This window comes from Salvia splendens, chromosome 22, assembly GCF_004379255.2.
Source record: "Salvia splendens isolate huo1 chromosome 22, SspV2, whole genome shotgun sequence".
In the NCBI taxonomy this organism is placed as follows: Eukaryota; Viridiplantae; Streptophyta; class Magnoliopsida; order Lamiales; family Lamiaceae; genus Salvia; species Salvia splendens.
In genome coordinates this window covers 14,163,910-14,308,088 of record NC_056053.1, presented here as the reverse complement: position 1 = coordinate 14,308,088, position 144,179 = coordinate 14,163,910, and the positions used below count along the sequence as shown (strand labels likewise).

The 144,179-nt window shown below is 39.5% G+C and overlaps 6 protein-coding genes and 3 pseudogenes across 9 annotated transcripts; 2 read left to right on the top strand and 7 right to left on the bottom strand.

The window, feature by feature from the left end:
* Positions 1 to 54,276: 54,276 nt before the first annotated feature.
* On the top strand, positions 54,277 to 56,374 carry LOC121785758 (transcription factor bHLH123-like). Of its 2 annotated transcripts, none has more exons than XM_042184184.1 (7): positions 54,277 to 54,681; positions 54,796 to 55,177; positions 55,258 to 55,365; positions 55,469 to 55,534; positions 55,702 to 55,767; positions 55,870 to 55,920; positions 56,003 to 56,374. In XM_042184184.1, exons 1-7 carry the CDS (start codon positions 54,398 to 54,400, stop codon positions 56,153 to 56,155), a joined length of 1,110 nt encoding a protein of 369 aa, XP_042040118.1. In that variant the 5' UTR covers positions 54,277 to 54,397; the 3' UTR covers positions 56,156 to 56,374. The 2 variants fall into 2 exon arrangements, with proteins under 2 accessions (XP_042040118.1, XP_042040119.1); XM_042184185.1 differs by having other exon boundaries at positions 55,706 to 55,767; positions 56,003 to 56,098.
* A 14,751-nt stretch (positions 56,375 to 71,125) lies between these two features.
* Positions 71,126 to 73,778, bottom strand: LOC121787604 (probable NAD(P)H dehydrogenase (quinone) FQR1-like 1). Of its 2 annotated transcripts, none has more exons than XM_042186383.1 (4): positions 73,623 to 73,778; positions 72,276 to 72,369; positions 71,726 to 71,988; positions 71,126 to 71,559 (listed from the first exon to the last, which is right to left on the bottom strand). In XM_042186383.1, the coding sequence occupies exons 1-4, from the start codon at positions 73,643 to 73,645 to the stop codon at positions 71,325 to 71,327; spliced, it is 615 nt and encodes a 204-aa protein (XP_042042317.1). In that variant the 5' UTR covers positions 73,646 to 73,778; the 3' UTR covers positions 71,126 to 71,324. The 2 variants fall into 2 exon arrangements, with proteins under 2 accessions (XP_042042317.1, XP_042042318.1); XM_042186384.1 differs by lacking the exon at positions 73,623 to 73,778 and adding an exon at positions 73,207 to 73,488.
* Positions 73,779 to 78,760: 4,982 nt separating this feature from the next.
* LOC121786763 lies at positions 78,761 to 79,892 on the bottom strand (annotated as a pseudogene).
* A 13,988-nt stretch (positions 79,893 to 93,880) lies between these two features.
* Positions 93,881 to 96,900, bottom strand: LOC121786762 (G-type lectin S-receptor-like serine/threonine-protein kinase At4g27290). Its single transcript, XM_042185386.1, has 7 exons — positions 95,634 to 96,900; positions 95,417 to 95,542; positions 95,191 to 95,336; positions 94,892 to 95,102; positions 94,546 to 94,783; positions 94,321 to 94,471; positions 93,881 to 94,253 (listed from the first exon to the last, which is right to left on the bottom strand). The coding sequence occupies exons 1-7, from the start codon at positions 96,898 to 96,900 to the stop codon at positions 93,963 to 93,965; spliced, it is 2,430 nt and encodes an 809-aa protein (XP_042041320.1). The 3' UTR covers positions 93,881 to 93,962.
* Positions 96,901 to 101,512: 4,612 nt separating this feature from the next.
* Positions 101,513 to 113,017, bottom strand: LOC121786761 (annotated as a pseudogene).
* Positions 113,018 to 118,509: 5,492 nt separating this feature from the next.
* Positions 118,510 to 119,529, top strand: LOC121787299 (G-type lectin S-receptor-like serine/threonine-protein kinase At4g27290). The gene is made up of 3 exons (XM_042185984.1): positions 118,510 to 118,773; positions 118,860 to 119,010; positions 119,094 to 119,529. The coding sequence occupies exons 1-3, from the start codon at positions 118,544 to 118,546 to the stop codon at positions 119,397 to 119,399; spliced, it is 687 nt and encodes a 228-aa protein (XP_042041918.1). The 5' UTR covers positions 118,510 to 118,543; the 3' UTR covers positions 119,400 to 119,529.
* Positions 119,530 to 120,218: 689 nt separating this feature from the next.
* On the bottom strand, positions 120,219 to 123,594 carry LOC121787297 (annotated as a pseudogene).
* A 3,405-nt stretch (positions 123,595 to 126,999) lies between these two features.
* On the bottom strand, positions 127,000 to 128,019 carry LOC121786760 (extensin-like). Its single transcript, XM_042185385.1, has one exon. The coding sequence runs from the start codon at positions 128,017 to 128,019 to the stop codon at positions 127,000 to 127,002; it is 1,020 nt and encodes a 339-aa protein (XP_042041319.1).
* Positions 128,020 to 128,723: 704 nt separating this feature from the next.
* Positions 128,724 to 131,783, bottom strand: LOC121787294 (G-type lectin S-receptor-like serine/threonine-protein kinase At4g27290). 2 transcript variants are annotated; one of them, XM_042185978.1, is made up of 6 exons: positions 130,294 to 131,783; positions 130,071 to 130,210; positions 129,786 to 129,993; positions 129,473 to 129,710; positions 129,236 to 129,386; positions 128,724 to 129,162 (listed from the first exon to the last, which is right to left on the bottom strand). In XM_042185978.1, exons 1-6 carry the CDS (start codon positions 131,675 to 131,677, stop codon positions 128,857 to 128,859), a joined length of 2,427 nt encoding a protein of 808 aa, XP_042041912.1. In that variant the 5' UTR covers positions 131,678 to 131,783; the 3' UTR covers positions 128,724 to 128,856. The 2 variants fall into 2 exon arrangements, with proteins under 2 accessions (XP_042041912.1, XP_042041911.1); XM_042185977.1 differs by having other exon boundaries at positions 129,473 to 129,993.
* Positions 131,784 to 144,179: the final 12,396 nt, after the last annotated feature.

The following is a 144,179-nucleotide window of genomic DNA, read 5'->3' as shown; positions in this document are numbered from 1 at the left end:
GTAAAATTCTAATGACATTAGTATTTGAAATAAATAGAACAATGAGTTAACTATTCGCATCCAACTATTTGATTTGTATAAGAAATTCTAATGACATTAGTGTATGATTAAACAGATCTTTTAAAGTGCTTAAGATCTAATATCATAAAAATAGATAGATCGTACGGAATTAACTTAATCCAACTATTTGATTTGCAAAAAAAATCTAATGAAATAAGTGTTATACTACATAATTTTATATGTGCTTAATACGTAATTTTACAAAATAGGAAGATCAAATAGTGTTTGATTAAATTATTTTTTATTGTGGTTAAATTTAATACTATCAAAACATAGATATATAAAGTAATGAATTATTTTCATTCAATTATTTGATTGGTAAAATAAAATTTAGACATGAGTATTTGAGTAAATAATTATTTTATGTGATTAAGATATAATATCACAAGATAAATAGAACCGTTAATGAATTATTAAAAGAAATTCTAATATCATTAATATTTGATTAAGTTGATTTTTTAATATGATTAAATCTCTATGCATATACATATATATAATAGTAGTAATAAAATGAAATATGCCAATGAAAAAGAAGTTTTCTCCATATTTTTACGACACCTCTTGTATTAAATGATGATTATATTTTTAGGAAATGAATTACTCTAATAGCTACAGTAATGTAATTTGTTTTGTTAATTTTTAATGTTAATAAATCTAAAACGTGTAATTAATGCAATAACTTTAATTTAAATTTTCAACTCTAAAAAGATGAGGATTCTACTATAACCGAAAGTATGGTGGATGGTTAATGAAGTCATTTTAAGTTACTGAAGGGGCTGGCAGCGGAAGCGTGCGTAACAAAACGGATCACATGAATTTGATCTATTTAGCAGATTATTTAGACAAAATATATTCGCGTAATTATCACATGTATCATGCTCATAACTTGAATTAAAACATGCTTTAGCACATTAAATTCCTAAAACATGCTTACTACGAAATTAGCCAATTTACCTCGTTGATTCAATCAAGAATCGATGATGGTTTGCTTCGTCTCCACGTGAAAATCTTCAATACAAGACCTCGGATCTTCTGACTGGTGTCCCGGACTATACGCTGATATTTGTGTGGGCAAATCTCACCAACGTACTAGGACTCGAATAATGGAAGACAAAACTCAGCTCACGGAGGAGAGCACAATTTTCGAAAATTCTCTTAAAGGAGGGGACGGAAATTTTATGAATAAATTGTTGTGTTTTCTGTCTCCTTTATTCTCCTATTTATATAAGTCACATATTGGGCCCAGTCAGGGATCTAAGGAAGAATCTGGAACAGGCCTCACCCAATTAGCTTTTTACTAATTAAATTGAACCCACAATTTAATATAAGCTTATATTGGAATATTACGAGCAGCCACTACAGAAGTAATATTGCACTGCCTTCCAAATCCGAAATTACAAGTATTCCGGGTTTCCTTTAATTGTATTTGATTTATTTCCCGCGCTTAAGATGGAAACATCCATTAATTAATTAATGTCTGCTATAGACTTAATTAATTAACATATTTCGAATTCCAAGAGTGGACTTAGCAAGAAACTCTTATTTATTATTCATAGAGTGATCAAACTCCAACTAGCTAGGTTCCGAATAATAAAACCTCGTTTCGAGCTCCTCTTGTGGATGTTATCAAACGAGACTCTCCTCGCGCACGTTTCAACATAATAGCAATCCTAGCACCTCTAGATAATGATCACCACTACCCAATATACCTGGATCGTTGGGTTACGAAAAACCCGCACCTTTGGTAAGTCAAAGTAGTGGATACTCAATATCGTATGCTCAATGCTAACGTACATTGATTAAGAAATTAATTATCAAGACCTCGTCTTTCAGTAGATAGCATAAAGACTCGTCTTGCTGTTAGATCCATTCAGTGCTATACCACACCAACGTCATCTTATTTCAATAAGGTTTAGAAATAATCGGACTGACATTGCAACCTTTCGCGATAGGTAGTCTAGGCCTATCTAGGTTGTGAAATTCTTATTTTTCTTTGTTTAGAACTGACCGTGTTACCTTAAATTGGACGACGCCCACAACCGGTCTACTAAAACAAAGACTTAGACTTTGTTACGTTTGCTCATACATTTAAATATGCAATAAACAAGCATTAAATGTAAAACATAACAACATTATGACAAAAATAATCTGTTGCATTTATTGGAAAATAACCATTAGAGTTTTACAGTATGCAATCACTCGAAAGGTGATTTCTAGTATACAAAACCCTAACAAAGTTATCCACTAACTACAATTTATATTTTAATATATAATTAATACTACAATTTACTAATATAACCTTTTATGACTGGCCATAATATGGCCATTTAGCATCACTCTAAAAACCAACAGGTTTAGTCCAAGTCCAACCTCTTTAGATCCCTAATATGACTCATTATAACTCTATATAAAAGGAGACTAGAAAGAAGAGTTTTAATTATAGTTTAACTCAAAATTTCATGTTCCCTCTATGTGAGTGGACGAAAAAAAGGTTTTTTCACATAATTGAAATTCTATCTTCTTTCTAATCAAGTCCTTTTCGATTCTGACAAGCTTTGTCTATCCGAAGGTCATTATCTGAGTTCGAGATACTGATTAGAAGATTCGTGGTTGAGTACGAAGAACATTATGTGGAAAAGGCGCAAGCAAAATTGACGATTATTTGAAGAATCAAGTCGTTATTCTAAATTGTAGGAATTCATGAAATATGGTTTCAATTTCCTTAAGCATGTATTTTAAAGTGCGTTCTTGTATGCAATTGATAGGTTAACATGTGATTAATTGATCTCCTAATAGTTCAAATTGATCCATATGTAAAATTTATTTATTTATGCACGACTTCCTATTACGGACTCAATTCCCACATCGGTTATGAGAACAACTGATGTGGGGTATATAAACTAAATGGGCTCTCTCCTAACAGGCTAGTCTTTTGGAATGAGTTCTCCTGTTTGGTCTGTATCAATTGGTTCTTTCATTGAGAGCCCAAACGGCTTGGAGTGGTGGCCGGGCAATGAACTTGCCGTGACCAATGAGTACTTTTGGGGCCGATTTGAAGTGGTGACGCACAGAGTGGTGGCCGGGCAAAGAATCCGCCATGACCAACGTGGCCGTGACCAACGAGAACTCGGAGTGGTGGCCTGGCAAAGAACCAGCTGTGACCAACGTGGCCGTGACCAACGAGGACGTTGGGCCTGAAAAGGAGGGTTGAATGTTACGGACTCAATTCCCACATCGGACAAGGACACTAAATTCCAGCACATAGACCGTGTGTCATGATGGCATTTCATCATATCTTTCGTTGGATTTTAGGTTTTTCAACCCCAGTCAACTTAAACTCGTCCATCTATAAAAATGATGTGCCTACTCGGAAATAAGCATCATTTATGCTTGGATAAAAGGGGTGGGAATTCAAGTATCCATGAATACCTGACCCGAAAAAATCAGGTACCCAAACCCAAAAAATCGTCTCAAATGCACACCCAATACTTGATCTGATATGTTTTTCGGGTACCCAAATACCCGACTCTTTACAAATATTAATAATTAATAAAAAAATTAAGAATGAAAAATGTATTAAATGTTTTAAAGCTAAAATTCTCTTTATTCATTGAGAATATTTTAATTTATTTTTATTTTGCTAATTTTGTTTTTTAATTTTTATGAACTTAAAAATGTCAATTGTATTGTCGAGGGAGGCCAGTGACTAACTGAGAGGCGACGACATGGAGTGTGTGTAGGCGGGAACGTAATGGATACAGAGACTTGAAGAAAAAGATATGGAATGACAGTAAAGCCACTTTAGTGGAGAGTCGGATGATTGACTTATTTACAAATGATAGAGAAAAATAACCTAGTTAATTATTATAGTTAAGTAAATAATTTCCCTAGACAGTATACCGACCAGGTATTCGGATAATGGGAAAATTCTATTAATGAGCAGCTCTGGAAAACTGCTTCCATGAACAGGCGTTTTTTTGTTTCTATCATTGGGTGTTACGCATTCTAAGAATGCGTGTTTAAATACGCATTTTATGAATGCGCGTTTAAATACGCATTCTTAGAATGCGTATCTTATTTAAATTTTAAAATCGCAGCAAACAAAACAAAATTCAGAATCGCCATTCTGAACCGTCCAATGCTGTTCTGGACTCTGACGCCTCCTCGCCGCCGCCACCGTTTCCGTCGACCTGCCACCGCCGCCGTTCACCCCCTCACGGTATGTATACTTCTCTCTCTATCCCTGTTGCCCCTTTGCCTAGGGTTTGTGCACTATTTTGTAATTGTTTTATTTTTTTGGAAGAATTAAGATAAGAATGTGTTCATTGTGAGATTAAGTTTGTAAATGTCTTTATTTTGTTGTCCACTTGTATATACTAGTATTTAATTTGGGATATTTTGAATTTGTGGGAAGTAGATACTTGATATTGGAGGAGAAAAATCGATAGAGAGTAACGTTTGTATTGATATTTGTTAGGAACTGCAATGGCGTCATCATCAACTGGGGAGGGTCCTTTGTATTGTGGTCCCGAAGACCCGAGCGTGCTTTACTTGCAGCCGCATCACATAACTGAAAGCATAATCCCTGAGAATGATACCGACACCTTCCAACCACGCAAATTGGATAATAATATTTTTCAAGCTCTAATGCATGACCGAGTGTTGGGGCATATAGAACGGATGGGTTTCGGTGGCGTGTACCACTATGGAAAGCCGAAAATGTTGGACACTTCACTTATTGGCGCATTGATTGAGAGGTGGCGTCCCGAGATATCGAGGTGCTTTGGGGTTTAAGGGTCGATGGTGAACCAATTATCCTTCCACAAGTGAACTGATAAGGCTAATTTCATGCATCGGTTATGGGGTTAAATTCAACAATTTACGGGGTCTAACACATCTTTTAAGCCAGGTGTGTGGAAGAAATTGCTAGGTCCAGGAAGGAAGGAAGATAATCACCTGGCGAAGGAAATTGGCGAAAAAGTGAGCAGAATGAAGAAAAATTGCCAGACGGAGGAGATCATTAGCTGGAGGGCAGAATGGAGAATTCAAGAGAAATCTTCTAGAAGATCGCCTCAACGTCTATAAAAGAGAGAGCATGCAACATAGAAGGGGACTTTTTTTTGGCTCTGAGCTCATTTTCACACACTTCTACACACACTTGGGGTGATAGGGAATCTAAAGGGTTATTTTGTTCAATTTCAGTTGGCGATTGTGTACCACCGTCCTTGTGTAGGGCGAAGAAACAATTTATTCGCTTTCGTTTTAGTTTTCTGTTTGGATTTCTACCGAGTCTCAGCTGTTCGGAGCTCGGCTTTTGTTATTTGTTGAAATTTGCTTATCTATCTATGGAATTTCTATTTTCTGTCGTGATGATGTTGATTTTGAGTTTTGATCATGTTTGATTCTGAGTTTGAGGTTGTTTACTTGAATGGATGCTTTTCGCACTTGATCTGGAGAATTGGAGTTGAATCGTGTTTGGAATTTTGTTGATCGGAGTAGATTTGTTAAATCAGAGTTCATGAAGTTGTTTTCGACTGTAGTTGGATTCGGATTGCTTGGATCCGGACTGGATTAAGTGTTCGACGTGTGGGTCGGGAGCAGAGTAGTTGATATCAACATGGTTTTTGATGTTTGGTTTCTATTTATCTGTTGCTATCTCTAGTAGATGTAGATCTGTTCAATTTCTGGTTGATCGCTATTTCTGACGTTCGAATCATCATGCTTTGTTTTGATCTGGGTTATGCTCTGTTTTCTACATGTTTATGTTTAGAATGGTGGAAGATATGAAGATCGATGTTAGTTAGAGTCAGAAACTCGTTGTTACAGCTTTTCGTTTGTACCTTTCTGTTTCGGGAAATGGTCCCCACTGCCTGTTTGATCTCTGTCTCGCTAGTTTAAGTAATCTGTTTGCTAGGTCTAGGAGGTTTCATTGCAGTTTTCGTGATTTGTCTGAGTAACTATAGTCCTGATGCATGTTTGCATGATATTTTCCGTTTCCTAGGTCTAGTTGTTTGGTAAATTTCATTTCCTAGTCTATTTATAATTTTCTCAACCCAAAGTTGCGTGGCAGCAGCCAAAAACCTTTTCCAGAGTCTTTAAAATGCATTCTTGCGCATCTGTCTTCGTGGGATCGATCCCTACTTTCCTGTACTAATTCATAGTATAGAGGGTTGAGGGTTTTGAACGCGGAATTTGTGTGTCCAATGACCGAGACTTCCAGGATCCTCTGAGTTCCTAGACCTTGTGATCTAGTGGATTCTCTGGGTTTTAGAAGCTTGACCAAGCACAAAAGCACACACAGTTCCTGACCAAATAGTTTCAAATGGCGCCGTTGCCGGGGTTGGATGGCGTAGTTTATGATTGTGTTTAGAGATTTTGGCGTATATAGTTTTGATTTATATTTTTTCTTTATTTTCAGTTTATGAGCAGAGGCTCGCGGTTTGGACATTGGGGTAACTCATCTGGGTGGAGAAACGATCGATTTATTTGGCAGGTCAGGGAGATAGCATCTACGGTCACCACCAGAACGGGGTTAACCATGGGAGATCCATTTCCGTTTGGTTCAGGAAGTGACGAGGAGTGGAGTTCGTCAGGAAGGAAGGATCCCGAGTCGTCTTCAGAAACTGATACCGAGGAGAGAGAGATCTGAGACATGGCACAGATGGTCGATCCAAATCCTGAGATCGGTTCACTCACTACCCATCTAGATAGTGAGCCAGCCCAGGCTATAGTCACGAATCAGCGTCAGAGGGCCATCGAAATTAATACAAATGTGTTAGGCATTCTACCGACGTTCTCCGGGCATAGGAACGAGTGTCCATACGAGTTTCTGAATGAGTTTAGCAAGTTGTGCAGTATTAAGAAAAGGCCCAACGATGCAACAGAGGAAGACTATCGCCTGCGCGCAATTCCATTCGCCTTGAAGGGAGAGGCCAACACATGGTTGCTGAGGCTGCCTCAGGGCTTCATCCGTACCTGGAGATATTTCAAGTTGGAGTTTCTAGATTTTTTTTCCCTTCAAACAAGACAAACGCCCTCAAGAAGGAAATCGTGGAGTGTAAGCAGGAGTACAATGAATCTCTGAGTCAATATTGGTCATGATTCAAGGGATTGTTAGATGCTTGCACGAATCATAGAATGATCGAGGCAGAAATTTACTATCTGTTTTATGAAGGGGCAACCCCTGAATCAAAGGATCGAATGAATTCCTCGAGCGGGGGAAATTTCACAAAGAACAAGGGAAGTGAAGTGAGAGAGACTTTGGGAAGGTTGATAGAAGCCAAGAAGGCGTATGACAACCCGAGGAACATTGTGAGGAGAGGGTCAGCAAATGCACTGAAGGAGCAAGGTGACGAAAGGGTCGAGGCGAGAATAGATAGGCTTGAGAAGCACTCTTGATTGCAATCGAGAAGACCAAACCGCCAGCCTCACAAGAGAAAGAGAAAACTCTATGCCTGGGAGAAGCTCCACCCCAGCTATATTATGGCCCTCAAGAAGGAGATTACCAAGCCCAGGTGAATCCGATGCGGAGTTGGAATCCAGATGGGAGTTGGAATCAGGGAAAACAGAAGGAGGCACCATGGAGAACCCATCCTAATTTTAGATGGTCTGACAATGACTCGACCCAGCCACCTCCACAACAGAACACCCAGTTTACACACCAACCAGAAAGGCAGACTAACTGGTCTGGGAGAAATCAGGAGGGGCAGAACAACTGGAGCAACCAGAACCAGGTCGATCATTCTAATTGGGGGAACAGGAATCAAAACCACCAAGGGAGCTCATATGTGCAACCACACCAGAAGAACTGTCCAGGAAATTATCCGAATTCCCAACCCAATTACCAAGGGAACCAAGGGCCAGGAAATCAATACAACAACAGTTCAAGAGGTCAGGGAAACTTTCGCCAGAACCAAGGAAGTGGATGGAATTTAGGTTCAGGACTAAATTCCGGCCAACCCAACTCTAAGCCACCAAGGACTCTTGACGATATGGTGCATGATCTAGTCAGTTCTCAACAACATATGCAGAACAACATGCAATCCAACAATGACGTGGTGCATAAGCTTCAGGACACTCAGATGGAACAGAAGGCAGCAATGGACATGATGGCAAGGCAATTGTCTCAGATCGCAACTTCCTTGAATCAGATGCGAGGTAACGAAGGAAAGATTCCTGCCTCAGTCAAGCCACCAGACAGAGCTAACATCAGTCAAATCACTTTAAGATCTGGGCGTGGTTATGAAGGTCAAGTGATAAGGAAGAATGAAGAAACACTTCCCGCGGAAGGCAATGAGGAGAAGAACTCAGTTCCTGAACCTGGGATTTCGAAGATAGGGAGTGCCGTAAGAGGAGATGACCTTCGAGAAGGTGATCTTGGGAGACTGCTACCTAGTATGGCTTAGCCGTTTTTCCTAGACTCAGAGCCAGAAGTGGAGAATGAAATAGTGAGGAAGGAGACGGGCGAGCTTTCAGCTGGAGGTTCTACAAGTGGAGGGAAACAATTGAAACCATTTCCGCACCGAGGAGAGACTACGAAGAAGAAGGATGAACCAGTGGATTTAATGGATATCTTTGGAAAGTTGGAAATCAACCTACCGTTCTTACAGGCTTTGAGACTGCCGGTCTTCAGCAAATTCATCTAGGAGTTCATCGGAGAAAACGTGTCAGCAGTGATTCAGAAACGAAGGATGCCCTCGAAACGCACTGACCCAGGTATGTTCACCCTACCCATTTCCATCGGTGATGTCAAAATTGAGCATGCTATATGTGACTTAGGGGCGTCAATAAATGTTTTACCGCTTTCCATATACCAAAAGTTGGTAGGAGTGAGAATGGTGGATACTAAAGTGGTAATCCAATTGGCCGATAGGTCATGCATTTGTCCAGGGGGTTTTAGAAAACGTTATAGTCAAAGTGCATGATTTTTTGTATCCGGCTGATTTGCATGTTATTAAAATGAGTGATAATGAATCTTCTGAGTCTAGCGGCGTGCTCCTAGGTAGACCTTTTCTGCGTACCGCTAAGACCATTATCGATGTCTTTGATGGAACCATATGCCTGGACTATAGTGAGAAAAATATACATTTAGCATAGATGAAGCAATGAAGAAACCATTAGATGTTGAGAATTTACATGCTGTCGATGTTATTAACCCCTTGGTCCAGGAATATCTTGAGACTGAGTTGATGCAGGAGCAGATTGATAATTCGGAGTTAAGTCACTCTATTGACAGAGAGGTAGTTGGTTGGTGTGAGGCAATGCACACAAGGAATTAACGGATGAGGAGCTAGCTGAAGTTATTTCAGAGTTTTGTAAAAATTCGGAGTCAGCCAGGTCAAGGGGATTAGCCTATGTGGCTAGTGTGGAAAATTCTTTGGGGTCTGAAAAGGGAATGACAACTGATGCGACAGAAAAAGTACCCCATGAAGGAACTGGAAGAAAATGAGACTTTCCCAGTAATCGTCAACAACAACTTGACCGAGGAACATGAAAATGAATTACTGGAGGTAATCAGAAGGAACAAGAAAGCAATATCTCTTAGACCTAGTAGGGATCAGTCCTAATCTTTGCATGCACCACATCAGGTTGGAAGAAGGTGCATATGCCTATAGGGACCCGCAACGTAAGCTGAATCCAAACATGAGAGAGGAAGTTCTGAAGGAAGTTTTGAAGCTGCTTTCTCTGAGTATCATTTACTCCATTCTAGATAGTGAATGGGTAAGTCCAGTTCACATGGTGCCAAAAAAGTCAGGAATTCAGGTAGTTAAGAATGGCAAGAATGAATTAGTACCCATCTGACTTGTCACTGGGTGGAGGATGTGCACAGACTACAGAAGCTGAATGAAGCAACCAGGAAGGATCATTTCCCATTACTCTTCATTGATCAGATGCTGGAGAGACTGGCCGGGAAGCAGTACTTTTGTTTCCTTGACGGGTACAGTGGATACTTCCAGATCTATGTAGATCCCGAAGACCAAGAGAAGACTACGTTTACGTGCCCTTTTGGCACGTATGCTTATAGAAGAATGTTGTTTGGTTTGTGCAATGCGCCAGGCACTTTTCAACGCTGCATGATGAGTATCTTCTCAGATCTACTGGAGGTTTGTATTGAGATCTTCATGGATGACTTCATCGTATATGAGAACTCTTTCGATTCCTGTTTGGCAAACCTGGACGTAGTATTGAGGAGATGTCAGGAGAAGAATTTGGTCCTTAACTTCGAAAAGTGTCACTTCTTAGTACCCGAGGGAATCGTCCTGGGCCATGTAGTCTAGGAGAAGGGCATACAGGGGGACAAAGCAAAGGTCGATGTGATTTCAAAACTGCCTTACCCTACGAATCAGAAAGAAGTCAGGGGGTTCTTAGGGCATGCAGGTTCTTATAGAAGATTCATAAAGGACTTCACGAAGATTGCTCAACCACTTACCCATCTTTTGCACAATGATGTTGATTTCGTCTTCAAGGAAGAGTGTAAAAAGACATTTCAATTATTGAAAGATAAACTAGTGTCTGCCCCTATCATCAGGGCACCCGACTGGAGTCAGCCATTTGAAATAATGTGTGATGCAAGCGACTTCGTAGTGGGGGTAGTACTAGGTCAAAGGATTGATGGAAAAAGTTACGTGATCTTCCATGCATCAAAGACACTCAACCAGGCCTAGAAAAACTATGACACCACGGAGAAGGAAATGTTAGCAGTCGTGTATTCATTTGAGAAATTTCGACCATACTTAATGGGGTTGAGAGTGATAGTTTTTACCGACCACGCGGCTATCATGTATTTACTGGCGAAGAAAGAATCAAAGCCAAGGTTAATCCGGTGGGTGTTACTTCTGCAAGAGTTCAACTGGGAGGTGAGAGACAAAAAGGGGACGGAAAATAAAGTGGCTTACAATCTAAGTCGGATCTTCCAGGGAGAGACTGAGGAAGCTATACCAGACGCATTCCCTGAGGAACATCTAAACTACATAGGAGAATCTCCTAGACCTATCAGTTGGGAGGCAATAATGGCTATAACAGGTCTAGGAAATACTGAGAAAGAGAAGTGTCAGATGAACGCTGAACCTTGGTTCGCAGACCTGGCAAATTACTTGGTCACAGGAGAGGTGCCCCGGTTCACAAGAAGTTTCCCGAGCTCAGAAGATGAAACTTAAGAGCGAGGCTAAGTATTATTTTTGGGACGTTCCTTACTTGTGGAAGATGGGAGCTGACCAGGTAATCAGGAGATGTATCCCCGAATGGGAGCAGATGGATGTACTTAATCATTGCCATGCGTTGGCATGTGGAGGTCATTTTGGGCCAAGGAAGACTGCGAGGAAAGTCTTAGACAGTGGATTTTATTGGCCTACATTACATAGGGACGCCTATGAGTTCTGTCAAAACTGTGGGCGATGCCAGCAAACTGGAGGAATATCAAAGAGAGATGAGATGCCGCAGGTCCCAGTAATCGTCTGCGAAATCTTCGACGTCTGGGGGATGGATTTCATGGGCCCATTCCCATCTTCGTACGGAAATACGTACAACCTTGTGGCCGTAGATTATGCGTCAAAGTGGATAGAAGCCAAAGCTACCGTGGCTAAATTTCTTAGAGCTAACAATTTTAATAGGTATGGTGTGCCCCGAGCTATTATATCTGACCAAGGAACACATTTTCGTAACCGAACCATAGAAGCTCTGATGAAGAAATACGGAGTCCACCACAAGCTTTCTACCCCTTACCACCCTCAGTCTAATGGTCAGGCAGAGATCTCGAACATGGAGATCAAGACAATATTGGAGAAAACGGTGAACCCGTCAAGGAAGAATTGGAGCAAGAGGCTCGACGATACATTGTGGGCTTACAGGACCGCGTATAAAACTCCTATTGGGATGTCGCCTTACAGGCTGGTATTTGGCAAGATGTGCCATCTGCCCGTGGGAGTGGAGCATAGAGCGTATTGGGTGGTAAAGGAGATCAATATGAAACCCCAGGCTTGTGAGGAAGAAAGGAAACTGCAACTTCAGGAGCTGGAGGAGTTAAGGCTTGAGTTGTATGAGTCCGCAATGTGGTACAAGGAGAAGACAAAGTTGTGGCATGACAAAAACCTCCAGGTCAAGAAACTACAAGTGGGTCAGAAGGTGCTCCTCTTCCAGACCAGGCTCAAGCTGATGCCTGGGAAGCTGAAATCCAAGTGGATTGGGCCATACACCATTGTTGGCCTTCGCGCGAATGGAGCTGTGGAAATCCAGGGAAGTGCCTCAAACTCTATCCCTTTCCTTGTTAATGGTCATCGAGTGAAAGTCTTTAGGGATAATTCGGAGTTGTGTGTAGTGGAGGAAGCGCCACTACGCGCACTCTCTATTATCATCTAATCGGTCTAGTGAGTAAGTATTCTCGGTGAATTCCTGGGTCAGGTAAATAGGAATGCATGTTTAATATATACACTGAGCCAGGGGATCTCGAGAATACACAAATGAAAATATAAATAGTTTAATTGCTTAAAAAAATAAAAAAAATTAAAATTCGAAACACCAGACTTCTTAGGGAAATTGTTTTGTCTCATATCGAATCCTTGACCTGGGAGTCTGGCATCTAATCTTTGAAATTTTCATAAGTGTAGTATTGCGGGAAATGACATTTACATGGGGAGAGAGACATTTTCAGACCAGAAGTTTTGGGAGGGAAGCTAGGATATTTTCGAAATTCAAATTTAAACTTTATGGGGAGGCGTACGGTTGCTTACATCACTCTTGAAACCGTTCCTCTCCCTTATCCAAAATCCCTAATTTTTCCTTCCCTTTTCTTTTATTCTATTTTCCAATTTAAAAAAAACAATAATAAAAAAAGGGGAAAACCGAAACTCTCTCCACTCTATTTTCTCCCCAAAATCTTTTCTCTCACAATAATCACATTCCGCTAACCCTAATCAAGAAAAAAATATTCTCCCAAGTTCTTGAAACTTTTGCAGAAAACAGATCATGAAGAAGGCACCCGCTCCCACTACCACCACCACAGATTCCGAAGTGGTGGCGCTCATGAACGATTTGATACGGAAGTTTGGAATTAAGGAGGAGGCAATGAAGGCTTTCGCCTTCTTCTCAGCGATAAGTGAAAGGGAAACACCAACCGCAACTACAACCGCAGCACCCCCGCCACCGACGTTTGCAGAGGATTCGACGGCCTAACCCTCAATCTCTTTTGCAGAGACCGAGCCGAACACAGGTACGCCGGAGCGTGAAGCAGTGGAGGGCGGTGAAAAAGAGGATAATGGTGATCTGGTGGAGGGACTTGAGCGCGTGGCGGTGGGTGAACATAGGACATAGAAGGTTACTGAAGGGGGAACCCCTGTCTATATCGAGGGGGGACCCCGAATTCGGAAGAGGTAGGGGAAACCCTGAAAGAGTCTGTGGGGGAGGAAGCCCCCGTTTATGCTGAGGTTCAGGAGCCCAAGGAAGGAGGGCTGAAAGTAGTTGTGGATCTGGTGGACAAGCCAAAGGAAGAGGACTCGCCGGTAGGCCAGTGAGATGCCTGGCGAAGGGCCAGACGGTGCTTGCGGGACAAGATAGATGACCTCGCCCAGCTTACAGAGAAGGAGTTCCTTGCCTCAGGGGCAGAGGGCGAGCAGGGGAAGGAGACTTTTGGGTCTGACGGGAAGGTGGATGAAACGGAGGAACGCCGCTTGGCCGCGGAACGAAAGCGAAAAGGGAAGCATACGGCCACTCCCCAGCCCAAGAAGTCAAGAGGATTGCATCGGTCACGTGCGTTGAGGCTCCACTCCCCGCCCCAACCAAGGTTCCTTACGCCAAGGAGCAAGTCGGTCCTAGCCTAGCCAGCGAGTCTGAAGACGAAGAAAACGAAGTGCAAGAGGAAGAGCTCAACTATGAGCGAACGGAGGTCTGGGTGACCAAGGGGCTGCTAGAAGCTATGGGAAAGTTTGATGATCCAAAAAGGGCAGCGACTTATAAGGAGCGGAGCAGCATTGGAAAGCTGGACAAGTCTGGAAAGCAGTATGATCCACAGGAGCTGAGGGAAATTGATTCGGACGAGGAATTCCGCACATATATCAATGCTATTGGGTTCGAATGGCTACTGAACCATAGCACAACTGAGGTGCCCACAACATTAGCCCGAGAATTCTTTTCAACCTTCCGGCTCAAACCCATTACTAACCTCGACGCTAACTCCATCACCTTCAGGCTTTTCACCGAGGAGTATGAGATGAGCATAAGGGAGTGGTCCCTGAGGATGGGTTTATTCACCCGCGCTGAGGACGAAGATGGAATCTGGAATGAGCGCATGGTTGGAGCCCCCAAGTACACCTCTGGTTTCAAAGCACAGTTAGCATGGGAGTTCGTTACCCATCCCAAGGTGGGGACGTTCAAAACCAGCTATTCCAAGGGCTTCCACATCGAGAACCGCATCCTCCGCTTCGCGCAGACATTTATCAGTTATAATCTGATGGGGACAGCTAACTCCGCCTTGACCACCATATACCTCTACTTCACCTGGTGCATGGCGAAGGGTGTTAAGGTGAACTTGGGCTACTGGTCGGCCCAAGCTTGCCATCAGATGACCGCCAACCCTTCTTGCCACATGTACACCTGCCATCTCCTCGGTGCATACCTCCAGCGCAATATAGTCATGAAGATAGCTAAGTCCGCACCAGAGGTGATCATGTGTGAACCACCAGAATCATTCAGCATTGAGTACTTTATCAACAAGGGGCTCCTATGCATGCACGGGAATGACGTATGCTTCTACGATGTAGGTAGGTTGGAGACCCAGATGAAGTCGGAGCCGGATGGAATAGAGGCAGTGGCCAGCGTGGACTATGAGGAGTTGAAGAAAGAAATGGGCGAGATGCGCAAGGAGCTCGGCGGAGTCCGAGAAGAGACGAAGTGCCTCAGAGGGAGTATAACCGACCTGGTGGGAAGGTCGTCCGTGCTGAGTAATCGCATGGCGGACGCTGTGAAGATAATGATGAGAATGGCTGATTGGCTGGAGAAAAAGTTCTCCCAGACCCAGAAGAAGTTACCTCTTGGACCCAGCAGCGTGTCCACGCAGCCAGGCCAGGGAAGCTCATCTCTTCAGCAACCCCCACCTGCGTCTAAACCTTTGTTAACCACATCTGCATCTAAGCCCTTGACTGTGAGGAGGCCCGTGTCAAAGAAAACTGAGACTGAATAAGAGGAACCGGCGTTGCCAGCTAGGAAGAAGGTGAAAGTGAACCGCCCCAATGTACCACCCCAGTCTGGCCTCCACGGGGGCCAGACTCAGAATTGATACCTCCCAGAGACCAAGTAAATTTTACTTTTTAGTTTTTTTCGTTGTCTTTTAGTTTATTATCTGTTTATATGTTTGTTGTTCTGAGTTTGTGGTTTTGTGTTCGCTGCTCAAGCATGCCTCGTTATGTATATATTTGTATGTGTTTTATCCCACTTAGCCCAATCATTGGTCTAAGTGTGAGAAGTTTGTGTTTTTTGGGCATGTTTTGTTTTCTACTCTGTTTTAGTTTCTCCCACTTAGTCTATTGCTTGGTCTAAGTGTGAGAAGTTTGTTTTGATTATAGATGTTTGGTGTTTTGTGTGCTGTGTTTTATGCTTATGTTTTGTTCTCTTTAACTGCCCTGTTTCCCCCCTTCACTGGTCTGGCTTGGGGACAAGCATGAGTGAAGTGGGAGGGGGAGGGAGTTAGTGCAGTCTGTGTCTAACGTGAATAGGAGTCATTAGGTCTAGGTTTTGTGTGTTGTCGCATGTGCTGGTGAATATAATAAGGCAAGATTCCCTTAGTGAGAGTAATTGGAGATATGATACATGTCAACTTTGAGGCCTCTTTCTTTAATAAGCTGAAATCGGTTTGGATGAAGTGAGAACGATAAAGGATGCCTTAACTGACCTAGTTGTGAAACCCCACTATATAAGTGAGTTATAAGCCTAAACACTTTGAGCTAACATATATAAAAGAGGGCCGCCACTGGATGTTTAGGGAGAAGAGACAGAAGGAGAAAAATAAAAGGGTTTTGGAGGTATAAGCTGGACGAAGTCCAGGGAAAAAAATAATAAAAATAAAAATAAAAAAATAATAAAAAAATGTAAGGGCAGGAGGCAATAGTAACCTGACCCGGGAATGAAGGGAAGAGAAGCTGTAGGAAGGAGAAACTCTCATAACCCGAAGCATCAGTGGTGTGGCAATGACTTAAGAGTGAATCGATCCTAACATCCCTGGTGAGGAATGACTGATCGAATGAATCCAACAATTGGGAAGTTAATAGGTTATCTTGACGAACTGACAGACCGATTAGGTAGAAGAAGGGAAGAGGAGGATTTGGAGACTGTAGACGATCGGATAGACCTTAAGCTTATGGGAACGGCTGCCTAAAAGTTGAAGCTAGTTCACACATTTTTCTTTGGATATTTTCTTAAATTGTTTATTTTCTTTGTGGTCGTGTCTGTTAATGTGTCTAGGTCTAGGAGTTTGTGTCTTTTATGTGTTTGTAGGGTCGGTCATGGGATAACCATGCATTGAAATTCGTCTTATTCCCTTTTCTTGTCTTTATACTTGAGGACAAGTATGGTTTAAGTGTGAGCAGTTTGATAAGGCTAATTTCATGCATCGTTTATAGGGTTAAATTCAACAATTTACGGGGTCTAACACATCTTTTAAGCCAGGTGTGTGGAAGAAATTGCCAGGTCCAGGAAGGAAGGAACATAATCACCTGGCGAAGGAAATTGGAGAAAAAGTGAGCAGAATGAAGAAAAATTGCCAGACGGAGGAGATCATTAGTTAGAGGGCAGAATGGAGAATTCAAGAGAAAGCTTCTAGAAGATTGCCTCAACGTCTATAAAAGAGAGAGCATGCAACATAGAAGGGGACTTTTTTGGCTCTGAGCTCATTTTCACACACTTCTACACACTTGGGGTGATCGAGAATCTAAGGGGTTATTTGGTTCAATTTCAGTTGGCGATTGTGTACCACCGTCCTCGTGTAGGGTGAAGAAACAATTTATCGGCTTTCGTTTTAGTTTTCTGTTTGGATTTCTACCGAGTCTCCGCTGTTCGGAGCTCAGCTTTTGTTATTTGTTGAAATTTGCTTATCTATCTATGGAATTTCTATTTTCTGTCATGATGATGTTGATTTTGAGTTTTGATAATGTTTGATTCTGAGTTTGAGGTTGTTTACTTGAATGGATGCTTTTCGCACTTGATCTAGAGAATTGGAGTTGAATCGTGGTTGGAATGTTGTTGATCGGAGTGGATTTGTTAAATTGGAGTTCATGGAATTGTTTTCGACCGTAGTTGGATTCGGATTTCTTGGATCCGGAGTGGATAAAGCATTCGACGTGTGGATCTGGAGCAGAGTAGTTGAAATCTGCATGGTTTTCGATGTTTGGTGCCTATTTATCCGTTGCTCAGTCTAGTAGATGTAGATCATTTCAATTTCTGGTTGATCGCTATTTCTGACGTTCGAATCATCATGCTCTGTTTTGATCTGGGGTTATGCTCTGTTTTCTATATGTTTATGTTTGGAATGGTGGAAGATATGAAGATCGATATTAGTTAGAATCTGAAACTCATTGTTGCAGCTTTTCGTTCGTACCTTTCTGTTTCGGGAAATGGTCCCCACTGCCTGTTTGATCTCTGTCTTGCTAGTTTAAGTAATTTGTTTGCTAGGTCGAGGAGGTTTCATTGCGGTTTTCGTGAGTTGTCTGAGGTTATGGTCCTGATGCATGCTTGCATGATGTTTTTCATTTCCTAGGTCTAGTTGTTAGGTAAATTTCATTTCCCAGTCTAGTTATAATTTTCTCAACCCAAAGTTGTGTGGCAGTAGCCAAAAACCTTTTCCAAAGTCTTTAAAATGCATTTTTATGCATCTGTCTTCATGGGATCGAGCCCTACTTCCCTGTACTAATTCATAGTATAGAAGGTTGAGGGTTTTGAATGCGGAATTTGTGTGTCCAATGACCGAGACTTCCAGGATCCTCTGAGTGCCTAGACCTTGTGATCTAGCGGATTCTCTGGGTTTGAGAAGCTTGACCAAGCACAAAAGCACACACAGTTCCTGACCAAACAGTTTCATGAACCACCCGAGGCTGTATTGGGTGGATACGTGTTTGTCGTTTTTGGGTATAGAACCTAGTCAGGGTGAATTGAAGTTGGGAGGATTTTATGCCACTACACTGAAGGATGCCGTTAGCCACCGTCTTGACGACGATCTACCCGAGCATCATTACATGCAACATGCACGTAATTTTTGCTACTCCTACTAGGTTGTTTGATAATCCCAGACACTTCGGGGAGAAAAATTCCCTTCCACCACATTCTATTACTAGTTGACGAGAATCAGTGTTCACAACTTAGTTGGGGTGTAGCAGCGCTTGCCACTTTATATCACTACTTGTGAAGCTTCGTGTCAAAAGAGGAAAGATATTGGTTGCCCATTGGCCCTTCTACAGATGTGGGCTTGGGAGAGGATACCCAATATTCAACCCGAGATTATTGATAGGGTTGAGTATGATGGTACAACATACTGTGCAATAATGTAAGTTAAATCTTTATTCTTTGTCATTAACTTATCTATATCACGTGTTTATAATTTTTTCATATTGTATTGGAATTATTAGTTGGAGGGGGCGATTGAATGTGGGTATAGCCCTGCTACATGTCCAAAGTTATTATAGGGAACAGTTGGCTCATTTGCATGACAATCAAGTGCCACTTTAAAAATATTTCATAATCTTTTTTGTTGAATATTGTTCTTTTATTAACCTTTTTTCGGTTTATTTGGGAGCCGTATTTGGATCGTCTTCCTTTAGCAGAGGAGTGCAAGCGTGGGATAAATGTTTGGGGGTGCACTAACTACCTCATTTGCTATCATATTGTGGAGCCGCATTGGGGTCATCGAGTTGCATGACAGTTTGGATACCCCCAACATATTTTTTCTAATGAGATTCAATTCCACAATTTTGAGAGATGGGAAAGTTCAAGGCTAGGTAAGTAAGCCACAAACTGAGAACAACAGGTGTATCCAGAAGCCTCGAATACTGACTACATGAATTAGTTTCTGACAATCACTGTCACTTACGTTACTAGACCGGGCATTCATAGCCAGCCAGGCATCCATGAGATTGCCTCTACACATATGATGATGGTAATAAGTTTTTATATTGTTGTTTTTATAGTGCATTATCGTTAGAATAATGACTTTGTTCTATGCAAATGGAGACGTTGGTCAATGTCTACCACTGCCTTAGCGGATCTGAGATAGCATATCATCAGGACATCCAACGTGCTCTGAACATGGTGTCTTCTTGTATGACAATATGTGGGGAGGCTGAACGTCTTGATTTTGTGCCAACCCAACGATCAGCGATTGACACTACAAGAGCAATCATTCACAAATGTAGGCGCGAAGGAAGGAAAGGTGTCCGTATTGGCGGATCGGGTTATAGATGGGATACAGGTTTATCGCAGATGGGTGGAGGATAGTGACCCACCGCGTACTTCTTGGCATGTTGGATCAAGTTCAGAGATGATGGGTGACAACTGTTATGTTGATGTTAACCTTGATTAATATTTTGGAGTAAGATTACAAACACCGTAGGAGGATGAGGCTGAAGTGGAGGATGATGCTGAGGAGGATGAGGCACAAGAGGCAGCTTGGCGCGAGTCACGCATAAAGACTCGTCATGAGTCTAGGTTGGCTTCTAAACATTTTGCTTCTGGGGAGGCGGCTCGTAAGGAGCTTGGGGCAGCTTCTAATATTTGTTTCTCCACTAAAGGATTGGTGCGGACTATAACAAAATTCTTTGCTAGGAGAACATCCTCGCGTACATCCATAGGGATAGCTGCAAACAAGTTTACACCAACTAGTTACAAGTAGTTTGTTAGACATAGACATTTGTGATATTTAACTTAAAAATAATATAATTATAATTAGATATATGCTTTAAAAATTTAAAATAATTTAATCTTCCACAATTTGTCAAACTAAATTCATTTTTATATGTTAATAAAAAAGTCATTTGTGTTTTTATAGGGGACCAAATTTTAATTTGTTCTTCATTTTATGTGCTTTTTGTTATTTCTTAAAAGCATTAAATGAAATAATCAATTAGTAGTATTACTACAAATGAAACATGAAATATTTCCCAAATAATGGAATGCACATATTTTTATGGGACGAACAAAAATGGAAAGTGCACATATTTTTATGGGACGGAGGGAGTAGTAAATAGTGTTTCAACTACAAACCAACATCAAAATAGTAATGTTCAACTACAAACCAACATCATCAAATAGTAGTAAATAATGTTCAACTACAAACCAACACCAAAATAGTAGTAAATAATGTTCAACTACAAACCCACATCAAAAAAGTAGTATTGTTCAACTACAAACCATAATCAAACAACAATCAAACCACAAACAATCACACAGTGCGCCCCGTTGTGCAGTTACGCCTGTCATGCCCTACTTGTCTACAGTTCTTACAACTCCTTTGTCTCCTAGGCTGATCAGGTTCATTTTCGTCCATCTGGTTCCGTATCCTTGCTTTTCTATATCGACCGCGAGAACGAGAAACAAATTGCCCTACGTAACACTCCAATGTCCATGGTGGTATCTCCCAATAGTCCTGGTGCCTAAGTGAACGGAAACCAAAATAATATTGTTTAACCCAAGTTGACTTAAAATAGTTCTTACTCACAAGGCGTAGAATGTTATCTCCTCGATCTCTGGCAGCTGCCGCAACGTGTGAACAAGGCAACCTCCACATCTGCCATTTCCCACAACTACACCTTCTTTTGCAATACTTGACCTCAAAAGAGTTTCCACCCTTCCCTTTGGATCGTGCCTTGGATAAGACATCATACCTGCCCTCATGGATGTTAACTCGTCTAACAACATGTTTTCTGCCCCTTGCATCATTATCATTGAATTTTTCACGCGCCCATGGGGTCAAATCAGTTTGGCATTGTGTCACTTCTGTTCATTTTGTCTGGAACCATTTTATTGTTCTCCACAATGTTAAATCGATACAAGCCCTAATAGAAAGATCTCTGGCTCCTTTCAAGACGTTATTATATGCCTCTACCATGTTCGTCGTTGCTTCACCCCATCTACGACCTTTGTCGTATACTAAAACTAGAGGCTGGAATTTATGATTGAGGATTTATGTTCTTAAAAATGTGCATAGTTTATGTTTTTCTATTTTGAAATAAAAATTATTTAAAGGATAGGGAATTTAAACTTAATAACTAAGTTTGAAGAGTATGTCTTATCTATGGATGAAAGAGCTTCTTATTATCCAAAATTATTGTTTTAATTTTTGTAACCCCCACTTTTTGAACCCTAATTTTTGAACCATAAAATTTTTGCATTAAATGTTTTAATGCCGTGAAGTATGTGGATTAATTGACGAGTGAATTAATTGCTTGATTTCTATGTGACCTAATTGTGCTTTGGAGTTGAGTTTTGGTTTGAATAGTCAACATTGTTGAAAAAATGACGTGGCCGTTGAATGGTCAATATCGTTGAAGACGTGACGAGAATGTGGAATAGTCAATCTTGTTGAATTATGACGTAACTGTTTGAATATTTGATGCGGGGTGAGAAATATTGTGGTGAATTATTTTTCTAAGGGTGAGTGAGATTAAATAGGATCATCAATAATTACCTTGCCCTTTTTATTTGAAACTTTCAACCCCTACCTTATTCCTAGGGAGATTTCTAAAATTCTCTTTTTTAAGGGAAGAAGGAATTGTTTATTATATATTTTTATCCCTTATTTATTCCCTTTCATGAATAAATATAAATATTCTAGCAAATCTTACCATACCTAAGGAGATCTAGTCATATCCTATTTTTATTAGGATTTGAGTTTAATTCCTTGTGGGAGAACGAATAAAATCGCCTACTCCATATATTATTGGGAGTATTATTATTTTTATTCTGCTCCGTATTATTTTATTCTACTCCATGAAATACCAAATTAAATCATAGGCTAATTAAATAGCCTAGATTTCGAATTCCTCCTAATTTTCTCTCCTAATTCACGCCAACTTCCACTCTTCCATATCTTTTCAAATCATTAATTTATTTAATTAAATATTATGTTTTTTGCACTCTACAAATACATGAGAAACCCTAAACCTAGGAATAAAAAAAAACGCCTCCCTCCCTTCCCTCTCTCTCCAACACCATTATTCTCCTCCATCTCTCCTTCTCCACCAATTCTTCACCAATCCCTTGTTCTTGCATCATTTTGGAGTTGGAGATTTCAGATTTATTGAAGAATCGAGCCACTTTTCGCTTCTATCGATTATTTTCGCAAGGAAAAGGTATACTTGAATCATCTTTCTCACCCTTACCTTTGAATCCATGTTTCTTGATTCCCTCTTGCATATAATGAGTATATGAATCGTAGATCTAAGAATTTAATCGGGTGGAAAGAATGATTTCATGAGAAAAGTGTGGATATGCGTTTAGGTATGTGTATATGTAAGATGGTGGATGACTTGTTGGTGAATGATATGTGAATGTATCAGAACATGGTTGTGAGATCCTTTTGAAGCATGAATATATGTGTTTGGGTGAATGATAGATAAACCCTAATTCGAAATTGTGAAGCATGAAAACTGTGTTGTTTGGACAGTAGATTCCGATGTGTGTTTGACCGACCAAACGATCTTATTTTGGCACGAATTTTTAACTGAATAAAATTTGAGATGTCCTCTATATCGTGTATAAATTTCAGCCTCTTTTGACAAAAGATGAAGTTTTAATGAAATTTTGAAGTCAACTTCGCAGTTCTGTCAGAATTTGTATTCTCGACCAGTGAGTTTCGTTTTTGATTTCACCGACCTAAACATGTTATTTTGTTGTGAAATTTTAACTGGATGACCTTTGATGTGTATACTGGGTTGTGGTAAAATTTCAGCCCCAACGGAGGTCGGATGGATTTTTAATGATTTTTACAAAACGACTGCGCAATTCTGCCAGATTTTTGTTATGTTTAAATAATACTTGTTGTCAAGTTTGAATGAAATACTTGATGCATGTGTGTCTAAGGAATGTATCTTATGGCGAGGTTATGTTTTATACGTGGAGGTATACTATGGTGTGTTTCCTTATGTTGGTAAACGTTAGGATGGGTGATTTAAGAAAACGATGAAAGGAACGATAGGACATGCATGTTTTTGAGTCAATGATTGAGACTGAATTGTGTTACACATAATTTAAAGGTGATAACTCGCGCTCTCAGCATGATAGTAAAGGGAAGGAAGTACTTGAGATCTAAGCAGATGAGGTGGGCTCTCTTTGAAATAAGGACGAGGTCCTAAATTTTTTTTATCGATGGGAATGAAATTGTGTTTATCATGCCTTATTTGATTTATAACGTGCCTATCTGATATGGCTTTATGCCATTATTATCTAAATCGAATTCGGGTCCTCGTAGGGCCGCAAACCCTACTTGGACTAGTGTACACCTATGGTAGACCGTGTGCTAGCGTACAGGCTGGCCGGTCTAGTGACTTGGTTTGTGGCCACATTCCATGTCATGTATTGGCAGATATGGCTAACGTCTATGGAAAATGACTGATCAGTCGACTTTTACAATGGGAAATGATTTTGGTACCTCGGGCCTTTCTAAAAATAAAACCCCGATGGATACTTGAAAAATGCATGATAAATAAATATTCTTTTGATAAACTGTTTTCCGCGTTAAGTCCACTGAGTATTATTATAATACTCAGCCCTGCATCTGTTTTCCTTATGTGCAGGTTGAGCGGCGACGAGCGGTTGACGGTGTTGAGCAAATTAATTAAATTGATATGATTGTCTTGAAACTCCTAGTGTCGTCGTGTCTTCACACATGACTTCACTTTTCTCTTGGATGCTTCCGCTAAAACATGATTTTTCTTATCTTTGGGTTGATACTGAAACTATTGGATTCTTGTTTTGGATATTGAGACATGTTATGTTTTTGGATTATTTTGAGCCATGCCCTTTTGACCTAAATTATGTTAGACATTCTTCATTGGATTTCATTGCTAAAGCGTCACTATTTCTTATACTTAATTGTTCATTAAATACTTTGGTCAAACCTCTTTGATGAAACCCTAGCCTATTCTCCATATTGCATTTAAGTCCGTTTAAGTCGCGATCGCCGCAGTTATTCTACCCTAGAAGGGCGGTCGTGACAGTTTGGTTTCGGAGCCTCAGTTTCTTTCCGCTCTGGACCCAAGATTGTTTTTGAGTTGTAGTCTACCCTTGTATCGATAGACAAAAGTGTTAAACGTCGAAGGCTCAACACCACAACTCGTCACGCCCAACCACGAAAGAAGATGTGAGAATATTTTGGCGAATTTTGTAATGAATTACTAAAATTTTTGAAATTCGATGGAAAAATGGTTCCTTGTGAAAATGGCAATTTTGGGCCTATTGGAAATTTAAAGTAAATGCTATGGCTTTTGGAAAATGTTGTGGTCATAGGAGATGTGAGACACTATGGGAGTATGTGATTGAAGGTGTTGAATGCGATGGATATTGAAGTGTGAATATGAATTGCATGCTTGAGGCGGGGACTTGTTATTACATGTTTGGACTACGAATTTAACTTGAAGGACATACATGTTGATTACTTGAGCGGCAAATTTTTTTCATGCCTATGTGGTCGAAATTGCATGATTACGAAACTGTGAATGGAAAGCATGATGAGTGCATAGTTGCAATTTTGTGATTGTGATACAAATGTCCATGAACTGTATGAATTATAAAATGTGATTCCATGGATGATGGATTGACTGAGTTACTATTTTAAAAATTAATATACGCTGGATGAAATGATATGGAATGCCAAATGGTTTATATGGATAAACATGTTTGACTGTGCAATATATGAATGACGTTTTATGTGATGATAATTCATGATTGATGAAGTACGAGGTATCGTATAGAATCATTATGAAAGTGAAAGGTGGAATTTTGAACTTTGTTGCAAACATAGAATCCATATGATTGAATTAAGCAACGATCGAATATATGTTGAAGTATGAGACTATGAACTATGTCTGAAAAATATAGAGTGGCTAAGAAGTTTGCTAGGCTGAACGTACTCGAACGTAGTTGTAAATTGATAACTGCAATATCACTTTCCTGAGTGATGGGACAAACGGAAACATATACTTCAAACTAGACGCATTGTTATAATTGTCTATTGTTTTCCAGAGATGAGAAGAACAAAACGAAAGGAAGTTTCTATCGAGATCAAGACGAGAAGAAATGTTAGCTGATGTATCCTTACAACGACGAGAAATTGTGCCTGCAATTAAATAAAGTGAATGCAATCGTGCATAACATGTTAATGCGACGACACATTACAAATATGACAACACTTATGACACGTTAAGGCCATGAGTGTTATTACCATGTTTTAATGAGAATGACCGCTATGGCATGCCAAAAACAATATGAAGATGTGACCTTCAAGGACAGTTAATTGCTGCAACGACACCAAGAATCTTGATTTAGAATCTAGAGTTTTCGAGAACGCTTCTATTATCTTCGGGAAACGACGGAGTGCCACCTTTGTAGCTAGAATGGATGAATTTAATTGATAGTACTTACTTGGATTCTCAGAAATTTCTTTCTATGAAGCTCCTTGACAATGGTATTCTTTTCGTGCATTTAAAACTTTTGATTGTCCCGCAATTTGCAAGTGATGCATCACTTTTTCCTTTTAATGAAAGTAGAGACTCATTCTTGTTCCTCTTGAGTCATTTTCAGAGCCATTCTTAAGGGCATTTTCAATAGTGCTCCTCATGTTGAAACCCGTTCTAATCCAAGTAAGACTGTTAAATAGATTTCTAAATTCTTGATACAAGACTCTCAAGAAAGACAATGGCTTGATCTCTGCAAACACATATGAGGAATAAGTTTCAAGAGACACATACAAAAAAAATGATACACCAACAACATGAGGAGTCAAATATTTTTGCATCGATGCTTAGTTGTAGCAAGCGGTCGAAGAATCGAACTTTATGCCATACCTAGATATTAGGTCTTGAGAAATAGAAAGCTGAGAGAAGCCGTGTACACCAAATGATCACGTTTTGCGGCTCAGAATTTATGTAAGTGGTTTGATTAAGGGATATACAGATAACAATACAAAGTTGTGAGTCGGTGTATTTAAGATCGTCGCATAAGATCATCACTGTACGATAGTATTGGAATGAAAATACGGGCACCCTGATAGATTAAGATATACAAACAAAGGTCGTCGACGAGAGAAAATCGTCCACCAAGTGGAAAAATTGAATCAATTAAAATGGGAAACAATCGAAAGGAGAAACGCGTGCAAGCACCACCACCATCACCTCCTCCACCTAAGCCAGGATGGCATATTGAATAGTTTTTGCTAAAGCAAAATCCTCCTATCTTTGATGGGATAGGAGAGCCGGCAAAGGCCGAGACTTAGATACGCGCATTGGAGAGCATCTTCAAATTCTTCAAGTGCAGTGAGGAAGCGTTTGGTTTGTGTAACCTACCAACTCACGGATTCGGCCGACTGTTGGTGGGACAAGCAAAGAACCATGACCACTGAGCAAGTGGATACAATGACATGGGAGGACATTAAGGCGGAGATATACAACAGGTATATCCCAAAGAGTTAACGAAAGGCGAAGACGGATGAGTTTTACAATCTCAAACAAGGGCGCATGTCAGTGACAAAATATGGCCGCACACTTGCGACATGGCTCGGCATGCACCCGAACAAGGGATACCAATAAGAAGATGGCTGAGAAGTTCCGTTCGGGCTTAAGGCATGAGATAAGGATAGCATTGGCAAACCTTGGGAGACTTATATACGCTGGATCGTTGACCCGCGTACTAGACGTGGAGGAAGCTATGCCCAAGGATAGGGCAATGTGAAACACTACACTGGCACTGCCTTCACCACATTATTCTCAAGAGAAGAGAAACTAGGGACGAAGTTAAGGTAGAACAATCAAGGACCCCATTAGCAGTTGAGAGGGAGGGATATTGATATAATTTTGGGAATGGATTTGTTAGCCTTGTATTATGCTACTCTTCGTTGTAAGGAGAAACATATATCTTTACAAGCCCGTGGAAGGAACCAATGGTGTACCATTGAATCTCGCTGAACGTCTGAAATCTCCGCACTCCAAGCCACTACGATGTTGAGAAAATGGCGTCCTGTCTATCTTGTCTATCTACAAGGAGATGAGAAGAAAGAAAGGAAAATGGAGGATGTTGCTGTGGTACGAGAATTTCCAGACGTTTTCCCCGAAGCTTTACCTAGATCACCGCCAGATCGACAATTGGAGTTCACAATCGACCTAGAGCCAGGGTCGGCGCCTCTGTCCAAGGCACCATACCGAATGACGCCTAAAGAGTTGGAGGAACTCAAGATACAACTTCAGGAGCTTATGGACCTGGGTTTCATAAGACCCAGTGTCTCACCGTGGGGCACTCCTGTGCTTTTTGTCAAGAAGAAGGATGGGTCGATGAGGATGTGTATCGACTATAGAGAATTGAACAAAATGACCCTCAAAAACAAGTATCCACTGCCGAGGATAGATGACCTATTCGATCAACTCCGGGGAGCCGTTGTGTTCTCAAAGATGGACTTGAGGTCCGGGTACCACCAATTGAAGGTCCGAAGGGAAGACATACCGAAGACTGCTTTCTGCACAAGATATGGTCATTATGAGTTCGTTGTAATGCCGTTCGGATTGACGAATGCACCCGCAGTATTCATGGATTTGATGAACCGAGTATTCCACCCATACTTGGATAAATTCGTCTCGGTCTTCATAGATGACGTACTTGTCTACTCGAAGAATGAGAAGGAGCACGAGGAGCATCTGCGAATCAACTTGGAGACGTTGAGGACCGAGAAGCTATACGCCAAATTCAGCAAGTGTGAGTTTTGGCTGAAAGATGTCAACTTTCTTGGTCACTGAAAGAGCAGGTTTGCGTAGGTGTCGTTCAAACAAGGATGTATCCTACTGATCAGGATGAAACAATCCCCTGCTAAGCCTAAAACCTGGTATCAATAATTCCTCAACCCTCTTCTACTGGGTAGTATAGTGAAGGTAGGGGTCGAATCCCACAGAGATGGTGACGGTTGGAGTGATTGTGGTGATATTCTGGAGAGTTTGGTTAGCTACCACGCTTGGGTTGAGTCTCTACCTAGGCAAGAAATTGAAGGTGGCATCCTACCGGCTAGGAGGTGTGAGAGGATTCTGATATGCAGCTGTGTACGTGGACATGGTGAAACAGAAAATATTCGAAAAGTACTGGGTTTCTATTTTGGGCTAAACAGAATATCAGAAGGCAGTGGTAGTTGTGGTGACTAGGCTGACAGGTCTGCAGGGTATAATTAAAAGTGCAGGACGAAAAGCAAAAAGCATTTTTAAAGAAACAAGTGGTCCCCAACATTTGATATGGACTTCATCTTCTTCAACAAACACAAACTAAAATCAGATAACAAATAAACCAGATTCAACACCATTTAAACAGAGATTACCAACTCACGATTCCAGATCCACCACTAAAAATTCCAAATCTAAGATCGAACACCGAAACTGAAACTCCGCCTACTGGTCAACATAAACGAATATATGAAACACATAACCACACCTTGCATGAAACAAAACTCTACGTAATTAAACAGTAAACAGGCTATACTAACTCGGAGCAATAAACTACGGAAACGGAAACACACGATTTGATACTCAACTCAACCAAAACACTAGATCTAAACTAACTGGGCAGAAGGAAAAGAAATCAGCGAAGTGAACTGAACAGAAAACAACTTCATAGCATAAAACATGTTCGGATCTTCAATCAAAGTACTTCTAAGCAGAGAAATTCAAAAGTAACAAGATCCAGCGCAAAGGAAAACAAGCAATTTAAACTACGAAAGCGAAATAAAAAGTGTTTTGCCACGCCGGGCGATGGAACTTTCTAACTATGATCTTGCTGACTGGATGAAGAACGTCTGGAACTCCGGAGGCTTCTGGAACTCAGGTGATCATGGTTATGGCGAGGAATGAGGCTCTGGACTAGGCTGAAGGACTGAACTACCGAGAGAATTCTACCTAAGAGTGATGATGATGAAATGAGTGCTCCTTCTCTCTCCAAGTGGCTTCCTTTTATAGGGAGGCTTACCATTGATTTTAGGGTAAAACCTCGTGGCGAGATGACTTCTTTGCCCTTAATTGTGGTTGATCAGTCCCAGCTATCCTTCTTCTCCATCTCGAGCCATTTTTGCATGTATACTGGTCAGTACGTAATCGTTCTGACGCCCTTTTCACCTGAAGTTTCTGAAGCTTTGCCTACTGGCTAGAACACTCAACCTGCACACTTTGAGCAACTGTTTTGCAGACATAATCAATTATGCACATCATACTGACCAGTAACCAAGGCCTAGAATACGACTTATCAGTCACATTGTGTCGGTAGAAGGAATCCGAGTGGATCCCGCCAAGGTTGAGGCGGTACAACAATGGAAGGCACCTTCGACACCAAACGAGATTCGAAGTTTCCTGGGTTTGGCAGGATATTACCGAAGGTTTATAGAGGGATTCTCCAAGATAGCGAGACCAATGACCCAACAACTCAAGAAGGGGGTAAAAGTCAATTGGACCCCGGAGTGTGAAGCAAGTTTTTAGCTTTTGAAGGAGAAACAGACCACTGCACCAATCTTAGCTGTGCCAGAGCCTGGAATGAGCTACGAGGTCTACACTGACGCTTCGAAAGTGGGACTTGGATGTGTTTTGATGCAAAACAACAAAGTGATTGCCTATGCATCACGACAGTTGAAGCCACACGAGTTGAACTATCCAACCCACGACTTGGAGCTAGCAGCAGTTGTACACGCCCTAAAGATTTGGAGGCATCATCTCTACGGGGTACGATGTGAAATCTTTACGGACCACAAAAGCCTGAAATACTTTTTCGAGCAAAAGGATTTAAACATGCGACAACGAAGATGGATCGAATTGGTGAAGGACTATGATTGTGGCATCAATTATCACCCCGCCAAGGCAAATGTAGTGGCAGATACCTTGAGCCGGAAGGGCCATTCCCAACTGGCCACTTTTCTCACCAAAGAAGAAAGCTTGATACGCGAGTTTAACAAGATGCGTTTGGAGGTAATAAGGGCACCTGAAACAGTGGAAGGCCGAATTGCCACCTTGGTGGTTACACCTGATCTAAGAACAAGAATTGCTGAAGCCCAACGAATGGATGCGAAATTGGAAGAAATTTGAGTTGAAGTAAGAACTGGCGAATCTGGGATTTTTCATGAGGAATCCGACAATGCTCTCACCTTCGAAGGGAGACTTTGCATACCGAATGACGAAGGACTCAAAAATGAAATCATGATTGAAGCACATGAGACTCCTTACACCGCTCACCCGGGGAGTACGAAGATGTATCAAGACTTGAAGAAGTCCTTTTGGTGGAATGATATGAAGAGGGATATAGCGGCATTTGTGGAGCGCTGCTTAGCCTGCCAACAGGTGAAGGCTCTACATCAACGACCGTATAGAAAGCTACAACCGCTAGAGATTCCCGAGTGGAAATGGGAGCACATCGCCATGGATTTCGTGACGGGATTGCCAAGGACTCTTAAAGGAAACACCGCCATTTGGGTAATTATAGACCGACTCACCAAGAGTACACACTTCATACCGACTCCCATAACCTATGGATCAAACAAGCTAGCTCAAATTTATATAAGGGAAATAATGCGACTGCATGGAGTCCCAGTAATGATCTCGTCTGACCGTGACCTGAAGTTCATTTCAAGATTTTGGATCAGCCTACAACGTGAGCTAGGAACTCGATTAAGTTTTAGCACAGCGTTTCACCCGCAGACAGATGGGCAGTCCGAAAGAACGATCCAAACTCTCGAGGATATGTTGAGAGCTGTAGTGCTAGACCGAGCAGGAAGTTGGGAGTCCGCACTACCACTGATTGAGTTCGCCTACAACAACAGTTTCCCGGCAACAATAAACATGGCGCCATATGAAGCCTTGTATGGGATAAAGTGTAGACCCACGCTCTACTGGGATGAAGTTGGTGAGAGAAGAGTACTTGGACCCGATGCAGTTGAAGAAATGGTTAGAATTGTTCGACAAATTCGTGAGAGGATAAAAGAAGCTCAAGACAGACAGAAATCATACGCGGATGCCCGGCAAACCGACTTGCAATTTCAAGCTGGCGACAAAGTTTTCCTCAAAGTATCCCTGTCGAAACGGATAACGCGTTTTGTTGTCAAGGAAAAATTAAAACCGCAATTTATTGGGCCTTATGAAATCCTGGAAGGAGTGGGTCCTGTTGCATACCGTTTGGCGCTACCCCCAAGCCTTGGAAATGTGCACAACATCTTACAGGTGTGGCAATTGCAGAAATACGTGTTCGACCCAAAGCACGTGATTCACTACAAAGAAGTCACTTTGAACTCGGACTTGAGCTACGAAGAGAGACCTCAAATGAACTCGGAAAATCCAGAACGTGAGAAATAAATCGGTTGCTTACGTGAAAGTACTTAGGAGAAATCATGGGCACGAAGAAGCCATGTGGGAGAATGAGGACAAGATGATAGAATTGTACCCTGAACTCTTCTCATGAGGGTATGATAAGTCGTATTCTAGGCCGTGGTTACTGGTCAGTATAATGTGCATAATTGGAATATATCTGCAAAACAGTTGCTAAAGTGTGCATGGAAGTGTTCTAGCCAGTATGGGAATGTTAGGAGAATTCAGGTGAGAAGGGCGTCAGGATGTTGCTATCCTGACCAGTATGCATGCTAAAAAGGCTCGAGATGGAGAAGAAGGATAGCTGTAAAGATTAGCCGCAAGCAAGGGGGCAAAAGAGTCATTTCATGTGTGAAGTGTACCCTAAAAATCAAGGGAGGCCTCCCTATAAAAGGTAGCTACTTGGAGAGAAAAAAAGAGAATCAATTAGTTCATCCACTCCTACACTTAGTTAGCAATCTCTCTTCGGTAGATCAATCCTTCAGCATTATCCTTCATATTTTCGTTCCTCGCCGACAACCATGGTCACCTGAAGCTCATCAGTTCACCGGAGTTCCACATCCTTTCATTCCAGTCAGCGTGTTTCGTAGTGTTAACAGTTTCATCGCCCGGAGTGGCAAACAATCTTTATTTTCTTTCTTAGTTAATCGCACTTGGTTTTCTTACGTTGGATTTGTTGCACTTTCAATATTTGCTTACTTGCAGTCTTAGTTGTGATCCAAACGTTTCTATGATATGAAGTTGTTTTTGTGCATCGGTTCTTGTTGATCTCGTTCTTTTTGCCTAGATAGCTTAAATCCAGTAGTTACGGTAATTTCCAGTGTTGAATAGCATGTTTTCATTTCTGTAGTTAATCTGCCTGAGTTTGCAAGTCTATATAGCTGTTAGATTTTAGATCTGAAATGGTTAAGTGTGAAAGCCTAGTTTACGTGATTTCTGCCACCTTGCATGTCACCCAGTAAGCGTAATTTCAGTTTCGTTAGTTTAATCTTTTGATTTAGAGTTTTAATTATTAGATCTGTTCTTGTGAAGTTGTTATTCTGCATTTCTCGTTCATGGAATCTGATTTGTTTGATTTGTGTTCATACTTGTTGGAGAAGACAATGTCCACATCCAAATTTGGGACCACTTTTACTTTTTAGCTACTTTTGCTTCTGTCCTTTACTTTTCTTTACTTTTCAGATGTCACTTTTCAGATCTGTAGGCCTAGTCACCTAACTACCTCTTTTCCTCTAATATACCGTTTAGCCTTTTATAGTAAACTCGTACTTTCCATATATTTCCTGAAACCTATGCTCCCCACTTTCCACATACACAGCTACATGTCAATCATCTTTCTCCCCGCCTCCTAGTCAGTAGAGTTACATCTTAAATTCCAGCCTAGATAAAGTCTCAACCCAAAGCGTGGTAGCTAACCAAACCATTCCAGGATTTCACCACAATTCCCAAAGCGCATTCATCTCTGTGGGATTCGACCCTTACGTCCACTATACTAGTCAGTAGAAGTGGGTTGAGGAATTATTGATACCAGGTTCAGGCATAGCTGGGGTTCCATCCTGATCAGTAGGATACATCCTGTGCTCTACACGACACCTGACACAAACCTGCTCTTTTAGGGTACCAAATTTCGGGACGAAATTTCTTTTAAGAGTGGTATGATGCAACGCCCTACTTTTTGAACACTAATTTCTGAACCCTAAAATTTTTGCATTAAATGTTTTAATACCGTGAAGTATGTGGATTAATTGACGAGTGAATTAATTGCTTGATTTCTATGTGACCTAATTGTGCTTTGGAGTTGAGTTTTGGTTTGAATAGTCAACATTGTTGGAAAAATGACGTGGCCGTTGAATGGTCAATATCGTTGAAGACGTGACGAGAATGTGGAATAGTCAATCTTGTTGAATTATGACGTAACTGTTTGAATAATCGATGCAGGGTGAAATGTATTGTGGTGAATTATTTTCTAAGGGTGAGTGAGATTAAATAGGATTATCAATAATTACCTTGCCCTTTTTATTTGAAACTTTCGACCCCTACCTTATTCCTAGGGAGATTTCGAAAATTCCCATTATTTAAGGGAAGAAGGAATTGTTTATTATATATGTTGATCCCTTATTTATTTTCTTCCATGAATAAACATAAATATTCTAGCAAATCTTACCATACCTAAGGAGATCTTGCCATATCCTATTTTTATTAGGATTTGAGTTTAATTCCTTGTGGGAGAAGGAATAAAATCGCCTCCTCCATATATTATTGTGAGTATTATTATTTTTATTCTGCTTTGTATTATTTTATTCTACTCCGTGAAATATCAAATTAAATCATAGGCTAATTAAATAGCCTAGATTTCGAATTCCTCCTAATTTTCTCTCCTAATTCATGCCAACTTCCACTCTTCCATATCTTTTCAAATCTTTAATTGATTTAATTAAATATTATGTTTTGCATTCTACAAATACATGAGAAACCCTAAACCTAGGAATAAAAAAAACGCCTCCCTCCCATCCCTCTCTCTCCCACACGATTATTCTCCTCCCTCTCTCCTTCTCCACCAATTCTTCATCAATCCCTTGTTCTTGCATCATTTTGGAGTTGGAGATTTCAGATTTATTGAAGAATCGAGCCACTTTTAGCTTCTACCGATTGTTTTCGCAAGGGAAAGGTATACTTGAATCATCTTTCTCACCCTTACCTTTAAATCCATGTTTCTTGATTCCCTCGTGCATATAATGAGTGTAGGAATCGTAGATCTAAGAATTTAATCGGGTGGGAAGAATGATTTCATGAGAAAGGAAGAATGATTTCATGAGAAAAGTGTGGATATGCGTTTAGGTATGTGTATGTGTAAGATGGTGGATGACATGTTGGTGAATGTATGAGAACATGGTTGTGAGATCCTTTTGAAGCATGGATATATGTGTTTGGGTGAATGATAGATAAACCCTAATTCGAAATTGTGAAGCATGAAAACTGTGTTGTTTGGACAGTAGATTCCGATGTGTGTTTGACCGACCAAACGATCTTATTTTGGCACGAATTTTTAACCGAGTAAAATTTGAGATGTCCTCTATGTCGTGTATAAATTTCAGCCTCTTTTGACAAAAGATGAATTTTTAATGAAATTTTGAAGTCAACTTCGCAGTTCTGTCAGAATTTGTATTCTCGACCAGTGAGTTTCGTTTTTGATTTCACCGACCTAAACATGTTATTTTGTTGTGAAATTTTAACTGGATGACCTTTGATGTGTATACTGGGTTGTGGTAAAATTTCAGCCCCAACGGAGGTCGGATGGATTTTTAATGATTTTTACAAAACGACTGCGCAATTCTGCCAGATTTTTGTTATGTTTAAATAATACTTGTTGTCAAGTTTGAATGAAATACTTGATGCATGTGTGTCTAAGGAATGTATCTTATGGCGAGGTTATGTTTTATACGTGGAGGTATACTATGGTGTGTTTCCTTATGTTGGTAAACGTTAGGATGGGTGATTTAAGAAAACGATGAAAGGAACGATAGGACATGCATGTTTTTGAGTCAATGATTGAGACTGAATTGTGTTACACATAATTTAAAGGTGATAACTCGCGCTCTCAGCATGATAGTAAAGGGAAGGAAGTACTTGAGATCTAAGCAGATGAGGTGGGCTCTCTTTGAAATAAGGACGAGGTCCTAAATTTTTTTTATCGATGGGAATGAAATTGTGTTTATCATGCCTTATTTGATTTATAACGTGCCTATCTGATATGGCTTTATGCCATTATTATCTAAATCGAATTCGGGTCCTCGTAGGGCCGCAAACCCTACTTGGACTAGTGTACACCTATGGTAGACCGTGTGCTAGCGTACAGGCTGGCCGGTCTAGTGACTTGGTTTGTGGCCACATTCCATGTCATGTATTGGCAGATATGGCTAACGTCTATGGAAAATGACTGATCAGTCGACTTTTACAATGGGAAATGATTTTGGTACCTCGGGCCTTTCTAAAAATAAAACCCCGATGGATACTTGAAAAATGCATGATAAATAAATATTCTTTTGATAAACTGTTTTCCGCGTTAAGTCCACTGAGTATTATTATAATACTCAGCCCTGCATCTGTTTTCCTTATGTGCAGGTTGAGCGGCGACGAGCGGTTGACGGTGTTGAGCAAATTAATTAAATTGATATGATTGTCTTGAAACTCCTAGTGTCGTCGTGTCTTCACACATGACTTCACTTTTCTCTTGGATGCTTCCGCTAAAACATGATTTTTCTTATCTTTGGGTTGATACTGAAACTATTGGATTCTTGTTTTGGATATTGAGACATGTTATGTTTTTGGATTATTTTGAGCCATGCCCTTTTGACCTAAATTATGTTAGACATTCTTCATTGGATTTCATTGCTAAAGCGTCACTATTTCTTATACTTAATTGTTCATTAAATACTTTGGTCAAACCTCTTTGATGAAACCCTAGCCTATTTTCCCTATTGCATTTAAGTCCGTTTAAGTCGCGATCGCCGCAGTTATTTTACCCTAGAAGGGCTGTCATGACAATTTTCCTCCTTGTTATAAAGAGGACTAAAAATTTTGTTTTCGTATGTTAGTTGGAAAGGTAAACTCAATATTACACGTAATCATCAAGTGTTTCTACACTGATGAAAATTTAAAAAAATCATATTAACATAAACAAAGAAGCGAATTATGTCTTTTTTTTAAAGAGAATAAATGAGGAAATCCTCGTACGTCACATAGAAAACACCTTCCACTTACAAACATGAAAGTGAAGTGAAGGAGGAAGAACACATGTTCGATAAAGACCAGAAAAAGAAGACGTAGGTAAAATATCGAAAATTAAATAATAAAATAAGTGAGAAGTCAAATTGCTAAAGCTTGTGTGACAATGAACATAGATGAAGATATTATGCAAACAAAATAATTAGGGTTGAGAAATGTAGGCGTAATTGTTTAATTAGTCGCTATCGAGCTCTGACTTGGAGGCGTAGTGGGGCACTCAACCGCACGCGTAGCTGCCCATTGGTTGACTTATGTTGAAACCTAAAGTCAAAAAAAGAATGACGGCAGCAAATTGCAATCGCCTATCCCATTTGAATTCCACATTTGTTTAGTTTATTATATTGACGGATATTTTAGTTAGCCATTAGGGCATCATATTTTAGTTAACCATAACATCGTCGCCTCATTATTCCCATACTTTTTTGCATCGCCCTCGACTTCGCCCCTCACCATGTCTCTCACATTTAATAGCGGTGTTCATTGTTTTAGTTCTAATATTGAAATACCATATATAACGTCAAATTGAAATTACTTCATTAAAATTTAAATAAAAAATTATAAATTCTAAATATTTAAAAATATAAAAAGTTTATCAAAATGTTGGTGCGTAGCCAAACTTCATCGATCAAGTCTTCTTGGAGACATGCATGGACCTGTTCTTCGCGCATAGAAGCACGACGGGATGCTAGCTCTCAAAATTCTGGAAGTGCCCATTGAGTCAAGGGGTTGCTTACCGAGGTCGAATTGGAGGCTCTCGAATCATCCTACCACACTATGACGTTTTCCCCTTCGTCTTCAACTATCATGTTATCATTATGATGCATGCATACATTATGTCAAAGACTACTGTTCAGAACCATGAACGAGTCAGGCCTTTCACTATAACCCATCATGCTTGGAGGACTTGAAATACATGCTCCATTTCTTTTCGATCCAGCTCATGCTTCTGTGCAAACAACAACCTCATCAGTGTTGTCAGAAACGTTATCATCTTCTCAAACACAAGCCAAAGTCAACTGTAGGGATCAGACGAATTCCGGATTCACTATTTACCGAGACCTCTTTGGTCTTGTTACAAGATGGCTCAGTCAAACCATCAACCAAGCGACTGATATATACAACGAGTCTAGCTATTACAGTCAAGATACACAATAGCTATTACAGACTAAGTCTTCGAGCTTAACCACTCAAGGATAAGCTTCAATAACCCTGCACACTCAAAACCCTCGTTAGAAACACAAGATAACAGATCCACTCGGATCCAGAGTAAACAATTAAGGAATACCGAAAGAAACACAAAGAAGACAACAATCAATGGCTCAGCCACCCGCCGATGATACAAGCCTATTCTCCAGAACACAGATCCAAAGGAGCACAGCTGAATCTACCGGTGATTAACCTCACACTCCACATTCAAAGCCTAACTGACTCCTACACCCCAGATCTACACCGTTCGAGAACAACCTCGCACAGAAACACTCCAAACAGGAAACCCTAGTTCCCACCCAACACCAGCAACCGAAGTGGTTGCCGCCTCTATTACTCTAGCAAGATCTGAAGCACTTTTAACCGTGCAAGATCACACAGAATCACCAGAGAAACGTCGGAGAAGAAGGGAAGAAGAAGAGGAGTGAAGAACTCTGAGAGAGAGAGAGAAAATATCCGAAGAGAGAGAGTGAAGAGTGTAGAATGAGTTAGAGAATCAGAAGACTCACACACATAACAAGCACACTCAGCAATCCGACGACTGAGAGCCTTGATCCGGGTGGGAGTACACGAGGCTGCATCTGGAGTGGAAGGCATAAGTATTGGGCCAAGCCCAAATCAGTTACACATGGTCCAAACTTAAAACAGCCCAAATGAGAGTCCACCAATATTCAACATGCTCCACCTTGGACTTCATCCTGGGAAACCAACTTGCACCAAATGGCTAAGGTGTAAATTCATCACAGCCTACATGGTAGCCCCCTCAGCCCCAAAGAACAAAGTTCACTGGTATTTTGGGAACCACCAAGTTGCCTCTAGACACCAGAGGGTTGAAAACCCATTAGTCTAAGAGGACTTGTTGCCTCAAGTCACCTATCACCCTTACTACAGTAGATAAGGTACCTGAGGACTTTTTCCCCAGGACATACAACCTATCCTAGATCAAAGTGTAAGAACTTTATGCAGAAGAGAAGTTTCTCAATAGGTATGCTTTCTGTCCCCATATCAGCAGGGTTTTTATCAGTATGAACCTTTCGAAGAAATACTTCACCCTTTTCTACAATATCCCTAATGTAATGAAACCTTACATCAATGTGCTTAGTTCTATCATGGAAAACAGGATTTTTACACAGTTGTATAGCAGATTGAGAATCAGAAAACACAACAGGAGGAGTTTTCACAAAGTTCAGTTCAGAAAGCACTCCCTTCAACCACACTGCCTCTTTCATAGCTTCTGTAATGGCAATGTATTCTGACTCAGTAGTGGTCAGAGCCACAATGTGCTGCAGTTGTGACTTCCAACTAATGTAAGATCTGCACACAGTGAAAACATAGGAAGTGGTGGACTTCCTCTTATCTCTGTCATTAGCATAGTTAGAATCAACATAACCATCAAGTTTAACACCTTCTTCACACCTAGAATAGCACAGACCATACTTAGTCGTATGCTTAAGGTATCTCAATAACCATTTCAAAGCTTCCCAATGCACAGGACCAGGATTGGATATATATCTACTCAAGCAAGACACAGCATATGCAATATCAGGCCTGGTACTAACCATCAAGTACATCACAGACCCAATAGCATTAGCATAGGGGACTTCATTCATAGCATTGATGTCATGTTCAGTTTGAGGACAAAGGTCTTTACTTAACACAAAATGACCACCAAGGGGTACTGAACAGGTTTAGCTTCATGCATATTAAACTTTTTCAGAATTTTGTGCACATAGGGTTCCTGATGCAAAACAAGAGCATGTTCTTTTCTATTCCTGAAAATATTGATTCCTAATATTTTCTGAGCATCCCCTAAGTTTTCATATCAAAATTCTCACTCAAAGCAGCTTGCACAGCACTTATGGTTTTTAAACAAGGACCCATAATCAGCATGTCATCAACATAGAAGAGCAGGAAAACAGGAACATAACTCAAATTCTTCACATACAAGCAAGCATCAAAAGTACTTCTAACAAAGCCCAATTTATGCATACAAGTATTAAACTTAATGTTCCACTACCTAGGAGACTGTTTTAGACCATATAAAGCCTTTTTCAAGAAGCAAACATGATTAGGAAACTTTGGATCTACAAAACCTTCTGGCTGTCTCATATATATAGGTTTATCAAGATCACCATGCAAGAAGGCAGTTTTAACATCTATTTGCTTTAACTCCCAATCAAAATGAGCACACAAAGTAAGCATCAACCTCACAGTAGTGAATTTAACCACAAGAGCAAATATTTCAGTGTAATCTACCCTCTCTTGTTGAGTAAAACCTTGGGCCACTAATCTGGCCTTATACCTCAGCCCCTCCACCTCATTCTTCAATTTATACAACCAGCTACAGTCAACCACAGAAGCACCCAGAGGCAGGGGCACAAGGATCCATGTAAGATTTATTTTCAGAGAGTTAATTTCTTCCACCATAGCATTATACCATTTATTCCAAAACTTAGACTTTTTAGCCTGATTGTAGGTTTGAGACTCATCCCCATCAGATTCATGCACACTAAAATCCAAGTTAATCAAAGCAACAAGCCCTACATATCTAGCAGGTTTGCACATTCAGCCTTCTAGGCCTATCTCTGGAAAGCACATAGTCTTTCAAATTTGGTGCATCAATAGCATTTTGAACTCCAGAAGGACTGTTTAACACATTCTGAGCAGATAAGGGAGCATTTACTCTTATAGGACTAGCATGCACATTGACATAAGGTAAAGGCACATTGTTAACAGTATCATCATGTAGAATTCACTCATAGGGTGTGTCACTAGGAGTATAGGCTGCCACTGAGTTCCAAAAAGGTTGTTCCACCTCACTTGAAGCATCCATTGGATGCTCCACATCAGTGGGTAAATCTGTGGACTCCACCTCACTTGGAGGGTCACTGTCCACACTCTCTGGAGATGAATTATTAGTCAATTTCAGACATGGAAATTCATCCTCATTGAACATAACATCCCTGCTGATAATGACCTTAAAACCAGACTCATCTCTCAGCCAGATCCTATATCCTTTGACACCCTCAGGATATCCCAAGAAAACACTCTCTCTAGACCTAGGTTCAAGTTTGTCAGTTTTAGTATGCACAAAAGCAGAACATCCAAACACTCTTAGGTGAGAAAGTTTCAAGGGTTTTCCAGCAAACACATATTCAGGGCACTGCCCCAACAAAGGCACAGAGGGAGACCTATTTACCAGATATGCAGCAGTTAACAAAGCTTCACCCCAAAATTTCTTTGACAAACCAGATTTTGAAAGCATGCATCTAACCTTTTCAAGTAAAGTCCTATTCATTCTCTTAGCTACTCCATTTTGTTGAGGAGTATAGCGTACTGTTCTATGCCTCTTAATTCCAAAACCAGCACACAGGTCATCCATTTGTTTATTACAAAATTCAAGACTATTGCCAGTTCTGATTCCTTTAATCCTCTTTCCAGTCTGGTTTTCTATCAAGGTTTTCCAAGTAGTAAATTTTCCAAACACATCATACTTATGTTTCATCAGAAAACACCACACTTTTCTTGAAAAGTCATCAATAACAGAAAGAAAATAGACTGAGCCAGAGTGAGATGACACAGAAGCAGGTCCCCACACATCCATATGTAGATATTCCAACACATTTCTACTCACATTAGCAGGAACATGAGTTGGAAAAGTCACTTTATGTTGTTTACCAAGCACACATGTGTCACAGAAAGGTAATTCACCATGGACATCAGAATCAGACAGTATGGCATGCTTTTTCAGAATGTTCATCCCCTTTTCACTCATATGACCTAGCCTATTATGCCACAACATTAATTTGTCAGTTTTTACAACATTGGCACAAGATTTTTCACAAGTAAGAAGAACAGCAGTACAAACATACAAGCCACACTTTCTTTTAGCCTTAAACAGGCACATAGACCCCTTACAAATTTTCATACAGCCTTCCCCCCACTTACCACCCATTCCAGAGTTTTCAAGAGCAGTGCAGGACATCAAATTATAGCATAGATCTGGAACATATCTAACATCCTTCAAGTTTAGCACATAGCCATTATCAAATTTCAAACACATAGTGACAATCCCAAGAATTTCACACATCTTGTCATCAGTCATTGACACATAAGTATTTGACACAGGATTTATCTCAGTAAACACTTCTTTGAAGGGGCTCACATGATAAGTACATCTTGAATCACATCATTTGAAGTAAAAGGACATATAGGGAAGCCATTTATATTCAGCAAATCATGCACCATAAAAACAGATTCATTGTCAGCCTCATATTTGACCATATTTGCAACATTTTCAATCTTGGGGTTGGAATTGTGGTTCATGTGATTATTATGGTTAGGAGGCCTATTTTTCTTTGGCTTAGTACACTCCTTCTTGTAGTGCCCAGTTTCTCCACAGTTATAGCATTTCCTAAAGGATTTAGGGTCCCTACTGTTAGACCTAGATCTATTATTCCTCCTTTTAGAATTAGACCTAGAACTAGAACTCCATTAGATTTAAATCCCCCTCTTGAGTTAGATCTACCCCTAACATTAAACACTTTGTTGGCAGTAGATTTGTCAGAACCCATTTCCCTTAATTCAAGTTCCTTAGACTTAAGAGAGCTTATAATCAGTTCTAGGGGAGCAGAATCTCTGTCATATTTAATGGCAGCCTTTACATCACTATAGTTATCAGGAATGGCATTCGTTAGAGCAATGCTAGTATATTCATCAATAGTCTTATGACAAGATCTTTTTATATCTTGAACAAGCTTCTGAAACCTATCCACATTATCTTCTATATCCTTAGACAAATCAAGCTTAAATTTGAACAGCTTTTCAAGCAAATACATTCTGGGGGACATGGAAGTTTTAGTGAACAAAGTATCAAGTAATTTTCACATTTCAGAAGCAGATTCAACATGATCAACCTTTCAAATCACAGAATCAGACAAATTGAGAATTATAGTAGCCCTGGCCATCTCATTCATTTCATCTTGTTTTTCAGGAGAAACATCATCAGACAAAGTACCATCAACGGACTTGAAAACCTTTTGCTGAATCAAAATACACTTCAATTTTTGTTTCCAAATCATAAAGTCATTTTTCCATTAAATGGAACCAAACCAATAGGCTGAGACATTTTGGACACCAATTCAGCCAAAACACAGTGAGCAAGGTAAGAACACACAACTTTGCACACAAGAGAAAACCGAGACATGCACACAAGGTCAGAAACACAGATTCTCACAGAAGTCACTCAAGAAAACAGAGAGCACAAGAACCACACAGGTCATACCTCAATACCCTGACTGTCACGAGCAACACTGGCTAAGGCTATCTCAGCTCGCAATCACTCACTCTTGGAGGGCGCAGGGGGTCATTTAGGCATTATAAGATGCTTGGTGGCCAGGTGAAATGAGATCAGAGATCAGAGAACACCAAGAAAACCACGGAAGCAAGTAAAACACACAGGGAAACACAGAGAAACCTTAAGTCTTGCCAAGGCTGTCTACCAGCAGCAAAAAACCCAAACCTAGAGTGGCACTAAACAGGAAAAACAAAACAGAGAAAGAGTCACAGCCAATTTACCAGAGCAAACCCCCACTCGAGGGAGGGTTCAACTTGCCCACCTCCTTATTGTGACTCGGCGTGCCGGAATTGTCCTCTCGTGGCTCTGATACCACTGTAGGGATCAGACGAATTTCGGATTCACTATTTACCGAGACCTCTTTGGTCTTGTTACAAGATGGCTCCGTCAAACCATCAACCAAGCGACTGATATATACAACGAGTCTAGCTATTACAGTCAAGATACACAATAGCTATTACAGACTAAGTCTTCGAGCTTAACCACTCCAAGATAAGCTTCAATAACCATGCACACTCAAAACCCTCGTTAGAAACACAAGATAACAGATCCATTCGGATCCAGTGCAAGCAATTAAGGAATACCGAAAGAAACACAAAGAAGACAACAATCAACGGCTCAGCCACCCGCCGATGATACAAGCCTATTCTCCAGAACACAGATCCAAAGGAGCAAGCTGAATTTACCGGTGATTAACCTCACACTCCAGATTCCAAGCCTAACTGACTCCGACACCCCAAATCTACACCGTTTGAGAACAACCTCGCACAGAAACACTCCAAACAGGAAACCCTAGTTCCCACCCAACACCAGCAACCGAAGTGGTTGCCTCCTCTATTACTGTAGCAAGATCTGAAGCACTTTTAACCGTGCAAGATCACACAGAATCACCAGAGAAACATCAGAGAAGAAGGGAAGAAGAAGATGAGTGAAGAACTCTGAGAGAGAGAGAGAGAAAATATCCGAAGAGAGAGAGTGAAGAAGGTAGAATGAGTTAGAGAATCAGAAGACACACACATAACAAGCACACTCGGCAATTCGACGACTGAGAGCCTTGATCCGGGTGGGAGTACACGTGGTTGCATCTAGAGTGGAAGGCATAAGTATTGGGCTAAGCCCAAATCAGTTACACATATGCCAAACTTAAAACCAACCCAAATGAGAGTCCACCAATATTCAACATCAACAAATCCCATTTGCCAAATAATAGCCTATATTGTATTGGCGGCCATTGGCGGTGACGTGTATGTTTGGTTATCCTAAAGGGCATAAATGGTTAAAAAGAGGGACTCATTCAACACATTGAGGTCGTTGTTGGACCTAACGACTCTGAAGTATGTATGCCTAATCCATAATCGTTGGTCGGATACAACCTCTAGCATGATTGTCGGATGTGTGCTTTTGTGCCCGCTAGTGAATGCACCCTTCCATACCAAATGACAATTCTTCTACTCCCAGTGCATCCTATCAATGTTACCAAGCATCTCGGGAAATCCATTACATGCTTGTGCATGTTCGCCAGCATCTAGGCATCGTCGCTGGTTGTTCATCTCAAATAAGTATCTTGAAAATCTTAAATCACCCCGAAAAAATCGAGTCAAGCACTCATGTCCTATTGTGTCGGCAAAATGGAGATACTCGCCGAACAAATTTGGAGTGTTGAGTTTTCTTAGCGCCATTATGCACTTATGCAGTGTCGATAGGCCTTTACGTCGAAATCTGTTTGGGGGTTGAACGAAGTACTCTTCACGAGCAATGAGTGCATCCACGATCTGCAGAAATAACGGTCATTGCATTTAGAACTGGCAGCAGGACATTGAATCAATCCATCGGGTGTCCATGTAGAAATAATCATCAATTGGTCGGAGAGCAGTGTCCTCGCGCTCTCGAAGGATATACCTTTGTGGATGTGGTAAACACATAGCAAGCAGAGGGTCGCCATGTAACGAGCAATCTCGTTTCTATTTCTTTAGGATTGTATGCATGGAATCTGGTTTTAATAGCTATGTCAAGGTCGGAATTCTCGTTCAGCATATTATTTTAAAAACTATGTTACTTTAATTTGATTAATTAGATTTAAATCCTTATAAAGTTTTAATTGTGTTATATCATGTTTTAATTGGCTAATACTTATTTTATCTTGTAATATCATATTTTAATTGTTTAATATTATGTTCGGATCATTGTCAACAAGAATTTGTATCGTATCGTTAACGGCAGGGCTGGAAATTTTCGATACGACATGAAAACCCAACATAAAGGAGCAACTCAAATGCATTTCGTCTCCACCAATCACAAAGAAGAAAAATAGGGCTATATCCCTCTTATCCAAAGAGGAAAAGAAAGCAACACAGGCGATGGAGTGCAAAACGGGAAAGAAAGGATGATGATCTCATGTCTAAGGGTGAGAGAAGTAATCCACTGCGACGCAGAGCCTAATACCACAAGGGTGAAAGACTTATTGTACACCACAATGCCAAAATACTTAATGATGCGAATCTTTGCACATAGATCATGCAAATGATCCCCAAGACTTATTCTAGGCACAAAACTTAACCCACAAAAAGTTAAACATAAATGGATAAATAAGGTAAATGGATGAAAAAGTGTAATGAAGAAGAACCTCTTGAGACCTTGGACCTTCTTCAGAACAAAGAATACCACCCTTGGTTAGTTTCACCAAAGCAAGTCACATACAATGCTTCTACTTAGCTAGTAACACAAAATTATATAGCACACAATTACTGAAGAAATAAAAATAAACTGGAATTTAAGAACTCTTCCTTGCAACAGAGAGATAACACTTAATTAGGATATAATATATCTCTAAAATCCTATTGAGAAAGAGCTTACAAAAGATATACTCCCATGTCCCATTAAATATGAAACATTTGGTTTTTAGCACGAGATTTATGTAGTGTTGTTCTGAGAGTTAATGAATAGAGAGCAAAGTAAGAAAGGAGAAAAAGTAGAGAAAGTGTTATTTCCATTTTTAGAAACGTTTCATTTTTAATGGGACATCCCAAAAAGAAAAATGTTGCATTTCTAATGGGACAGAGGGAGTATATAGTAGGAAGACGAAAGAAGGTGAAAAGTACCCAAAAAGAGCTTCAAAATTGGCTGTCTGTTTGGCTTCACTTGGCCGAGTGGCCTCATGGTATATTTTCACTCGGTCAACTTGGATACTTTGTCTTCTTCCTCTGCGAATCTACTTGGTCAAGTTGCTTAAGTACCAAAATGCCACTCGGTCGAGTCAAATCCACTAACTCATCTTCCACACCTCTCACTCTGTTGAGCGGCTTAAGAGCAAAATCGCCACTCGACCAATTCAAATCCTTTAACTCCTTTGTTTTCCAATCCACTAGCTAGAGTGGATTGGAAAACAAAGGAGTTAAAGGATTTGCGAGTGGATTTAGGACACAAGTTCAACTCGGTCGAGTCACATTCACTGGCTCATCTCCCCGAGTAATTCATTTGGTCGAGTGGCATGTGCGGCGCAAGAAACTCGGTCGAGTAGAGTCTTTTGACTAGCCTTCACCTCGAGCTACATCTTCTCGGTTCGTCTTTCTTAACCCCTTAATTATTCCACTTGCATTAATCCTCTCAGCTAGTTGACTATTCCACTTGCATTAATCCTCTCAGGTGATTCACTAAGGTGATAATTTATTTCTAAATTTGTACGAGTAACCCTGAGTTTTGGTATACATTTTTGACTTATTACAAAGTTCGGATTTTTTGCAACCTTACAATCCTAGTATATTAGGAAGTGGTAATCGGAATATAAAAAGAGCTAGATAGTTTTGTTACTTTATAGAATCATGTCTCAATGTGTCAAAGATAATATTGTCTCAGGAGATGTTTAAAATATGGTTTTATTATTCAGAAACATAGCTAGTTGGAATTTATTTCAATACAATAAATAAATATTACTCCCTCCGTCCCATGCTACTCGCACTTTTCATTTTAGGCCGTAAATTTGGGATTGATTTTTTTGTGTAATTAAAAAAGAATTTTAGGTGTAATGAGACATCACTTAATAAAAGAGCTCTTAACTTAAACTAACATATTAATTAAATGCATTAATTCTAACTTAAATTATAAATAGTGTAAGGACTTTGTGACGAGCCGAAAAGTAAATGTGCGAGTAGCACGGGACGGAGGGAGTATATGAATACCACTTTTGGAAAAATAATAATTAAAGTGAGCTAGCAGCAAGATTGATTTATCAATGGACATAAAATATATTTTACTTAGGGATAGGCCAGCTTATTAGGCCGATTTCGGTTCTAACCAGACTGATTGACCGGTTAACCGGTTTTAATTTTTCATAAATTGTAGAATCGGAACCGATGCGTAATTTAATTCCAAATTTATGTATAATTTAATAGAAAGGGCTATAGTCGCAGAAGCCATGAATTTTGTACTATCCTCTTATTTCTTTGTCACCTCGGATTGGATTGACTTAGGATAATAATTCAATATTAATGAAATAATAATCAAATAAATACACAAAAATACAAACTAACAATACAATAATATTCATATATGGGTAGGAGTGATGCCAAGTGTAGGAGTTCAGACTAATTTATGTTGGAAATTCTTTTATAAAAAAAGAGTTCTAAAATTTAGCGATTTCTTTTTTAAAGGAGTTTTAAAATTAATTCCATTTTCCTTTTTTGGCTAGACAAATATTCAATGGAATTTCCAGTACTAACTGATCTTGTTGTGACTTTTTGGTTTAATACGGAATAGTTAATAAAGTATTCACGAACATGTTAAAATCATATGCTAAATGAATTGTTACATAAATGTGTTATAAAGTTAAATTTCTATCTTATGAAATGATATTGTATTTGTATAAGTTCTGTCGGAAATTAAAAACAAACTTATGATGTCCTGCTCATAGTAGCTAGTTCATAAAAAATGGATTTGAGAAATAATTGTAGATTCAAAGCATCACGGTTTAAATATTTTAAATACTTCAGAAACAGAGTTTGCAAATTTAACAATGTTTAAATCTAAAAATCACTCAATGTTTCAAATTATTTTATTTCAATTCAATATTAATTCAATTAAGTTATGTTTATTAGTATATTAAATTATATATAAAATATTGAATTGTAATCCGGCTCCCGGTTAGTATCTGATTAGGTTTTATTTAAAAAGTTGGAAACGATACTAAATCATAGTTTAGAGTTTGTGATAAAATGCAAACTCTATGCCTATGTATCATTTGTTTGAGTTCTATGTAGATTTTATATTTGGTGAATTAACATGTACACTCTCCGTCACATAGCAGATGTCACACTTGAGAGATGGCACGAGATTTTAGGAGATGTTATTTTGTGTGTTAAGTGGTGAGAGAAAATATAATTTTATAATTGATCTGAGAAGGAACTTTTCCAAAAGAGAAAATGTTGTTGGAAATATTGTAGCCTTTACACGGGAAAACTCTTGCTATTACAAAAGAACAAAACTGGAAGGTAAATATAACATCGAAAGTAAAGAGATGCAAACTATAGTATTCTTCAAGTCGAGTCGAGGTGACCCTCTCTCCGCAAGACGAAATACGCCCCGGCTAGTGCTCACGGATTGGCGTAATGTCCCCAAAGATGAAACGACTTTCCTCCTATCGAGTTGAAGCACCTCAAACTTGTAGGCTCCGGCGAACTTGAATTGGAGGCGAGAACCAAGCTAGACAATGCTCCTAGAATGCCCACTAGAATGCTTAAGTGATGTAGAGAGAAGATTTGTTTTTGTTGTGTATTCTTCTCCTCAAAACAAGCCTATTTATAGGCTAGGAAACACAAGTGAAAGGTCTTGTAATTAGGGCACCTCATAAAGGTTACACCATGTGAAAAGCCAAAGGCCTAGCCTTTTGAAATTATCACATGTGTTTTCCTACAATCCCCCACATTGGTTAGAGCGCTGCAAGCTCAAACCAACACTAGACATGTATGCATGTATGCAGACTCTTTTGCTCAGTTCTCAGGAAACGATACTGTATTTGGAGAGGTAACTTGTGGTTTTGAACCTTCCATAGTCAACACTATCGGACATACCGGCGGACTAGTGGACGTGATGCCTTGAACTATTCCTCCTTGGTGTATGCCTAGTCAATAGCATTAACACAATATTGTCTCAACTCCATCAGTTCTCACGTTTGTGTCCGTTTCGGCCGTGGAACACCTCTTTGGAATTCATAAGTGACTTACTCACACGAAGCGGCCTCACTTCTCACTTATATAGGTGATTCTTTCATGAGTATCCTGCCATACTGCATCTCCTTGAGATTTCAAGAATCATTAAAAGTCAAAAGACTTAACCTCTTACCACCTGCAGGTTACAACACTCAAAGCTTTCTAAAGAATGGGCGAAGATTAAAAATCTTCTAAGTGTTACAGCTAGATTTGTATAGCTTCGTTTTCCCATTGAACCAATCCCACGGGATCTCCAATCGTATGGTTGGGTTACCACTATACTCATCTTTTAAGATGTGGTTTTCAGTCCCATTCCTTTTAGCAATTTATGCATTTGATCACGGTTTAAACCTTTTGTTAACGGATCCGCTAAGTTATCCACTGACCTTACATAGTCAACTGTGATAACACCACTTGTGATCAATTGTCTGACGGTATTATGTCGCCGACGAATATGTCGAGACTTACCATTGTATAAGCCAATGTGTGCTCTACCTATAGCTGCTTGGCTATCACAGTGTATCACTACTGTCGGCACTGGCTTCTTCCAACATGGAATATCTTCTAGAAAGTTTCTAAGCCACTCGGCTTCTTCCCCTGCTTTATCCAAAGCGATAAACTCAGATTCCATGGTGGAACGAGCAATACACGTCTGTTTCGTTGATTTCCACGAGACAACACCACCCCCCACAGTGAACACATACCCACTTGTAGAAAATGAGTCTTTTAAATCAGAGATCCAATTTGCATCACAGTACCCTTCAAGTACTTGGGGATATTTTGTGTAATGCAACCCAAAGTTAAGAGTATACTTCAAGTATCTCAAAACTCTACACAGAGCTTTCCAATGTTCCTTACTTGGGTTGCTCGTAAATCGGCTCAACTTGTTTACAGGACAAGCAAGATCAGGTCGAGTACAGTTTGTGATAAACATCAAACTTCCTATGACCTTTGCATACTCTTCTTGAGCAACAGAATCACCCATATTCTTGCTCAGATGGACATTGAGCTCCAAAGGAGTCTTTGCTGGCTTACAATCAAACGAGTTGAATTTCTTAAGCATTTTCTCAACATAATGAGATTCCGTTAAGGCAATTCCCTCGTTAGTCCTCAATATTTTGATTCCAAGAATCACATCAGCTAGACCCATATCTTTCATATCGAAATTTCTTTTCAACATGTTTTTTGTCTCGTTAATTATGACACTATTGCTGCCCATTATCAACATATCATCAACATACAGACACACAATAACAAAACCGTTATCTGTGTTCTTAATGTAAACACACTTATCGCACTCATTGATAGTGAATCCATTTGCCAACATCACGTTGTCAAATTTCAAATGCCATTGTAATGGTGCTTGCTTCAACCCATATAATGACTTTACCAGTTTCCATACTTTACGCTCTTGCCCAGGCACAACAAACCCTTCGGGTTGTTCCATATATATTTCTTCTTCCAGATCACCATTCAGAAATGCAGTTTTCACATCCATTTGGTGAATCTCAAGATTGTGCAAAGCAGCAATCGCTAGAAGCACCCGAATGGAAGTGATTCTCGTAACAGGTGAATAGGTATAAAAAAAGTCATGCCCTTCTTTCTCCTTAAATCCTTGGACAACTAGGCGAGCTTTGTACTTATCTATAGTACCATCGGGCTTATATTTCCTTTTCAGAATCCACTTGAACCCTAAAGGCTTACAGCCTTCAGGCAAGTCTACTAACACCCAAGTGTTATTTCTCATGATGGATTCAATTTCACTATTGATAGCTTCTTGCCACCACGCCGCGTCTGGGCCAGACAGAGCTTCCGCCAATGACTTTGGTTCGTCATCCAACATAAAATTTATGAAGTCAGGACCAAATGTTTTAGCAACTTTAACTCTTTTACCACGTCTTGGTTCAACATCCTCAGGACTTGACCTCGTCCTTTTTGGAGGATTAGAACTAGTGGATTCATCCATCATTCTTTCACTAGAACGATCCTCTTGCCTCTTGCAAGGGTATACATTCTCAAAGAATATAGCATTCCTTGACTCAATCGTTGTTCCTTCAGCCACGCCAGGCACAGCTGGCCTATGGACTAGGAAACGATATGCACTACTATTAAGTGCATGGCCAATAAAGATGCAGTCGACTGTTTTAGGGCCTATTGCAACTTGTTTCGGAGGTGGCACTTCTACCTTCGCTAAACACCCCCACACTTTGAGGTATGAATATGAAGGTTTCTTCCCTTTCCACAACTCATAAGGAGTCACATCCCTATTTTTTAGTGGAATTTTATTCAGGATATGATTCGCTGTTAACAAAGCCTCCCCCCACATGTTCTGGGATAAACCAGAATTAATCAACAGAGCATTCATCATCTCTTTAAGTGTTCGATTTTTTCGTTCAGCAACTCCATTTGACTGGGGAGAATATGGAGCCGTTGTTTGGTGAATTATACCACTTGCATGGCATAATTCTGCAAACGGGGCTACATACTCACCACCTCTATCACTTCGAACACACTTAATTCGACAATTAAGTTGATTTTCGGCTTCATTTTTGAAGTCTTTAAACGCTTCAATTGCCTCATCTTTATTTCTTAATAAGTAAAGGTAACAATACCTTGTGCAATCATCTATAAATGTGATGAAGTACTTTTTACCACCTCTAGTTTGCACAAATTTTAAATCACATACGTCTGTATAGATTAACTCTAGAGGTTTTGTGCTCCGTTCTACCGAGCGAAACGGTAGCTTGGTCATTTTTGCTTCAACACAGACTTCACAATTTTCTTGTGAGTTAAACTTATCTACTTTTAGTAAATTAAGATTTACTAATCTTTTTATAGCATTTAGATTTACATGTCCCAAAAGAACAAAACTGGAAGGTAAATATAACAACGAAAGTAAAGAGATGCAAACTATAGTATTCTTCAAGTCGAGTCGAGGTGACCCTCTCTCCGCAAGACGAAATACGCCCCGGCTAGTGCTCACGGATTGGCGTAATGTCCCCAAAGATGAAACGACTTTCCTCCTATCGAGTTGAAGCACCTCAAACTCGTAGGCTCCGGCAAACTCGAATTGGAGGCGAGAACCAAGCTAGACAATGCTCCTAGAATGCCCACTAGAATGCTTAAGTGATGTAGAGAGAAGATTTGTTTTTGTTGTGTATTCTTCTCCTTAAAACAAGCCTATTTATAGGCTAGGAAACACAAGTGAAAGGTCTTGTAATTAGGGCACCTCATAAAGGTTACACCATGTGAAAAGCCAAAGGCCTAGCCTTTTGAAATTATCACATGTGTTTTCCTACAAATGTGACATCTTTTGTGCAACAAACTAAAAAGGAAAGTGTGACATCTACTATGGGAGAGAGAGTTACTTTTTTTAAAAGTATTCGTATATGATCCTCGGAAAAAAAAGGGATCTTCGATATATTTTTCAAACATTTCATATTTATTTTTACGAAGTCAACCTATGTCATTCCCGAGCACTTATTAATCAACATATATGATCTAACAAATTATTAGTTTTGGCGTATTCGACATAATGGTAACATAAGAAAATGTTGTTGATCACTAATGCAATTATTTGCAGCATTAGCAATTGACAATGTAGAGGACTTCAGATATAAAGGGAAATATAATTAGAACATAGTATGAATTAATTACAAGATAATTAGAAGGGTGTAACTATATTCACCTAACAAGACTAATAAGCATATATATGATTCGTTTCGATAATGGAAGCGTTGGTCCTCCTGTATAAAGAGTAGCCAAGTTGTGTATTTGATCATTGATGATAAAATTGAAACTATTTCCCTTCTTAGTTTTATGTCTCCACACAAACACTTGTTGTGTGTGTGAGAGAGAGAGAAGATATAAATGTGATGACGATGATGGCTTTTGTGAAATTGAATCTGGTGGTATTAGTCACTGATATTGACTCCAACCACTATAATATGATAAAGTGGAAATCCCCTTTCTTCCTCAATTCAAAGGATTACTAAAAGACAAGAAATGTTTATATATACACACATTTTACAATAATATGTGTGGGTGTATAGATATTTTTAATGTAATGTACTGATCAGGTAATTATGATAATATCATTGAATAGCTCACTGAATAAAAATTAAATGGGTAGAAATAATACAGAAAATTTATCCAACAGAATAAAGGTTGAAATTAAAATACTAATAATTTGAAATGAGATTTATGCCGTCTTAACTCAGGCGTAATGAGTGCTTTTGTTTCAAAGAATGATGAACATATTAAATTTCTAATGTAGCATGTTTCTGATAAGGCTCACAAATAGCACATATTTTGATAACAATAAATAACTAAAATAACAATTAAAAAGGAAAGAAAAGTAGAAAGACAATAAAAAAGAGAAGAAAAAACATACTTGTTTGAACATTTTTGAGTATTTTTTATAAGATCTTATTGTCATTGTTTGGTTACTTTACAACTATTTATTCCTACATTAGTTGAAAATTTTGATATTGAAATTCTCATTCGGTCAATTTAGTAAGATATTATTCTTTACCATAGTTGTGACGTGTATTTTTTGTCCTATAACGTCAGTGAAATGGAGCTTGCTTCCCTAAAAATTCATAATATTGCAATTCTGAAAATAACTAAGGAACAGATAATGAGTAAGCACCAGAGCATCATTTTTATTTAAATGTTTATATTAACTTTTAACTTTATACATTTATTTAATTTTAATGATCATCATTAATTTTATAAATAGCATTAAACTCAAAGGTTAACTTATTGCTTTTTAACTCCAAATAAATATGCAACGAGTAAATTGATTTGTTGATGATTCGTAAGTATAACACGATTCTATTTTACATATTTATAATTATTTTATTTGATATTTTCCTAGTCATTAGATGAATTTAATGTGTCGTATAAGGTTGAATCTGAATGGTAGACTAATGAATATTGTTAATTATGTTTATATGTGATTGGCTATGTGGGGAATTTGCTTTCAAGATGACCAATCCTTTCCCTTGTCAAATCACTAGAATAAAAAGTCAACCACAAATTCCACTATTAATTTCTCAAATTGACACTAGTATAAATACCATGATGCAAGCGTCCTTGTTTCATTTCTGTTTTAATAAAAATCATCCATAAAGTAAAAGCAGCCACATGAGTCTTCAAGCATAAGCGTCTCAACACTTATTTCGCCTTTTTCGGTTCGGATCGAAAAAAAAAAAATTAAAAATCCAAACTCAGCCATGGCAGACGATTTCCAGCTCGGAAACGGAAGCTGGTGGGATACATCAAGAAACCGATTCGAATCCGGCACCACCTCCCCGGCTTCCTCGTCGATTTCCACCACGCTTAATGCGATCGCAAGCTACGGATGGCCGACAGAGATGGTCGACACGAAATCATCCAGAGATGATGATCAATCATCTGCTGGCGGTGGAAGTGGTGGTGGTGTTTTATCTTCCCCCAATTTGCAAATGATGGGATTAGGCCTTTCCTCACAAAGCATGGATTGGAACCAAGCTTTATTGTAAGTCCTTCTAATTTAATATACTTATTTAATTTAAATCTGGTTTTGCTGGCTACGCCTGCATTTCTTTTTGTAACAAAAGAAACGTAAGTATTTAAATCTGGTTTCGCATAGAAATGAAAAAGGGGATAGCAGTTTCCGGTCGTTGCTCCAGCAAGATTTGAGCTCGAACACCCCCAATTTCCGCGGATTTTCGTTGGATCAACCGCAGTTTACTTCTCAGGCGAGCTCCAACGACAGCACCATCACGTCGCCCGCTTTTCAAGTGGACTCCTCCACCGCCTACAGCCTCTTGTTATCAGAAAATCAACCGCAACCTACCTACCAAAACCGACCCTTACCAAACTATCCATACACCCCGGCCGGAAATAGCAACCATTTGCATTTCACCAACAACACTCCCTTCTGGAACGCATCGGCCCCTCCATCCGAAGCCCGGTCGAGCTTTTTCCCGCCCTTACAAAATCAGATTCCCACTTTTGAGGCCAAACCAAAGGTGTATACACTTTATAAAATTAGGGTTTCTTTCCTTTATTTATTTATTTATTTTTTTTAATGTCCAATTTTGTGCATCAGAGCAAGGCGGGAGGGCGGGAATTAAGCACGTCGGCGAAGAAAAACAGCGCTGAGGCGACGAATAAAAGGGCGCGAAGTGAAACGCCGTCGCCTTTGCCGGCTTTCAAGGTATGGTTTGCTTTAGGAAAATATGAATGAATATGTGAGTTTTCAGCTTTTATTTTTCTTTATTGAGATGAGATTAATGATGAAGCTTTGTTTTCTGGATTAGGTGAGGAAAGAAAAGATGGGAGACAGAATAACGGCACTTCAACAATTGGTCTCACCTTTTGGAAAGGTGAACAAACTCTCTTCAATTTTCATCTCCATTCATTTCTTTCTGTTTTGTTAACAACATTAGTCTCATGATGTTGAGCTAAATCAAACAAAATTTTCCTCTTCTTTTCTTTTTATTTATTTATTTATTTATTTATTTATTTATTTTTCTTATAAAACAACTTTCAGACAGACACTGCTTCCGTACTCTCAGAAGCTATCGAATACATCAAATTTCTCCACGAACAAGTCAGTGTAAGTTTCGTTTCGTCCATCAGTCACTCACACATGAAAAAAATGGAGTTTTAAGTAATTTCTTGATAAATTTAAATATTTTCTTGTATAATATATGATCAGGCCTTAAGTGCACCCTACATGATAAATGGAGCTCCCATGCAAAATAAGCAGGTACATAAAATCTCCAATAAATTGGTAATTAATTATCATGTTCTTTCATGCTATAATTCAAAAATATCATTTATTATGGCAGAGTAATCCTGAAAAATTGAAGGATCTAGAAGGGGGCCGTCACGATCTAAGAAGCCGAGGGCTATGTCTAGTGCCCGTTTCGAGCACTTTTCCGGTGACGCACGAAACATCAGTCGATTTTTGGACCCCTACATTTGGCGGTACATTCAGATAAGCAAGCAGAAAATCATGAGACTCTAATCAAACTCCACTAATATCTAAGTAGGATGAGAGAGAGAAGCACATGCAGTGTTTCAAGTATATTTTTTGGCCATGGTTTGGGCCAAATTGATTAGTTTGCTAGCTAGGGAACAAATTGTACGCAGAATATATTAATTATATAGCCCTTGTAATAATTGAAGAATTATGATTAAAAAGAGTTGGTTAGAAATGAGTAGATGAATTTAAATTAATTCAAAAAATAGATTAGCTTGGTAGCTAGCTGATGGATTGGAGTATCAAAATTTTGTTGTTAGTAGCAAAAAATGAGCAGAAAAGGGGAAGGATAAAAATGTAAAGGAGCTTTTGGTGGGCTGGCAGTGTTAGCTTTAGTGTTAGTATTTAAATTCTAAAGAGAAATGAAAGGGAATAATTGAATTCCAGTAGAGATCATTTGATTGAAAATCTGGCTTTTGAATTGTTTATATGTTTGGAATAATATGTGAGTGGGAAGTCAGAAGGAATGTGTGGGGCATATGTGCAATGGCCACCCTCCTTTTTAGGGTTTATTATAATTTTTATAAATTATTATTTCAATAAGAATGGGCATGTTTGAGTAAGCTATCACTCCATAGCTTTGTGGTTTTTATCCAATAGTCACCTTCACCTACTTTCACTGGAAGGTGGAGGCTGCATATACACCTCCTGTTTTAAAAAATGATAGCATAATATACACATATGCTAATAATATATTCTCTCCGTCTCATTCAAGATGGTCACCTTTCCTTTTTTTTGTTTGTCCCAATCAAGATGGTCATTTTCTAATTTTGGAAATAACCTCCTCTCTCATCTCTCCTCATTAAAATATTCAACTACCTTTTTCTTCTCTACTTTATTTCATTTAACAACACTTCCTAAAATCTCGTGTCACTCAAGAATGTGGTCATCTTGAGTGGGACGGAGGGAGTAGTAATTTATCGTATCATGCTATAAGCTTAAGGTTCATCAGCAATAAACTAGTGATTTCATTTTAATTTGTCGCTCATTATATATATCAAGGATTAAAAAGAGTATGGTTAATGTACATGTAAATTATTTATTAAATATAGTTCTAATTATATCTTTTTTCGCTCAGCAAAATAAAAGAACTACTGATAATTTTAAGGGTATTGGTTCATAAAATCATAAACTTTGGTCAAATTTTGGTCTTTCCCATGAATTTTAAAATTGATGTAAAATATCATAAACTCTATATTTTCCAACTCAATTCAAATAAGATATTTTCAGCAAAAATCTTATTATACATGAGCAACCGTGAAATATTTATGATATTTTATATTATTTTTTTAAGATTTGACAAGTAAGATAAAAAGTTACTTAGAAAACCATGTTGATTTAGTAGCGTTGAGTAGGATAAAAAATGCCCAAAAAAGGTCGAATATGATCATTGACCTACCATGAGAAATAACAAACAAAATGTAAAGTTTATGATATTTTAGATCAATTTTAAAATTCGTACGAAATACCAAATTGTGGTCAATGCTGATGATTTTAGAGACCAATATCCCTATTTTTAATATATCTAGATCATGAAAAAAGATAAGTTTAGCACACTTCAAAACGAAAAAATTGGAAACTTATACATAAAAAGAATAAAATTTAAAATTAGTCCATTATATTTACTTAAAAAATTGTTCATACAAGATAAGTGTAATATCTTCTAGTTTAAAAACAATATTTTAATTCGTATTTAATGATTCGTCAAATAATGAACTGTCAACAATATTTTTATTGATAAATCGGTTGCATTTAAATTAAAAATTAAAAGGAGGAATGCCCATTCAGATATTTTTTTCTTTAATATCATGGTTTTCGAAATCATGTATTTCTTAGCTTTTATAATTTTAATCTAGTTAAAATATTGCTAACCGTTAATCTATTTTTTCCCGAATTTATAAATATGTATCAAAACATACTGATCAAAAACTATCACCGTTAATTTGTAGGATAAATAATATTCAAACACATACAAAAACCAATTTTAAAGTTTAATCATTTTAAAATAAATAATAAATTAAGAATTAAAAATATTATCTAGAGTCTAGACGACTGGCGAAGTAAAATGTCATTATAGCATAATATATAGTGGATAATATTCTTTTTCGTACTAATGTAACAGTACTTCCCACCAATTTGATTGGTACAAATTAGTGTGCAAGTCAAGTAAAACATATGTTTATTGATACCCCATTTAATTCAACGGCGGCAGCATCATTCATTCATCACATATGACTTGGAATACATTTTTGGTTACCATTTAACAACCTTATATAGTTACTCCATAAGTATCTTATTTAAAAATCATTTTTACTTTCTGAAAGTTCCGTTTCAGAATTCTGTAGTACTATCATGAATTCATGATACAAAAGTTATCATTTTACCTTTAATCATTACAAATTCTTTGTTTTCTCAATGTTAGATTATATAACTAGGAGTAATAAGATTAAATTATCTATACGTGTGTTTGAGAGACACTTATTCAAGGGAGGAGTAATGTTAAACCTAACAATATTTTCTTCTTTTTCTCATTTCCGGCAATAACAATACTCACCAACACAAAAGCATTACTTTCTTTTTTCCCATAAAATATAAATAATTTTCTTTCTGTCTATCTCACAAAAATATACTACTGCTTTTTTTGCACTACTTCCCAAAATTGCTACAATAATATTTTCACTAACATGGTTTATTTACAATAACTTTACAAAATAAACCCCACCCGCCTCAAAATAGTGGAATCATGTTTATTTTCGGACAGCCAAAAAAGTAATTGAGTTTTTTAGCAAAAAAAATATTTTGTCTCTTACTATTATATTTTTTCTCATCATTTTAATATTTAAATACTTTTATCAGTTTTTTAAATTTCGTGCTAAAAAAACTTACTTATTAATTACATATCTTGGAACTGAGAGATATCTACTCACAAATCACAATATAGAAAAGTGTAAAACGAGACTATTTCTCCAATGATCATACATACTACAAATACTACTCTTAACGTAAAATATTTTAAAACTCATACCCAAATCGTAAATTCCAACTTTATGGCACTAAAGAGGATGTATTAGTATAGCAATTGATATACATATATAGAGTAGATGCAATGATTCCTGCACATAGCCCTCATTCAAGTACCTGGTATTATAATTTGTTTAAAGATCATCTAGACATAATTGCTTTGCTTAGAAGCATAAACCAATACAAAAAGAAATCACAGATCCTCGCAATATTATTGAATAATATTATTATTCATGATTACCCTCATACTACAGCTCATCTTCTGACGCAATTAAATCTCTCTTCCTAATTATTAATCTTATATTCATATAATTAATATAATCTATTTACGAAATAATTAAAAGAATTAATTACTTTTATTGCTAGATGTGGTAGATATGTTTTACAAAGTGGAAAGATTTCTAGTGTCGTGAAGATACTATAACCTTATTTGTGCTGTTCCTTCTCCACAAAAGTTTATCCAAAACAAGCATAAATTCTTTTTCTTTATGTCATGTAATTAGTATCTCCTGTATCTACTTGCCATCTTAATAACTTTACTATAATTAATTGGATAGAAGCACTAATTAAGAGTTTATGTAATAGCTATATCCTAATTAACCCCAGATAATAATGATATGAAAAATGAATTTGCAGATTATTGAAAATAATTTACTCCCCCGTCCACGAAAAATAGGGCACTTTGTGAATGACACGGGTTTTAATGTAGAATTGGTAAAGCAAGAGATAAGGGAAAAAAGTAAGAGAGAAGGGAAAAAAGTGAAATATGACGTCCATATTATTAGTAAAAGAGAAGGGAAAAAGTAAGAGAGAAGTTGAAAACTTCCCTTTCTTTTCTTGAGATAAACATATCATTCATACGGCAGCAATGAATATAATTTGGTTGCTGTATTTAATTAATTCGATGATAGTCGCAGATATTTTGGTATTAGTAGGTTTGAGAAACTTCTGATTGGAGGTGTTCAATCAGGAATATGTGCAAATTCGATAACTGTGGCTAAGAAAAAGAGAGTTATTAACATTACAACCAGACTCAGTCATCTTCAGCCAAATATATTATATACACTCTACAGTCCACATTGGAAAGAGCTATTTTTATGGGTACGGGTTTTAAGAATTGGTTTGATTTTAAGAAGAAAACTGAGTAAAAAAAGTTGGTAAAAATGTGAATTTATTTTTATATAAAATATAAAATCTGCATACTAAAAAGACAAATATGAAAAAAAAGTAAATGAATATATATCTTAAAAATTACAAAATAAATCTTTAAATAGTTCATGTAGGAAGTATTATTCTCTATTTAAATTACGTACAGAAAGTATGGTTCATTTTTTTAAGATGACAAAGTTATGTCCAAAACAACAACCAGAATTAAAACATTACATAAAATAGATGATCTCATGCTTTCGTAAGATGACGCATTTTAATATGTAAGTTGGTGAACCAGAGTTTTTTCATAATGAAAAAAATAAAAATAAAAATAAAAATAAAAATAAATAAAACAAGAGTTTTAAGGTAAGGCCTTTGAAAGTTTAAATTTCTCAATATGTAAATAATCCCCCTATCTAGGGATGACCCAGGTTTTCGGTTTCGGTGGTTAATCACAATTGTAATCGTCGGTTATAATTCCGAACCGAAACTGTCACATTTTTCTTGAACCAAAACCGCCACATTCTGAACCGTGGGCTGGTTCAGGTTCCATATTTTACGAAACGAAACCGTCACCAATCCGCCGACTCTGGACGGTTCCGAACTACCGGTTAACTAGCGGTTTCACGGTTCCGATGATGTGTTCGAGGAGTTCAGCGTTTGGCTATCGCGGGTCAGCTTTTGCATGCGATTCTTAACCGAAATCGACGGTTAACCGCCAAAACCGATCGTTCAGCATAAAATTCGGTGATTTCACGGTTTGGCACGGGACACAAGGCTGCTAACACGCGTACTGTGGGATTGGATGGTTCATTGTGGCGGGTGCAGGTTTTGCAAGCGGTTTGTTGACCAAAACCGCCAGTTTTGGCCGATTTTTTTTCATTTTTTATTTTTAAAAACAGAATTTGAATTCAAATTTTCACCCCTGCCACTTTTATCTATAAATACCCCATCTATCCTCACTTACATTCACCCCATTCTTGTGTTTACAAGAAATTCTCTCTTCAATTTTCCAATTCCCTCTATTTGCCTCTTATTTCTTATTTGTGCAATTGTGCTTACATTTCAAATATTTCAAGTGTTACCCTTATATTACGCATTGCTATACTTGTTCTACAGTTCTATAAGTTGTCTTTCTCAATTTCTCAAAAACAAATAACTATTATTCCATAATCCATATTACTATATTATTTGTTACTATCAACTATCAAGATGTCTTCATCTCGAGAAGGTCGTGTTGATAAGGGAAAAGGAAAGTCCAAGAGGCCAAGTTGGAAATCCGTTATTGATGAGATTTCTCAAATGAACGTGAATATGCGACAGGTTAATATTTACTATTCCCCATGTCCCAATTTAAGAGTCCTAATTAGTTAGGGCACGGGTTTTAAGAAAAGTAAGTTGAATAAGTTAGTGGAATATGAGTCTCACTTATATATATATTACTTTATAATAAAATATGAGTGGAATAAGTTGGTGGAATGTGAGATCTATTTACCATTTATGGTAAAAGTGAAATAGGACTCTTAAGTTGGGACGGACGGAAATGGCAAAACAGGACTCTTAAGTTGCGACGGAGGGAGTATCTACTAATATATTACTACCTCCGTCCCACATTAAGTGTCATATTTAGTGTGGGCACAAATTTTTAGAAATATAAAAAAAGTGGGTTGAATAAGTTAGTGGACTATAGGTTCCACTTATATATATTAGTTTTATAATAAAATGTGAGTAGAATTGATTGATGGAATGTGGAGTCTACTTACCATTTATACTAAAAGTGAAATGTGACTCTTATTGTGGGACGGACCGAAATAGAAAAATGTGACACTTAATGTGGGACGGAGGTAGTATCAATCATGAATTATATTACATTATTGTTCATAATTTTATTTGATATTTATACTACAAATTTTGTTTTGTAGAACTGAGAAGAGCAAGATATGGTCAATGCTCTAGCTCTCTCCGCTCCTAATCCCGTGGATATGGTGGTGATGAGACTCATGTTGGTTTGGTAGTGGTGGTTGATAGGGCTCGTTACAAGCATGGCTTTGTAGGGTTTATTGCACTAACATGGCTGATAATGTGCGAAAAGAATGGTGAATTTGAGTGTGTAGGGGCTATAAAGTGTAAAAGTGGCAATTGTAGGATCGACTTGATCAACTCGATAAAGGAGTGAAAATTGGCCAGAAATGGAGCTAAGTTGATCAGTTGTTTACAAGCAGCGAAACTTGCCCAGCCGACAAGTTGATCAAGTGGAGTTTACCACATGGAGTGATGAGTCACAGCAGAGAGAAGAAAAAATTCTATCTCAAGGGCATAAATGTCAAGATAGGATGGGCTTAACCTAGGAATTTGGGCCCAACATCATCCTATAAATAGCAAGGAGAATGCATGCAAAAGATGAGTTCTTTTCCAGGTCCAGTATCACCTCAGTTACCACACAATCCTCTTTTACATTTTCAAGCATGGAGCACGGGAGCTAGGAGTCATTGGAGTTGCGATTCTACTTCAACCTTCCTCTTTTCTTTCTCATCAGGGAAGAAGAGACGCAGATCTGTCTAGGAAGCCTTCATAGTTTGTTTTTCTTTAAAACCCCGAGGGGTCGAAACAATTGTTGCTTAGTTTTCGTTCATGCTTTCTTCCGAATTTTAGTTGTTATTTTGTTTAGTCTCTACTCTGTTCCTTGTTGCTGATCGATCTTCTGAATTTGTGATTTGGAATTCTGTTTTGTTTGTTGAAGATCGTTTATGAATGGAGTTTTCAATGCAAGCGGTTTTGGATCTGTTGTTCTCTGTCGTGTTTCTTTGTTTAGCTTAGTTATGTTCTAATTTGGAAGTTAGCTCTGCGCAACTCAGTGATTGATGTTTAGATCTGAAGCTAGGATGAAGTATGTGATACATGTTGGGTTGGATTCGGTGATTTCGGAGTTAGATCTTGTTGAGATTACCTTGCTGCTCTGTTTTTTCGATTTCTCGTAGTTAGATCTAAGTTTCGTTTCGTTAACTTGCATGAGTTTAGGATAGATACCTTAGATTCATTTTCTCTTTGGTTAAATCACATGGATCTGTGTTTTGATTTGTTTGTTTCTCTCTTTAATGTCATATGCTCTACTTTCCTCAACCGTGATGTTTGTTTTTAGATGCTTAGCGAAGAAGAAGGTCATAGTTCGTTAGGATCGCAGTCCTTGTCACCTTTTCGTTGTTTGCAGCTTTTTGTAGTGCGCTTTTCTTTTAGTGGTCCCCGCTGTTATTTTGACGTGTGGTTTATATCTAAGTTGATCTGATGTCCCTGCTGTTTCATGTTGATAGTTTAGTTGATCAAGTTAGTTTATTGCTTGGGTAATTTTAGTTAACCCACTAGTAGTGAAGCATGGCAGCAGCCAACCCCCCAACATGTCTCATACACAACTCGACATGTCTTTGTCCCTGTGCGATTCGACCCTTACTTCCTTTTACTAGTCTATAGTATTGTGGGTTAAGGTATTGAATGCCCTAAGCCTCTCCGTTTGCATAACCAACGACTTGATCCCTTCATCATTGACTTGATCAGTTGAGCAGTATCGATATACAAAAAAATTATGTTGTGTGAACTGGAGTCATTAGGTTGAGAAAAACCTCTCGCGCATCCTTCAAATGGCACCGTTGTCGGGGATGGATGTCTCTTTTATGTGCATGTGTTTGAGATATTTGGTGTAAATAATTGATTTGTTTTGTTTATTTTCTTTTCTTTTACAGTTTATGTAACAGAGCCCGAATTTTGGACGCTGGAACAACACAGTGAACCGGAGAGACACAGAGGGTAACTAGAGGATAAGAGCAATAGCTAACCCCGTTGTCACTAGGTCTGGGTTGAACACAGGAGGGCCATCACATTGAAGCTCTGAAGGGGAGGAAGATACACTCCCGTTTGTCGAACAAAAAAAAGGGAGAAACTGAGCCAGAGGAAAAACCTGCTCCAACGGCGGATATAGAAGATAATGATCCCGAGATTGGATCCCTGAATGCCCACATAGACGGTGAGCCTTCTCAGGCCATAGTGGTGACCCCTACTCAGTCAGGGATCGAGATAAAGAACAATGTGCTGGCGGTCATGCCACATTTTTACGGGCGAAAAGTGGAGAACCCGTACACCTTCCTGCACGGATTCTGTAAGCTTTGTAGGATTCAGAAGCAACCAATGGGATCAAGCGAGGAAGATTACAGGCTGCGCGCTATTCCTTTCGCATTACAAGGTGAGGTTGACACTTGGTTCATGAGGCTGCCTCAGAGATCTATAAGGACCTGGTCGGAGTTCCGACAAATATTCTTGGATTACTTCTTTCCCTCCACAAAAACAAATGCCCCGAAGAAGGAGATTCAAGGAGCCCGATAGGACAATGAAGAAACTTTGAGTGAATACTAGGGAAGATACAAAGGACTGCTCGATGCATGCCCGAATAACCGTATGGTGGAAGCCGATGTTTACAACACTTTTTATGAAGGGTTAACCCCTGAGAGCAAGGATCTAATGAACTCTTCGAGTGGTGGTGACTTCTCTAAACTGAAGGTGAGTGAGACCAAAAGAGTGCTGGATAGATTGATCAATGCCAAGAGGGTATATGATAATCCACGTACCACAATCTTGAGGCGGGTGCCAGTTAATACCCATGCAGACATAGCCGATGGAGAAACAAAATCAGCCTGTCCCACGGGAGAAAGTGAAAGTTGTAGTAAGCCAGGAAGGGATGTATCCCAGCTACGGACCTCAGGGAGACCCTGATCCGCAAGCTTAGGTGAGTGTTGTTGGGCATTGGAGTCCTAATGGGAACTGGATTCCCGGGAAACAGAGAGAAGCTCCATGGAGAGAACGCCAAAATTTCAGATGGTCTGGTTAGAACCAGAGTCAGCACCACTACCAGTCAGCACGTATCAACAACCACCTGCGATCACTTATCAGCAACCACCATCCATAACTTATCAACATCCGCCGGCAATCAGTTATCCACAGCAGCATGAGGGGCAACCCCAATGGCAGAATCGGAACCACGAAGGGCAGAACAACTGGAACAAGAATAGGGGACAGAGGATTCAGCTCACTGGCAGAACAGGAATCAGAACAATCAAATGGTCTCCTATGTTCCACCGCATTAGAGAGGCAACCAAAATCAGAATTCAAATGCCCTCTCGCAGCAACAGGGAAGTCAAGGACCACAGGGAAATTTCCATCATGGGTCAGGATCCTCTTCCAGTAATCAGCCGGGAGCAACCCCTAGCCAGCCGACAGCCAAGCAACCCAAAGGAACAGAGGAGCTGATTGCAGATTTGCTAAACTCTCAGCAGCATATCCAAGGAAACATGCAGGCTAACAATGATGTGGTACACAGGCTACAAGATGCTCAGCTAGAACGCAAGGCTGCCCTGGACATGCTCACCAAACAAATCTCACAAATGGAAACTACACTGAATGAGATACGCGGGCATAATGGTCACCTTCCCGCCACTGTCAAGATGCCGGACAGAGCCAACATTAGCAAGATTACTCTGAGGTTGGGGAAGGACTATGCTGAACCCTTGGGAGAAACAGACGAAGGAAGTGAGATGTTGACCTGAGGGCAGACTGGAACAGAGGCCTCCTTTGACAAAGGAAAGGGGTTGTTGCCTCATTTTATCAACCCGGTACTTCCTGATGAGGAACCTGAAGAGTTGTACGAAGAGAAAAGAAGGCAGGAGGGGGAGGACTAGAGGTGCCCACGGTTCCGAAACCGGTGGTTACGGTTCGGAACCACCGGTTCCGGTTTTGGAAATTGTCGAACCGAAACAGAACCGCGAGGGTGTTTCGCGGTTACGGTTCCAAAACCACCGGTTTCGGTTTCGGTTTCGGTTTCGGTTCCGAACCGGCTGTTTTTTACGGTTTTTCACGGTTCCAAACCGTCGTTTTTTTGCATAGCTAACGACTGGATGGTTGTTTACTTGATCCCTTCAGCATTGACTTGATCAGTTGAGCAGTATCGACATACAAAAAAAATTCTGTTGTGTGAACTAGAGTCATTAGGTTGAGGGAAACCTCTCGCGCATCATTCAGTGGTTCCGATTCCAGCGCCCATTTTCAACAACTAATCCCAACCACGGTGAATCTTGATGACGATGATGAGGAGGAAGAGGAAGAAGAACAACAACAAGAAATGCCACCACAAAGGTCGTGGGTGTGATTGTGTTCGTGGTCATGGTCGTGGACAACCTACCAAACCAAGTGAAAGGGTTTTAATCTCTGACATCATGGTCAAACATTTCAAGAAGGTACGAGATACTACGAACCAAACAGTTTTAACTATTACGAAAATGTATACATGTTACGAAAGGGTGGGGGATATGGTACATTTACCCGTCACATGGAGAAATCACATCCGATCGAGTTTGGTATCACTCCAACCCAAACTCAACTCAACTTTCAACACAGAGTCGGGACGGGTTCATCCCAAACATCATGTATGCGTAGCACTACTCTTTTAAACTATGATCACAAAAGTTCTCTTAATGTGATATCTAGATTTGTTATGATGAAACAATTTTCTTTCTATGCTTTTGATAATGATGAGTTTGAAATGAATATGCGACAACTTTATAATGCTACTGCAAACAAATTGAGTCAAACTTCTACGACTTGAGCTGTTATTCGACAATGCTTGGAAAAGAAGGTGCAATTAGGTACATTTATTGTTAACTTGAGGCATAAAGTTTCAATATCCTATGATTTGTGGACTGGTTTTTGCAAAATTTCATATATGGGCATCACTGTGTATTTCGTTTATCATAATTGGACTTTGAACAAGCGTTTCATTGCATTTAGGAAATTTCCCGCACCACAAACAACACATGCAATTGCTCAATTGATCATTCAATTTTTGAATGAATTTTAGTTGATCAGTAAAAAAATTTCTGTTTGTTTTGTTAATGCAAGCGCTAACACTTCTAGTTTAGATGAATTAATCACTGCATGTTCTCCTATTATTGATGGAAAATATTTTCATGTGCAATGTATTTCTCATTGAATTTATGTGTTCAAGGTGCGTTCAATTTGTGCCAAAAATGTGTTAATCCTATTAGAATTGTTGTTAAGTTGATTCAAAACAAAGCTCCTATTAGTAGAGCTTGGAAGAAATATTTCCATAGCAAGCAGTACACCATTTTTGGTTTTGGTTTGGATGTTTCTCGTTGGAACTGAACGTACGATATGTTGGAGTCGATATTGAACCACACTGAATATTTATGTGATTTTTTTAGAACTTGCCCTCATGCTCCTTATTTACTTTTGATACCCTCTTGTTGGGAACACAATGTGAATTTGTTCTGATTATCCTACTTATGTGCGTGTTTTAGAGCATTGCATGTATGTGACAATTAGTTTTAAGACCTATGTGAAAAATACTCAATTCTTAGAATTGAAGGCTATTTTATTTTATATGATCGAAAAATGGCTGAAATATTTCACACGTATTCCAAATGTGTTTTTTATTGCAAAATGCTTGGATCCAAAGTGGAAGTTGCATGATGTTCAAAATTTTAGATATGTTCTTTGGTTGTTTGCACGATTTGGATTTTTCTCAACTTCGAGATTTAAGTTTTGACAAGAGAAGGCTTCGAACTAAATCTTCCGAATGTTGAAGAAATCAAATTAAGGTTATATAGTGCACTTCGTGTTCTCTACTCGGAATATGAAATGCGGTATAACAACACTCACCTGGTACCCCCCTCCTAGTCCTTCTACATTTGATTTTGGTAGTGGTGGGAACTATAGCAACATCATGGTTGCAAGATATATACGGTACTACAACCATTAGAGCTACTAGTGACTTAGATATATACTTGGAATCACGCTCTATTTTTCAAGAAACAGGTCCTTCAAATCAACAAATCAATGTCCTTGATTGGCGGTCAACACATGAAAAAGAGATTCCGATACTCTCAATAATGGCTAAGAAGATTTTTGTCGTTCCCACTTCCACGGTCGCTGTTGAGCAAGCTTTTGGTGTTGGAGGCAAGAGAACTACGTGGGCTTTGATTCCTCGATAAAATTGTGGATATGTAAGCAACTCAATTTAAATTTGAAATCTAACTTTAAAAATTTAAGTTGAGCTCAAGCTCTTTTCAATTTTTTTCTTTTCCCTCCCATTTCATTTTTTTAACCTTCCGACTACACTTGTAATTGTAATGTAAATTATATTGTAGAGGTTTGATTGCTAGGCAATATATTTAAGAGCATCCACAATATAAATAGCTCAGCCATAGCCCAGCCACAAACTCCTCCTGCCACATCAGCAGCACTAAAAACTCCTCCTGCCACATCATCAGGACAAGCAACCGGACAAGCAATAGCCCAGCCATAGCCTAGCCACAATAAACAAAATTATAAAAACAAATATTTAACAATCACACAAAATACGGAATTAAATTTACGACACAGATACGGGAAAACTCAATAATAATATTAAAATTTTAAAAAGTACATTAATTAAAAAAAAGTACATTAATCTAAAAAAAACTCCTTCGCCACACACGAGCCCCCTGCCTCCGCCTCACTCCTCGCCGTCGTCGCCGTTGTCGCCGCTATCCGGTGTTGGATATTTTAGTGTAATTGGATTAACTTGATTGATCAATATGATCATAATGAGACATCAAATAAGTTGGAAGTGTGGAGTGCACACTTGTTTGAATTCGTTATGATTGGACGGGGGTTCGGGGGCAGCGCCCCCTAGAGCGGGGTCCAAGGGGCGGCAACCCCAGGCTGGCCGATACAGAAATCTTCATCCGGAAATATAATTTCCGATAATTGAAGGACCAAATTACAATATTTAAAACCCGCCAAAATGAAATAAAAAAATAAAAAATAAATAAAAAATTGGCTGGCCGATCGCTCGCCGATCGGGAGCCTGCAATGGCGGCCAGCCGATCGACGAGGGCTTGCCGTTTTTCTCGCCGATTTGCCGCTCGCCAGCTGCAATGGTTCGGCGAGCGGACCGGCCAGCGCCGGGAATCGGATAGCCGGTCCGCTCGCCGCCATTATGGATGCTCTAAGCGCCTCCAATGAGCGACTATGACATGGATGCCACGTCACTAGTTTATTTCATTAATTCTTTATTTTTTCTGGTTTTAAATAGCTGTCTAGTTTCTCTTAAAGCGAGCATTAATTTTTACATCTTCAATAAGGCTTCATCTTCTCGCCTCCATTATCATTTATCACAATCTGAGAGCTCTTGCTTCTGGATTTATTTTGCCCCAGTTTTAATGAGTTTTATGGAACTAATGTTTTCACCATTAATGGAGATTTTCAACTCCTTCCTAAAATTTCGTGAGCCAAATAATTTCTGGAACAATACATTTGAAGTTGTTTTAAAATCATTTTTTCCATTTCATAATTAAAATGAGATTTTTCAATCAATCACAATAGTAGTTCTTCATTCTTTCTAAACTAATGAAGAGATATTGTTTTTAAGGTACGCAGAAATAAGAGAATTTGCAGAGAAGAGAGGTAAAGTTTGGAAAAGAATATGGAAAAAAAATTCACAGTGTGTTTTGAAATTAATTGTTTTGCATAGAAGAATGAAAATCTCATTTAGCATTAATGTTTTTTGAAATTCTCTACAAGAATTGAAATGGTGATGCTGGTTGTAGATGAGAACGAACGAAGGAAATTAACTACTCCGTAATTAAGTATGAAGTGACTGCGCCTCGGTATCTGAAGGCGCTGCTTAGGATGGACCAGCTGGGATATCCTAACTTTCGTTTCCGACGTAGAGATGTGGGTTGATCCAGCGTCCTTGGTGGCTGGTTTTGATAATTTTTCGTTTTTCCCTCGTATATATAATCAGTTTCTTTCCACTTGATAGTACGGATGATTTCGACTTGTGGGACCTCTATTTGGCTTGTTCATGTTCTTGTTTAGATCCTAGTTACTTTTGGGCTAAAATCATACTGTTAGAACATTTTATTTTGATTCTATTTACGGGTTGGAGGTCTGCCTAAACCTCCCGCCCACAAAGGGCGTTTTTGTTAAAAAAAAAAATTAAGTATGAAGTGAGAAGGAGAGAGAATATTAAAAGAAATAAATGAAGATAAAATTTGATTACAGCCACATCAGCAATCGCGTTAATAACGCTCACTAGAGGCCTCTGCAGATCAAACCTCTCGCGCGTTGTAATTTATATATGTAAATTACGTCATTGTAATTTGTATATGTAAATTGTAATGTACTATGTACCTGGTCTGTTACAACTCTAATTTAATGAAATTGATTTTATTTTCACTTTACTCGTCTTACTTCAATTTAAATTATTCATCGTCTTGTTCCAATTTATTTTATAAGTTCAAAATTTTTAAAAAACTACGAAAACCGCAAAACTGCCAAAACCGAACCGAAGCCACCAAAACCGTCTGAAAATCTCTGGTTTGGAACCGAAACCGAAACCGGAAGTTTTTTAACCAAAACCGTAACCACGAAACACCCTCGCGGTTCGATTCCGGTTCCAAAAATTTCAAAACCGGAACCGACGGTTTTGAACCATAACCGCTGGTTCCGAAACCCTGGGCACCTCTAAATAAACACTTTTTCTTTTGTTTGTTCCAACAAGATGTCCATTACTAAAAATAAAAAAATATAAATATATATTTTTACTTTATTCTCTCTCCATTTGCACAAAATAACACTATAAAATTTCATGTCATTCAAAAAAGCGGTCATTTTTCTTAGGAAGAAGAGAAAAGTTGGGGAAAGGGTCCACCGAACAAATTATAAGCATTACTGGATAACATAATTTCAGGAAACAATATTTTTTAACATATAAATGCCACTTCAGATATAAGGTAGGCAAAGTTATGACATCGGGACAGATACTGTATTAAGCAGAACAAGAAATACAGTGACATCTCAGCAAATAAAGATGTAGAATCTTGGAAAAATAAGAAAATTATGATCTGGAATAGAGATTAGGCAGCTCCTCCCTTCAGTTTCATGGCAATTGTGGCAATGTATTTCCCTTGATGAAAAGCCTGCTGCAATTCAAGCTCGGACGGGCTCCTTGAACCATCACCGGCATAAGTCCCAGCTCCATAGGGGCTTCCACCTTTAACCTTCTCCATTTCGAACATGCCAGCTCCAAACGTATACCCGATCGGCACAAAGATCATGCCATGGTGAACAAGCTGAGTGATAGCAGTCAATCTGCAAATAATAAACTGTCAAAATTATCTAGTAAACCATGGCTATATATGAGTTAACTCTCATACGAGGAAAAATTCATAAGAGAGTTTGTTGATCATGAGCAGTTGGAGATACGGATAACACGTAAGGTCTTGTAAAGTTATAATGTGATTGTGGGTGGACATACGCTGTAGTCTCCTGGCCACCGCCTTGAGATCCAGTGCTGTAGAAGATCCCGGCAGGCTTGCCAGCGAGCTGTTGTGTTCTCCATAGGCCTCCAGTAGCGTCAAAAAACGCTTTGAATTGTGCAGCCATCATGCCAAACCTTGTAGGGAAGCCGAATATGAAGCCATCAGCCTCAGAGAGCTGATTAGGGGTGATAATGGGCACATCACTCTTTGGAGGCACGCTCATTTTCGTCAGAACATCATCAGATAGTGTTTCGGGAACCTATAGCATAGTTACACAAACTGTTAAATTCTTCCAATATAAATAGCCACGTAAATCATTTCTAATCAAACAATTCTTTCATATTCAAACCCAAGGGAGGAAAGAATTGGTGATACCCTAGTTTACCCCGCAAAATTAGATCCACAACTTGCCAAATAAAGATTTTGATATTTTTATTCATGATACAGCACTTCATATTTAGTAGATTATATTGACATGAATCAAATTTTAAAATCAATGTCAGATGTGCTCACAGCTTGCAGAGAATGCGGAAAGAAAGTTGTTACCTGCCATAACTGGGCTTCTACTCCTTCAACAGATGCAGCTCCTTTCTTTATCTCTTCAGCGAGTTTCTCCACATGTCCATACATAGAATAGTACCTGTAGGTTTCGTTCGGTAAGCATGACTCATTATCTTATGACTATCCATCTGGGATTAAGTTGTGAGACTCAATCACATGAACCAAACATAATACATATTTAATCAAGGCTATAATCTTGCAAACCACACAGTCCGGTAATGGATGAAAGCAATATCATCAATATCATGCATCATAATAACAGAAGAAACTTCAAGATTTTCAGAATAACAATAGATGTACACCAGAATCATGAGAATTTCTACTAATATTCGTTAGTTCAAGCATCCAATATTACAGAAATACATAGGTTTATGGAACTTGAATCCATAACAAATTAATACTCCATTGGATCGAAGCAACCGACCAGTTTTTATTTCAAGTCAGGGACAATGAAGGGTGTGTATTTCGGGCTGTAATAGATCACCGCTAATTCTCACCCCACTCTTGCAATGATAAATAACAATGAAATAAAATATGTATGCAATAACCACTAATGTTGTTCAAGCATAAGTCAACTTTCACTAAAAATTTTCAATTTTAACATCTTACTAAGAACAAAAATACTTCGGTACAATGAATACTGAAATAAGGACTAAGTTATTTAGATTTACACAGATGATATTCCACACCAATTAGATATTTTTCAAAGTTTCGAGGAGATCACATCATATTCTTCAAAATTCAGAGTTGCAAAAGAATGAACTTCCACAAATTCAGAGGTCTAGACATAATTTTCTCAAGTAGATGTTCATTTTCAGGCTTTCACCAAGTTCTATGAACAGAAGAAAACTCATCAAATTAAGCAATAATTAACTTGCAAACATGAAACTATTCAGAACAATCCAAGCTAATCTACCATTAACTTCAATGGATAGATTAATTTTGACTTGTCTGACCATCCTTCTCTTTCCTCAATCCTATGATTTATCACTCCAATTAAACCCCCCCTTGGGCAAAACGAACTATTTTGAACGATTTGCACACTAAATCGTAGCTAATACATAGTTTTACAGACTGATCATTCCAAAAATTACAAGGCTTGCAAAATCAAGAAACACGAATCAAGAATCATCACCAAAAATTACAGAATTCAAACAGGAAAAAACGACCCAAGTTATTGAAATATAAAAAAATAAACCCCAACAGCTGAATTACAATTTTGCTTAGGAAACCAGAAAATAAACTCAACAGAAACCGAAAAACAGTACAATCTTGACTGGTCAAAATTAGATACAAGTATGAAATCATCGCCAATTTAAAAACGGAACTCACACAATGTAAACTTTGGTCGCCATTGATGATGCAAATTCTCGAGCTTTTCCTCTGCCAAGAATTGACGACAATATGTTCGACAAAATGAGAATGTGAGCTTTCAAATTTGTCGCCCAATTTAAAGTGCCGAAACAAAAATTAGTTAGCAATCATCACTCCGATGGAGTAAATGTTAAATAAAATGTCATAAAATTATTTAAATCTTAAATTAATACTCTCTCCGTCCTGCACTACTCGCACTTATTTCCTTTTTGGACGTCCCGAGTTACTTGCACTCTTTTCATTTTTAGTAAAAAAATTCACCTACAGCCGTCATTTTTGACTTTCCTATACACTCATTCCTTAATCTCCGTACCGAAAAGAAAAGGAGCGAGTAGCCCGGGACGGAGGGAGTATTATAAAAATTATAAGGAATAGTGTATAAAATGGATTTATCTGGAAAAGTCTACATTCAGGTGGCGATATAATCATGATGATTTTTATCATAAATAGATGCAATTTATTGAGATCAATTAATCGTGTTCGATATGACACGTGTCGTCCGAAATGGGATTAGTGTGTTAATTTAATTTTTAAATTTTTTTATACCTTTTTCTTTTTTTATTTTGTGGTGGGAATGGATTAAGAGCATCCACAACCGTGCTCTTGCCAGCGGCACGGTGTTGGGCCCGGGCGGTACTATTCATGTCTGCTCTCTGGCAAGAGCACAACAACCACAACTGTGCTCTTCCGCAAGGACGAGCACAATTAATTTAAAATTTAATTAAACAATAACATTTCCATAATATTAAAATTCATTTAAAAACCACAATAAATATTACAAATGACAAATAAAATTAAACATTACATAATTAAAATCCTAAAAATGAAAAATTACATAATTAAAATCCTAAAAATTAAAAATTACATAATTAAAATCCTAAAAATTAAAAAAACCACTACTAGTTGCCGAATTTCGCCCACATGTGGTTGATTAGGTCTTCTTGTAGTTGATTGTGGATTCGAGTATCGCGCATTGTGTGTCTTGTCTCGATCCTCTAGCCAACCGTCGTATGCTCGCCTCGGCGTGGGGGAGACCTCGCTGTTGAGCTTCCGGCTTCGTCCTCGTCGTAGAAGCTAGCCGCCCTCGGCCCTTCGTCGGCTATAATCATGTTGTGTAATATAATACACGTGAACATGATGTCGGCGATATTATTCACGTACCACAGCCGAGCCGGGGCCTTCACAATGTTGAATCGAGCTTGAAGGACCCCGAAGGCTCTTTCGACGTCCTTCCGCGCTGACTCTTTCGGGTCGTGCGGGTTGTGGAGCGTCTTCACGAACGTCGACCACCTTGGGTAGATACCATCGGCGAGATAGTAACCCATGCGGTATATATTTCCGTTGATGGTGAAGTCGATCGCCGGTGCTACACCATTCATCACATCATTGAAGAGTGGTGAAGAATAGAGCACGTTCAAGTCGTTGTTGGATCCGGCAACGCCGAAATATGAGCCTTTCGTGGGCTCCCTCCCGGTCACGATGGATGTAGCGGCGATTTGATCTAGTGCGTTGAGGAGGATGAGCGGGGGTATTCGCCGCGACATATGCTTCGTAAGCGGCACGATGTTGTTCGTAGTATTCTTGTTCTTCGCGCTCCGCTTCCGCCATGAGATGAGTGAAATCCATTTGATGTTTTGAGTGAATGTTGAATGTGTTGATAGTTTGTATAAGAATTATAAATGAGAGATGAATGAGAGATGAATTGATGTGATAAATGAGTGATGAATGTGTGTATTTATAGATGATTTTGGGGAAAAAAAATAAAAAAAATCAAAAAAATTCAGAAAAAAACGGGAAAAAAACGGCCATATTTTTGGGATTTGGAAAATATTTTTTTTTATTTTTTAGCATTATTTATAATTAAATACCGATTTTTTTAAAAAAAATAAAAAATGTTTAAACACAACGGCTATGCCGTTGACGAATGGGAGCGCGCCACGTGTGCGTCCGCTGGCACGGACGTGCTCGATACATCGAGCAGCGCCGTGCCAGCGGCGCGGACGGCGGTGGCGACGGACGCCACCGCTGCGCATGCTCTAATGTTGAAGCCTGTGGACTTGAATGATGATGGTTTGTTTCACGCTATCATCATGTTGGCTTGCTTTGTATAATTTATTTTTATGTTTTCTGTTGTTTATTTAGTTATGTCTAGCTTATAAATTCAAATTCAAAAAGCTCGTGTCTCTAGATAATATATAGCGTTCAGTATATAATAGAGAGTTGCAATCCTATTCTTTGTGTTCGATATCCCGGTACTGAGCTTTAGTTATACTAGATCTACCTTGTATACTTGCAAGTATTTTTAGTGCTAACAAATAGTGTAACCGTACTTAATATATATTGAAATCGCCAGTTTTTCGGTATACTGTAAAAGTGCGGTATACCACAATAAAGGTAAGGTAACGGTATTAAAAGCTAACCATACCGAATTTTCGGTAATACGGCGTATACCGAAAAATTCGGTATTGTATGGTAAGATTTTGTCATACCGCAGTTTTTGGTATGGTATGAGGTATGACGTTCTCGGCATGGTATACTGTACCGACCCACCCCTAGATACAATATGAAAAGTAAATATAGTTATACTAAGTCTATTTTTGAGCACAATGATATGATAAAATTACTACTCCACCTGTCCTATAAAATTAAGAGCATCCACAATGGAGGCGAGAGGACCGGCTAGCCGATCCCCGGCGCTAGCCGGTCCGCTCGCCGAACCATTGTAACCGGCTAGCCGAATTTCGGCGGAAAAATCGGCGAGCGCACGCCAATTTCCGAGCGCTGGCCGATGCGCTCGCCGATTCGCTGGCCGCCATTGCAGGCTCCGGATCGGCTAGTGATCAGCGAGCGGATTTTTTTTTCGAAACACTATATATACGCGATTTGCATGTCATTTTTATTTGCACCGCTTGTTTTAACGAGTATTCTCTCTATCTTAATTTCTGTACAAGAGCAACAACGCGAAATGAGTAGCGCGGGTGGTAGTAGTGGTGGTAGTGGTAGGGATGCTGAGGAGTACGAACGGCGAATGAACGAAGCGTTGGAGGCATATACGCCCCGTGAGATAGACCGGCTGTTACAGAGGGCCTTGCAGCAGGCGGTACCTCGACCTCGACCCGTTGTCCACCGCCGAGCAGTGATTGAGCGGGATCACGTAGCTGCACATCAGCGGCTATATGAAGACTACTTCGCACCGGAGCCGCAGTTTAACGCCATCCTTTTCAGGCGACGTTTTAGGATGAGCAGGGCCCTGTTTATGCGTATTGTTGAGGCTTTGAAGCGTCGATATCTGTATTTTCGCTTCAGGCACGATGCGGCTGGCTAGTTGAAGGTGAAGGTGTACAACTGACTAGGTGGCCGAACGACGATAATGAAGCAGGTCCAAGCCACGGCTTGGCCGCCCTCAACGTACGAAGCGGGGTACCTCACGATGAAGCTGGCCGCCTCCAAGCACATGCCGACCTGCGCCAAGTGAATGCTCATATTCGACTACAAAAGGATTTAATTGAAGAGTTGTGGACGCGGAGGACTGCACGTCGTTAGTTTTTTTTTAATTATGTAATTTTTTAATGTACCTTCTTTTTTTTAAATTAATGTAATTTTTTTAATTAGTGTACTTTTTAATTTTAATAATATAATTGAATTTTCCCGTTTCTGTGTCGTAAATTTAATTCCGTATTTTGTGTGATTGTTAATTATTTGTTTTATATAATTTTGAGTGATGTTGCTAGGCTATTGCTAGGCTATTGCTGGGCTATTTGCTTGTTTTGATGATGTGGCAGGAGGATTTTTAGTGCTGATGATGTGGCAAGAGGAGTTTGTGGCTAGGCTATGGCTGGGCTATGGCTGTGCTATTCTTATTGTGGATGCTCTAAGAAACATCTCTCATTCTGGGTCATCCCATAAATATCTCCTATTTTTGATAAATTCTTTCTTTCTAATAAGGTGGATCCCGTTTTTCACTAATAATATATGATTACTTTTTCTTTCTATCTGTCTTACTTTATCAATCGTACATTAATTTATGTGTCAAGCCAAATGACCATATTTTTATTGTCACTAAAATTAGAGTAAAAGTTAATTTTGGTCCTAAACATATAGCCGATATATGAATTTGATCCAAAACATTCACTTTTTGAAAAACGGGGCCCATAACAAATGAAATTCGTGTCGATCCGGTCCTTTTTTTACGGTTCCGTCAATTTCCGACGATCAACCGTTATTTAGTGTTTTGTTGACCGGATTAGCCATTTTTTATTACTGTAGGTAATTTTTAAATTTTTTAAAAATTTCTGAAATATTTGTATAATAGAAAACCCTTAAATAAAAACATGAATCAAAATCAATTTTTTTAATTCTCCCTCTCTTAGTCTCTTTCATTTCTTCTTCCCCACACCACCAAGAACCTAATTTTCTATCTGTGCAACTTGGTCTAAAACCCGTCGGACTAGTCGGATATGGAGAGGTCACATTGTTGCAGGAGTTCCGGCGACAGCGGCGGCCCATCGACGAGACGAAGCCGTCACCGTCAACCTTAGTTGCCGTTTCCTACGAAGCAATTGAATTTCGATTTTGAATTTAGACTTTTGAATTTTGAATCTTGAATGTAAGCCCCTGAATCTATGTTCCTGAATTCCGACAATGTTGAAATACATATTAAGGTTTTGAAACTGGATTTGAAACATCCACTTAGCATTATGGACTACAATATTGTCGAAGATGAAGCAGAAAAATAGAACAAAATACCGTCAAACTAGTCCAACATATTCATTATCAATATCAAATACGTCCTGAACATTTGCATTAATTAGATGACTAATAATCCAAATAATCTGAGATTAAGCTTAATCAGGTCAGAATTTTGCTAATTGACGGTTGACCGTAAAAAAATTAACGGAACCGTTAAAAATGGACCGGATCGACATGAATTTCATTTGTTATGGACTTGTTTTTCAAAAAGTGAATGTTTTGGACCAAATTCGTATATCGGTCATAACCATATCACAATCTAACAAATGAAAATCATAGTTTTAAACGATCATACAGGAAGAGATCTAAGCAAGCGCATTGAACATTAAGTTAAATGTACCACAAATTCATCGAGCTTCTACGAGGGAAACCGTGATTGCATTTGTTGAACTTGTGGCCGTCGTCGTGCTAACAGAAGTTTCACTCTTTAGTATCTCTCTTTCTATGAAGAAACCAGCGTGTTTGGCTTCAGGCAGAGCGCCGCCGTTGCTCAGCATCATTACCACTGACGACATTCTCGGCCTATCTTCGGGGTGCTGTTGAACACATAAGAGACCAACATGGATTGATCTCGTTACTTCTGATATATCGCATGATTTTTTTCGCACAAGGTTCAACCAACTCTATCGAGCTGTCATCTTTGTAAAGCATCCATGCCTGTTAACATCATCGTATTTAGAATTATCGATATCTTTATTCTATAAGATTGCATGCATTAGGAATGCTTACATGCCCGAGGAGATTGAGGCGGTGATCGCTATGCACATATCCTCTATTTCTCTTACCGCTCACGATTTCAAGCACTATAACTCCGAAGATAAACACATCAGATTTCACCGAGAACATGCCATCCACAACGTATTCCGGGGACATGTAGCCGCTGCATGAAATGTTCACTACAAAGATAAATTCAAAATAGTGCAAGCGAATGTAAAATGCATCACTAATGAAATAATCCTACATACTATGTTCCTACTACTCTGCTTGTGTTGCCTCCGGTTTCATTCTCCCCAAAAGTTCTAGCAAGGACAAAGTCTGATATCTTCGGGTTCATATCAGAATCTAGTAGTATATTGCTGGCCTTGAGGTCCCTGTGGATTACTCGAAGACGAGAATCTTGATGGAGATACATAAGGCCCCTAGCAATGCCGTTTATGATGTTGAACCATCTCGGCCAGTCAAGTAACAAGCTTCTTGTAGGATCTGCATATAAGGACTTATTATCTTTACGAGAAAGAATACTCACTTCAAATCTATATTGATCTAATGTACGTAGTAATTGGACAAAGCCTTACTGAATAATATTAAGTCAAGACTCTTGTTGGTCATGTATTCATAGACGAGCATCTTTTCTGTTCCTTGAACGCACCATCCTAGAAGCTTCACTAGATTTCGATGTTGAAGTGAGATTAGTGAGATTAGAAGTGAGTGTGGTGATTTGCAGTGTGGTGATGTGTGCCATATGAAGTAGGCACACATTTATCTACACAGATACTAGACTATGCTCATGCAGATTTATGGGGGCTTGCCACACCTCTGACTTTAGGTGGAGGAAAGTACTTCATATCCATCATTGATGACTATTCTAGGAAAGTGAGGGTCTTCATATTGAAAGAAAAATCGCAGGCTTTTGAGAAATTCAAGGAATGGAGCTTAGAAATGAAGCTCAAGACTGGTAAGACATTGAAGTGCTTGCGGACTGATAATGGTCTTGAGTTCCTATCCACTGAATTTGAGAAATTCAACAAGAATAATGGCATAAGTAGGCACAGAACGGTCCCAGCCAACCCACAACAGAATGGAGTGGCTGAGAGAATGAATATGAGCCTTTTAGAGAAGGTTAGGTGCATGCTACTATCATCTGGCCTACCTAAGAGTTTCTGGGGGGAAGCAGTGTCTACAGCTGCCATTTTGATCAACAACTCACCTTCATCTGCAATAGGCAATGAAATTCCAAATACTAGGTGGTATGGAAGAGACAACAGTTACAGGACACTGAGGATTTTTGGCTGCAGAGCCTATGCTCACTGCAAACAAGGCAAGCTCAATCCCAGGGCTTTAAAATGTGTAATGGTTGGCTATCAACATGGAGTGAAGGGGTATAGACTGTGGTGCACAGAAAGGGGAAATCAGAACATCATCGTCAGCAGGGATGTGATCTTTGATGAAGAAAATATGCCTTTTCTGAATGTTGATGTCTCTACAGATTCTGGACAAAGGAATGCAGTGGTTGACCCTTCTGAGCATGAAAATGGTACGGAAATTTCTGGTGAAGGTGGAGCTGCTGGCATGAGTCTCATTCTTGATGAAGCTAGAACCTCAGGTAGAGGTGGAGCTACTGAGTCAGGTAGTTCTGATTCTCAAACTAATGACTCAGAGACACCAACACAGAATGATAGTGGATACAAGCTGGCTAGAGATAGAACAAGAAGGGAGATCAAAAGGCCACCAGATTCAGTGACTATGAGATGAGTTTTTTTGCCTTATGTGTGGCTGAGGTCATTGAGCATGTTGAGCCTTTCAGCTATGCAGAGGCCATCAAGAGCAAAGAGAGTAATGAATGGCTTAAGGCTATGAAAGAAGAGATTGAGAGCTTGATGAAGAACTATACATGGATTTTGGTCAAACACCCCATGACTCAGAAAGTAATCAGTTGTAAATAGATATTTAAGAAGAAGATTGAAGTAGGAGAGATTGAGCATATCAGATTCAAAGAAAGGCTTTTGGCAAGAGGATTCACTCAAGAGGAAGGAGTGGATTTCAATGAGGTTTTCTCACCTGTTGTTAAGCACACTTCAATCAGGATCTTGCTGGCTTTAGTGGCTAGAAATGGTTGGGTCTTGCATCAGCTGGATGTTAAGACAGCCTTTCTCCATGGAGATTTGAAAGAGACCATTTACATGCATCAACCAGAGGGTTTTGAAGTTCCAGGAAGTGAGAATATGGTTTGTTTGCTGAAGAAAAGCTTGTACGAATTAAAGCAAAGTAGCAGACAATGATACCTCAAATTTGATGAACATATCACTACTATGGGCTTCGGGAAATCAGATTTTGATAGCTGTGTTTTCAGAAAAGGAGAGAATGGAGTTGCAGTTGTTTTTCTTCTTCTCTATGTGGATGATATACTAGTGGCAGCTGCAAGTGATGCTGAGGTGATGAGATAATCAATGATTTAGCTTCCTACCTTATAAACAGGCCCAAATCCACCTTCTCCAAGCTTGTTGTCCATGGAGAAATCATTAGTAGCTTTTAACTATGACAGACAAGTCAAATTGTGGTAGCTCTAGCTCCTTATTGTCACTTTCATCAGGGTGATCATCGTGACCTAATACTTCACGAACGACAAGGATGATACACAGAATACAAAGAAAGGCAATCCATTTTCTCACTAAATAATTCAATTCCTCGTTTGTTACCTATTTATGATGATTGATTGTTCATCCTCTTCCTCATCTGGAAATACAGCAACAAGCTCAGGTATACAAGAATCACCCCAACCATTAGACACAGCGTCACAATAACTACTTGTCGTTTCGTTTCTCTTGACTCGTTTGTGGGATCATTAGTACAAACAACACATCACATATATCCCGGTTCACACAACCACCCTGAATACATTATGAATGAGAGATGTTACCTGACTCGGAAGAAGCCAGCCTAATGTAGATATCGTGGCCGAGACCAGGAGACATGTCTCGTATGTTAACAAGGTCACCAAACCAAAGTAGGCGTCCATTTTCTCCTCTACTTATATCAAGGCTAGCATAAGCCATACAAGTACAATCTTTGGAACAAACTTGGTCGCATTCTCGAAGGCTCAAACTAGCGTTGAACCAAGAATGCTGAGTATCCGACAATTTAATCCTGAAATACTTCAAAAACACATCCCCGCTTTTGCAATTCTACGGCTTACTTCGTATGCATCCACTTCTTCATTCTTGCCTACTCCATTCCACCGGATCTTTCGGTACAAACCTTTTCAAGCAGGCACAAACAAGAACAACGTCAGCGTTACAGCTACCGTGCGCACCGCATGAATTATACATATCACAACCATCCACTTGCACGGTATGATACATCGCCCATTCGCATTTTTCATTATTCCAGACGAACCTCTGGGCTACGCCGCTCTCACTCAGAGCATGCGCAATGGCGGACTTCACCGCGGAATTCCCACGGATGTGCCGGAATTTCATGGCAGACGTCCGCCATTAGGCACGAATGGCACGGATACGGAATTGAGCTGAGGACGTCGCAGGTCTGCGGCCTTCCGCAGGGACGTCCGCCATTGCGTCGACTCCCGCGGAATTTCGCGCGGAATTCTGATTTATTTATTTAATTTTTTTTGTAATGTCTATATATACTGCTCGTTGAATTTTACTTCATTCACACCACTTGTTTTAACATGTTTCTCTCGTTGATGTAGTTTTTAATTATTGAAATGTATTTTTTAATTATTGAAATGTATTTTTATTTTTAATTTGGTGAAATGTACTTTTCTTTTTTTAATGGAATTTTTTCCCTATTCGCGTCGAAATTTTAATTCCGTAAATTATTTACTTCCGGAAATTGGTAAATTTGTGAATTTGTGAATTTTTTTATTGTGGGAATTCCGTAGGGAATTCCGCAGGGGAATTCCGCCACCGTGCAGTGGGAAGTCTTTATGATGTGGCAGAGCAGTGGGAAGTCCTTATGACGTGGCAGTGGGAATTCCGCGGGGAATTCCACCGGGACATCCGCACCACTGCGGAAGTCCTCAGCTGAAACCGCATTATGACAGAGCGGTTGAGGAGCTCGTAGTGATAGTACACCTCAGCCTTGGTCATCACCACCCCAAACTTGAAAAGGTTGTTCCTCTTCAAGTTCTGGCCGCCACTGAAGTCGAGGCCGTTCCAAGGCCCTGACTTATACTGCACGGAACCGTCGTTTTTAAGAATGTTCTGCGGGTAGCCGGTGGGATCACAGCGGAACGTGAAATCCCCCGAGGCCGGATCTCCTCAGTTCTTCGCTGACGTCATGTAGGCCTCTCTCCCGGTGGCGTAGTTCCAGCCGAGCTTCATCCCTGGCAGCAGAGTGTCTGTTGGGAAGTCGAAGCTCTGCCACACGATAAGATCAATTCCATACCTGACAACGAGGTTGCCAGAGTCGAGCAACTGCGCTACCGGGTTGTGCAGGACGGTGGATGTGTTAGTGGACCAGATGGTAGCATTGGCGGCGTCGAGGAGAAGCAGACGGCCAGGTGGTGTGAGTGTGAGAGTGGCGGAGGAGTCAGGGAGAGGGTTGTCTCTGTTGGGGTTCCATACTACCGTTTTCGGTGCTATTCGGTTGTACCATAAGGCGACGTACCACTTGCTTGAGTCGTCGGGGTTGAAGAAGCCGAGTTCGAACGTGCCTCGAGAGGAAATCAGGGTGTCGCCGGTTGTGTGTCTGAGCGTGTGAGAAGGGTTTAGTGTGTCCATTGCGTGAGTGATGAGGAGAACATTGGTAATGGTGATGATAGCAGAGGAGTAATACAACTCCATTTTTCCTGTTCCGGTGGTGGTCGTTGATGAGATTAGTTTCTTGTTTATTTCTGTTTCTCAGGGATAATGATTTGTTCCGGACGAAATTTATGACGTTCAACAACTACATTTATATATGGTTGGTTGTTATCCATGTGCTTTTGGTCCCAAAATTCAAAAAATGGAGTTTGAAAACAAGTATTTTGTTCCTAAATTGGTGCACATTGAGCATAACATAAAATGTTGTGTTTTTAACCACACTAGGGGATTCACCCCTGTTTACATCTAGTTGACTTCGGTGGCTGCCGGTGGGGATGGGATAAGGGTTGCGGTGTGTTAAGGACCTAAATCCTTAACGTCGATTTCCACACAAAATCAAGAAACGAGAACGTTGGGTCGTGACTTGGACGGCAAAAAGGGGCAGCTGAGCGCGAGATCAGCCTCGTCGGCAACCTTAGGAGATGTTTCTTGAAGCACAAATAATTGAGCCAATATCGATAATTTCATGTATTCATTGACTAAAATGATAACAACCTATCCCTATTTATAATGCTAGAATACTAGCTTATGGAACCAGAAACAAATATAAGGAAAGATATGCAAATCCCTAATATATCTAAACTAATTAATACGATAGAATACTCGTATCAACTCCCCCACGGTTAAAATCCACCTTGTCCTCAAGGTGGGAATCACGAACCAAAGACGAGAGTTGAAAGCAAAAGCTTGGCGAGGCGTCTCCTCCTGGATCAAATGTAAACGTGCACGGTCGTTGTTTCAATCTCCAATAACCTACTATTGAATAATCGATGTAAACATCCTCAATGAACATCCTCATGATCGTAACAACATGAAATGGCTTGTTATCAAGTTCCCCCATCATCTTCACACCCATAGGAGAGTATATGGACTTGTCTTTCAACCCATTAACCATATCTTCGCGAGCATCATGTAGCTCATCGTTGTACCGATTATGGAGCTTCTCTAGTGTTGAAGGAGACATGAGGGACCATGTATCTGTATTCACTCCCTTCACAGAAGTCTTTGCGAGACAACCATTGAAATCAAATGTTGCAATTGTACTTGAATCATGAAGACCATCATCGTCATCAATTTTATCCACCTCTATAGCTCGTACTTCTGCATCTACTAATTTCTTCTCATTGAGCCGCAAGTCAACTTGATTCAACACTTTTGAATCACCCTCAATTCCCAAGTATTTCTCTTCACAAGAAACAAGCTTCGTAGCAGAGTGGAGGCTCGGGGGACGCAGGCAAGAGGGCGGCCGTTGGAGCAGGGGCTGCTTCACAGTAGTGGGCAATTCGAGGAAGGCCTCAGCTTGATGGAGGTGAGTCGTAGGATGGCCGCAGGATGGCGATCGTTGCTGATCCATGTGCAGCGGCGCAGGCGGTGCAGCAGCAGGGGCCGGTGGCACTGCAGCGCGGCGGTGACTTGGCTGTGGTTGTTGGTCGAGCACGTGCTGCAGTGGTGGCTTCTGGTCGAGAACGAGCTGTGGATGTGTGGGGGCACGGGGGCTTGGGAATGTGGGGTGCCTCGATCCGGAATAGAAGTCCACATAGTGTTGTTGTTCGAACTCATCCATCCCCAGGTGGTCGAAATAATAATCGACCCTCGAAATCCAATTCGTCGCGCCTGATCCGTCGAAGTGAGGAGCCTTCATGGAAAGCTCTTTCGGTCTCTCCATCCTGTGGGTACCGTAATCTTGCCGAGGGAGGGGTGAGTCCCAAGACGTCGGGTGGCGGTACCCCCGAAAACTCGTGTCGACATCTCCTAGATATCGGTCCCGTGGCCTGTCCCAGCACGTGCGGTGCCGAGGCTTGGGGCGATCGTGGTAAGGCGCCCGATGAACGTTCTGTTGCGGAAAACGGTCGTCGCGCCAATGTAATGCGCGGGCAGCGCCTCGTCGATGATGGATATCCCCACCACGGTCGCGTCGTCCGTGGATGAAAGGCCGGGGGACATCGTCGTCTGCCGCCCAAGCGTCACCCGGGGAGTGATACCCCTCGTCATCAAGTTCATCCGAGAGATAGGGGTGATTAGGTTCGGGAACGCGTGGCGCTTCCAACTTCTCCAGCCTGAGTTCCATTCTGTCAAATCGCGCCAAGATCTTCTCCAACCCGGTGGAGGAAATCGCGGCTGTTCGCGGCTGGAAATCGCGCCGCGGATATCGCTGCTGATCGTCGCCGCGTGAAGCCCTTGTGGACGCGCGGCGCGAAGAGACTCCGATCAGGACTTGCGCGTTGCCTCCAGTGAGGAGCTCCGTCGGTGGTATACGTTCATCCCATCCAGCCATGGTGAGTACGCAATGAAAGCACCAGTTGTTAAGGACCTAAATCTTTAACGTCGATTTCCACACAAAATCAAGAAATGAGATGTCGTCGTTGTCGAGCGCCCAACGTTGGGTCGTGACTTGAACGGCAAAAAGGGGCAGCTGAGCACGAGATCAGCCTCGTCGGCAACCTTAGGAGATGTTTCTTGAAGCACAAATAATTGAGCCAATATCGATAATTTCATGTAATCATTGACTAAAATGATAACAACCTATCCCTATTTATAATATTAGAATACTAGCTTATGGAACAAGAAACAAATATAAAAAAAGATATGCAAATCCCTAATATATCTAAACTAATTAATACGATAGAATACTCGTATCACGGTGAAGGATGTGAAGTTTGACGTTGTGATTCTTGTGAAGAGAGAAGTAACTAAAGGAAAAAAAGCGAAGAAAGATAAATATATTGAAGGTTTGAGTTGGATGGGTCATGGGGAGAATTGAAATGCTTGGTTAAATGCAGCTATTGTCAGGATTTAACACTCCCCTCCGTCTCATGAGATTTTATGAGATATTGTTTTGTGTGAGAGGTGGAAAGAGAAAATATTATGTGTATATTAATATGAGAGAAAGCTTTTTTTAAAAAAAGAAAATGTAACATCTTTTGTGGAATAAGCTAAAAAGAAAGTGTGACATCTATTATGGGATGGAGGCAGCAGTACTACCCTATTGTATTTAAATTTTGTGGAAATGAAAATTTATCTATTTCTTTAACTTTTTTTTACTACCATTTGTGTTGGACTAATTACTCCATTCGTCACATAAATAGGAACACAAATTAATACTCCCTTCGTCACATTAAATATTAAATATTTGGATTTTGGCACAAGATTTTATGTAGTGTTGTTTTGTGAGTTAATGAAGAGAGAGTAAAGTATGAGAGAAGAAAAAATAAAGAGCGTTATTTCCATTTTTAGGATAGTTTCACTTTTAATGAAACAATCCAAAAAAACGTTTCATTTCTAATGGGACAGAGAGAATATATAATTAATAAAGTAGTAATATAGAGGAGGAGAACGATAGTTTAAATAGTAGTATTAGTGGATAGTCAAACACATACTCTCTCCGTCCCCAAAGAATATGCACTTTGGGTTCGACACGAGTTTCAATGCAAAATTGGTAAAGTAATAGAGAGATAGAGAGAAAAAGTAAATAAAGTATTGTTAGTGAAGAATGGGTCCCACCCAATTAAAAAGAAGAATTTTCAAAATTAGAAAGTGCATATTCTTGTTAGACGGACTAAAAAGGAAAGAGTGCATATTCTTATGGGACGGATAGAGTATTATTATTATTATTACTCCCTTCGTATTAAAAAAAATAGAAACATTTGAAATGACACGGGTTTTAATGCACAATTGGTAAAGTAAGTGAGAAAAATTGGTAAAGTAAGAGAAGGGAAAAGAAAAATGAGTAAAGTAAAAGAGATGAAGAGAAAAAGTAGTGAAAGTAGAGTTAATTGATTGTGGGGTCCATGTCCTAAAATAGAAAGATTCTAAAGTTTCTATTTTTAAGGAACGTCCCAAAATGAAAATAGTTGTTATTTTTAAAAAAACGGAGGGAGTATTGTTTATGGGCCATAGTGATATAAGTTGTAGTAAATTGATTTATATGAGTAATGAGCTCGGGAGAACTTTCCACAAATGAAATGAGCTATTTCTATGGGACGTGCAGAATAAGAAAGTGTCTCTATATTTTTATGAGACTGGGGAAGTATTATTTTAACTGTTTTTATTAATTTCATCAATTATTTTTTAAATCTTGATAAATATAGGTTGTCATTTTATGGTAGATTGATACTCCATATTTGAATTATTTTTGTTGGATAGTGTTGTTGAATCGTTATAGAATTGGTAATTGTAATACAATTATGACTTTTTCTAAAGTAAAAATATTGAGAGTTGGATGATCGAGCTTAGTCAAAATCAAATATTAAATTTGGTTAATTTTTTGAAAATCTTCTAGTTCAAGGGCTGATGTATGCAATTCTACATCTGAAAATTTGATGTTTACATCCTCTAGACATAATATATTTTGTTAATATCAAATTTAGTGTAAATTTCAGGGATGCTTGTGCCCGTGTGTATGGCTGAGAAAGATATATCCTTATTAACACAAAGTATATGATTTGTTTTGTTGGAGTATAATCTCACAATCACCGATGGATGCAGCAAGCTAAAATCAATGTCATTCTCAACAGCTGCAGATTTGTTAGAGGTTGAGCTCGTTCAAGATATTATTGAGCTCGGCGTTTTATTGAGCTCGGCGTTTTATTGAGCTCGGCGTTTTATTGAGCTCGGCGTTTTATTGAGCTCGGCATTTCATTGAGCTCGGTATTTTACTGAGCTCGGCATCATGCAGCACTTCGGCATCATGCAGCACTTCGGCATCATGCAGCACTTCGGCATCATGCAGCACTTCGGCATCATGCAGCACTTCGGCATGTTGATGCAAACCAAGAAACGGGAAGTAGCCGTTGGAACAGTTATAACTGATTTGATAACTAACATCTCAAGAGAGCCGTTGGAGGATGAAGGGACTGATATAAAGCAGACGAAGGCTGCATCTGAAATAGTTAATCAGCTACTTCGATATTCAAGAAAAGAGTCTCCAAACTATCACTTGATTAGTTCTTGGTTTAGAATTAGATTAGAGGTGTTGAGTTCTTGGAGAGAGTTCTTGAGTGATTGTAAATCTCTGCATATTTCTCAATATACTGAATCATATTGCCTTTGGCCGTGGACGTAGATCTTACGATCGAACCACGTAAAACTCTAGTGTTCTTTCTTTTTTCGCATGGTTGTCATCATCGATCTTTTGCATACTTTCATAACAAGTGGCGCCGTCTGTGGGAAACGCAATCGGAGTTGATATCGATGGCGACGACGAGGTTCGAAGCGGAGAAATTCTCGGGGAAGAATGACTTTGGTCTGTGGCAGATCAAGATGAAGGCTCTGTTGATCCAGCAAGGGCTCGATGAAGCAATCGAGCCAATTGATCCGAAGGGGAAAGAAAAAGAAGATCTCGATGAGAAGAGCGTGAGGAAGAAGGCTGAGATTGCCAAGAAAGCCCATAGCGCCATTATTCTCAATCTCACGGACAAGGTGTTGCGCGAGGTTGCGAAGGAAACCACAGCGCATGGGGTATGGACGAAGCTCGAAGCGCTGTACATGACCAAGTCGCTTGCTAATCGCCTATACATGAAGCAGCGCCTCTTTTCATACAAGATTCTTGAAGACCGACCCTTCGCAGAGCAGATTGATGATTTCAGCAAGAATCTGGATGATTTGGAGAACGTAGATGGCCCCATGAAGAATGAAGACAAGGCCATCTTGCTCTTGAATGCTCTTCCCAAAACATTCCAGCATCTTAAAGATGCAATGCTGTTTGGCCGGAATGCAGAATCTGGCATCACATATGAAGAAGTTCAGTGTGCTCTTCGATCAAAGGAGCTGGAAAAGAACTCTTCGACGACAAACGAAGGAAGTGGCAGTCAAGCCTTGAATGTAAAGGCTTTCAAAGGCAAGAAAAAGAAATTCAATCAGAATCAAAAGCCTAAGTATCAGAAGCAAAATGAGGAGAAGCGAAGCTGTCATTACTGCAAGAAACCTGGGCATCTCAAAAGGGATTGCTACTCGTGGAAAAGGAAGCAAAACGAAGAGAAGGCTACCCAAAATCAGGCTGATCTTGCAGAAGACACAGACCCACCCCAGATCATGAATGTGGTGAATGGTGGGATAGAGAGTTCTTGGATAATGGACTCCGGGTGCAGCTTTCATATTTGTTCCAACAAAGCTTGGTTTGAAAACCTTTCTGAGGCAACCGGGTCAGTAATGTTGGGGAATGATCAGATGTGCTACATCAAAGGCATTGGAGATATCAGATTAAGAGCTCATGATGGATCAACAAAACTGCTTACTCAAGTCAGGTACATTCCTGAGATTAAAAGGAATTTGATTTCACTTGGCATGCTTGAATCTAGAGGTTTCAGGTTTTCTTCTGAAAAAGGCTATATGAATGTCTCACTTAATGGAAAAATCTTGCTGATTGCTGAGAGAAGAAATAGTTTATACTATCTAGTAGCAGAAACTGTTGTTGCTTCAGTGAATCTTGCAGAGGACTCTGATATGAGTCTGTGGCACAAGAGGCTCGGCCATCTGGGAGAAAGTGGGATGAGAGAACTGATCCAGAAAGGGGTTATTCCGGCTGGAAGTGATCAGAGGTTCAAGGAATGTGAACACTGTGCTCTGGGAAAGAGCAAGAAGCTACCATACAAGGCTGGTAAACACACCTCCAAATTACCTCTTGACTATGCGCATTGTGATTTATGGGGTCCAGCTCAGCCTGCTTCTATGGGAGGAGGCAGGTATTTCATGTCGATAATAGATGATTATAGCAGAAAAGTCTGGATATACATCCTAAAGCAGAAGTCACAAGCATTTGAAAAATTCAGAGAATGGTGCACAGAGATGAAGCTGAAGAAATCCACCACTCTCAAGTGCTTGAGGACTGATAACGGGCTGGAGTTCTTATCTGAAGATTTTGAGTCTTTCTGCAAATCAAATGGGATACAAAGGCATAGGACAGTCCCGGCCAATCCGCAACAAAACGGAGTTGCTGAAAGAATGAACCGAACACTCCTCGATAGAGTCAGATGCATGCTTTTGTCATCAGGCTTGCCAAAGATGTTCTGGGGGGAGGCAGTGTGTACTGCTGCAGTGCTAATTAACAATTCTCCATCATCAGCTATAGGAAATGAAATCCCAGATGTCAGATGGTATGGTGGAGATAGAGAGTACAATCAGTTCAAGGTGTTCGGTTGTAGAGCATATGCCCACTGCAAGCAGGGAAAGCTTGATGCAAGGGCTCAGAAATGTGTGATGGTTGGTTACCAACATGGAGTAAAAGGGTACAGGTTGTGGTGCACTGAAGAGGGGAACAAGAAGATAATTGTGAGCCGAGATGTGGTCTTCCATGAGCATCATATGCCATTCTTGAAGACTGAGGATCAGATGGGTGAAAGAATATCTATTGATCAAGAAGTTCAGCATGGCCAGCCACCACCTAGTGATCCAGATGATCAGAATGGAGGTGGAGCTTCAAGCTCCCATAAAGCTTCAAGTCCACAGCAACCCCAGCAACAAGATCAGATTGATGATGATCAGAGATCACATATTATAGCCAGGGACAGAAACAGAAGAGAGATCAGAAAGCCAGCCAGGTTCAGTGATTATGAGATGAGTTTTTTTGCTCTCTGTGTTGCTGAGGTATTGGAGTGCTTAGAGCCATCCACCTATGCTGAAGCTATGTCGAGTAAGGAAAAGGAGAAATGGCTTGCAGCTATGAGAGAAGAGATCCAGTCACTACTCAAAAACCATACTTGGATTTTGGTGAAGAATCCAGGGACCCAAAAGCTTATTAGCTGCAAATGGATCTTCAAGATGAAGATTGAAGTTGGTGAAGTTGAGAGTATCAGATTTAAGGCACGGCTTGTTGCTAGAGGATTCACTCAAGAAGAGGGGATTGATTATAATGATGTGTTCTCTCCGGTTGTAAAACACAGTTCCATCAGGATATTGCTTGCTCTTGTTGCAAAGTATGATTGGGAGTTACACCAACTCGATGTCAAGACAGCCTTCTTGCATGGTGAACTTGAAGAAACAATATATATGCATCAACCCGAGGGGTTCATGGAGGCTGGGAATGAAGACAAAGTGTGTTTGCTCAAGAGAAGTTTGTATGGATTGAAGCAAAGTAGTAGGCAGTGGTATCTCAAGTTTGATGAGCATATGATGAGTATTGGTTTCAGAAAATCGCAGTATGATAGCTGTGTTTACATCAGAGAAAGGAATGGTGTACCAATTGCTTTTCTACTTTTGTATGTTGATGATATGCTTGTGGCAGGAGCAGATCTGGGAGTGATTGAGAGAATCAAGGCTGAACTGGAATCCAAGTTTGAAATGAAGGATCTTGGAAATGCAAGGAGAATCCTTGGCATGGATATACTGAGGGATAGGCCAAAGAGAGAGCTCAGGTTGTTGCAGAGGAATTACATCCAGAGAGTTTTGAAGAAATTTCAGGCTGATGACTTCAAACCTGTCTCTACACCATTGGCTGCTCACTTTAAGTTGAGCATGGATCAGAAACCAAAGAATGACTCAGAGAGGAGAGAGCTGAGCAAGATACCTTATGCAAACATCATAGGAAGCATTATGTACACAATGCTATGCACAAGACCAGATTTGGCTCAGGCTATAAGTGTTACTAGCCGATTTATGTCAGACCATGGGAGAGAGCATTGGATAGCATTGAAGTGGTTGCTCAGATACTTGAAGGGTGCTTCAGATTATGGTCTGTTGTACAAAGCAGATTGTAAGGATCAAGGTGGAGCACTGGTGGGGTTTTGCGATTCTGATTATGCATCAAATAGAGATAATAGGAGATCTCAAACTGGATATGTGTTCACCCTAAATGGCACTGCTATAAGCTGGAAATCTGGATTACAACATGTGGTTGCTTTATCTACTACGGAAGCTGAGTACATGGCAATGACAGAGGCTGTGAAAGAAGCAATATGGCTGAAGGGAATCCTAGAAGATTTTGGGGAGAAGCAAGATACAGTGGAGATAAACTGTGACAGCAGCAGCGCCTTATGCCTTGCCAAACACCAAGTGTTTCACGAAAGAAGTAAGCACATAGATGTGCGGATGCACTTCATAAGGGATGAAATACAGAGAGGTGAAGTCAAGATGGTGAAAATATCTACTGAGCATAATGCGGCTGATATGTTGACAAAGCCGTTGCCAGCCATGAAGTTTAAATACTGCTTGGGGCTGGTGGGACTTGTGGAGTGATGAGTTTGAGGTTTTGTCAGAGGATTATGATTCATTGTTGATTCTGAGATTAAGGTGGAGTTTGTTGGAGTATAATCTCACAATCACCGATGGATGCAGCAAGCTAAAATCAATGTCATTCTCAACAGCTGCAGATTTGTTAGAGGTTGAGCTCGTTCAAGATATTATTGAGCTCGGCGTTTTATTGAGCTCGGCGTTTTATTGAGCTCGGCGTTTTATTGAGCTCGGCGTTTTATTGAGCTCGGCATTTCATTGAGCTCGGTATTTTACTGAGCTCGGCATCATGCAGCACTTCGGCATCATGCAGCACTTCGGCATCATGCAGCACTTCGGCATCATGCAGCACTTCGGCATCATGCAGCACTTCGGCATGTTGATGCAAACCAAGAAACGGGAAGTAGCCGTTGGAACAGTTATAACTGATTTGATAACTAACATCTCAAGAGAGCCGTTGGAGGATGAAGGGACTGATATAAAGCAGACGAAGGCTGCATCTGAAATAGTTAATCAGCTACTTCGATATTCAAGAAAAGAGTCTCCAAACTATCACTTGATTAGTTCTTGGTTTAGAATTAGATTAGAGGTGTTGAGTTCTTGGAGAGAGTTCTTGAGTGATTGTAAATCTCTGCATATTTCTCAATATACTGAATCATATTGCCTTTGGCCGTGGACGTAGATCTTACGATCGAACCACGTAAAACTCTAGTGTTCTTTCTTTTTTCGCTCTTTTGCATACTTTCATAACATGTTTGTTGATTGAAACAAATTGTGTTGTTGTGGATGATGGCAAGGAAAATAGATATATGTTGATACATGAAAATTGGAATAGTTATAAATGTTATCATCGAGCCTGTAGCACACTAGTTGTGCTTCTGTTAGTACAACTTGCTGTGCTCCAATTAGCCTCTGGCATCTCTCTTTGTATGAAAAAACCAGGATGTTTAGGTTGTGGTAGAAGCACGGCATGGTTGCTCAGCATCTGTACCACCGACGACATGGTTGGCCTATCATCCGGGTGTTGCTGGACACATAAAAGAGCCACATGGATTGATCTCAATACATCATTGCATGAATTTGTGAGGCATGGCTCAATCAATTCCAGTGACCTCTCTTCTCTGTTTAGCATCCACGCCTGTCGCAATTCAATAACTCAACAACCCGCATATCACCCATTTCATGATTCAAGACGCAATACTTACATATCCTAGGAAGTTGAGCTCCTCCTCCAAGTAACAAAATCTCCTATTCCTCTTGCCGCTCACTATCTCAAGCACTATTACTCCAAAGCTAAACACATCCGACTTCACTGAAAAGAGGCCGTCTCCAGCGTATTCTGGTGACATGTACCCACTACATTGCAACAAAGTTAACATGGTGGTAAAAAGGAAATGAATGCACCTCATAGTATGATAAGTAATTCGTACTATGTTCCCACTACTCGGTCTGTGCTGGCTCCAGTTTCGTTTCCTCCAAAAGTTCTTGCAAGACCGAAGTCTGATATCTTCGGATTCATATCTGAATCTAGTAATATATTACTGGTTTTGAGGTCTCTATGGATGACACGGAGGCGGGAATCTTGATGAAGATACATTAGGCCCCGAGCAATGCCATTGATAATGTTGAAGCGCCTTGGCCAGTCCAGTAATATACTTTTCGTAGGATCTGCATCCCAGATAACTCAGATTCGAGAAATCAGTCCATACATTGTCCAACTACTTTTCGTTGTTGAATGTTTCTCTATTAAGAAGATTCGCTGAAGAGGAAACTTACCGAAGAGTATTAAGTCGAGACTTTTGTTTGTCAAGTATTCATAGACCAGCATCATTTCTTCGGAATGAATGCAGTATCCTAGTAGCTTCACTAGATTTCGATGCTGAAGTTTTGCAATACAGATTACTTCGTTCTTGAACTCTTCCACTCCTTGATGTGAAGTTCTTGACAGTCGTTTGACAGCAATTGCCCCTCCATCTTCTAGCAGACCCTAGTGAATAATCATATGTGAACATTCTTACCTTTCTTATTCACAACTTTAGTTATGATAAGGAAAAATGAATTTTGACTTCAATTACCTTATACACAGGCCCGAATCCTCCCTCTCCAAGCTTATTTTCGACAGAAAAATTATCAGTAGCTTTGATTATAGAGGATAAGTCCAACATTGGTAGATCCATGTCCTCGCGACTTTGATGGCAATGATAGTTTCTTCGCAGCCCGCCTGTAGCATAATCTGTTAAAAGGATGCAGATACATATACGAAACCACATTACTAATACAACAAATAACTCATCCTCTTACTTCTCTCTTGCAGTTGATGATCACTTTTCAGAGAATACAACAACTTGAGGCTCAGGCCAAGCAGCACAGTTGCAATTACCACGGACAATGTCACGATTAGTATCTCTCGTTTCCTACTTCCCACCTCTGTAGAGTTAGTCATTCATATAAAGAATTAATGCACAATATTCATGCCTACATTATGTGAAAAATCCAAGGATTGTGATTGAATTCATACCTATTTCAGATTTAGCCATTCTGATGTAGATATCTTGTCCAGGCGATATCTCTCTCATGTTGACAAGTTCTCCAAACCATAGTAGACATCCATTTTCGCCGTTGCTTATATTCAAACTCGCATATGCTGTGCACGAGCAGTTTTTCGAGCATGTTACCCTGCATTCTTCAAGACTCATACTTGCATTAGACCAGGAATGCTGTGTGTCTGGTAATTTGACACCAGAGTACTTGAGAAACCCGTCACCTTCTTGGCAGTTCAACGGGGTTCTACGAACACATCCATTTGAAAAATCATCAGCATCCCAACGACTAGGATAATATGGCTCAAATTTATTCAAGCAGGTACAATAAGGCGAAGTTTTAGGATTACACACACCATATGCACCACACACACCATAAATGTCACAGTTATCAGTAGGAATGGTATGATAAAGTAACCAGTTTTGTGTCTGGTAAGACCAGAGCCACCTCTGCCCTTCACCGCTTTCGCTGAGCTTAAACCTCATGTATACGGAGTCGTTGAGGAGGGTGTAGTGATAGTACACTTGATCCTTGTTTATAACCAATCCAAACGTGAAAATGATGTTCTTCACCAAGTTGTGACTTCCGCTGAAGCGAAGACCATTCCACGGCCCTGATTTACACCGGACTATAGCACCATCTTTGATCACACTCTGTGGATAGCCACTAGGATCTATCTGATACGTAAAAACACCTGTTTCCGGATCATCATTGCTCTTAGCTGACGAAAGGTAGACTTGATGGCCGGACACAAAGTTCTTACCAATCTTCATGCCTGGTAAGAAAGTGTCGGTTGGATAGTCGAAACTCTGCCATAATATATTGGTCTCATCGTTTGCATCCACCACAACGAGATTCCCTGAGTCAAGTAAACGCGCGACTGGAGCGTGCACAGTGCTTGATATATTAGCAGACCAAATAGTAGCATTGGTAGCATTGTTGAGGAGAAGCAGACGGCCGGGCTGAATGACTAGGAGGACACCTGATCGATCGGTGAGAGGATCGTCTCTGTTGGCGACCCACACCACTGTCTTGTCTTGAATGTTGTTGTACCATATGCCCACGTACCGATTCTTGGAGCTCCCGGGGCTAAAAAAACCCAATGCAAAGGCTCCAGTTGATGAGATGAGAGTGTCATTATGGTTATCTCTTAGCACTTGGGAAGTGAAAATGGTGTCATTTGTGTGAGCTGAGATAAAGGAGGTTGTCAATAGAAACAAGCAGAGCCCAAAGCTAGTAGTCATTTGGCTCACAACTAACAAAGGAGAAGGCCACTTTTCTGATTTAATTTGAAATTTATATGTACAAAAGATTTTTTATTGGGGGATGAGTGTATTTGATTTGAGGCCATGAATAATGAGTGCATGTGGTTGTTCGTAGCGTAAATGGTCGTCCATTGCTGCTAGCACTTGCTACACGATTTCAACATAAAGCGAAGACCTTGACTTTCCGATGATTATTAGTAATATAGTATTTATGATTTATAATGACCACCCAAAGGCATTTGACTTCATTTAAAAAAAAATACTCCATCGTCCCGCAATAGGAGTGCTATTTAGTTATGGAATGTAAAAAAAATAGGTGTAATAAGTTAGTGGAATTTAGGTCCCATTTATATACTATTATTGTTATAATAAAATGTTAGTGGAATAAGTTGATGGAATATGAAAACTACTTACCATTTATGGTAAAAGTAAAATAAGATTCTTATTATGGAAGACCAAATGACAAAATAGAATTTCTTATTGTGAGAAGGAGGGAGTACCGAGTTTCACATTAACCCAAGAGAAATCATAGACTTGTTTGATAACCAACTTCTAAGTCAGTTGACTTCATTTACAAAAAACAAATTCCCAGTTTAACTTCTTAAAACAGCTTAAAATGGTCGCGTGCAGAAGATTTACTTGTTGAGTAATAAATAAACTTAAGATCTTGAATTACTTCTTAAAATATGGCAATTAGAATTGACACGGATTTTAATGTGTAATTGGTAAAATATGAGAGAAGGAGAAAAAGTATATAGTTGAAATTGTGTAGTGGATGGTGAGACCTATAAATGATAAAAGTAAAAGAGAATGAGAAAAATGTTGCCATAAATAGATATGGATTATTTAATTGTGATGAACAGAAAAAAGATATGGCCTATTTCTATGGGACGGAGGAGTATATAAATATTAAATACATGTAAAGTCTTTAAGGTGGATTGAATTTTGGTGAATTACTACTCCCTTCTTACTAAAAAAAATAAACAAAATTTTACCATTTCGGGTTATCCGCCAAAATTAGATCAAGTCAAAATATAGAAAGTTTTCAACAAATAATAATCATACACATCATTTATAATATGGACTTCACAATCCACTAACCAGTGTTACTTATAAGTTTGTCTATTGTTTCTCTTACTTTACTAAGTTGTATATTAAAACCAGTGTTACTTATAAGTTTGTCTATTGTTTCTCTTACTTTACTAAGTTGTATATTAAAACCAGTGTTACTTATAAGTTTGTCCATTGTCTGAGGAAAGTAAAACACAAAGTGCTAAAATAAACCAATATAGAAAGTAACAGTAAAAGATTACAAACAGTATAACATATGGTAAAAAAAATTGAGATAATTCATGTACGGACAATTTACTCAGTACATTTTAATAGGAGCTCCGTCCGTAAATAGGAGTCCCATTTTTTCATTTTAGTCCGTCAGCGAATAGGACTCCCGGTTAATTTTTACCATAAATGGTAAGAGCATCCACATTCGTGCTCTTGCCAACGAGCACGGAAGAGCACAACACCCACATCCGTGCTCTTCCGCAAGGACAAGCTCAAGGGTCCCACCATTATGATTATTCAATTTAAATAAAAACATTTCCACAATATTAAAATGCATTAAAAATAACCGGAATAGTATTACAAATTACAAAAAAAATAAATGTTACATAATTAAAATCCTAAAAATTAAAATTTTCATAATTAAAGTCTTAAAAATTAAAAATTACATAATTAAATTCATAAAATTAAAAAAACCCACTACTCGTGGCCGAATTTCGCCCAAATGTGTTTGATTAGGTCTTCTTGTAGCTTAACGTGGGTTCGGGTATCGCGCATTATGTGCCTTGTTTCGATCCTTTCACCCACCGTCGTATGCACACCTCGGCGTGGGGGAGACCTCGCGGTTGAGCTTCCTGCTTCATCCTCGTCGTAAAAGCTAGCCGCCCTCGGTCCTTCGTCGGCTATAATCATGTTGTGCAAGATAATACACGTGTACATGATGTCGGCGATATTTTTCACGTACCACAGCCGAGACGAGGCTTTCATAATGTTGAATCGGGCTTGAAGGACCTCAAAAGCTCTTTCGACGTCTTTACGAGCAGACTCTTGACGCTGCGCAAAAAGAACCCGTCTCGGGTCTTGCGGGTTGCTGAGCGTCTTCACGAAAGTCGACCACCTTGGGTAGATACCATTGGTGAGATAGTAACCCATGTGGTATGTATTTCCGTTGACGGTGTAGTCGATCGCCGGTGCTACACCCTCAACACATCATTGAAGAGTTGTGAAGAATAGAGCACGTTCAAGTCGTTGTTGGATCCGGCAACACCGAAATATGCATGTCAAATCCATAGGCGGTAGTCGGCGACCGCTTCAAGGATAAGTCTTGGGCCTCCGCCTTTGTGGCCGCTTAAGTGTTGCCCCCTCCAAGCAGTCGGGTAATTCTTCCACCTCCAATGCATGCAGTCAATGCTGCCAAGCATACCGGGAAAACCATGGACTATTTCGTGAAGACGAAGCAACCGTTGGCAATCATCGGTGGTAGGTGCCCGACAGAATTCATCCCCGAAAGCTGAACGAACGCCCTCCCAAAAATTTTTAAGGCAAAGGATTCCAGTGGACTCACCGACATGCAAATACTCGTCGAAGAGGTCAGCCGTTTGCCCAGCAGCAAGTTGTCGGATGGCACACGTACACTCCTGCAACGCCGAGAGACTTTGCCGACCGGCTGCGCCTGTACTTGTTTGAAAGTATTCAACACGGGCGGACAATGTGTTGACAATACGCATAAACAAGCGTTTTGACATGCGAAAATGACGTCGAAAGTAATCATCCAGAAACCGCGGCTGGTCGGAAAAATAGTCGGCAACGAGCCTTTCGTTGGCTCCCTCCCGGTCACGATGGATGAGGGGTGGGGGTATTCGCTGCGACATAGGCTTCATAGGCGGCACGATATTGTTCATAGTATTCTTGTTCTTCGCACTCCGCTTCCGCAATGGGATGGGTAAAATCCATTTTGGGGGTTTGAGTGAGAGAGGAAGATGTAGATATAAATTGTATGAAAAAATATGAATGAGAGATGATTTGATGTGAAAAATGGATGATGAATGTGTGTATTTATAGATGATTTTGGGTATAATAAAAAGCAAAAAAAATAAAAAAAATCCAGATAAACGGTAAAAAAACGGCCAGATTTTTGAGATTCTGAAAATATATATTTTTTATTTTTTGTATTATTTTTTATTTAAAAAAAATTGAATTTCCAAGGGAAATGCTGTTGGCCAATCAGAACGCGCCACGTTAGCTGTTCGCTGGCACGGACGTACTCGATGCATCGAGCAGCGCCGCGCCAGCGGCAAGAGCGCAGCGGCGGACAGCGGTGCCGTTCCGCTGGGACGGACGGACGGACAGCGTCCTGCTCACCGCTGCGGATGCTTTAATCGAGTCACATCTTCCACTAACTCACTCAACTCACATTTCATTTAAAACTAATATATACAAGTGGGACTCCTATTCCACTAACTTTTTTCCACTCACTTTTCTTAATATTTTTAAAACCCGTGCCGCCAAGAAATGAGATTCTTAATGGCGGACAGACGGAGTAATATGTTTGAATGACAATTTTAACTAAATTTTTAAAGACCAAAAAATGAAGGCCACATGAAAAATGAAACTTTGTTGACCATCTTATTTTGCTAAAAACTTATTTATACATATTTTATTATTCCCCGTCCCAAAAAATTTGTCACCTTTTACTTTTACTATTTTTGGCAGTGAATCACACATTCTACTAACTCATTCTCACTCACATTTTATTATAAAACTAATATATAGAAGTACGACATACATGCCCCACTTTCTATTGCATTTCTTAAAACCTATGCTGGGTTAAATGATGACTAATTATAAGAGACGGAGGGAGTAATATACTCATTCAGTGAACACCTCCTACTATAGTTGTTCCTTGTGTTAAGTCGTTATGATGTGGTGGATGAGATTCCCCCACACATCTCCCTTGTTTGATCACGTGGTTTATATGCACTGAGAGAAATAGTTGCGTTCATCAAGATATCTCCTTCCGACCGTTTTCCATGTTGTTTGGCTCATTACCCTTCATCTACGCAGCCAAACGTGTCACTAGCACAAGAACTATGTTTTGCATGCATGAATCGAAATGATTTAGGCTGTTGCTCATTAGGTCTAAAGCTTTCTTGAATGAATCTGCTCAAATGTATGATTTTATTATGCGTGAGACTGTCTACTGACAAATTCATGATGAAATTTTGCTTTTGGAAGTAAGAAAATGTGTTTTTGAAGTGAAGTCAAAATCTGCTCAAATGTGTTTTTGGAAGTAAGAACTATGTTTGACAGAAACTTGGGAGGCCATTTTAACCAATCTACACATTTTTGTTCAATTTGAACTTTTAGGCCATTTTAACCAATTAAGTTTTCATCACAGAGTATATCATATATATATATATATATATAAACCCTAAATGACATTTGTGCAAATATGCCCAAGAAGCTTGGAATTGTTTTTATTACATAAAAATGCTCCATTTCACATTCATCTCAAATTCCTACAACTGGAATACTATAGAAGTCTGCACAAGTACTTGTTTCTGTAATTATAGGTATGCTGAGTTTCACTTCTCATTACATCTCTTCCTGTGAAGAATCCAAGATGTTTGGGTTGGGGCAGAACCCCTTCATTATTCAGCATTACAACCACTGAAAACATGTTTGGCCTCTCTTCTTGAACGCACAAAAGGCCCACATGAATCGATCGGACTACTTGCGACAAATAGCTTGAATATTTCAAACAAGAATCTACTAATTCCACTGACCTTTCTTCTTTGAAAAACATCCATGCCTATGGTTTTATTACTACCTCTTATCATTCTTGTAAGGATGATTTCCGTGCTAGAAGAAGAAATTACTTACATGTCCAAGAATATTGTGGCGATGATTCTCCAGAGTGAATCCTCTGTTTCTTTTGCCACTTATGATTTCCAGCACCAGAACACCGAAGCTAAACACATCTGATTTCACTGAAAATAAGCCGTCTACTGCGTACTCTGGGGACATGTATCCATTACAAAAAATGTTCACCAAGGATTTTAAGATAGCAAGCAGAGAACTAGAAGTTGATGTGTGATGTTGTAAGGATTGTATACGTACTATGTTCCTACAACTCGGCTCGTTTTGGCTCCTGTTTCGTTGCCTCCACATATTCTTGCAAGACCAAAGTCTGATATTTTAGGAATCATTTCTGAATCTAGTAGTATATTACTGGCTTTGAGGTCTCTATGGATAATTCTAAGACGAGAATCTTGATGAAGATAAGTAAGACCCCGAGCAATGCTATTAATGATGTCGAAGCGCCTTGGCCAGTCAAGTATCCTTCTCTTCACTTGATCTGCCAAATAAGTGAGGAAATATGTACACATTCGAAATTGATAAAAGATTTGTTGCATATCATTTTGGTAAACTTTGCAACAGTTGTGTTATATATACATCCTAGTTCTTTCTTATATCAATGTCATAAATTTACCTACAGTTAATTTGGTTCTTAGAACTTCTTTGAATCTGTTTTATTATGTTTATGCTAGATAGTATTTTTTTATATAATTGGAGATGGATGCTAAATGTAGAAGAATCTTACTGAATAGTATTAAGTCGAGGCTTTTGTTGTCCATCTATTCGTAAACAAGCATCCGTTCTTCTCCTTGAATGCAACATCCTAAAAGCTTCACTAGATTTCGATGTTGAAGTTTGGCGATACAGATTAACTCATTCGCGAACTCATGTACTCCTTGAAGGGAAGTTGTTGATAGTCGTTTCACAGCGATGTCCTGTCCCTCCAACAATCCCTAATTCAATAATGGTTTTATTTAAATTCTTGTTCTTCGAGTTCTCGAAAGAACAACAATACATTGTGATATGGATTTTACCCTAAAAACTGGCCCAAATCCACCCTCTCCTAGCTTATTATCAGCTGAAAATCCGTTAGTAGCATTGATCATTGTGGATAATTCAAACATAGGTATCTTTTGCTCGTCGTGAGTTTCACCAGAGTTCCTCAGGTTTTCTGAGAAATGAGAGTTAAAGAAGAGTGAACATGAAGAAAAGCATTGCATAACTCATCATCTGTGTCACCTGTTTCTTGTTGCTGATGCTTTGGATTCTTTCTAACATAATGAAATAGAAACAATCCCAGGACCAGCAGCACTATACTCGTTACCATTGGAAACGTCACTACAATTATTTTTCGTTTCCTACTTCCCGAGTCTATACAAAAGAATACATTGCCATAAAAAAGATATGAAAAACCAAGTATGGATTGTGACTGAATTCATACCTAATTTAGATTTAGCCATTCTGATGTGGATATCTTGTCCAGAAGCAATCTCTCTCATGTTGACAAGTTCACCGAACCAGAATAGACATCCACTTTCACCGTTGCTTACATTCAAACTTGCATAGGCTGTACACGAGCAATTTTCCGTGCAAGATACCCTGCACTCTTGAAGGCTCATACTCGCATTATACCAGGAACCCTCCGTGTCTGGTAATTTGACACCAGAATACTTGAGAAAACTTCACAGTTCAATGGGGTTCTTCGAATGCATCCATTTGAAAAATTACCAGCATTCCAACCTTGAGGATTGGTGGGAATGAACTTATCCAAACAAGAGCAAGCAGGCCAAGTTCTAGTGCTACAAATACCATATGCACCACATACATTATAAGAATCACAGTTATCCATGGGAAAAGCAAGATAAGGTTTCCAGCCTTGTTGGGTTTGAGTAGACCAGGTCAACCTCTGTCCAACACCAATTTCGCCCAACACTAACCTCATTCTTGTTGATCACCATTCCAAACGAGTAAAGGGTGTTTTTTACCAGGTTCTGACTGCCGCTAAAGCCAAGACCATTCCAAGGCCCCGATTTAGACAGAACTGAAGCACCATTTTTTATCACACCCTGCGGATAACCACTAGGATCAATCTGATACGTAAAACCACCTGCTGCCGGATCATCGTTGTTCTTAGATGATGAGATGTAGACTTCATGACCGGACACAAAGTTCTTACCAAGCTTCATACCCGGTAAGAAAGTGTCAGTTGGATAGTCGAAGCTCTGCCATAATATACTGCTCTCATTTGTTTCATCCATCACAATGAGATTCCCGGAGTCAAGTAAACGCGCGATGGGAGCGTGCGCAGTGCTTGATATATTAGCAGACCAAATAGTAGCATTGTTGAGAAGAAGCAGATGGCCGGGTTCAGTGACTCTGAGCACACCTGAGCGATCGGTGAGCGGATGGTCTCTGCTGGCAACCCACACCACTGTCTGCTCTTTAATGTTGTTATACCATATGCCCGGGCTGTAGAACCCCAGCGCAAAGGCTCCAGTTGATGAGATGAGAGTGTCATTATCGCTCAGTATTTGTGAAGTGTTAATGGTGTCTCTTGTGTCAGCAGAGATAAAGAAGGTTGTTGATGAATCGGCGAATTTTTGATGGTGATGAATGCAGGAAGATGCAGATCACGACACAGAGATTTTACGTGGTTCGATTTACTGAGGTAAATCTACGTCCACGGGAAGAAAATGAGGGCAGAGTTGTATTGCTTGATCTGTTTTCTTACAGCTTACAATACAGACTTGCTATCTTGTATTTGATCTCTAGAAAGCGAGAGAGTCTAACCCTATCTATCTGATCTAGGTTCTATTTATACAAAGGACCAAGATCGTGGCATGCAGCCATTTACTAGGTAGTGGATGTCGTGGAGATCGTGGCGATCTTGCATGGGTCCACTATCCTGCATGAGTTAATGACTGCTTGACACCACTAAATAGATCGTGGGTGTAGTGGAGGTGGAAATCCTGCATGAGTCCACTATCTCCTAGTTCGGTCGATTACTGAGACCGAACTGCTGAATTATTGCCGAGCAGCTTTTGCCGATCTGAGAGTAGAGCTTGATGCCGACCTGAGAGCAGAGTTTGATTGGTTGGCTTTTACCGAGCTGTAGGCTGGGGCCGAACTCTTTGGTTGTGCCGAACTGAACTCTTTAGTCATGCCGGGCTGATACTTTTTAGTCATGCCGGGCTGATACTCTTTAGTCATGCCGAACTGATACTCTTTCTTGGGCTTTAGGCTGATGGGCTTTACTGCTGTTGGGCTTGTTTAGTACGTACTCCATCACTACCCCCCCCGAAAAGTGAAGTGAATCACTTCGGCATTCTGGATAAAGGTACGGGGTAAGTTGATGTTTGTCCTCGGTCTGATGAAGTGAACTCTTCTTTGACTGGACTTGGATTGTGTCCTAATTTGGCGAGTTTTATCGCTCGGATCGAACTTTCCGTTGTCCTAATTTTGGGGATCGGACTTTCCCTTGTCCTAATTCGGCGAGTTTTATCGCGTGGATCGGACTTTCCCTTGTCCTAATTCAGGCAAGTTTTATCGCGTGAATCGGACTTTTGTTGCAGTTCGTTTCAGACGAAGTGCTTGATTTTTAAGCTGAATTGTGGTCTTGTATCCTCTTTAGAAGCTTTGACTCACAATCGTTGGCTTGTTGCAGCTCGTTTCAGACGAACTGCTTGTTTAAGCTGAATTGTGGTCTTGTATCTTCTGTAGAAGCTTTGACTCACAATCGTTGGCTTGTTGCAGCTCGTTTCAGACGAACTGCTTGTTTAAGCTGAATTGTGGTCTTGTATCTTCTGTAGAAGCTTTGACTCACAATCGTTGGCTTGTATATGTTCTAAGAAGGGGATCAGCCTTCGAAGAACAAGATACCTCAGTAACATTTGTAAGAGACGACACGCACAGAGACAGACAAAACACACAGACAAAACGCACAGAGACAAATAAAGACCAAGTAAACCAAATAAAGCACATTGACTGAACAGGACTCAAGACTGACTGACCGGACTGTCTCTTACAAATGGAACTTTTTGAGGTTGGAAATGTGCCATGTTCGGGGTACCTGTTCTCCTGACATGTGAGCCAATTTGTAAGACCCTTTGCCGAGGACTTCTGACACCCGATACGGACCTTCCCATGTGGGTTCGAGCTTGCCCAGCTTTTCTGCTCGGCTTACTTCGTTGTTTCTCAAGACGAGATCTCCCACTTGAAATTGCAGCTTCTTCACCCTTTGGTTGTAATACCGGGCTACTTGCTCCTTGTACTTGGCTGCTTTTATGCATGCCAATTCTCTTCTTTCTTCGGCAAGATCTAGCTCGGCTCTCAGTCCGTCGTCATTCATTTCTGAGGAGAAATTTAGAGTTCGGGGACTGGGTACGCCGATCTCCACCGGAATCACGGCTTCAGTGCCGTACACCAGACTGTACGGAGTTTCACCGTTGGAGGTTGTGGGTGTAGTTCGGTAGGACCATAGGACTTGAGGGAGATTTTCTACCCATTGTCCTTTGGCTTGTTCTAACCGAGCTTTTAACCCTTTCACCAGGATACGATTTGTTACCTCCGTTTGTCCGTTTGCTTGTGGATGAGAGACCGAAGTGAACCGCTGTTGAATATTCAGCTCTTGGCACCAATTCTTGAACGTCTTGTCGGTGAACTGAGTCCCGTTATCCGAGATGAGGATGTGGGGTATGCCAAATCGGCACACTATGTTCTTCCAGACGAAATCCAATGCCTTCGAGCTCGTTATCGTAGCTAATGGTTCAGCTTCCACCCACTTCGTAAAGTAGTCCACGGCAACGATTAGGAATTTCATTTGCCGAGGAGCTTGAGGAAGTGGTCCCACTATGTCTATGCCCCATTGCATGAAAGGCCAAGGGCTCTGCATAGTGGATAGATCGGTCTGCGGCATCCTTGGGATGTTTGCATGGATTTGGCACTTTGGGCAGGTCTTGACGAGCTGCACTGCTTCTTGTACCAAGGTTGGCCAATAATATCCCCACCTTAGAACTTTTTTAGCTAAAGCTCTAGCTCCGATGTGGCTGCCGCACGATCCTTCATGAACTTCTCTGAGGATGTAGTCCGTCTCTTCTGGTCCTACGCACCGCAATAACGGCTGGAGGTAAGACTTTCTAAAGAGGACTCCTTCATGAAGTTCGTACCGAAGTGCTCGGCACGTGATCTTCCGAGCTTCTCTCTTATCCTCGGGCAATTGTCCTTGATCCAGATACTGCAAGATCGGCGTCATCCAGTTCGGCGAGCTGGATACTGAATGTACCTCGGCTTCATCAATGCTTCGATGCATTAATTCTTCCGCCTTTGAGCTCGGATCTGAGGCCAACTTACTTAAGGTATCTGCTCGGCTATTTTCCGCTCTGGGAATGCGGATTATCCGAAAATAGGAGAAACTTCGGCTGATGCTTTGCGCTTTGTCCAAATACTTCTTCATTCTCTCGTCACGAGCTTCACTTGTACCCAACATGTGATTTACTATGACTTGTGAATCACAATGGACTTTGAGAGATTTGATGAGCAGACTTTGCGCTAACTGGAGTCCGGTCAGGAGGGCTTCGTACTCGGCTTCATTATTAGTAGTGGGGAATAGGAATCGAAGTGAGTAGGTTACCTCGTGTCCGTCGGGAGCGACAAGTAAAATACCAGCTCCACTTCCCATCTTGTTTGAAGCTCCATATACGAATCCGCTCCAGCAGTCCGGCGGCTCTACTTCGGATTCCAAGGGCTGTGCTAGTTCGGTATTGGCAGAATTCTTCTGTTCGGCAATAACAGGAATTGCTTGATCGAACTTTGCTTCTGCAAGAAAATCTGCCAAGGCTTGTCCCTTGATGGCTTTTCGAGGTAGGTACTCGATTGAGTGTTCTCCCAGCTCTATGGCCCATTTGGCGATTCTGCCTGATGCTTCTGGCTTGGTCAAAACTTGCCGAAGAGGCAGATCGGTTAAGACGCATACCTTGTGAGCATAGAAGTATGGCCGCAGTCTCCTTGCTGCATTTACTAACGCCAGAGCAATTTTCTCCAGAGGTTGATACCTTGTTTCTGGACCTCTTAATGCTCGGCTTGTAAAGTAGATGGGAAACTGCTTTAGGCCTTCTTCTCGTACAAGCACCGCGCTAATGGTTTGATCGGATGCCGCTAAGTATAAGAAAATTACTTCGGCATCTGTTGGAGCAGAGAGAATTGGAAGCTCGGCTAAATAACTTTTGAGCTCGTCAAAAGCCTTTTTCTGCTCTATGACTTCAGAGACGATTTAGTCTTCTCGGCAGGGAGAGCGTCAATAGTTAGGATTACTCCATCATATTGCGGCTCATTATCGTCTTCGGGATCCCGTTGCCTTTTCGGATCCTGAGGAGCGCAGTTCGCACCTCCCTGCTTTTTGTTCCTTTTCGGCTGCTTGCTTTGGTATTTTTTTAACGTCCCTGCTTTCACAAGGGCATCAATACCTGCAGCCAAGTGTCGGCACTCCTCGGTATCGTGACCGTAGTCTTGATGGAAGGAGCAATATTGATCCTGAGGTCGGCGCGCGGCCGATTTCGTCATCCGCCTTGGTTTTTCGAACATATCGGAATGTAGTTCGAAAATTTCCGCTCTTGACTTGTTTAAGGGTACGAACTGAGCGGGCGGCTTCTCAGGATTGAGACGTGGCCCCAATCTGCCTTGTACCGGTGCCCTTTGAATTCTTTCAAAAGGAGTTCGGCGAGGAAGCCTCTGATCGCTATGATCGGGCTTCTTTTCGTCTCCTCTAGATGAGCTGTCTAAAGACCGTTTTCGACGGTCTGCCTCATCGGCACGGGAGAACTGGTCCGCAATGTCCCACATTTCTTGAGCTGTTTGCGGACTGCATTCCACGAGCTTTCTGTAGAGAGCTCCGGGCAGGATTCCATTTTGGAATGCCGAAATGACAAGTAGATCATTGAGATTATCTACTTGTAGGCATTCCTTATGGAATCTCGTCAGGAAGTCGCTGATCTTTTCGTCGTGACCTTGACGTATAGAAAGCAGCTGAGCCGAAGTAATTCGGGCTTCCGCTTTCTGAAAGAACCTCCTGTGGAAAGCATCCATTAGATCTCGGTAGGATCTAATGCTGCCTTGAGGAAGGCTGTCGAACCACCTTCTCGCGTTCCCGATAAGCAGCTCGGGGAACAGCTTGCACATATGGACCTCATTGAGACCCTGGTTCGCCATGTTATATTGATAGCGTCCCAAGAAGTCATGAGGATCCACTAGCCCGTCATAAGTCATTGACGGTGTCCGGTAGTTCCGCGGCAAAGGAGTTCGGGTGATATCGTCCGAGAACGGAGTCTTTAATGCTCCGTACATGGCGAACCCGATATCTCTTCGGTACGGAGGAGATGGAGTTCTCCTGTGGTTCCGGTACCGAGGAGGAACAGGAACATGTCGGGGTTGAGGATTCTTTCTCCTGGAAGACACGTCACTACTGCGGTAGTGACTTTCATGTCTGGATGAGGAAGGAGAATCCGTCGTTGTCTTCTCCGGCTGTTGGCTCTTCTGCAGGAAGGTTAAGAACTCCTCCTGCTTCTCGGCCAAGAACAGCTTGACAGCTTCATTTAAATCGGGCTGCTGGGAAGACTCGGTGCGATGACTCCTGGAGTGGCTTGTGCCTTCTTCGTGAGAACCGGAGGTAGATGTCTCCCGAGGCCGTTTTTCAGACCTGCGAGCTGGACTAGCTTCCTCACGGTTATCACGAACGGTATTGTGGGTGTTATGTGATCTGGTATGCATTTTTTTGGGGTGGAAAAAGGGTCAAAAATTCGCTTTATCACAAATTTGGTTCTCTGGTTCCCACAGACGGCGCCAGTGATGAATCGGCGAATTTTTGATGGTGATGAATGCAGGAAGATGCAGATCACGACACAGAGATTTTACGTGGTTCGATTTACTGAGGTAAATCTACGTCCACGGGAAGAAAATGAGGGCAGAGTTGTATTGCTTGATCTGTTTTCTTACAGCTTACAATACAGACTTGCTATCTTGTATTTGATCTCTAGAAAGCGAGAGAGTCTAACCCTATCTATCTGATCTAGGTTCTATTTATACAAAGGACCAAGATCGTGGCATGCAGCCATTTACTAGGTAGTGGATGTCGTGGAGATCGTGGCGATCTTGCATGGGTCCACTATCCTGCATGAGTTAATGACTGCTTGACACCACTAAATAGATCGTGGGTGTAGTGGAGGTGGAAATCCTGCATGAGTCCACTATCTCCTAGTTCGGTCGATTACTGAGACCGAACTGCTGAATTATTGCCGAGCAGCTTTTGCCGATCTGAGAGTAGAGCTTGATGCCGACCTGAGAGCAGAGTTTGATTGGTTGGCTTTTACCGAGCTGTAGGCTGGGGCCGAACTCTTTGGTTGTGCCGAACTGAACTCTTTAGTCATGCCGGGCTGATACTTTTTAGTCATGCCGGGCTGATACTCTTTAGTCATGCCGAACTGATACTCTTTCTTGGGCTTTAGGCTGATGGGCTTTACTGCTGTTGGGCTTGTTTAGTACGTACTCCATCAGTTGTCAACAGAAACAGGCAGATAGTGCTGCATATCAATTTCATTTGTTCTGGTTGGCTCAAAATTAAAATTGAACTGTAAACTTTTGGATTAGCATTTTTGGGTCCATGATATAGTTGTACACAATTTCTTACCCAATGAGAAGACCAAGACTTTTCCTTTAAGTTGAATTTACAATGACAAACTCACCAAGTCACACCTCCAAAATTCTCCTTCACGCAAAAACCAATCATATCTTCTGAAAGTTACTATTTGCAACATTTTCCTAATAAAGTTTTTATTTCAAAACAACATCATTCTTAAGGGATATACTAATATGCTAACTAATTTTAAAGTGCTAACGTACATCCAATCACGTGCTGCCACGTGGCACGAAAAATGCAATATTGTAAACACAAAAATGCAATTGATACGACCATGGAAGCAGTGCATCAAAGTTTATTCCTGCAGCTGGCTTCAATCAATATTCTACCTATTGGGATGCGTACAAAAGCTCCGAAACTGCCACCATTGTCTTCTTCTTCGAAAGAGCTTCACGTGAGTATCTTACACGTCCCGATCGGAATCCGGAGGAGGGAGTTATGGCAGTTTTACAGAAGTCGCGCAGTGCAGAAGCATTCCACCCGACCGGGTGGGATTTGACGCACCAAACCACCCGGCCGGGTACAACTCTCTGGAGGAGTCTAGTTCAAGCTGTTCCACCCGGCCGGGTACCCATGTTGCCACCCGACCGGGTGCGTCGTCGAAGGCATGAAGAGTCCAGGGGGATTCACCCGACCGGGTGACTTTTGGGTCACTTATTCCACTCGGTCGGGTGACTCACAGAAGGCACGGCGGGTCCAGAGACTTTCACCCGACCAGGTGATTTAGCACCCTAAAATCCACCCGGCCGAGCAGAGTGACGCAGGATAGATTTTGTGGGCCTTTTTGTTGGGATTTGATCCTAAACTATAAATACCCCTTTTCCCATTTTATTCCGGAGTTTTTGATGAAATTAGATGCTTGAGAGATTTGTTTCTCTTGAAGATGGTTTCCTATCCAATTCCTAGTTTCTAGGTTGCTTTTCACATCAATTGCTAGTTCAAGTATGGAATTTCCATCAATTGCTAGTTCAAGTATGGATCAAGTAGAGGTATGCTTTGAGGATTGTGGTTACCTTGAAGATCTAGCCAAGAATGCATGTTAGTATGTTGTAAGTGCCTTAGCTTACTTCATCAATAACTTTGTATTCCATTTTCCACATTATCCAATGTTATCCTTCTTGTTCATCTTAGATTTATTAGATCTTGTTGGATCTATGATTTGCTTTTGTTTATTTTGATTAATTGAAAATCTACTTCACCAAAAAAATATTTGATCAAACATCTACTATTGGTTTTCCTTGGGTTAATGGATCATGAATTACATGGATCCATATCAGCAATATACGTTAGCAGAAATGATAGATGGATTTTGGCAGATTGCATTTTTATTGTTGATTTTTGCATTTTAGATATTGACTGTTTAATTTGCATTATATATATAGACGGATTGCATTTATATATAGTTTATTTTGTATTGGAGACACTTTATGTTAAAATGCAAAACTTAACAATATAAAATGCAATTTGTCTATAACTAAAATGCAATCTGCGGAAATACATGCACAACTTCACAAATGTGCATTGCATTTTTGTGTTTACAATATTGCATTTTTCATACCATGTGGCAGCACGTGATTGGATGTACGTTAGCACTCTAATTAAGGATGCACCCTAGTGCTCCCCTCATTCTTAATTATTAAAAGTTACGTTTAACTTGGTATCTTATTTGAGACTTGGGTGAAGATTTGCAATATTCCGTTCAATCCACTTAATTTAGCCATGCATAGCGACCAAAGTTTTTTTCTTAAAAGTCGGCCACATTTTCTCTAAATACTTTTATATACTATTCGATGATTGAAATTAAGTTCCAAAAGTCATGTTAACAGTCATGTATAGTTGTATATGATAAAGAAAGGTTAGACTAAAAAATTAAAGTAGAAATTATAAATTGTGAATATATGAAAAAAAAAGAAATAGCTCTCAATCCGTTGAACAATATCAAAAGAATTATACATATAAAATAAGCTCTCCAAGGTAAACCACGACTAATAAGAGGGATTAAAGAAGTAGGTGAAGAAAAGGGGTAAAAGTTCAGAAATTCGCACAAATGCCAAATCTAACGATATCATAAAATAGGTGCCAAGTATTAAATTACAAGGGCTTGGAATACAATAAGCATGTCATCAAATAAATCAGAGTTTCGATGGTGAGAGTTTACAATTCTCACTTAGCAAAATATAGCGGAAAAGTCTTTACTAAACGACTTCGTGTATGAAGACACGAATCATTGAAAGATCCACTCGATTAAACATCGACTTCGATTATCACGAATCGTTAAAATGATGTTCTTCACCAAGTTGTGACTTCCGCTGAAGCGAACACCATTCCACGGCCCTATTTACACCGGACTATGGCACCGTCTTTGATCACACTTTGTGGATAGCCACTAGGATCTATCTGATACGTAAAAACACCTGTTGCTGGATCATCATTGCTCTTAGCTGACGAGAGGTAGACTTGATGGCCGGACACAAAGTTGTTACCAAGCTTCATGCACTTCACACACTACACACATTTCACACACTACACATATTTCACACATTTCCCGCACTACACACATTTCACACACTACAAAAATTTCACACATTTCCCGCACTAGACACAGTTCATACACTACACACATTTAACACACTACACACACTACACACATTTAACACACATTTCACACACTACACACTACACAAATTTCACACACTTCACACTTTACACACATTTTACACATTTCAAGCATCTGATTTTTGGATTTTTTTAGTTTTGTTTTTTTTTTCCGATCTAAATAAAAAAACTGAAATTTTACAAAAGTTTAAACTGAATCAAATTTGAAATTTTAGTTTGTGAATAGTATATGTATTTTGGGTATAGTGTGCGTAGTGTGTGTATTTTGCGTAATCTGTGCGTAATCTGTGTAGTATGTGTATTTTATGTATAGTGTATGTAGTGTGTTAATTTTGTGTGTAGCGTATGTGTATAGTGTGCAACGTGTGGAGTGCGTTTTTTTGTATAATGTGTATATATTGTGTGCATTGAATGGATTTTGTGTATAATGTGTGTAGTGAATGTATGTTGTATGCAGTGTGTATTCTATATATAGTATGTGCAGTGTGTGTAGTATGTGCGGTGTGTATGAATGATGCACTATTTATTAGTACTAAAAATACCTGCAAATTTACAGGGTATATCTAGTATAGCTAAAGGTCAGTACCGGGATATCGAACACAGAGAATAAGATTGCAACTGACTATCATATACTAAGCGTCATATACTATCTAGAGACACAAAGTATTTTTGGTTTTGGTTTTATAAACTAGACAAAAATAAACAAGTATAAAAATAAAATAATACAAAGCAGGCTAAAGAATGTAGAGTTTTAGGATTCAACTACTACGACCAAGTGATGATTAATCTCATAGAACCTTTACTTTTATGTGTCTCTAGGATTATTAGGAAAGTCGTGATTCTAGGATAAGTCCTCTCTAGAGTGTACCTATCCAGTAAATTAGACTTTAACTATCAAAGTCTCATTCCAATAGATTATATTCTAACTCATTAAGTTCCTAAGGCTCAAGCCCTCACAAAGGATCCTCTCTCGAGTGCAGATAATCCTATGTGTTATTCTCGTTCCTTTTACCACGTAAAACTAGTTATCTCTCGATTAATCTAGTTAAACGGACATAGTTCTAAAGTTAGTCAGACAAAAGAACAATAAAAGCACAAGAACAAGCAAAACAATCACAAGAGCTAGAAAAAAGGTTCAATTCAATAAATCAAAACATATTCATAATAGTATTCACCAAAAATCTATAAATGATATTTAACTACTCATAGACAAGCAGTAAAAACAATAATTAAAGTACTAGATGTGAAAGAAATTGATAAAACCCAAGGTTGAATCTTCAATCTTCAGTCTTCTCTTGCCTGGATCTACAGAGCTCCGCTCCAATAGAAGATGGATGAATTATATGTGGAATATGGGATGAAAGAAGGTGTAGAGGTGGAGAAGGATTGGAGGCTATGAGATGGAGAAGAATTGGATTAGGGTTGGGTATTTATAGGCAGGATAAAGGTTTATTTTTTATGATTTTCGTGCCCTACAAGAAATGAGAGAGATTTGGGCAACACTTTATTTGCTTCCTTGAATTTTCGCCAGCTTTGGCTGCTGCGCAATGTTTTGTAGAATAGTCATAACTCTCTCCGCAGAACTCCGATTGAGACGTTCGAGGTATCCACCCGAAGCTCTTTCGAAGAGGAAGAAAATGGTATGCATTAATCACTGATTGAACTGAGCCTGCTGCACCTTGGCCTTTTTGCACATTTTTATGTCTTTTTCTATCATTTATCAACAAACACATCAATAATATCAAATGTATAACCTATGCGATTTAAGAACATAATTTTCATAATTGACATTTAAAACGAGTCAAATGTAGTCTTTAAAAACATGCAAAATCTGTGTTTGTCAGTGAAGTGTGTGTGTGTAGTATGTGTATTTTGTGTGAAGTGTGTGTGAGTGTATATTTTGCGTATAGTGTGTACAATGCGTGTGCACAAATTATTCAAATTCAATTTCATATAAATTACTTCATTTTACCAAACATAGGATTTAGAATTGAATTGAAATCCTTCCAATTCAATTCCAATTTTGTGTACCAAATGGAGCCTCATAGTTGAGTCATTTCTATATATAGTAACCTTTACTCTATCTTACTTTATTCTTTCTACTTTATTCACTTTTTACTTTATTCTTTTTACTTTTTTCCATCTCTTACTTTTTTATATATTTATTTAACACACTCAACATCCATTTTTTAAAGTCCGTGCCGAAAAGTTTCGCCTCGACTATGAAGGAACTAGGGGAGCATATAATTTATTATGATTACCCAACTTCTAATTAAGTCAGTCGACTTCATTTATAAAAGAACACCCAATTTCACATTCGAGAAATCATTGACATGCTTAATAGCACACCAATTAAAGGCTATGTTAGTGTTGAATTGAAGTTGCAATTTCATACTCCCCTCCATCCCATGTTACTTGCACTATATTCCATTTCGGCTCGTCACAAACTACTTACACTATTTCTAATTGAAGTTAGAATTAATGTATTTAATTAACATGTTAGATTAAGTTAAGAGCTCCTTTATTAAGTGATATCTCATTACACTTCAAATTTTAATTTAATTACACTAAAAAATCAATCCCAAATTTACGACCTAAAATGAAAAGTGCAAGTAACATGAGACGGAGAGAGTACTATAAACGATAGATTCTATATGTAATTTATGTCAACCTTATACGTTTAGGAATTTTCTGTTATATAAATACATGTTTAAAAACAGTTTAAAATGGTCGCATGCATAAGATTACTTGTTGAGTAATAAATAAACCTAAGATATGGAATTATAGTACTGTTTTAGGCGGACTGAGTTTGGGTTAATTACTAAAACGACAGAAGAAAGTAAAACTCTCTCTATTCCATTAAAAATGAAACGTTTTCTTTTTTGTGTTGTTCCATTAAAAATAAAATGTTTTACTTTTTATGTTGTTCCATTAAAAATAAAATGTAACAAGATCATATCTACTTTTTCATTTCTCTTACTTTATTGTCTCTTCATTAACTCATAAAAAACACTACGACTGTGTTTGGAACACGAAATTGGAATTGAATTGGAATTCAAATTCTATGGAATTCAATTGGATGGAATTGAATTAGAATTCAATTCCAAATCCTATGTTTGGTAAAATTAAGTAATTGATATGGAATTAAATTTGAAGAATTTATGCATACACATTATATACAACATACACACTCGCATACATTTTACACAAAATACACATACTATACACACACACGCACACACTAAATACACACTTCACACACTACAAACTCTACACAAAATACACACTATACATAAAATTACGCACTATACACACACACACACTATTCACAAAGTGAAATTTCAAATTTTGTTCAGTTTTTTATTTTTTGGTTAGTTCAGTTTAAACTTTTTGAAAATTTTAATTTTTCGATACGATTCGGTTCGGATCGAAAATAATCTAAAAATAGAAGAAAAAAATTCAAAAATCGGATGCTTGAAATATGTGAAATGTTGAAGTGTGTGAAATGTGTGTAGTGTCTATCGTGTGTGAAATGCGTGTAGTGTGTGAAATGTGTGTAGTGTGTGTAGTGTGTGAAATTTGGGTAGTGTGTGAAATATGTGTAGTGTGTGTAGTGTGTGAAATGTATGAAGCGTGTGTAGTGTGTGAAATGTGTGTAGTGTGTGTAGTGCGTGAAGTGTGTGAAATGTGTGCAGTGTGTGAAATATGTGAAATGTTGAAGTGTGTGAAATGTGTGTTGTGTGTGAAATGTGTGAAGTGTGTGAAATGTATGTAGTGTGTGTCGTGTGTGAAGTGTGTGCAGTGTGTGTAGTGCGTGAAGTGTGTGAAATGTGTGTAGTGTGTGAAATATGTGAAATGTTGAAGTGTGTGAAATGTGTGTAGTGTGTGAAGTGTGTGAAATGTGTATAGTGTGTGAAATATGTGAAATGTTGAAGTGTGTGTAGTGCGTGAAGTGTGTGAAATGTGTGTAGTGCGTGAAGTGTGTGAAGTGTGTGTAGTGTGTGTTGTATGTGAAGTGTGTGTTGTGGCTATATAGTGAATCTATCTAATTTTATGGCTTTGAATTTCTAATTTTCTACTTTTTGATATGGAATTCAAATTGTGGAATTGGAAGATGCGGAATTGCAATTCAATTCCAAGTCCAAACATTTTTGTGGTACCAAACATTAGATTTTGAATTAAAAGCTCCAATTCCTATTCCACACATCCAATTCCATGTTCTCAAACACACCCTACATAAAATTTCATACCGAAAAACATATGTTTCATTTCTAATGTGACGGAGGGAATAATAGATTACCTATAACATATGCTAAAAAAAATAGGCTAATTAATGTATAGACAATTTTGTTCTTTCTTTTCTCTTTCTGTGATTTTTACATTTTCTACTATAGATCATTTTCTTACTTTTAAACACTCACATATTCAATAAAATTCAATTAGATTCACAATTTAAGATACTTGAAAATTTTATTTATCATAGAAAATATTATGAGTATAAAAAATTTAAAGCATATTTAACTAAAAATCAAATTTGCAACAATGATGTGAACAAAGCTTTTCAATTTTCCTTATAATTAATTGCAAGCAATACAGGAACAAAAAAAAGAGAAAATAGAAATGACTAAATCCGAATTAGGTATTGATATAATCACTCTCTTTGTTTTTATTTTTTTGAGGGAAAAACTTCTATGTTGATATATGTGTTTTTCCACAGGCTCGGGGAGTAGGAAAAGGAAAGCACTCGTTGTCGCGTTACCAGTGGTGCTGGGACTGAGCTTGTTGCTTTATTCCCATACAAGAAAGAAGCGGAATCATGAGCAGCAAGAAAGTGTGTTAACTAAGGCCATTAGTGTTGTTTTTGTTATTTATTTTTATTCCTCACTCTGCAGAGATGGATACCCAACATCCTAGTGACAGCCATGAGGAGCTAGAGCTGCCAATGTATGATTTATCCACAATAATAAAAGCTACTGATGATTTTTCAGTCAATAATAAGCTTGGGGAGGGTGGATTTGGACCGGTGTATAAGGTAAAGCCATACATAAAAATATATTGCACTTTTTCTACAACTTGAGAACAAAACTTTATCAGACTACATGTTTGTAAAAGGCAGTGCTGGAGGGACAAGAAATGTCTGTGAAACGACTATCAAAAACGTCCGTTCAAGGACAAAATGAGTTTAAGAATGAAGTAATCTGTATTGCCAAACTTCAGCACCGAAATCTAGTGAGGCTTCTAGGATGTTGCATTCAAGGAGAAGAAAGGATACTTCTCTACGAGTACATGACCAACAACAGTCTCGACTTAATACTTTTCGGTATGATTTTTCCACATTTTGCGTCCAACTCAATTGCTCTAGCATTACAGCGTATTTTGTTCGCTTATTTTGCAGATAAAGTCATGAAAAAGATGCTAGATTGGCCGAGGTGCTTTAACATCATCAATGGTATTGCTCAGGGGCTTATGTACCTCCATCAAGATTCTCGTCTCAGAGTTATCCACAGAGACCTCAAAACTAGCAATATATTACTAGATTCAGATATGAATCCCAAAATATCAGACTTTGGTCTTGCAAGAACATTTGGAGGCAACGAGACAGGTGCCAACACAAGCCGAGTAGTAGGGACATAGTAAGTATATGATCCTTACAACGTGATACCTCAAAATGCCATTTTACTGCCTTCTCTCTGATGCCATAGCGAACATTTTCATGCAGTGGATACATGTCCCCAGAGTATGCTGTAGACGGCATGTTTTCAGTGAAATCAAATGTGTTTAGCTTTGGTGTTCTGGTGCTTGAAATCATCAGTGGCATGAGAAACAGAGGATTCACTCAGAAAAATCACCGCTACAACCTTCTTGGACACGTGAGTATTAGAACCCTCTTGCAGTCCTTGTTCGGAAATGATATTACCTTATAATAACATAATATGAGTTAATGCAACAACAGGCATGGATGCTTTATAAAGAAGAAAGGTCACTTGAATTTGTCGACAAATGTGTGGAATATTCAAGTTATGTATATCAGGTTGTGCGATCAATCCATGTCGGTTTTTTGTGCGTGCAAGAACAGACAGAAGAGAGGCCGAACATGTCTTCAGTGGTTCTGATGCTCAATAATGATGGAGTGCTGCCTGAATCCAAACAACCTAGCTTCTTCACAGGAAGAGATATAAAACCAAATGAAACTTCCCATAGCTCCAACACTGCAAGTTCCGTTAATGCAATAACCATATCGCTGCTAGAGGCTCGTTAACAAATTCAATGTAAAAGTTATAGATTGGGAAATTGTGCAAACATTTTTTTTGTGTACACCTTGTTGTTCAAATTGTAGTTGAGAGGGAAACATAGGATCTAAATGCTGGTGGATATCAAATAACTTTATCTGATGATGAATCTTGTCTCCAGATATACGGGAAGAAATGGGAAAGCTCTCAGGTCATGGCAACATATTTGGACCATCTAAATCGATCTATCTGAAACCTGATATAAGCCACATTTTTGTTTTTGCTAATAGAAATTCCCAAGAGCCTGAGTTATTTTCTTTAAAAACTGCAAGATTTCTGATAGGCTTCGACTTCTCGCCTATCGAATTTAGAGCACATGAAAAATAGAGGAGCGCACAAACATGAAATCATAGTGTAGGTTTTAGGGAATGGTATTTATAGGATTTAAAACTTGTTTGGGAAGTCATTATATCTTCGATGACTCCAACCCACGCCTCGAACTCTGAATATGAAGCCATACGTTGATGTTATACGAGTATTTATTATGTTCTTACATCATGTCACAAGCACAAGAACTATGTTTTACATGCATGAGTCGAAATGATTTATAGTATATTGCTAGTTAATTAGGTCTAAAGCTTTCTTGAATGAATCTGCTCAAATGTATAATTTTAATATGTGTGAGACTGTGTATTGACAAATTCATGATGAAATGGTGCTTTTGGAAGTAAGTAAATGTGTTTTTGAAGTGAAGTAAAAAATGTCATTAAGAACTATGTTTCACAGAAACTTGGGAGGCCATTTTAACCAATGTAGACCCTCAAGTTTTCATCACAGAGTATATCATATATATATAAATAGATAAACCATGAATAACATTTGTAAAAATATGCCCAAGAAGCTTGGAATTGTTTTTCTTACATAAAAATGCTCCATTTCTCATTCAACTCAAATTCCTACAACAGGAACAGTATAAAAGTCAGCACAAGTACTTCTTGTTTCTGTAATTATACAAATTTAATATGTAATATTTAGTTTGAATTTGTCTAACGAGCCTGTAGCAGTGAAATGGTGATCGTATTCGCAGAAGCTGCAGTGTTCGAGGTGTGCCAAGTTTCACTTCTCAATACATCTCTTCCTGTGAAGAAACCAGGCTGTTTGGGTTGGGGCAGAACCCCATCATTATTCAGCATTAGAACCACTGAAGACATGTTTGGCCTCTCTTCTATCTCTTCTTGAACGCACAAAAGGCCCACATGAATTGATCGAACTACTTGCGATAAATAGCTTGAATATTCCAAACAAGAATCTACTAATTCCACTGACCTTTCTTCTTTGTAAAGCATCCATGCCTGTTGTTTTATTACTACCTCTTTATCATTCATTATTGTAAGGCTAATTTCCAAGATGAAGAAGGAAATACTTACATGTCCAAGAAGGTTGTGGCGATGATTCGCCAGAGTTAATCCTCTGTTTCTTTTGCCACTTATGATTTCCAGCACCAGAACACCGAAGCTAAACACATCTGATTTCACTGAAAATAAGCCATCTACAACTTACTCTGGGGACATGTATCCACTACAAAAAATGTTCACCAATGATTTTAAGATAGCAAGCAGAGAACTAGAAGTTGATGTGTGATGTTGTAAGGATCATATACGTACTATGTTCCTACAACTCGGCTCGTTTTGGCTCCAGTTTCGTTACCTCCACATATTCTTGCAAGACCAAAGTCTTATATTTTAGGAATCATGTCTGAATCTAGTAATATATTACTTGCTTTGAGGTCTCTATGGATAACTCTAAGCCGGGAATCTTGATGAAGATACGTTAGGCCACGAGCAATTCCATTGATGATTTCAAAGCGCCTTGGCCAGTCCAGTATCCTTCTCTTCACTTCATCTGCCAGATATGTGACGAAACATTTATACATTTTTTTACCAAATTTATAAAGATTTGCTACAACTCATTTTGGAAAACTTTGCAACAGTTGTGTTATATACCCCATCTGTCCCATTAAAAATAAAAAAGTTTTCCTTTTTGGGTTGTCCCATTAAAAATGAAATGTTTCATAAATTGGAAACAACATCGTCTCTCTTACTTTATTCTCTCCTCATTAACTCACAAAACAACACTACATAAAATCATGTGCCGAAAAACAAATGTTTCATTTCTAATGGGACGGAGGGAGCATATTATACATCATAGTTCTTTCCTATATCAATGTGATGAAGTAACCTCCAGCTATGTGGTTCTTAGAACTTGATATGCTAGAAAGGATTTAAAAAAAAAATTAACATGGAAGAACGTTACCAAATAGTATTAAGTCGAGGCTTTTGTTGGTCATGTATTCGTAAACAAGCATCCGTTCTTCTCCTAGAATGCAACATCCTAAAAGCTTCACTAGATTTCGATGCTGAAGTTTAGCGATACCGATTAACTCATTCTTGAACTCATGTGCTCCTTGAAGGGAAGTTGTTGATAGTCGTTTCACAGCAATCTCTTGTCCTTCCAGCAACCCCTAGTTCAATAATTGTGTTATTTAAATTCTTGTTCTTCAACTTCTCGAAAGAACAACACATTGTGATATGGATTTTACCTTAAAAACTGGTCCAAATCCACCCTCTCCCAGCTTATTATCGGCCGAAAATCCGTTTGTAGCATTGATCATTGTGGATAATTCGAACATGGGTATCTTTTGCTCGTCGTGAGTTTCACCAGAATTCCTCTGATTGTCTGAAAAATGAGAGTAAAAGAAGGGTTAACATGAAGAAAAGCATTGCATAAGTCATCAACCGTCTCACCTATTTCTTCTTGTTGTTGCTTTGGATTCTTTCTAACATGATAATATAGAAATAAGCCCAGGCCTAGCAGCACAATACCTGCTACCACCGGTAACGTCACTATAATTATTTCTCGTTTCCTACTTCCCGAGCCTGTACGAAAGAATACATTTCCATGAAAAGTATCTGAAAACCCGAGTAAGGTTATGGATGACATTACCTAATTCAGATCTAGCCAATCTAATGTAGATAGCTTGTCCAGGAGAAATCTCTCTCATATTAACAAGTTCACCAAACCAAAGTAGACATCCACTTTCACCGTTGCTTATATTCAGACTTGCATAGGCTGTACACGAGCAATTTTTCGCACAAGATACGCTGCACTCTTGAAGGCTCATGCTCGCGTTATACCAGGAACCCTCCGTGTCTGGTAATTTGACACCAGAATACATGAGAAAACCATCGCCATCTTCACAGTTCAACGTGGTTCTTCGAATGCATCCATCCGAAAAATGACCAGTATTCCAACCTTGAGGGTCGGTAGGCATGAATTTATCCAAACAAGAACAATCGGGCGAAGTCCTCGTGCTACAAATACCATGTGCACCACACAGTTTATACGAATCACAGTTATCTACGGGAAAAACAACATAAGGTTTCCAGCTTTGGGTTTGATCACCAGACCAGATCAACCTCTGTCCAACACCAATTTCGTTCAGCACCAACCTCGTATATACAGCGTTGTTGAGGAGGTGGTTGTAATAGTAAACCTCGTCCTTGTCAATCACCACTCCAAACGAGAAAAGTGTGTTTTTAACCAAGTTCTGACTGCCGCTGAAGTAAATACCATTCCACGGCCCTGCTTTGTACCGGAAGGAGTCGCCTTCTTTGATCACAGTTTGTGGATAGCCACTAGGATCACAGCGATACGTAAAACCACCTGTTGCCGCATCATCATTGCTCTTACCTGACGAGACGTAGACTTCATGGCCGGATACAAAGTTCTTACCGAGCTTCATACCTGGTAAGAAAGTGTTGGTTGGATAATCGAAGCTCTGCCATATTATAATGCTCTCATCGTTTTCATCCACAACAACCAGATTCCCCGAGTCAAGTAAGCGTGCGAGTGGAACGTGCACAGTGCTTGATATATTAGTAAACCATATAGTAGCATTAGTAGCACCGTTGAGAAGAAGTAGACGGCCAGGCTCAATGACTCGGAGCACACCTGATCGATCGGTGAGAGGATCGTCTCTGTTGGCAACCCACACCACTGTCTTGTCTTGAATGTTGTTGTACCATATGCCCACGTACCGATTCTTGGAGCTCCCGGGGCTAAAAAATCCCAATGCAAAGGCTCCAGTTGATGAGATGAGAGTGTCATTATGGTTATCTCTTAGTATTTGGGAAGTGTAAATGGTGTCATTTGTGTGAGCTGAGATAAAAGAGGTTGTCAATAGAAACAGGCATAGCCCAAATCTACTAGTGCTGTTGCTGAATATCATATTCATTTCTGAACAACTATCTAAGGAGAAGCCCACTTTTCTGATTTAATTTAAGATTATTATGGATGCCAATTATTTGGTCGAATATGTGGCTGAGTATGCTTTGGAGCAATGTATAAAATGTACATGTGGCTGTTACTATTGTTAATGGTCGTCCATTGCTGCAAGCATGCTACACGAGTCAATTCATAATGTCGAACTACCAAGTCAGTTGACTTCAAAACATTCCCTATCTCACATCACATTATTACCCCTAGAGAAATTAGACATCTATATATCTATATATATACTCCCTCAGTCATATAGAAATAAGTCATTTGGGAACGACACTAGCTTTTACACCTCTGTCCAACTATAAGTGATTAACTTTCCATTTTGAATTGTCCCACCATAAGTGATTGATTTCCTATTTCGGCAAAAAGCAACATATTTTATCTGTCTTACTTTAATAACTCTCTCTTACTTTATTACATCTTTCTTACTTTATTCTCTGTTTATCTCTCTTACTATTTTCCTCTCTCCTACTTTATTCTCTCAATTTAACTCAATATATATCATTTTCTTAATTCTCGTGTCCAAAAGAAACTCATCACTTATAGTGGGACGGAGGGGGTAATTGGTAAGGGCATCCATAATGCAGCTTGCCGGCGTCTCGATCTCATCTCGGCGAGACATCGGCGAGCTAGCGTTGTAGCCATCTCGTCTCAAAGAGTGTAGCGCAGGGGAGATGCAATTGTCGAGCTAACTCGGCACGCGCTCCCTCCTCGTGACACTTAAGCTTTTTGATTTACAATTTTATAGTATTGATTTTTTCATATTAAGTATACATGTTGTTTAAGTGTGATTGTTATTTTTTATTTAAAATTTGAAAAGATAATTACTACTCCATTTATTATTTTTTCATAAATTCTTAATTAGTTTTAATATTTAATAAATTGTTATTCCTTCCGTCCCGCAATAGGATTCCTATTTGGTTATGACACTGGCTTTAAGAAATGTAAATAAAAGTTAGTTGAATAAGTTAGTGGGATATGAGTCTCACTTATATATATTAATACTATAATAAAATGTGAGTGGAATAAATTGGTGGATTGTGGAACCTACTTACCATTTATGGTAAAAGTAAAATAGGACTTTTATTCAGGGACGAACGAAAATTGCAAAACAAGACTCTTATTCAGAGACGGAGAGAGTAGTACTCACTCCATCCCTCAAGAATATGCACTCTTTCATTTTAGTCCCTCCCACAAGAATATGCACTTTCTAATTTTAGAATATTTTTTCTCTGTAATGAGGTGGAACTCATTCTCCACTAACAATACTTTATTTACTTTTTTTTCTCTCCACCTCTCTCTTACTTCACCAATTTTACATTAAAACTCGTACCAATTTTACATTAAAATCCGTGTCGACCCCAAAGTGTATATTCTTTGGGGACGGAGGGAGTATATACTTAATGTCCTACTATATGCGTCACATTTTCTTTTTATTTGTCTTACTCTAATTAAAACATTTCTTGAAATAGAAACATCATTATCTGAACTTTATTCTATGTCATAATTATTAAAATCTAGTTTTTAATCGAAACGGTATACCGAAACACGGTACGGTACGGTATACCGTAATAACGGTATGGTAACGGTAACGGTATACCGAAAAAAAAACCTATTGTGTCCAAAATATTTAAAATAACAATTCAAGTGTTCAACTATTTAAAAAAGCCCAAAACAATAAAACTTCATCACAATCAAATCTTGTTCATAGCATTCAAATTAATAAAACTTCAACATTCAAATCTAAAACAATTTATGAAGTCATGATCAACAACATTATCTTCATTTCTTGCAACCTCGTTGTCTTCATTTCTCAAAATTCCACAAAAAATCGTTAAAGATGACCCTGCATTTGATAACCTTTATTAATAGTCGAGCATAATCACAATAATAAAATAAATATGAAGAAATTAAAATGACCCGTCCATCGCACGGGCGTGACACTAGTTAGTAATTTAAATTGGACATTTATTTTTCTTTAAGAATTAAGAAAGACTGATCAGTATCCTATTTATTCATCCTTCAATTTAAGTAGTATATAAAATAAGATAACATACAATGAATTAAACACTAATTAAACGATTTGATTCATTTTCAGCTGCACATATTTTTAATTGACATTTTATGAAGTGGGACGAAGAATAAAACAAATTTTTATAATTACTTTGTGTATTTGTAATATGACATTACACAAAGAATCATATACTAAATGGTGTGAGTTAATACAAATTCTTTCAAATGTGCTCTGTTGAAACATATTCCCGATATCGTATTTCCAATCTTCTTTCGGTGTTATGTACTATTGTGTTTATTATATTTAATAGGATGAGTTGATAAAAAAATAATTCAGGTTAATTTCGAATTTGTTTGAATAAATTATCATTTGAATGTTTAATTTTATTGTATTAATTGATGTATTAAATTTTTTTTAATATAATATATATATTACAACATATTTAATATTAATATCTCTCTCTCTCTCTCTCTATATATATATATATATATATATATATATATATATATATATATATATATATATCGGTATACCGGTATACCGTGGATTCGGTATATACCGAAGTTTCGGTATACCGTGGTATACCGGAATACCGTGTATTCGGTATACCGCGGTATAGAAAAAATGATACCGTTACCGTACCGAAACACTGCGGTACGGTATCATACCGTACCGGAAACTGCGGTATACCGAAAAATCGGTATTTTCGGTATTTTTCTGGTACGGTAAGTCCGGTATTACGGTATTTCGGTATAATTTCCCACCTCTAGACAAGACGTGCAATTTGGATACCCATCCGGCGTGCCCGATTCCAGCGCTATCCTTTAGCGCGCCAAGGCCCTCTTCGGTGTTCTATCCGTGCCCCGAACCTGACCCTCCTGATGGGAATCCGCTGTACACCCCTGCACAACCGCCTTACCAGCTCTTCCAGCCGCCATCGTCTCCATATCAGCCGCCTTACAACGGTGTAGGCCATATGGAGCCTCTCGGCATGGCATGTGATCCGGTGACGCCGAATTAGGAACCGAACCTACAGTTGGTTGCCTTGGTTTCACAGCTTGAGCACTTGACCGCAACTGTCAAGCAATTGGCGTCTCAGATGGATGCAAACAAACGCTGGCTGGGCGATCCACACGCCGCAATGAGGCCGACGAGCCATCTCCGCACAGCCGCCCCACTGGCCTCTACAACTGCTGTCTCGTCCATGAATCTGCCCCCGCCAGCTCCTCCGTGCAGCCCCGATATCAATGGAGATGAGGGCGGGGAATCTTGAATCAAGAAGCATTCAATTGTCGCGCGCACTGAATCTCGATGCAACCGTGAACCGGTTTCTCTTTACATGCGGAATCCGGACTGGACTTCTCTATCTTCTCAACATTTTCGACTCCACCAAAAACATCAGAGGAAACAGGAATCTTCTTGGAAGAAGCAGCAAAGCCTTCCTCAACTCGATCACAATTAGGAATCAAAGCCGACGGTGGGGGCGGCTGATAGGTTTTTGGAGGAGGAAGCTGTTGGTGGTAGTCTTTTGACGACGTCGACAGATTGTGGAAGTAGTGCTCAAAGGGTGGTGGTGTTTTACTCGACTGCTGCGGCGGAGCCAATGAGTCGTAGGGGACTAAACCCGACGGCCCCGACGAAGCCTTGCTATTTCCTGATGGAGGAAGGTGCTGAACGAGGTCCCCAAACCTGAAAATTTGGGAGCCGTAGGGCTGCGCAGGTTTAGGCAGCTCGGGAGGAAGCATGTTGTCGATGCGTCGGTCGGGTGCAACAAGGCGAGACTCCATCCTGTAGCACGCTTCCAACAATTGTTGAAGTTGTGCGAGAGTCGGATGTGCCGTGGTGGTGGCTGGACAAGGTGGCTGCGGCGCGGGCTGATTCCATCCAGAGTTATGGTTGGGAGGCAGCGGATGATCGTATGCCGAGATCTCGTGGAAGGGGCGTTGTCCCGTTGTCTCCCAGTAGGCAGGTGGATCCCAACTAGTGGGTTGTCTGAGCGCGGTGTGGTGTGGCTGCTGAAGCGGTTGATAAGGCTGAGAGTATCCCTGCTGCGTGCACAACCTTGGCGGATCCCAACAAGAGGGCGGTGGTGGCGAGTACAAATCTGTCTCGTAGGACGATGGTTGTTGATACGCAGTTTCCTGGTTCAGCCATGGTGGGTCCCAGGAAATGGGTTGACGGGCTTGGTAGGGATGGTATTGTGGGTGGAGTCTCACATCCTGTGGATATGGATATGATGGTTGTTGATCTAACGCTTTGATTGGATGGAGTAGGGTTGAGCTACGGGCTGCCATGAGTGGTAATCCGCCTGTCGGAGTTGATATCCGGTGTAGCTGTACGACATGTAGCCAGCGATTCGGAGGAAGAGATCACGATGAAAGCACCAATTGTTAAGGATGAAGTTCCTTAACTCGTTGATTTTGCGTCGAACGTCGCGGGAGCTTTTGCCCGTCGATCAATCCGGCATCAAAATTGGGGTTTGTGCGTTGTGCACGATGAAAAAGAGAAGAGAGTGAAAATAAAATAGAATGTTAATTGATATTTCTTGATTGATCGAACTAAAGAACAATGTCCACTATTTATAATAGTGAATACTAATTTAATGAGCAAGACAAAAGATATGAAAAAGATATGCAAATCCATAATTAACTAACTAAATAATAATAATAATAATAATAATAATAATAATAATAATAATAATAATAATAATAATAATAATAATAATAATAATAATATCAAAATGTTTCACTTAGACTCGGACTAGAAGAAAAATATTGATATTACTTCTTATTTTTATTGAATTATTTTGAATTTGTAATTTAAGTGATGATCACACTGGTGGTGTATGGTGTAGTTGTTATAACAACCAAGTCGACAATTTGTCGTTTTGACATTGTTATTCTTGTGCTTAATGTGTGGAACTCTGTACTCTGTCTTACAATCGCCGCACTATTGCATGAAAATCTAGCAGTTTTTTAAAGAAAATGACTCTCTTTTCTGGGAAATTCTATTAGCTAAAACAAAAATTTAGCTGATATCAGGTTTCAAATAAATTGATTTAGATGTGTCAAATATGTTGACGACACCTTACAGCTTCCCCTTTTGCAATCTATAACTTTTCATTGAATTTGTTAACGAGCCTCTAGCAGCGATATGGTCATTGCATTACCAGAACTTGCAGTGTTGGAGCTATGGGAAGTTTCATTTGCATTTACATCTCTTCCAGTGAAGAAGCCGGGATGCTTGGATTCAGGCAGCACCCCATCATTATTGAGCATCAGAACCACTGAAGACATGTTCGGTCTCACTTCTGTCTGTTCTTGCACGCACAAAAGACCGACATGGATTGATCGCACAACCTGAGATATATAACTTGAACACTCCACACCATTGTCGACTAATTCAAGTGACCTTTCTTCTTTGTAAAGCATCCATGCCTGTTGTTGCATTAACTCATACGGTGTTATTATAAGGTAATTTCGTTTCTAAACAACGAGGTAGGATACTCACGTGTCCAAGAAGGTTGTGGCGGTGATCTATCAGAGTGAATCCTCTGTTTCTCTTGCCGCTGATGATTTCGAGCACTAGTACTCCAAAGCTAAACACATCTGATTTCACTGAAAACATGCCGTCTACAGCATACTCGGGAGACATGTATCCACTGCAAGAAAATGTTCGCTATGGTATCAGAGAGAAGGCTGTGAAATTGCATTTTGAGGTTTCACGTTGTTAGGATCATATACTTACTATGTTCCTACTACTCGGCTTGTGTTGGCTCCCGTCTCGTTGCCTCCAAATGTTCTTGCAAGACCAAAGTCTGATATTTTGGGATTCATATCCGAATCTAGTAATATATTGCTGGCTTTGAGGTCTCTGTGGATGACTCTGAGACGAGAATCTTGATGGAGGTACATAAGCCCGCGAGCAATACCATTAATAATGTTAAAGCGCCTCGGCCAATCTAGCATCTTTTTCTTGACTTGATCTGCAAAATAAGCGAACAAAATACGCTGTAATGCTAGAGCAATTGAGTTGGACGCAAAATGTGGAAAAATCATACCGAAAAGTATTAAGTCGAGACTTTTGTTGGTCATGTACTCGTAGAGAAGTATCCTTTCTTCTCCTTGAATGCAACATCCTAGAAGCCTCACTAGATTTCGGTGCTGAAGTTTTGCAATACAAATTACTTCATTCTTAAACTCATTTTGTCCTTGAACAGACGTTTTTGATAGTCGTTTCACAGCAACTTCCTGTCCCTCCAGCACTCCCTAATACAAAAGAGTACTCTGCTTAAAAACATTTCTCTAGTTGCAGAAAAAGTGTACTATATTTTTTTTGTTTTAACCTTATAAACCGGTCCAAATCCGCCCTCCCCGAGCTTATTGTTGGCTGAAAAATCATCAGTAGCTTTTATTATTGTGGATATATCATACATCGGTAGCTCTAGCTCCTCATGGCTCTCGTTAGGATATTGGATATCCATCTCTACAGAGTGAGGAATAGAAAGGTTATAGATAACAAAAACAACACTATAGCATCACAAAATAACTGTTCATGTTTTGTCTTACCACTTTCTTGCTGCTGATGATTTTGCTTCTTTCTTTTCTGGGAATAAAGAAACAAGCTCAGTCCCAGCAAAAGAATTCCCATTACTACTGATAACGCGACAACGAGTGTTTTCCTTTTCGTACTCCCCGAGCCTAATTCAGATTTTGCCATTCTAATATAGATATCTTGTCCAGGTGATATATCTCTCATGTCGACAAGGTCACCAAACCAGCGTAGACATCCAGTTTCACCGTTGCTGATATCCAGAGACGCGTAGGCTGTACATGAGCAATTTGTGGCGCAAGCAACCCTGCATTCTTGAAGTCTCATAGTCGCGTTAGCCAAGGCACGCTCCGTGTCTGGTAACTTGATGCCAGTGTACTTGAGAAAACCGTCTCCTTCTTGGCAGTTCAACGCGGTTCTTCTAATGCATCCATCCGAAGAATCTCCACCATCCTTGAAATTATCCAAGCACGAACAATCAGGCGTAGTTCTAGTATTGCAAACACCGTTGGCACCACACACTCTATAAATATCACAGTTATCACTGGGAATGGTAAGATAGAGTATCCAGCTTTGGGTTTGATACGACCAAAGCCACCTCTGTCCAACGCCACTCTCGCTCAGCGTAAACCTCATGTAAACAGAGTCGTTGAGGAGATTGTAGTGATAGTAAACCTCGTCTTCGTTGATCACAACGCCAAACGAGAAAATCGTGTTCTTGACCAGGTTCTGGCTCCCGCTGAACCGGACACCATTCCACGGCCCTGTCTTGAACCGGACAGAGGAGCCCTGTTTGATCACAGTCTGCGGGTAGCCACTGGGATCGCAGTGGTACGTGAATTCCCCCGTTGCAGGGTCGTCGCTGTTCTTCGCTGACGCGATGTAGGTTTCATGGCCCGTGGCGAAGTTCCTACCAAGCTTCATGCCTGGTAAGAAAGTATCGGTTGGATAGTCGAAGCTCTGCCAGACGAAGTCATTTGCATCGTTTGCATCTGTCACGACGAGATTCCCGGTGTCGAGTAAACGCGCGAGTGGAGCCTGTGCAGTGGCTGTTGATATGTTGGCAGACCAGATAGTAGCATTAGTAGCGTTGAGGAGAAGGAGACGGCCGGGTTGGATGACTACGAGCCTGCCTGATCGGTCGATGAGTGGATTGTCTCGGTTGGCGACCCACACCACGGTCTTTTCTTCGATCTTGTTGTACCATATGCCGATGTAGCGGTTCTTGGAGCTCCCGGGGCTGAAAAACCCCAAGGCGAAGGCTCCCGTTGATGAGACAAGGCTGTCGTCGTTGCTGTCGCTCACTGTTTGGGATGCATTGATGGTGTCTGATGTTTGTGTGGAGAATACACAGGCTGTGAATACAAACAGACAGAGGTAAAATCTGCTGCTGCTTATCATATTTGCTTCTTCTATTCCGGATTGGATTATGATATAACAAAAGGAAAGTTTAGTTATTGGTAAACATCATTCATATTTATAACACAATAAACAACATGTAACTTGTAAATTTGTTTGTGTGATGGTCCAAGTCTGATGGAGCTAACGTAAGCGCAATAGAGTCGAGTTTTAGAGTAGATTATTATTATTGTCATTATTGACTTCGAATACTTTGTAATTAATCAACTAATGGGACCCTTTATTTAAGGGAGAAACTATTTCTTGCCATTATAAGAACTAGGGTGGGGAAGAATACCGAAATATATGTACTGTACCACAAATATCGATTTTTCGGTATACTGCAATAACGGTAAGATAACGGTATATAAAATTAATCATACCGAATTTTCGGTATATTGAATTGAATTCCGGTAAACCTAAAATTTGGTATGGTATTAGTACGATATTTTGTCATACCGCAGTTTTTCATTACGGTGTACCAGTCACATCAGTTGATACCTAGAGCATATGGACGAGGTTTCTATTAAATTTTTTAATTTTGCCTATTTAAGAATGTCAGTCAATTATCCGGTTGTGGTGGTAATTAGTCAAGTATTAGAGGCTGCTGGGCAAATGGTTATTTTAGTTTGGCTAAAGTAATAGTGAAGCTGAAGTGGAAAATGACATTTATTCTATTTTATATTTCTAGAAAAAGTCAGAAGAGCATATTAGACGTTTATTATTAAAAATCAACCTTATCTAATGAAGTCTCTTTATGTTGATAATTTCCAGTTATGCCAAGATGACTTCGTTAAACCTCCACAAAATTTAGTTTCACAATCAATTTACTAATTTTCTAACGAGAAAATAAAAAATTCCAATCAGCACACAGCTCTAACAGTCAGCCAACCTAAATTAGGGGTGAGCATTCGGGTTTCGGTTCGGTTGTTTGCCTAAACCGAACCAAACCCGAAAAACTGAATTTAGTTCAAAACCCAAACCGAACTGAACCCGAAAAACAGAAAAATCGAAACCGAAAACCAAACATCAAAAACCGAACAAAACCGAAAAAAACTGAAATTTCCAAAATAACCAAAAAACCGAAAAAAATATGAAGCACATATTATTAGGGAGGTGATCAATTGCTAACTAATTAGCAATCCAAAATTAAGACCAATTTTTAACCATTAGATTAGGAGATCTAATGGTTAATATAATAACAAGTGGATTATATTTTAAATTTAAATAATTATTAAATAAAATTAAAGGGTATTAATGTCAATTCTCTCTTATTAAAATTATCCTAAAAGTTTAAATTTACGTAACTCTATCAATTTAAATTATTTTTTCGAAAAAATAATATCAAATTAAAGGTAATTTTAGAAGGATTCTAGCGAGATCTCAATTGCATATGTTCCGACGACGTTTGGATGATAAAATTTGATGGTTTTTATTTCAGTTTTCGTATATGGTGATAATCAGATTTTTTTATCAACAAATACATAAAAAAATCTCAATATAATGCATTTGAAATCTCAATAAAACTGTGTTGATATTTTCGTGTACTTGTGTTGAAATATTCATATCATTGTGTTGATATTTGTAATACACTATGTTGATATAACAGAATGACGATTTTACCATTTTGTTGATACTCTGTCTTCTATTTATTGAGATTCGTAAGATTTAATCTCGTCCGTTCATTTTAAAATCTAAGGGTGGAGATGTGGTCTTGATTTTGGATTATAATAATATAAGTAATATATTTTATTTTATATATACTAATAGAATATAAATATATAATATAAAATAAATAATATATATAAAATACATATTATATTAAATATTTAAAATAATATATATTATATATATGACCTAATATATTAAATAAATAGAATAAATATAAATAATAATATATTTAAATATAATTCGGTTTATCGGTTTTTTTTCACCCGAACTGAACCGAAAAACCAAAAACACCGAAACAAATTTCAAAATTTTGGTTTGGTTAAGTTCAGATATTCGTTTTCGGTTTTTTGCTCACCTCTAACCTAAATGCCAAAAGTGTCTTGCGTAATACTCCCTCCGTCCCATGCTACTCGCACTTTTCATTTTAGGCCGTAAATTTGGGATTGATTTTTTTGTGTAATTAAAAAAGAATTTTAGGTGTAATGAGACATCACTTAATAAAAGAGCTCTTAACTTAAACTAACATATTAATTAAATGCATTAATTCTAACTTAAATTATAAATAGTGTAAGGACTTTGTGACGAGCCGAAAAGCAAACGTGCGAGTAGCACGGGACGGAGGGAGTACTCTTTTGGTCCCACTGAAGATGACCCACCCATTACAAAAATGAAAATAATATTTTATTCTTTCTCTTACTTTATTCCATCTATTCCAATTCAACACACAAAAATAAAGTTATGTAAAATCTCATGTCGCCCAAGAAAGAGATCATCTTCCTTGAGGCAGATCGATAGGAGTACATTTATTGAAATGTTTATTCTAATGAAAGCACTATATTATTCTAATGAGCCATTCATCCTATCATCAATTGGTTTTAAGATAGAACTCAGCAGAATATATGGTCCGAAATCGAAAAAATGACTACCTAGTAGTGTATCTGGGCTTAAAATTTGGGCAAGTAGTCCAAATGATCTGAAAAAAATTGGACCAGCCGTCCAAACGATCAGAAAAAAAGTCTAATCCCTCCAACTTTTACCCTGAAGGGTCTGAGGGAGGGTATTGACAATTGAAACTAAAAAATAACACATAACTATCCCACATCGGTGTTAAGAGAAAACTAGCACCAATATATAAATCCCATGGGCCACTCCCTCCTACCACCAATTGGTTTTAAGATGGAACCCATGGATTTCTATCAGTAATAAAGTCATTTGTCATTTTAGTACGTTCCATAATAATCAAGTCATTTCCCTTTTTAGTAAAAGTAAACACATTTCTTATCACTTACTTTATTCTCTCTTCACCTCTCTACCGTTTTTCGTTTTCTACTTTATTCTTCATTCACTTAATTTACTTAACATAATTTTCTTAGTCTTCGTGCCGGAAAGAAATGCTTCCACTACCATGAAACAGCGGGAGTATAAAATAGTTAAAGTGGAGAAAATATAAAGTAAGAAATAGAATAATGTAGTTTAGACTCTTTTCTACATTAATCTCTCTCCTACTTTACATTTTCTCAACGTTAACTATTTTATATTCCCTCCGTTCCACTCTAGCAGTCGCAATTGAGTTGTGCATGAGTTTTAAGAAATGTAAAGGAAAAATTGGTGAAAAAAGATAGTGGATCCCATTTTTATATACTACTAGTAGTTTATATTAAAATGTTAGTGGAACATGGGGTCATTATTATTTATGGAAGATTCTAGGTGGGACTCCTCCTAATGCGAGATAGACTAAACTATTTGGGATTGCTAAAGTGGGATGGAGGTAGTATAATTTTTTCAATATGGATGTAAAAAAGAAGCGCCTTGTTTATGATGGGACGGAAGAAGTACTACTTCATCCATCCTAACTCAAGTGATTTATTTCTTTTTTGCCGTTGTTTTGTGAAGATGATAATACATATAGTTAAAGTGAAGAGAAAGTAAAGTAAGATAGAAAATAATATAGAATATAGTCGTATCTACATTATGCTCTTATATACTTTACTTTCTCTCCACTTTAACTATTTATTATCATTTTCCCTAAATATGTGCCGAAAAGCAATCAATCACTTGAGATGGGACGGAGAGAGTATATTTTATTTTATTATATCATTCTACAAATTTTTTATTTTATAGAACTTTGTATTAATGCATTTTATCTCATTAGGAGTATTTTTTTGTTCCATTAGGTACTTATTCTAATAACTTTTGATTTAAAAGTTATTTTGATTGAATATTTATTTAATTAACTTCAAGGTTCAATTAACTTTTCTTATATTAATTAAATTTATATAATTTTTTTGTTTTTCTCCTATTTATTTTGAAATTAATTTAATTATAATATTGACTCAAAAATTATTGAGAAAATAATAAAGTTATAAATTGATATCGGGTAATATCAATATATTTTTCATTTTTCAATTGATTTTTAAGTTGATATTGCAACAAATAAATTGCAAAAGATAAAGAAAAATTAATTATATTTTAGTGATGATTTTGATTAACTTCAAGGTTCAATTGAAGTTCAATAAATAAAGATCAAATAAAGTATTTTAGTGATGATTTTGCATAATCATTTAAGGTTGTTTTAGATAAATATAGTGACAAACATCAAATATACGTGTCATGATACCACTATATAGAAAATGAATTTTGTTTTATTAGTTAGTTATATAATGAATTTTGTTTTATTAGTTAGTTATATGTGCCTGTGTGATAAGGGAAAGACCCTTATCAAGTGAAAAAGATAAAGAAAGTCGCAGAGAAACCGTGCTCTGTCGACAATCGAAAATACTAAACGGAAAAACTAAATAAACATAAAAGACAATAATTATGATTTCATTGATTGAATAATGAGAATAACAATAGTCCTATATATAATACTCATATGAATAACCTAACTTGGTGAACAAAATAATAACGATATGGAAAAGATATGATAATATAATAATAGAGATATGACTGAAGATATACTCGTATCAACTCTCCCACGGTTAAAATCCACCTTGTCCTCAAGGTGGGAACCATGAAGTAACGATGAGCGTCGAGGAATCCTCCTGGGTCAAACATACACCGAATAGTTGAGCGTCTCCCTGCATCATCCCCATCAAAAATCACAAAGGGATGACCCATATGGACATGATATTTCAGTACTAAATCTTGTAAATGCGTCCATGAATCCTCAAGCATAGAGTGTCATTTTGCGGAGGAATCAACCGGGCATCGACATCGAGTGATGTTAACCGATGATGTATATTTGCAACATTCTTAACATTAACATGCGATGAATCACTCAATAATTCCATTGACGCGTTGTACCATATGGAATTACCCAAATCAACCTTAGCTTGAAGAACCTTGATTGGAAAAGCATTCAGTTGCATCGAGCACTCAAACTGCCCTTGAACTTGTTCATCCTCGCGCTTGTGATCCTGACTAGGTTTCGTCTCCTTCTCAACCTTTTCAACTCCACAAAAACCAGCAGAAGAATCAAGAATCTTCTCGGTGGAATAATCAAATTTATCCTCAATGGAGCCATCCTCCTCGTCTATCACCTCAATCGGAGGCAATTCTTCTGTCCGAACCTCTTCCATGATCGACATCTCTACGTCACTGGAATCGGAGATAGGTTCAGCGAAAATCTAAAATTGGGCATGCTGCAGTGGACGCGGCAAATGTTGGATTTCAACAAACCCATTAGCAGGGGTAGAGATCGGGACAATAGCAGTGGGCAGCGGCGTGGCTGTCGGTGGACAACAGTAGGACGGTGAGTGTTGCGGGGGTGGCTGGTGGCTTCCCGGTGCAGCGCTGCTGTCCAACGGGATGGTAGTTTTAGTGGGGTAGGTTTGCGGCGGCGGCTGCTGTCAGCGGTGGCTGTTGATAGGCGATGGGGCTGGTGGCCGTGGTGCAATTGGTCTCTGTCTGGCTTGTATGGAGGCAGCGGTAGATTCTGAGGTCTGGCATTAGGACTTCGCAGCAGCGCGTACGAATTCGTGTAGGTGTAGGGCGGCTGCGGGGCTGCGGGAGGGTTGAACTGGTGGCGGTAAAGCTCAGGATCATATGCCGACACGAGACCATAGGTCGAGACTTGTTGGTCGGGACCGGGCTGGACGTAGTTCCACGACTGTCCGTTAGGCGGGTCTGGTGGAGGTCGCGACTGCACGACATCAGTTTCAACATGCCAAGAAGGTTGTTCGTGGTAGGAAATCACCGGAGTTGTATTCGATGAGAGAAACTCGTCATACTGGTCCAGCTTCTTGTATATTCTGTTGCAGGCAACCAATATCTGGTCACATAGGTAAGATAGATAGATTTCATCGTTGGAAGTCATGATGGTGAGATCGCGATGAAAGCACCAGTTGATAAGGGAAAGACCCTTATCAAGTGAAAAAGATAAAGAAAGTCGCAGAGAAACCGTGCTCTGTCGACAATCGAAAATTCTAAACGGTAAAACTAAATAAACATAAAAGACAATAATTATGATTTCATTGATTGAGTAATGAGAATAACAATAGTCCTATTTATAATACTCCTATGAATAACCTAACTTGGTGAACAAGATAATAACAATATGGAAAAGTTATGATAATATAATAATAGAGATATGAGAGATATTTCTGAAGATATACTCGTATCAACTCCCCCACGGTTGAAATCCACCTTGTCCTCAAGGTGGGAACCATGAAGCAACGATGAGCGTCGAGGAATGCTCCTGGGTCAAACATACACCGAATAGTTGAACGTCTCCCTGCATCATCCCCATCAAAAATCACAAAGGGATGACCCTTATGGACATGATAATTCAGTTCTAAAATCTTGTGAATGCGTCCATGAATGCTCAAGCATAGAGTGTCATTTTGCGGAGGAATCAACCAGGCATCAGCATGGAGTGATGTTAACCGATGATTCATATTTGCAACATTCTTAACATTAACATGCGATGAATCACTCAATAATTTCATTGACGCGTTGTACCTTATGGAATTACCCTAATCAACCTTAGATTGAAGAACCTTGATTGGAAAAGCATTCAGTTGCATCGAGCACTCAAACTACCCTTGAACTTGTTCATCCTCGCGCTTGTGATCCTGACTGGGTTTCGTCTCCTTCTCAGCCTTTTCAACTCCAAAAAAACCAACAGAAGAATCAAGAATCTTCTCGGTGGAATAATCAAATCCATCCTCGATGGAGCCATCCTCCTCATCTATCACCTTAATCGGAGGCAATTCTTTTGTCCGAACCTCTTCCATGATCGACATCTCTACGTCACTGGAATCGGAGATAGGTTCAGCGAAAATCTGAAATCGGGCATGCTGCGGCGGACGCGGCAAATGTTGGATTTCAACAAACCCATTGGAAGGGGTTGAGATCGGGACAACAGCAGTGGGCATCGGCGTGGCTGTCGGTGGACACCAGCAGGACGGTGAATGTTGCGGGGGTGGCTGTGGCCAGCCGAGTGGTGGCTTCCCGGTGCAGCGCTGCTGTCCAACGGGCTGGTAGTTTTAGTGGGGTAGGTTTGCGGCGGCGGCTGCTGTCAGCGGTGGCTGTTGATAGGCAATGGGCTGGTGGCCGTGGTGCAATTGGTCTCTGTCCGGCTTGTATGGAGGCAGCGGTAGATTCTGAGGTCTGGCATAAGGACTTCGCAGCAGCGCGTGCGAATTCGTGTAGGTGTAGGGCGGCTGCGGGGCTGCGGGAGGGTTGAACTGGTGGCGGTAAAGCTCAGGATCATACGCCGACACGAGACCATAGGTCGAGACTTGCTGGTCAGGACCGGGCTAGACGTAGTTCCACGGCTGTCCGTTAGGCGGGTCTAGTGGAGGCACGACATCAGTTGCAACATGCCAAGAAGGTTGTTCGTGGTAGGAAATCACCGGAGTTGTATTCGATGAGAGAAACTCGTCATACTTTTCCAACTTCTTGTGTATTCTGTTGCAGGCAACCAATATCTGGTCACATAGTTAAGATAGATAGATTTCATCATTGGAAGTCATGATGGTGAGATCGCGATGAAAGCACCAGTTGATAAGGGAAAGACCCTTATTAAGTGAAAAAGATAAAGAAAGTCGCAGAGAAACCGTGCTCTGTCGACAATCGGAAATTCTAAACGGAAAAACTAAATAAACATAAAAGACAATAATTATGATTTCATTGATTGAATAATGAGAATAACAATAGTCCTATTTATAATACTCCTATGAATAACCTAACTTGGTGAACAAGATAATAACAATATGGAAAAGATATGATAATATAATAATAGAGATATGAGAGATATTTCTAAAGATATACTCGTATTAGTGTGGTTGTGTTAAGGTGATATAATCCATAAAATGAGAATGTGAAAACAATATATAAACACTACAATGCAATTATATAAATGTTACACTGCAATATGGACGTACTGCAGTACATACATTTTGCATTGTAGCGTTCAAAATATTGCATTATAGAGTGTTTAGTTTTGCATTATAAACATTTTGCATTGTAGCGTTCATAATATTGCAGTGTAGCGTTTATAATATTATATTGTTGCGTTTATATTATTGCATGCTAAGTTGTTGTCACATTGTCATTTTAAAAATGGTGGTTTTATTAATACAAACCTATCTGCGTGTCTTGTATTTATATGAGAAATGCAAAAATAATTCATTTGATTACAATATAAAAAGTAATTTAGTAATACAAAATGATTGTATTCCTTCAGTTTTCTAATTGTTTTATCAAGTAACTGAATTGTCAATCATTTTCTATAATTACTCCATTTTCACGTTCATTTGTTCAGTCTCATATAACCACAATGAATGTTTAGTAAGCAATGCCGTGTCCGAATATTTTAGCTGAGTGCGCTCTATTTCTAATAATAACCTAATTTTCCATGCCACAATACAAATTATGGACCATCAGTCTATCTCTCAAGATGAGTAAGGACAAAACTTATGGCGTCAATTTTCATATGTACTGATAATTATTCAAAGACTAATTGATGTGTGAAATGCGAAATTTCATCCCCAAACTTCAACTTATGATGGCCAAGATAAACAAAATCAAGTCATAAGTCAATACGAAAACAACTATAATTCCAATGATTACTTTTTTCCAGTTTTTAATACTCATTCATAATATATAGAATATAGAGTGACAAGGATTGTTAAGGAAAGAAGTATACTAAATTGGACAATGACACCAATCCCACTCTAAACAAATCCACACGCAAAAATCACCACCAGAATAAAACTTAGACACATGAGTAGTTAAAAAAAACATAAATCCATCCAGCCAGTCGACCAAACCAAGAACAATACAGAATTAAATAAAAGCGTGAAAATAAAATAAGGATAGTTGTATTTCTCGATTCATTGAGAAGAATAACAATGTCTCCTATTTATAATATAGCCTTAACTTAATGAACAAGAAAACAATATATGGAAAAGATATGAAATAATATAACAATAGACTAAATAACAATGACATAGGAGATATTGAGATATATTCTCGTATCAAATCCCCCGATTGAAATCCACCTTATCCTCAAGATGGGAACCACGAAGCAACAAACAGAGTTGAAGAAAAACCTTGGCGAGGTATCTCCTCCTGGATCCAACACACACCAAATAGTTGATCGTCTCCCTTCGTCATCTACAACAAAAATCACCAAGGAAGAACCCTTGGGTTTGCCATAATTCGACGATAAAACCGGGATCTTGTCAACGCATCCAAGAATGCTCAAACACGGCCTGTTATTGTGTGAAGGAATCAACCGTACATCAGTGTCGAGCGTTTGTTAAGGACCTAAATCCCTAACGAACCGATAAAATGAAAAATAAGAAGATAAAAGAATCTGGCGCCCGTGAGGGTCGGCGGGGATAAGGATCTGGGCAGTTGTGCGTGGGTTCCAACCCGTCGGGCAACGGCTACAGATCAGATATACGTCTCGGCTGTGCGTGGAGAGATTCCGTCGGGCAGAAGGTAGCGTAGGGAATTATGGATTCAAAGCATTACGCAAGACATTTGGCCAAAATAATATATTTATTGAATGATTAAAATGATAACAAGCTCTCCTATTTATAATACTAGAATACTAATACCCTAACATATCAAATAAGAAACAAATATCTAAACATATATGGGAAAGATACGGTGAATTAAGAGATAACTAATTAATTGGGAGATCCTATAATATAGTATCGTATCAACTCCCCCACGGTTGAAGTCCACTTTGTCCTCAAGGTGAGAACGAAGAAGCAATGAAGATAGCCGATAACAAAAGCTTCCCCTCTTGGATCAAACGTGAACAGTCGCTGGTGATAATAGATCAAACCTTGTACACTTGACTGGCACCATGATTCAATTATGTCTGTGAACATAATATGGGATCTTGAACTCTTGGAGTTAATCTTCGTTGCTCCATTATTTCTACTTGACAGGCTTGTAGTTATAATCGTGATATCCTCGTAACCAACAACAATCTCCTCAACCTTAGTCTCTACATAATCTTTCATCTCCAATTTCCGATGTGTTGGAACAATAAGATCACCAATCTTCGCATCTTATTCCCCGACGAGCCCTTGCAGCGGCATATTGTCGATCTTGACGATCTCTTCCATGGCCTCGTCGTTTGGAACATCAAGATTAGCGCCCCCATTGTGAGCGGCGTTATTGGGAACATCCTCAACTAGATTTTAGTCATCAATATTCTCCTCAAATATGCAATTCAACCGGGCGAGGAGGGCAGCTTGTTCTAATCTATAAATACGCAATTTCCATTGTAATCACTTACGGCAGCTAGTTGGGTCGGGCAAGGCAAACGAACCTTGAGACTGGGAATATTGGGAAGGCCACACTCCTCCCCCAAATCAATAAACTTGCTGGACTGTTGAGGTCGGTGCGTGGAGCCGGTGGCGGGGCAACAACATGCAACGACGCTGTGCGGCGACCCAACGATCGGTCGCACTGCGGTGGCTGATACGTAGGCTGCGCATGCAACACTTCCGGCGGGTCCCAACAGGTAGGCAAGCGCGGAGGCTGGTCCGTGGTTTGACTGGTCACACGCGCGGGCTGACTGTATAGGTCCCGCGGTGGCTGTTTTGGTGGTTGTTCGGCGGTGTAGCGGGGCTGGTGGGTGGCGGGCTGGACTCGTAGCGCTCTCACCTCCTCCTGAGGGTGAGGTCTGTCCCAGCACGTCTCTGAGCTCCGGGGCCGGTAAAAGGTCAGGTAGCCGCGGTCCTGCTGTCGCGCCGGTGGGTCCCAGCACGTTGGGCAGTGCCGCTGCGTTTCGTGAGGTGGGTCTGTTCATCTCCACGATCAAATAGGTGGCCACCCCTCTCGGCGTAGCCGCCGCGGTATCGGGGCAAACCGTCTTACAGGCGATCGCGGTACCCGATGGGCTGGTATCTCGGTTGTGGGCGACGATCAGGTGGATCCAAGTGGTGTGAGACGTAGGGTGATTCTGGATCAGGCCACGACGGCGGACGTAGTACTTTCACCCGGCTGCCTGGAATGGTCCCAACAAGTTACACGACGAGGTTGGACCGGCTGGTAGGGACGGAATGGTTGTGCGGCTTGAGGGAAGTCGTATTGACGACGGCGATAGCCGGCGTAGTCGAATGACATGTCAACGGACTGATGCGTGGTTGTGGTAGAAATGGTGGTAATGCGTCTGAATTTTTTTATTTTGATATTGGTGATTTATTTAGGGGATATGGATGAACGACGGAGGATGAGCATGGGATGAAAGCACCAGTTGTTAAGGGCCTAAATCCCTAACGAACCGATAAAACGGAAAATAACAAGATAAGAGAATCCGGCGTCCGTGAGGGTTGGCGGGGATAAGGATCTGGGTGGCTGTGCGCGGGTTCCAACCCATCGGGCAATGGCTACAGATCAGATATACGTTCCGGCTGTGTGCGGAGAGATTCCGTCGGGCAGCAGGTAGCGTTGGGAATTATGGATTCAAAGCATTACGCAAGACATTTGGCCAAAATAATATATTCATTGAATGAATAAAATGATAACAAGCTCTCCTATTTATAATACTAGAATACTAATACCCTAACTTATCAAACAAGAAACAAATATCTAAACATATATGGGAAAGATACAGTGAATTAAGAGATAACTAATTAATTGGGAGATCCTATAATATAATATTGTATCAGCGTTGTTGATCGATGATCCATAGCCACACCATGTCCTTCTGTACTCTTAAATGGCAACCTATTACTTTCTACCGTATGGCCCAAAACTTGATCCTTTTTGAATTTCTCATTCATGGTTGTAAAATCAAAATCTCCGGCCATAGTCTTTGATGACATTTTAACTACTTCCACATCCATATGTGCGTTCTGCAAAGATTGAGGAGCCACAAGCAAAAGATGGTTCATACTGAGATATGTCTCCTCAGGCACGAATGCCCGACCAAGTACTACACTCTTTTTTTAAGGGTAAATGGACATAAATTTAAAGGCTGCGCCAGAGAGGACTCGAAATCGAGACCTTTGGCATCAGGTATTATTAACATGTCTACTGTTTAGTAAGAGAAGTTTTCTGATATGAGCATATCTCTTTGAATATTCCCTCTACCCTATTATTTATTGATTTGCATATCTTTCCCATATAATTAGTTTCTTATTCCCTAAGTTAGGATATTTAGCATTATAAATAGGGACTTTGTTATTCCTTTCCATCATTCAAGAAATATCAAATTATCTTATTTTCCTTTTATCATGTTTTACTTTCTTTTGCAATCCTAAATCTTGGTTTGATCGACGGACAAAGCTCCCGCGACTACCGTTTATCGTGTTAAGGGAACTTCACCCTTAACCATTAGTGCTTTCATTGTGATCTCACCCCC

Bases quoted from the DNA above. Each gene is read 5' to 3' on its own strand.
- LOC121785758 (XM_042184184.1), top strand. From the start codon at position 54,398: ATGGCAGACGATTTCCAGCTCGGAAACGGAAGCTGGTGGGATACATCA. The intron at 55,366-55,468 runs GTATGGTTTGCT...TTTCTGGATTAG, and splicing joins CGCCTTTGCCGGCTTTCAAG to GTGAGGAAAGAAAAGATGGG. The intron at 55,921-56,002 runs GTACATAAAATC...TTATTATGGCAG, and splicing joins CTCCCATGCAAAATAAGCAG to AGTAATCCTGAAAAATTGAA.
- LOC121787604 (XM_042186383.1), bottom strand. From the start codon at position 73,645: ATGGCGACCAAAGTTTACATTGT. The intron at 72,370-73,622 runs GTGAGTTCCGTT...CGAAACCTACAG, and splicing joins GCGACCAAAGTTTACATTGT to GTACTATTCTATGTATGGAC. The intron at 71,989-72,275 runs GTAACAACTTTC...ACTATGCTATAG, and splicing joins TAGAAGCCCAGTTATGGCAG to GTTCCCGAAACACTATCTGA.
- LOC121786762 (XM_042185386.1), bottom strand. From the start codon at position 96,900: ATGACTACTAGCTTTGGGCTCTGCTTGTTTCTATTGACAACCTCCTTT. The intron at 95,543-95,633 runs GTATGAATTCAA...CTAACTCTACAG, and splicing joins AATGGCTAAATCTGAAATAG to AGGTGGGAAGTAGGAAACGA. The intron at 95,337-95,416 runs GTAAGAGGATGA...ATTATGCTACAG, and splicing joins TCATCAACTGCAAGAGAGAA to GCGGGCTGCGAAGAAACTAT.
- LOC121787299 (XM_042185984.1), top strand. From the start codon at position 118,544: ATGAAAAAGATGCTAGATTGGCCGAGGTGCTTTAACATCATCAATGGT. The intron at 118,774-118,859 runs GTAAGTATATGA...ATTTTCATGCAG, and splicing joins AGCCGAGTAGTAGGGACATA to TGGATACATGTCCCCAGAGT. The intron at 119,011-119,093 runs GTGAGTATTAGA...ATGCAACAACAG, and splicing joins GCTACAACCTTCTTGGACAC to GCATGGATGCTTTATAAAGA.
- LOC121786760 (XM_042185385.1), bottom strand. From the start codon at position 128,019: ATGGCAGCCCGTAGCTCAACCCTACTCCATCCAATCAAAGCGTTAGAT.
- LOC121787294 (XM_042185977.1), bottom strand. From the start codon at position 131,677: ATGATAAGCAGCAGCAGATTTTACCTCTGTCTGTTTGTATTCACAGCC. The intron at 130,211-130,293 runs GTAAGACAAAAC...CTCACTCTGTAG, and splicing joins TCATCAGCAGCAAGAAAGTG to AGATGGATATCCAATATCCT. The intron at 129,994-130,070 runs GTTAAAACAAAA...CTTTTGTATTAG, and splicing joins GATTTGGACCGGTTTATAAG to GGAGTGCTGGAGGGACAGGA.